We start from the raw sequence: 118,444 nt of genomic DNA on the forward strand, positions 1-118,444 counted from the left end.
AGATCATGACCCAGGCCAAAGTCAGATAACTGCGCCTAACTGAGCCACCCAGGCGCCCCGAATCTTAAGCAGGCTCCATGCTCAGTGCAGAACCCAATCCAGAACTCAATCCCACGACCTTGGGATCACCCGACTGACTGAGCCACCCAGGCACCCTGAAAAAAATCTAAGTTTTAAACCAGCAGTTCCATGAAGGTAAAGCCATAATTGTAGGGATGAAAAGATATCTTGCATATAATGTTCAATGAAAAGCTAGCTGCAAAAAGGATGACATAATCCCATCTACATAGATCACATATCTAAAACAAAACTGGAGGCTGTAATAAACAGACTATAAAAGGCAGCGGTTAAATCAGGAATTTATTTTATTCTTAAGGAACAGGTAAAAAGAAAGCAGTTCAAGGCTGGCAGGCCAGCTTTTCCAGCCTCAACACACGACCTATGTCGATCCCATGTCACTGCTTAAGGTCCCCCGGACGTCTCGGCAAGAAGAGTGTACACCAGTCCCTTATTTAAGGGCCCGATCTGGAAGTTCTGCTCATATCCCATTGCCCAGTCACAGGCCCACACTTAACTATAAGGGAGGCCGGGAAGTCAAGTCTGCAGCTGAGTAGTCACGTACCCAGGTAAAACTCAGGAAATCTTGTCAGTAAAGGAAAAGGGGAAAACGCACATGAGAGCAGCAGTCTCTGCCATGGGTATTTATAAATGCCTGGGACACAGTCTGGAAGAATACACACGACATACAGTACTTATCTCTGGGACAGGAGCAAGAACAGTGAGGAGACAAAGTATTGCCTGAAATTTTTTACACAGTGATAGTATATTCATGTATAAATTAAGGAAGTTTTAAAATTACAGAAAATTTTATAGCTTGATACCAATATAACATGTTAAATACATTAAACCTATCTACATTGTACAAAGCCTTTAAAGTTCCAAAAAGTAGATTTTATCTAAATGAATAAGTTACTATTATTAAAATCATGACACTTAGAGCATCGTCCTCTAAGCCTGTCCACCTGGGAGGCATGGTGACAGTGTTCATAGATGTCACACTGAGACACAGGCAGAGCAGCGACCTGCCCGAGGTCCCAGCATACCAGTGGTAGTGCTGAGACAAGAACTGGAGTGAGGACCACCCTGCTTTGACTGCATCATCCCTTTTGATAGCATTTTCTACTTGACAAGAAGGCTGCAACTTCTCTTGCTCAGCAGAGTTCAGATCTCAGACAAGAAAGATAGAATGAACTAAATTCAAAGAACAAGGGGGAAGTAGTTTTCTTATAGGCTGATTATTACAAAATTAAATAAAAAAAAAGAACTTCCCAGTTCTTCCCTGAACTTCCCAGGGAGTTTTAACTCCCTTCTGAGCCCAATTCTCAAGTTCAGGATTTATTGAGCTGTTTAAAAATCCCATCTATGACTTCTAGATGAAGACAGCAGACTAAAGAAAATAATAGCATCTTCTTCCTCTAACATATAAATCACTCTAAAAACAGAATAAGATGAATAAGACAGATTTTTTTTTTTTTTAAAAAGCAGAAAATCCTAGCGGGAATGACTCTCTGCCATCTCCTGTCTACGGGTAGGGATGCCTGGGCCCAGGCTATCAAACAGAACCTCAGACCAGAGAGGTAAAATGCAAATCCTCCAACCAGGGCTGTGTGGTGCCCAGCAGAGGCTCTCCCGGACCCCCAACCCAAGTCCTTTCCCTTCCCTCTGCGTCACAGGGAAGAACATACAGATATGGGCAGAGCGGCTCTCTTGCAGCAGAAGCAAGATGTAAAGAAATGGCATAGAGGAAGGCAAGCCTGATACAGAAAAGGCAGACAGGAAATATAGCAGGCCAGAGAAAACAAATCCAAGAAACAAACTGCACTGTGACCGCTCTAGAAGAAATGCAAGCAATACAACGAACTTAAGAAAACAAGATTTCAGAGCTGAGATGATAAAACAAAGGGCAGGAAACGAGAAAATCAAGGCTAAGAAAACAGAGGATCAGAACAACACCATCACAACGGCCAGGAAACAGCTACAAAGCAAACCTCTGGAGCAGGAGAGTCACAGCAAATGCAAAGCACAAAGACAGATGAAAACCGCTGGACAGAAGATAACACACAAGGGGAACGACGGTGCCTAACACAAAGTAATCAGCATCCTCAGAAAGCAAACAACAAATAAAATAAAAAATGCTCCAAGTTACCGCTCGGCATGTGAACAGAGGGAGCAGTCCGCCACGGTGGTCACTACACAGTAATCATGGTATATCGGCTGTGGTCTGGAATGACATTTGCGTGCACGTGTATGTTGGTGGTTTCATTTGTACTTACTTTTGGTTCTGCTTAAAGTTTTGTGTATTTTTTTAAGATAACACATTTTATATTCCTAAAAGACAGTCCCCATAGGGGGGAAGAAGATGCACTTGGCTTAAAGTAAAGCCAACATAAGCTTAGTAACACTACAACCTTCTGCAAGTATAGGTCTTATTTATTACCAAGCTATTTCATGCTTTACTAATGAAAATGCCTGCTGATTTAACAGTATCTTAAAAGGAAGACTATGAGACAGATATATTCATAAGACACCAAATCTCATTTTTCATGGGTAACAAATAAGTTTAAATGTTTAAAACCTATGCCCCCAAAATAAGTATCTGTTACCAGATATTGATGAACTAATTTATTGAACAGGTCTGAATGAATATAAGACATGTTTTTAGCACCAATAAAAGAATTCTTGAGATTTCTGGTCTACAAACATCTAAACGAGCAGTAATGTGCTCCCCGACAGCATCTTTTGGGTAGAGGAACAAATGCGATCCAAAGATTAACTCAGTCCCTGATTTTATAACATAATTCATAGTGCCAAAATGAAAATATCAACCCAAGTATTTTTAAAACTTTTAAGTTTTGGAGATGAATGTCTTCTTCCTTGAAATTTTAAATTATGAGGTAGATATCATTCAAAGTAAACATCAAATGCAGCCAACTTCTGTTGACAAACATGATTATTAGTTATAGGATTAATAACCAGAAATTTCCATTAGGAAAAGTCAACTGAAAGTTTAGAAAGTAATGTCAGCAGTATTCTGGCTTGAGTTTCCAAATTCCTTCACCACTAGAAGTCCTATGAAAAGTGCACAGATTTCTCAATAGTTCTCGAAAGACACAAGACTGTGAGGCTGATAACTTGCACTCGAACTCCTGCAGGATCTCCCGAGTGCTGGCCTGGCCATCAACACGGGCCTGAAAAGCAATGAAGTTTCTCATTTCCACCAGCAGATCATCGTGTTCCGTGGTGGCAGATGGCGGAGCAGATGCCTCTTGGTGCGCACTGTCACTTTCCAGTCGCTCTGGCAGAATCAGGTGGTTCCTAGCTCTCATTTTAGCCAACAGTGAAGACGAAGGGAGGGCCCCGGGTGAAAACTCTGCATCTTCCACTTTTCCACTGAAGTGCTCAGAAGCATTATCCTTTCCATCCTTTCTCGTGACGCCGTCCTGGAGAAAGAAGACCACTGCAGTGATATGCCAGCTTCTAATTCACGCTCCTACTACTTCCCCCAAAACACTGAGGAGCCATAAGCAAATACTAGAGCCCAGGGTAGTGAGGCTGACAGGAAAGAATGAGATGGCATCGAACAAAAAGGGGCAGGGGGCATGTCAAGCACTGAAACCCACCCACCATTATATACCATTTTTTTAAAAACCCAATTCCCCCAAACTACACTCTTCACTCCATCCCTTTCTGTGTGGTGAGAGGACGGGGATGGGCAGGGGGCAGGGGTTGCAGCCTCCCTTCGGTGGGAAAGCCGGCTCTAGGAGGTACGGGTTGTGTAGACTTTTCCTGCCCTTCCTCGCAAGCCCACCCTGATCCAGGCACCGTGGGCTAAGAACAATCGTAGAGCTGCACTTCCTTCTCTTCACTTTTAAATCTTTTGACTCTTTCCTACTTTACACCTCATGTGAGTTTCCCTAGAGCAACAACACAAATCTAACCTTTTTCACATCCCTATTGCTAAAAGAACAGAACATGGAAAGTCAAAGAAACGTTCTCTGTTCTACACGTGTTCCTATTAATCTAAAATAGGAGTCTGAGGGGTGCCTGGGTGGCTCAGTCGGTTGAGCATCAACCCAACTTCAGTTCAGGTCATGATCTCACAGTTTGTGAGTTCGAGCCCCGCGTCGGGCTTGGTGGTGACAGCTCAGAGCCTTGAGCCTGCTTCGGATCCTGTGTCTCCCTCTCTCTCTGTGCCTCCCCCACTCATGCTGTATCTCTCTCTCAAAAATAAACATTAAAAAAAATTTTTTTTTTTTTTTTAAGTTTGAAACAGGAGTCTGAACTTGGGGAGTTTTCAACTTTTATCAGTAACATAACCCTTAACTAGCAAAGACCAAAGAGAGCACTGAATGATAGAGTCTGGTCCAGTCTTTACTCAGTGAAGCACTCAGGGCATCCGGGGGTTACAGGACAGGGAGAGATGGGCACAAGGTTCTAGTGGCTAGTAAATTACAAACAACATCCCAGGCAGTTTTCTCAACATTCACGTTAGAGGGTAGGGCTCTCCAGAACTGGTACGTCACCACCGAACGGAGCAGGCTGCAGGGGCAGCAACTCCCACATCCTCTATCCCTGTGTTAACTTTCTGAGGGCAAAACAGAGATTCTGCTGTAGATTTGGGTTAAAGACTGTCTTTTACAAAGTTGGCTGGTCCTTTCAGTTTCACATGAAAGTGCTTCATTAATCAGAGCATACAACACAGATACTGGGGGCCATTATGCCAGCGATTTTCTTCACATCTGAATCAGGTTAAATTTTCACAGCAGTTCTATCAATTAAGACTCACACACGAAAAGCAGACAGGCTATCATATTACCTGGCATTTCTCCTTTGAAGATGTTGAAGAAGGATGCTGCAGAGAGAAGTTGGAATTCCTTTTCTGACCAAATCTACTCCTAAATAAGGAAAAGAGCCACAGTAGATGAAATGTTTGCTCCTGTGGTCTTAGAGATGAAAATGCCCTTCCAAAACTTAATCTTTTGCTGGAAAATTTTCTTCTTCATGGTTACTCTTTCATAACCATGATGCTCATCCCCTTCAGTCTTTCTACGTTGCTCTCCTGGGAAGTCACAGCTGCATCTCAAGTAAGAACCACTCAGTATCTTGTTCAACAAGTGATGGCAACTACCCACAAATTCCAGGTAGAAAGATTATTCTGAACAAATGAACCGAATAGCATAGTAGTTACTGATTGCTGAACACTGGCTAATCATCTTAAGTTTAGTTATTATTCTGTATCTCTTATTTTTAACAACATCTCTTGAACAAAACAGATCATGCCGCCTTCCCTGAAAACTCAGCTTTGGAAGGCAGAAGACAGTGTGAGGAAGAAAGTAAGACTATAAATGTTTTTCCCCAAGTCATGCAAATCTGGTTGACCCAACCCCTCCCTGCAAGACTTTCTACCACGCCTGCCCTGGCTTTATTCCTGGCCTAGGCGGTTTGGCCACCTCACATGCATGGGAGAGCAGCAATCTCTTACTTTACTCCTGCTGGTGCACCAGAAACCCCCCGATGGCCTGTCCAGGTGGGAACACCGGACACTGCTCCCAGACACCGTTGACGAGAGAGCCTCAGCGCTTTCAGGGCGTCCTGGGCCACTCGGTTGGCCTCTGCCTCCACCAGCACATAATCTGGATTGGCCCCATCTATGATGGCATCATGTTTCATGACACTGTGCACACCAACTAGCAAGAACAAAGGAAACAGTAATGTGTTATTCCGGTTTGTACACAATATGTTTTCTTCTATATTGGCTAGTCTTGTTGTGGGTGGAGGAAAAACAATGAACATTTTTAGCTGCCATTTGCCAAGTTGACTATCATGACCCAGGAACTTTATAAATGCTGTTGCTAGTCACCTTCATCACCACCCTACAAGGTATGTGGGGATTACTAATGACCCTCAACATATCTGCTACCTGGAAATTTTTAAAACCGTCTATTAATTCTTTACTGAAGGGAAAAATGTAAAAATATAAGCCAGAATTATAGAGTTTCTAAAAACTAATGATCATGAAAATGCCACTTATCAGCAGAATTTAATGAAGTTATCAGTGGTAAATTCATAGCCTTAAGTATTTATGTATCAATAAAAATGAAAGAATAAAAATGAATTAATTTCTTTTTTTATTTTAAAAAAGCATTTTTCTCTTTTTGAGTTAGAGAGAACCCTTGGGCTTGTCCCCTACATGCACAGACGAGGTGGGGAGGGGCAGAGGGACAGGGAGAGAGAAAATCTTAAGCAGGCTCTACGCCCAGCACAGAGCCTGACTCAGGGCTTGATCTCACAATTGTGAGATCATGACCTGAGCCAAAATCAAGTCACACACTTAACTGACTGAGCCACCCAGGCGCCCCAAATGAATTAACAAATTTCTAAGTCAGTCTTATAAAAATTAAGCCAAAAAAACTCACCAAAACGCAAAAAAAAAAAAAAAAAAAAAAGGAAGCATGAGGAAGAAAATAATAAAGATAAAAGCAAAAATTAATGAGGTAGAGAACGATAGACCTAATTAATAAATCAAAATGCTGATTTAAAAAAAAAAATCACAAACCAACCACTAGCTTAACCTGACCGAAAAAAAAGTGTGGCAGAAATCTACAAAATTAGAAATGACAAGGGAGCAACTGTCTTGAAACAGAAGCAAGTTTCTAAAAAATTACAATAACGTTTTCAATGCCTCTATGCAAATAAACTTGAAAACTAAACAAAAGAGATCATTTCCTAGGAAAACAGACCAGTAAATGGAAAAGAAATAGAAGGTAGGAGGCCCAGAGGGTTTCCTTCTGAAATGCCATACAGAAACCTGCCCTCCCGAATTGAGACCCACAAACGGTGATCTCTGGTCACTCGGGGCCATCACACTGTGAACGCGATGACTGCAGAGGCCTGAACAAGACAACATTCCCAGGGATGACTACGCTGTGCAGGACTGCCTGTCCTCCCTGGTCCTGAGCAACTGTGGAATCTGCTTTCCTGCTTGTTCTCCCTCGATATTAGTGATCAGCTTTCCCACTTCCAGAGTGCCTGCCTCTGGCCACGTCCCTGCCTCTCCCCTATGACGGTTACTTTAATCTCCTGTGCTGGAAAATGACATAAATACAGCATGTCCAGGAACTTCCTATTAGTGTTCAGGTCACACAAATCTACTTAAAGCACTGCACCCCTCCTGTATGTGGTTGTAAGTCAAGTACTGTTGTTCCCCAAAGGTTCAATTTCTTTGAGGTCTTCAGAAAAGAGAGGTGAATAAGATTTTCAAAATGTCACTATATTCCAAATCTGAATTTTAGAAGAAAAACTACTTCCAGCTGAGAGCCCATTTGGCCCTGTGAGTAAAGGCTGCTACTGCTACAAAGAGCCTACCCATCTTCTGTTCCTAGCACACCTGTGGCACATTCAGCAAAAAGATTACCTGACTTTTTGAAAAGCTTTTCCAAGACATAATCGTCATTGCTCTGTGGGCTGGCCTCATTCTCATTTTCACTGTCTTGCTTCTGGTACCGCCTTTTCTTCACTAGGTGTGGAATTCGAGTTCCTTCAAACTTGGCATCTCTGCGATGCTTAGAGTCCTTAGGCTTTTGCTTCAGCCTGCGATGGTGCTCCAGGGTCTCTTCTTCTGGTGCACTATGTTTTGTTTTAGACTTGTGCTTATAAAAATTATTTTCCGTTTGCTTATTCTCCCGAAGAGGGTCTGTTGGAGCCTGGCAGCTTTCTCTTTTGTCAGAAAGACCGTGTTTTTCATGGATGCTTTCTTCACTAGACAGTCCATCCATTTTGCTGATTCCTGGAGAATCTGAACATTCCCCATGTCCACTAATCACTGATGACTCCTCTGGTCTAGACACTGCACTCGTCTCTTCTCCAGGCCCATCACCACCAGTCAGATCTCTAGGCGTTCGAGGGGCATCTTTCAAAGGATCAGATGTTACTTGATCAGATGTTACTGCATTTACTTCAGCTCCTGTTGCTGTAGACTTCTCTTCAGATGATGTGGCATCATTTGCAGATGCGTTAGAATCAGGGCACTTTTTGCACATTGAAACATTAGGGTCTGTTCCAAAGGCTGGCAGAAGTTTTCTTTTTAAAAGGCGTTTGGGAGTCTGAACATCTGAACCAGTTCCTATAAAGGGGAAAAGCACACTCAAGTTACACTACATAATTCTGCCGTGATTTATTACTCTAAGTTAAGTTACTTTATGTAATACCTGCAAAAATAGCACTTGTTTCAGTGCTCTGGGATGCATCGGGGCTTGTCAGAGTGAACAGCTCATAAAGATCGTTGGACTTGAAAAATCGCCTTTGCTTCGGATCTTTCAGCACTCTATTTGTCAAAAACTGCTTGAAAATTTGTCTAAAAAGATAAAAATTAAACTCATATAAAACAATGCTTAGCCGTGCCTCAAAATCCTAATTATAAAACTATGACTGATATGATAACTGCAGCTGAACAAATATCTAAATAATACCCAAACTTCTTGCCTTGGAAAATTACAATTCAGAAAGTACATAAAACATTGGATGGTCTCCCATGTTTTATAGAATCTGAAATACAAAGAATATCATATTATTTATACCCAGTGAGCTTTTTCAACCTCCAAGATTCATCACATGTCAGACAACACTTTTCTATATGTAATCATGTGATTCACAGCCTCTCTGAGATGGAAGGAGTCAGCTTCCTGGCAGGTCCCCTGCCCTGCCCTCTTCAGGACCCTTCCATGATGGCATTCAGGAAACTCTCTTAACTGAGCTTTGTACTTGAAGCCGTCTCACCCACTTCCGCCTGCTGATTCACACTCTATGCTGAAGCTCCACACCATCATCACCCCTGCCCAGACGTCCCCACAAAGCAGTCCTGCCCCTATCACCCAGGCTACAACATGTCTCTCTAAAAGGAAGCTCTCCCTCACAGGACTCAGCTCATCTCCAGCCCTCTCAGAATAAGGACTTGAGGGGGCACCTGGGTAGCTCAGTCAGTTAAGCGTCCAACTTCAGTTCAGGTCATGATCTCACGGTTCATGAGTTCGAGCCCCACGTTGGGCTCTGTGCTGACAGCTCGGAGCCTGGAGCCTGGAGCCTGCTTCAGATTCTGTGTCTCCCTCTCTCTCTGCCCTTCCCCCAGTCACACTCTGTCTCTCTCTCTCTCTCTCAAAAATAAACATTAAAAAAATTACAAAAAAAAAGAATAAGGACTTGAAGAACACATACCTATCTGGCAGTAACCCAGTGCAGGGTAGAAAGCAGGGAGCCTTGCTTTAAGAGCTGGGATACAGTTTGAGAATAAAGTCTTCAGCAGAGGAGGGGGGAGAAGGTGGCAGTATCTCCACCCCACTGTTAAAGCGACCTTTGCCCAAACCCCTACTCATTGTAGAGAGAGATGGAAAAAGAAACAGGTATCCTGGTCAACCTGTCTCTCAGGGGCATCTGAACCAGGCTACCCCACGCTGATCACACCTGCATGTTATGTGAAAATTTCAGTATGTATTTCAACTCTGTCACTTCTTAAAATTTTTGAAAAAAGATGGTACACTATAGTAGATAGGTACGTTTCTCTTAAATAACAGTTAACATGAAGTTTACACATAAGCAGTCCTTGATGTTTAATAAGGTACGAAGACATTCAGGTTCAAAGACTTTTACTTTTTTTTTTTTTAATATTAAGTAAACTCCATCCCCAATGTGGGGCTTGAACCCATGAACCCGAGATCAAGAGTCGCATGCTCTACTGACAGCCACCCAGGCACCCCAAAGACATTTTCTAAAAACTCAAAATAAGCCATCTGAGCTTACTTTAATAAGAAAAAATACAAAACCAAAACAACAACCAAAAAAACCCCCAAAACCCTCACATATCCTTTAAGTTACAGCAACTGTTGCTCTAAGATGAAAAGACTTTTAAAGCAATACATGAAAAAAATTCCCAGCTCCAAGCCCTGGAGGCATACTTCTAGATCTACATCCTGCACACGCCACAGCGGGGAGAGCAGTCTCCAGTCAAGGAGCGAGCAGCCATCTGTACTGACCGGTGGTAAATCTTTTCTTCGATGGTGCCTGCAGTCAGCAGCCTGTACACCGTCACTTGCTTCTTCTGGCCGATCCTCCAGGCTCGCTCCCGGGCCTGCAGCAGAGAGATGCATGGTAACAAGCACCCTTCCCAATGACAAGCACTTACCAAAAGAAAAGAGAGACAGCCGGTTGCTTCCTTCCCCTGCCAAAGCTAAAATTTTGGCTACTGATGCTAAAATATATATAAGGCCTATTAAGGAAGATAAATAGGCAGGTGACAAAGGCAGACGGAGCCATCTCCACCTGAAAAACAATGTGTGTAACTTTGCACTCTCTCTCTGTACCCTAGGTGTAGCGATGAATGTTACAGATAAACTGCTGGAGACTCTTCCTGTCCGTGAGGCCAGACGGTATCTTCCTCCACGCTGAAGACTGGGCAACAACCAAGATGTCAGCTCCATGCAGAAGCTGACAGGGGCGCCGAAGGACACTCCCAAGTGCTGGCCACTCACCTGTATGCCACTAATACACTCCCTTACCTGTGTGTCTGTACTTGGGTTCCAGTCGGGATCATAGATGATGACTCTGTTTGCCCCCGTCAGGTTGACTCCTATGCCACCCACCCGAGTGGTCAGAAGAAACACAAATATAGATGTGTCCTAGAGGTAAGATGTGCAACTTTTAGCATGCTCATTTAAGACTAGTTACAGCCCTTCACCTCTGTCTTTACATACTCTACACATGGAAACCTGGTGTCTCCCCCAATACAAAAAATGGGTTATGTCCTGGAGACCATGGGTCAGTCAAGATCTCATCCCACAACTCCTACTTTTAGTATCAATTATATTAGAAATATCTCAGAGTTGGCTTTTCAAGAAGGAATACACATTTTTTGTTTAGACACACAAACATACACAAAATACAGAAATGCACAGAGTTTAAAGCAGTAAGTCTGTCCCTACCCACTGCCTATTCCCCATGTATGCATGGCTCAGGTGAGTGAAGCTATTCTCCTTCCTTCCTCTGCACGGAGTAGCACTACTTGGTTTTACTGTTATATACACTGGTTACCTCGTTATATCTTGTAATCAGTGGTTGTCTTGAAGCTATTGCAGTGGTACCATCCATCTTGAGGTAAGAATACTTTTGGGCTCTAAGGAATACTTCAAGTATGTCCAACATCTGTTTGGGAGAGGGGGGAGGGGAAAAGAGTTTAAAAATCAAAAATACACTTGCAGTGAGTACTCTCACATTTCTCTAAACAGTCAAACCTTCCCCAACAGGCTTAAATTAAAAGGGGCTTCTTGCTCTGAGGCAGATAAATATAATACTTACTACAAGAGTATTTTTGGTATTTCTCTACTATTAATTCTTCTCAGTTTTGTAAAGAGCAGGACATCTATTTGAGTTCAGACCCAAACCTACCCACACCCTAGAATCACATGGTAAACCTTTTTTTTTTTTTTTAATTTTTTAATGTTTATTTTTGACAGAGAGAGACAGAGCATGAGTGGGGGAGGGGCAGAGAGAGAGGGGGAGACAGAATCTGAAGCAGGCTCCAGGCTCGGAGCTGTCAGCACAAAGCCCGACGAGGGGCTTGAACTCACGGATCGCGAGATCATGACCTGAGCCGAAGTCAGACACTCAATTGACTGAGCCACCCAGGCGCCCCTTTGGTAAACCTTTTTAAAAAGCTAACTTCTAGGCACCAACTCTAGAGAAAGATCCAAGCTCCCAAAGAGATCTGTAGGCTTTCCACCTTAGTATCAGGGGGTGAATTTACTTTTAAAATCATTATTTTAAATTACATCTCATTTTTAAAATTACTGGTTGTTAAGTCTTAAAGAATTGTTGTTTCTTGTATGAGGTCTGTATACTCACTTGTCTTGACTGCGAAAAGAGCAATACTCGTTGACCTTGTTTGTGCCATATTTTCAACAAGGACTCAACTACTATCATTTTCCCAGAACGTTTCCAGTATCCAAACTGATCTTCTTCTAGTTCATCATCTGGAATACCTCTGAGATTCTTGGGGCCTCCAGAAAAGAGATCAGGGTGGTTGCAGATTTTTCTTAGGGCTACAAGTCCAGAGAAAATCTATGGTATAAAAGAATTACGTGCATTTGGATTATCCCACTTAAATAACATTCGCTTGGAAAGGGAGGGAAGGATGATATTCAGTATGTAACACAGATTAAAAAGGAATTCTTCACCAGTTTCTTAGCTTCCTCCACATCCACAGCATATTAGGAGCTGGAAGAAATCAACCTTCATTCATCTTCTATCTTGCTAAGGTAAGTAAGTTCTCTAGAAACAAAAACATCCTATTGGACTGAACATCTACTGGTCATATTTAATTTACTGATGATTTATTTTCTCTCACTAGAAAAAAAGGTATGCAGTTCACAGCATATAAAAACTGACTCATCTTTTATGTGAATAAAAAAATGCCCATCTAAATTTGGAGAAATCAGGCAGGTGACTGAACAAATGCATTTAAATAGTACTAAGTACACCTCACTGAAAGTTCTGCAGTTGAACATGAGTCAGAGGTTGAAGTTCCATTTACTTTTAACTTTTTTTTTTTAATGTTTATTTAGTTTTGAGAGAGAGAGACACAGAGTACGAACAGGGGAGGGGCAGAGAGAGAAGGAAACACACAATCTGAAGCGGGGTCCAGGCTCTGAACTGTCAGCACAGAGCCCGACACAGGGCTCAAACCCACGAACCATGAGCTCATGACCTGAGCCAAAGTTTAGACGCTTAACCGACTGAGCCACCCAGGCGCCCCAAGTTCCATTTGCTTTTATATTAGAATATCAGAAAACGTGTCTGCCTGGAAAATATGCAAATGGGAAAGACATGAGGGTGGTTCATTCAGCAGAAGGGCGTAAGAAGAGACCAGGAGTGCCTGCCCTCCAGGCTCCCAGCAGAAGGGCATCCTTCACAGCTTTCTGAGTATGACTCAAATCAAGCTCAGGAGTATAAAAGCTCAAGTAGAAAAAGATGAACCATAAGTGAAGTCAACAATGGTAGTTTTAACTAGCAAACAACAGTTAAACAAAATAAACAATAAAAAAATCTGAACAAATCAGGAACATTGTCAAAATTCCTCCAGTCATCTGTAACTCCCCGTCTGCCTCTAGATCTGTGCTTCCAATACAGTGGTCACAAGCCACAGAGGGCTACTATGCACACACAGTGTGGCTAGTGCAGGGGCACCTGGGTGGCTCAGTGGGTTGAGCATTCAACTCTTGGCTTCAACTCAGGTCATGATCTCGTGGTTTCATGGGTTCAAGTCCCACATCGGGCTCTGTGCTGGCAGTGCAGAGCCTGCTTGGGATCCTCTCTCTCTTTCTGCCCCTTCCTGATTTGCACTCTCTCTCTCAAAAATAAATTAATCAAAAAAATAATAAAGCATGGTAGTCCAAATTGAGATGTGCTGCAAATGTAAAATATCCAATTTTAAAGATGTAGTTTTAAAAAAAGGTAAAATATTTCATTAATAATTTAAAATGTTTATGTATTAAAATGACATTTTAGATACATACATCAGGTTAAATAAAATTCATTATCAAAATTGATTTCACTTCCTTTTACCTTTTTTAATGTGACTAGGACAATTTAAAATCCCATATGCAGCTGGCATTGTGTACCTACGGGTTGGTGCTAATCTAGACCACCTACGGCTTCCCAATTCAGAGGCACACGAAGCTAAGTTAAGGGACGATTTTGGAGAGACGAATAAATGTGAATGATTGAAGAACCTCCCATAGATGCCAAAGACAGATGAAGTAAGAAACTGTGCGCTGAAAGAACTGAAATGACTTCATCTGGAAGAAACAGCACGCAGACAGTACAGGACACGGGCAGCCCGTCACCCATTCTCATCTCTTTGCAGGGAAGTGTGTTTCGGAGAGTAAGGTGCTTGCCACTCAGCTGTACCTCCCAGGAGGACAGACCAAAGACTAAGGAAGTTTTATGTGTCAAATAAACAAAACACAATTCACACTTTAGGACACTGAAGCACAATGAAATTGAACAGTTTATATGGACCTTCAAACTAAATGCTGATTATAAAGCCACTATGCTTATTGAATAGACCTTTACCCCCATCTACTGCTGAGTACTGCCAGTAACTAAAATGTTATCACTCACACAAACATTTATAATCCTAATTCTTCCTTCATGCACCTGCTAACCCCAGCAGTCCAGGGCCATTTCCCTGCTTTCTGCAAAGGACCAGACATCCCTGCAGGACTCACCACTACAGACCCTGTGTCTAGCACTACTCTTCTGGACCACGAGACATGGGGCTCAAGTGTAACCGTGCTGCAATACAGGCAAAAGGAAGCATGCTCAAATGGAACTGTATGTTCTCTTACTTCTGGAAGGGCTTTGAATTAAGTGACGGTGCACACCCGAATGTTTCTAAGAGGTAACCATGAACCCTTGACTAGTCCTAGTTTCCTTTCCTCCCCTGCTTCCCTGCTCCACAATTCATTTCTCTACTTTCCATTATTTAGCTGACCTGCATATCTCCATTAAGAATTCTGTAAACTTCTTTGGAATCAATAAAATTTTGGTAGACTTTAAGTTGCTCCTCTGTAAGACGGCAAAATAGGACCTATAGGGGAGAAAAAAAAGAGAATTTTTTTTTAAAAACTATGAAAATAATTAAAATATCAACAAAATTTTCCAATTAAAAAAGCACAACACATACAATTTTAACAATGTACCTCTTATTTTAAAAAGCCAAAATTGTGCCACATCTCAAGCTGAACAAAAACATAGTCACCCCTTTACATCAGCCCCTCCATTTCTGTCATCCATCCACCTCCAGATTCCTACCCACTCTCCCAACAGTCCCTGAAGACTGGCTTCCTCTCCACAACAAAGTTCAGGGACAGGTGCACAGAGCCTCCTGCATCCTAGCCTCCAAGAGTTCAGACCATGTCACCACCTGTGCCCCGCTCCCACCTTCACTTCTGTAGACCTGGCCAGGGACCCTACCCTCACCTGACTTGTTCCCTTTCCTGGAGATGGAAGCACAGGTCCATAAGTTTACCAGACTCGCCCACTCTCCCAACCCAACGGTGCCTGTTACTCCATGCCAGAACATTCCTAGATTTTCTGCCTCTCAATCCTCCTTTTTCCACGTCCACTGCCGCCACCTCATGGCTTGACACTATTCCTTAGTCATTAAAACAAGACATTCTCCTTCAGCTACCCCTTTGCCACCCACTATGTCTGCCTTGTAAACTTTCAAATGAAGACTGACTCAACCACCTGCCTTCTCTAATCCTTTCTGGTAAAGTACTGAGCACTGCTGAAGAACACTACCCATCGGGGCAGTGTCCTGCCACTCCTGCTCCTGGTATCCAGGGGAAGTCTCTATGCACTCCCCACTTAGCACCTTCTATAAACCTAGAACAACTGTGACAACACTCCGCATTCTCCCCAAGCCTCCCACCTACCCACCTTTGTTACCCACCTTTGTCTCAACCTCTACTTAAAAGCAATCAAACGGATAAAACATCAAAAATAGAAACTGAAGCTATCAGTCATGATTCCCTGACTTTCACTTCCTAAAATTCATCTACTTTATCCACCTCACCTGGTTTTCCTTTATCCTCAGAACAGCTTCCTATTTGCAATCGGGGCAACCCTTTGACCTTCACACTGGATCTGAAAACCCTCTCCTCTTCCTTAGGACAGTGCTCCCACCACCTTACACTTTCCAAAATCTGAGGGGGAAAACTCCCTGAATGGATTATGTACAATCACCATCCCCACTTCCTCTCCTGGACCCAGCACAAGCCTGGAGCACATCCACCAGGAAACTGCCGTGGATGAGGTCACTAATAACTTCCTGGAAGCCGGCCACACAGGGACCCTAGACCTCATGATCCATTTCCCCTACCCTACGTCCTGCCTTTCTACGTAGGCCTCCTATCCTCCTGGCTAGTCCCTCCTGATACCCTCTCCACAACACTGCAGCTTTTCTCTTCTCGTTCTGTGCATGGGCCTCAGGCAAACTCATCCCTGCTTGTAACTTTCACCCCTTCCCTGCTCAGAGGTCACAACTACATCCCAGCCTAGAACTCTCCTCAGAACCCAAGACTCATTTATAATTGCCTTTTAAGCAGGCAGATATTTCGTGGGTGCTTCAAACGACCCGAATTAAACTCGTCAGCTGTCTCCTCCATGTTCTGTCCTTTGAAGCCTCTGGCAGCAGATCCATCCCATCAACTACACAGGAAACCCCTCCTTGGTTCAGACTCATCTTTCCCCTCAGACTCTATAAGGACCGGCTAACTCATCCCTGTGCCTCCATTTTCCTTCTCCTCCAATGCGTTCATATGTTGCCTGAGTAATCTTTCTAAAATATGAACCTGAGTATATGTAATTCCTGATTTCTTAAACTCATATTTCAGTCCTTTGAATACAAAGGCAACAGGGAAAAGCATTTCCTGTTAATTACAAAGTTAACTGAACAAATTATTCACCAGATGCTTCATGTACGCAAATCACTGTTTTAGGTGTTACGTGGCATTTTAAGATGGGTAAGACAAAGTCCCAACCTCAAGGAATTCTAGTCAAGAGCCTCGTGGGATCTTAAAACTCCTGTGTGTAGGTTTGCTGGAGTGTGGGATGGGTGGATGCAGTGGGGTGGAAAACCTCCAGGAAGAGGGAACGTCCAAGCACATGGAAAGACAAGTGGCTCATGTTTAGAAAACAAGAAGTGATTTGCTTTGGCTACTACATGGAATATAAAAAAGACACATTCTGGGACTCCACAGCAAAAATAAATTGGTGCAAATAAGCTAAATCAGGTATTCTTGATGGGAAGAGGGACACTGAAGATAACTGGCAGGAAGATGAGCCTTGGAAAAACTAATCCAGCAACACTATGCAATACCGAGGAGAGTGCCAATCAATGGTGGGAAACAAGACAGACACTGGCTGCATTAATTTAGGAGGATGTAGAGCAAAGAAGTGAAAGCATGAAAAAGGACAAATAAAACAGCACAGCAACTGGTGGATTTGGAATTAGACAAAGAACAGAGCATTGTGGCCTGAGACACTGGTGGGAAAGAGAGACCTGCAAGGGGAATGCTAAGATCAAGGGCTGAGTTTGGAAATAAGTCTGGGGGAAGGGAAGAGGCAGGGATAGAAAAGCCTTGGTGACAGATCTCCAAGATCTTTTATATTTTCAACACTGAGAATCTACAGTGTACTTACTTTCAAAAGAAGGTGTGGTCATTGGTGGAGATAACAGACCACCAGGATGGCCTTTAAAAGGATGCCCTTTTTACAACCTAAGTCAGATGACATCATTCCTTGGCTCAGTATCTCCCTGTGAACCACCTCCTCCCTCACAGTAAAATCCAGTCTTCAGCATGACCAGCAGGCCCTGTTGATCTAGCCAGCCATCTGACTTCTCCCTCTGACCACTGTCATCCTTCTTCCTGCCCTCAGGCCACAATGCCTTCCTTGAAGGTACCAACGCCCTTCCACTTCCATCTACCTAAAATGCTCTTCTTCCAAAAACTCCATGATTCACTCCTTCACCTTCTTTAGGCCTCTGTTAAATGTCCGTTTACCAGAGAGGAGACTGCTAGCCATCCCTTACAAGAAGCCCCCTTCCCCAAATCCTCGCCCTTACTCACCCCATCCCCCTTACCCTGCTCATTTTTTCCTCCACACTACTGCTGCCTGCCATGTGACATATTTACCTATGACTATCTCCCCTCCTCAAGAATGAATGTGAGTTCCATGAGAGTGAGCGTTTGCTCTGTTCATTGCTATCTCCCAGGAATGTGACTGGCACCTACTATGATTTGTGGCAAGAATGAGTTGGGGCTTGAGGAAAATAGAGAAGTTTACAAGTGCAGCTGCAGGAATATGTGTGTTAATAAGCAAAAGAGCAAAGCCTGTGGACAGAGGAAGAGTCCTGCCGAGGGCAGATGACACAGCAGGCTCACCTGTCACATACAGATGTATACAAACATAAAGCAGCAGCCTGGCAGCACCAGCGACCACACCTGTTAGCCTCGCCAACTTTGTGCATGAAAAGTAAACAGAGAGGTACACCCACGCTTCAGAAATGTTTTGGTAACTCCTCGATTTACAGACCTGTTCATTTTTATCTGGCAAAGAAAGGCTCATTTTGACATCTGACTTCATTCTCCGCAGTAGGTATGGATTTATGGTATCTCGTAAGACACATGCACATTTATAAGCAGTTTTAACCTTTAATAAGAGAAAAAGGTAAACAATTACTTATGTTTAAGAAATACATTTGTTCTTACCTCTCAACTGATTCCCATGTTTAAAACAAAATTTTTTAATGACCTCTGGTTGTATAAAAGTGGCTGGAAATGGCTGGAAAACGGTTTGGAAAAATTAGGATAAGCTCCATATATTCCATTAGGTAGCAGATTTCATAAGATCTCATCAGTAAAAAAAACTGACTAATCAAATTTACAAAAAAGAACTGGTAATTCTGTGCCCTATTTCTCCTCCATACTTTGCTTTAATTATTATTATATAGTTAGACCTTAAAGTAGAGATCGGTTTGGTTCTCGACTACCCTCTAGGGAAAAAACAGCTTTCAAATGAATCTCTGTTTATAATCTTGCATTCTCCAAAAGCAACAAAGAAACTGCTGCCCTGCAAGACTGAAGATCAAAAGCTAACTCTGGGGGAAAGCTGCAGCAATGGGAGCAACCAGATAATAAGCTGAGATTACTGCCCACTGGGGACTTAGGAGAGTAAGTTCAAGAAAAGCCCTATGATCCCAGAAATAAAAGGTCACTCTAGCCTAAGACAGAGCATATGGTTCTGTAATGGAGCATAGCCACATGAGATGGGTATTAACTATATGTAGAAAAACAAAGACCCACAGCTCGGGAAACACTCCCTCTGCAATTCACTTAAAGGCAAACAACGAATTCAATAAATTATTGATACCTGGAAAAATCTAAATAGGCTTAACAACCTAGTAAGGAGGACTATTTAATGAAACAAGAAAAATTCCAAACAAAGTTTAAATTTAACAGAGTTAGCTGCAAAATGAAGGGCAATAAAAAGAGTATGACTGTGTAATACATACAGAAAAACTCATGTTAAAAAGTAACATGTAAAAAACATTTTAAAAGACCCTAAGAACACCTTACTCAAGTCTGTAGACATGTTATGTGCATGTATGTGTGTGTATCTTGTGTGTATGGGCATATATAAATATAAAAACAGGATTTACTTGGAATAGTAGACAATAAACAAACAAGTTCAATAAACAACTTTTAATTACAGGTAACCTTATAAATGTATCATTCAGACACTGATAAAAATTACCCTGAAGATGATGATCAGGAACATATTATTGTTTGTAATACAGAGATGATAAATTTCAAAATTTAACATGACATTATAGTCCCACCAAGGAAGCAAGTGCACGGTTTAAATTCTTCCTAAAAATATATACATTATGTTAAGGAAACTGTCCCCACATCCCCACCTCTACCCACATTTCTGATCTCCAGGAGCATGGGTGAGTGGATGATGATTCAGGAAAACCAGGGCTGTGCTGGTGGGTCGCCTGGCTACTCATTCCCACTCTTTCTTCTGTCTGCCCACCCCTCTGGAGAGTTCTCCTTCCCCCACTCCTCCCTGCTCCTGGCCTACTGTGGTGAACTCACAGGGGTCAGACCTCAGAGTGGCTGGGGATGGGTCTGTTTTTCATACCCAACTCTCTTCAAAGATCTAAAGCTCTGGAATGGGGTGGAGATGGGAAAGCAAGGAACACCAAGAAACCCAATTTTAGCCTGGATGTCAAGCCATGTTCTCAGTGCAACTTTCCTAGGCTATCCTGTGCTTCATGCAATAAAGCTGATTCTATATTTACTCCCCCTCTGCCTCTCTGTCTCTCTGTGAATAAACATACATGGTGGGGATCCAACTGTATTTCTCTTAACTATCCCTCCCAACTCTCTAGTACCATGGAAAATGGAGACCTAGCTGAGCACGCCCGTGCTTCCTTCCTACTCCTGTCAAGGTGGAGTGATCATCACTCCCCAGTTCTGCCTGTTCCAGAGCTGAGTGACCTTAGGCCAGTCACCAAACCACCGAGTCTCAATAACCTTGAGCAAGAAATGAGGAGGTTCTTTTCAGTTCTAAAATCCCCGCACAAGCTTATTAACATGCAAATCCAAGAAGCAGTCCATATTCTTGGCAGTTAATGTTCTTCTCCCTCACCTTCCTCAGCCTAGCATAATCCTCTCTCCCAGGGAGCCTTTCTTGACTCCCACAAGCTCTGATATTGCATTATCTCCCCTGATCACAGTCCTCATTACCCTGTACTACGATCATCTGTTTATCACGTTCCCACTGTGCACCCACCACTGGAGTGGATACTATTCAAGGTAAGGTTCTGGTTGCCAGCCACTTCTCATCATTTTAGCCCCAGCCTGACACAATAAATTATCTGCTGACAGACTATCTTCTTGGGATTCAGTAATTGATGGCAACCATGGACGTATAAAAGCAAATGTAAAAACAACACCTCTGCTCCCAAGGACCTCATAACCAAAAAAGAGAAAAAAAGAGAAGTACACAAACTTCTGAAACAAGGCCTTCAAAGAAGAAACAAGACCATGTTTACAGGTCTCAAAGTCTCTCCCCATAAGTGATTTATTAATTCCGAAGGAAGTGGTTAACTTCAAAGAGTTTAGAGATCTGGTAAATACCACCTTACCCAAGTAATCAGACCACCACCACCAACTACAACCACCACCAATGAAGGGACAGACCAACAGCATGAGCCTCCAGATGTGAAGAACTGAGAAACGCAAGTCACAGAGAATGTGAGACAAACCCAAAGTGAGGCACTTTCTACAAAACAACAGGCCTATAGTCTTTAAAATTATCAAAGTCATGAAAGGCACAACAAAAACAGAGGAACTGTTGCAGATTAAAGGAGGACTAAGCAGGGAAAGTACTGGAACAACTGGCAACATGTGAATGACTACACCTCAGAATTATACCAGTGTTGAATTTCCTTCTGATTTTGATGTTTTTACTGTGGCTATGTTCTTAGGAAATACACCTTGAAGGATCTGGAGGAAAAGGGCATAATGTCTGCAACTTGCTCTCAGATGATTCACACAAATCAGTATAAATTTGCATGCACATGTACAGAGAGATGGGGAAGAGAGAAGGAAAGACCTAACAAAGGTGGCAAAATGTCAGCAAATGCTAACAAGTGGTGAATCTAGTGAAGAGTATAACAGTTCTTTTTACAATTCTTGCAACTTTCTGTTAAGTTTGAAATTATTTCAAAGTAAAAATTTGTTAAGAGAATGGTATAAATGATGGACAACAAGAACTCAGTGGAGGAAGAAGGCTCTTATAAAAGTTAGTTATAAGTCATTCCATCTCAAAATGTAAAAGGTATTAAAATGGTTTTAACAATCCTCTAATTTTAAAGGGCTAAAATTCTTTCTCTAAATAATTTTAAAACACGTAAATGTCTCTTTTGGTGGATGGCTTTATTTCTGGGTCAGTCATGACCTGGCAGGTACAAGTCCCGCAGGAGGTCTGTGCAGAGACCCTCCTCCTCACCGAGGCCGAAGCCTGCTTCCAAGTGCCACAAACTGCCCTCAGGTCAGCCTCCTGACGTGCCTCTCAGAGCAACTCCCTTTTCCCAGTCACCCAGACCTAAAACCTCAGGGTCTGCTGCAGCAAGCTCACCACATCCACTCCATTTCCTTTATCTTGTCGGCCCCCACATCTTGTTTCTTCTGCCTACAAAGATGCCACTTAGAGCTTTTGCTCTTCACCTTCCTCCTGAGAACCACTGCCCAAGTCCAGACCCAGGTCCTCATCACCCTCACTCCTAACGATTCCTGAGGGTCCCTCAAAGCCAGCCTCCCTCCCACAACCATCTGCAGCCTGGGTGACTCTCCGAGAGCAACCTCCTTTCAGCCTCCTACTTGGATACCTTCTGTGGCTCTTTGCTGCCTGAGCACCTCTGCCTGCATCCCTTTCAAGGCCCCCATTTCTGACATCCACACCTTCCCTGTGATATATCTCACAAGCATCTCCAGTGCAATCAGGCATGTCTCTTCACTGCCCGTGGCCATATAACGTGGCTGCATTCATATTGCTGCCCTAATCTAGAATGCCCTCGCTCTTCTTAGAGGGAGGCAAACCATACGAAACTCTTAAATACAGAGAACAAACTGAGGGTTGATTGGCGGCGGGGGGAGCAGGGGAGAGGGGAAAATGGGTGATGGGCACTGACGAGGGCACTTATTGGGCTGAGCACTGGTTGTTGTATGTAAGTGATAAACACAGGAATCTACCCCCAAAACCAAGAGCACACTGTACACACTGTATGTTAGCCAACTTGACAATAAGTTACATTAAATAAATAAATAAATAAATAAATAAATAAATAAATAAATAGAATAGAATAGAATAGAATAGAATAGAATAGAATAGAATGCCCTCACTTTTCTTAGCCTGTTTTCCCAGAATCAGGTTAAGGGTCACTTGAGTGTTGCATTAAGTCCTCTCTGAACAACTCAATCCTCCCTGGCTTCCCCTTTTCTAAGCTTTTACACTACCTTGTAAGATATACTAAATTATATACTGTCCAGAACTGATTCATCCTTGTTTCATAATTCTGACTGCTCCTGAATACTTTACATGAGTTTTTAAAACTCATCTGGAAAAATATATGCTATCAAGCACAAATGATTTTGTGATTTTTGGCAGATACTGGTTTATAAGCTTGGCCATTTCCCTTATATTATGAATGACTTGGCTACAAAGTATAGTACTTAGTAGGCACATTTAAATATTAAAATGCCTGAAGTGTTACCTGCCCAATACATTACCTGTACTGGGGAGGCATTTGAATATCCCCCCATGGTGATAGGAACCGAGAACTGCTCCATGAACACAGGCAACGTGCCTAACTTTCCTGGGAAGATGAAGTCAAAGAGCGACCACAGCTCCCGGAGGTTATTTTGCATCGGTGAGCCGGACAAGATGATGCGATGAGGGGTGCGGAACTATTTCGGGAAAGAAAACATTTTATTAAATTCACTTTCCAAGGGATGACTACCATCCCAACCCCAAAATACTCCCATGCAATCCTGTTAAATTTTAACACTTTTACATATCATTTTAGTCATCTCCAAAACATGGACACTTTATGCAATTTTAATTCTTCAATTACATGTAAATAAATAGGGAAGAATTTTTCTTATTGTTCAAGCTGAATACTACAGATCAGAGTCAGGTTTGGTTACATCTTAACAAATGACCCCTACAAGAGACATTTAGTAATGTGAACAATTAGAATTTTTAAAAACATGATAATGGGCAAGAATAAAGAATTTTCTGCATTAAAGCAAAATGTGTATTTCAAATCCCTTATGCAAAGCCCCTAAGTGTGTTACTCTCAATTAAACACTATTTTTCACCTGGAAATCCCCCAGTTATAAAAGGTCATACCTGTTTGCAAGCAAGGGTGACAGCAGCATTTGGATTTCGAATTTTGTGCCCCTCATCCAATATCACATAGTGCCAGTCATGCCTGCTAATGTCATCTTGCATCAGCCGAATGTAGGAGTAAGAAGTGATCAAAATGCCATGACAATGAGCAATATCTCGAATTAGTTTCTCCTAAAATATAAAATGGAAAAGCCAGTTTTAAATAAGCTCATTTAAATAAGTTAAATGAGTGTTACTCTTTGAGTGGCAACCTTTCGATCATGATATAATCTAATGCACTTTTAAAATATGTATACAAACATAATATACACAATTATGCATTATTAGCACTGGAAGTTTACTTTGTTTCATTAATCTGTAAGTGGTAAACACAGACTGCCATATCTACTATTGAGCGGGGGAGCCTCAAAAGAAGACTAGAAAAAGTTATAATATGTAAACACTTACCCAATTTTTATTTTTCTAACATATCCTTCCGTGTCAATCCTTGTTAAATTTAAATCAACAAGGAGGATGGGAAGTGATTATTTTAAAACCAGAAAAAGAAAATGAGAGAAAAACCAAGGAGACAAGACAAATCCAGGAGCTCTACCAGTATAAAACATGAAATCCGAGAGAAGAAAGTAGAAAAGGACATAAAAGCAATGATTTTTTTTTTTTTTTTAAGGTAGCAAAGGGACAATCTTTCCATAATTGTAGGGGGAAGGCTTTGAACCTGGAATTCTGCATTGATCCAGACTAGCAGTCATGCCTGAGAGAAACAATAAATTCACCTTCAGACAGGCAAAAACAGAAAACAAACTAGAGACAGATTAGGTAGGGTATGTTATATATCCAGCCAGTGAGAGGTGACTGCACCAAAGAACATGGTACCTTTCCAAGGGCAGAAGAAACACACAGCGCTCTGCAGAACGGCGACAGCAGAGCTCCCTGAACCGAAATGCTCATCACACACAGAGCACTTGCAGCAACTCTATGAAAAAGGACAGAGGTCCTATTACTAACCCCTGTTTTACAGATGAGGAAACCAGTAACAGACCAGGTCACACAGCTGGTAAGTGGAGGAGTCACGATTTGAAAGTATAAAGGCAGCCAACTCCAAAGCTAGTATTAACTAAATATTAGGCAATGCTGCCTCATACTTAACTGTAAAAGAAAAAAAAATTTAAGGGAAAATTACATGTAATATATATATACCAGTTCTCAATATAAATAACAGGTATCCTCTGCTTCAAACTAGCCACTTCACTTTTAGGAAAGACCTATATTAGTATCTGTTTTTGCCAACCAAAGGAAATCCAAAGAGGATTTCACTTTTATGAAAACAGGTGAAAAGCAAAATTAGTGTTCAGTGTTTGTTTAGCAGGGAGCCATTCTAGAAGCATTATGCACCCCAGCAACTAGAGTGGTGCCACCAGGCTCCTTCTCCAGGAACTACACTCAGCATCTTGGCAGTAAGCTGCCGTGCTCGGAAGCGGGTCCATATGCGTTTGGTGACTTGTTTCGTGCATGTTAGCAAGATGTGTCGTAAAGTATCAGAGAAGCCTTAGAGAGGTTATTTTTGCGGTCTGGGGATGCTCAAGAGTTTTTCCATATAAATTAATGGCAAGGGCTTCTTCACTTCATGCCACTTCAGTGTATGAAAGGTTTTATGGGAACGCTCTACTTTTGGGTAGTGGGGAAACCTATATTAAAACAGTAGGTGAATATGAAAGCATTGTTTTAAATGCTAATGAAACTGTTCAGAATAAATCTAAAACACAAAAAGGGATATATTTTTAAGCGTCACTGTAATTCCTGTTTGGTTTAACAAAACCTAGAGTGTGTACCGGAGAAAATAAAAGTGTACTAAAAATGCCACCCTGTCTAAGGACAGAAAGGGGCACAGGTGACACACACTGTGTGGTTCTTAATTGTGAAAGAAAAATAGGTTGGATTTACATTTGTAAAAAACAAGCCCACCTACTGATCCACAGTTGCTACTTCAACTGTGTACAAATACAAGAAAAGAAACAGACTGTAGAATTATCAAGGGGGAAAAGTAAGAGAATATAGGGGAAAAAAGTCAGGAAAATAGAACACAAAAAATACAATAGCTAGTTTCAGACTAAATGTACCAGGGGTCTCCACAACGATAGCAGGTCACTAGCAGCGAGACTTTCCAATGGGTGGGTACACACTGCCAAACCCTTAGACCCAAACTAGACTGGCATTGAAAGTTGGAAATATGGGAATTACCCAAGAAATGCAAACAGAAACAGGGCAGATCTAGAAATACAAATATCAGACAAAAGGAACTGACCAGACAAAAAGAGAGGCATTTGGTATTTTAAAAGAGACAACACACCAAGGAAGAGGAGCCAGGCATGGCCAGGCACCTGTCTACCAAAAAGCCCTACAACAACCCACGAGCACAAGCACTCAGAGCTGCACTGACGAAACAGTACATCCACACCCTGCAGGGCAACCGACCACAGCCTCCCAGAGTTTTTGACAGGTCAGAAGAGAGAAAGTAAGATTAAAGAAAACAAAAGGTCAAAAATTAAGATACAAATGTTCTGATGTGCACTCTCCATGAGCTCCTTGTAATAGCTATCGGCAGAGCTTTCGACCACACAGAGAATACTCGTTCTTTACATGCCACTGAGGCAGAAATCAAACTAAGTGGTCAATGCAATCTGCTAAAAAAGGAAAATGAGAGAACACGATAAAAACAAAAATTAGTGGACATTAAAAAAAAAAAAAAAAAAAAAAAAACCTGGTAGAACTAAAAAAGTAAAAATCGAAACAGCTCACTGAAAAGACCAGACAAACCTCTGTAAACTCAGCCCAGAAAGCAGAGTCAGATGCACAGCATGAGAAATGTCAAAGGAACACAACCCAGATGTAGACAATACACAAATATGTATTCTCACCAACACCACTGGTGAGCTAATGCCAAAACCCTGAACACTTTGACAGAAGATGACTATTAAAAAAATAAAGTACCAAAATGGACCCAAGAAAAATGAGACAAACCGATCAGACCAATTACTGAAGAATCTGAAAAAGATGGTATGCTCTTCTCACCAAAAGTCAACCAGACCCAAAGGGTTTCATGAGTAAAGTAAGAATCCATCCTGTTGTTTAAACTGTTCCAAAAAGCAGGAAAAGACAGGACACATTTCAATTCATTACTGTAAGACTAGTAAAACCTTGTTTTCAAAACTAACAGACACAACACACACATGTGTGCACTCCCTACTAGAGAACCATTACTTTATAAATAAAATCTAGTAGTATATTAACCTAATAAGGCTCATCGCAGGAATACAAGAGCGAAATATTAGGAAACCTGATGTAATAATTCATGTAATCACAATCATACCAATTTTGTAAAACTCAACATCTTCAAAAATGACTTTAATATTACGTTAATAAACTAGGATTGGAATATTTTTCAATTCAATAGAGTATAAAAGGGTACAATAGGAGCCAAAGAATTTTGAAAGAGAACTATAAAGTGGGAGAAATGACCTTCTCATGTCATAACACACTCAAAACTTCCAAGTTAATAAAACTGCCTTAGAGGATAATTAGGATATCTGGTATGTTAAAGGTTCAACGGGGAGATCTGTATTATCATTATCATTATTATCATTACTATTATTATTATTATTATGACTACTACTCTGCCATCCCCCTATTCCCAATTTTCAATGCCTGCACAGTACTACACTGAAGACCACACCTGATTAACCATTTCCCAACTTTGTACCTTATGATGAATGTACAGTAAAAACCTCAGGGCTCACAGCTTTACAAACACACATATAGGTTCTCCTGGGACTCACCTCCCTCCATTTTGCCCTTACGACACTGCTATTCCAATGCCACTGGCCCCACCACAGCTACCAGTAGCGCCCATGAAGAAAAGCAGGCTGTCCAAAGAAGCACTACTCTACCTCAAACACCTCATCCCGTCAGTCCTGCGATTTTTTGAAGCCAGAGTAGATGTTAATAATTCCTCTGCATCTAAATTTTCCCCTGAGACTGTGGACAGGCAGCTACCACAACTCTACCCCCATTTTCCCCTCCAGGAGAGCAGTGGCTGCTCAAAGTCATGAAGCAGGTAGGACCCAAGAAGATAGCAAACTGAAATACAGAACGTGAGTGCTTAATTTCTCCTCTAGACCTGGAGCTCTGTGTATACATAGAGAGAAGAGGCGGGTGAAAACAAGTACAAATGTTTGGGGCTTCAAAAACAGCACAAGTCAAATTACCACTCACGTTTATAAAACATCCACTGCATTGTAGCCAAACCCTGCAAATGTAGGCCTACTTGCGCATGACCCTGAAACTCCTAACTGTTAGATTCAGGATGGTCATTCCATTAACCCCCCAGGAATACTGCTCCAAACTGGATTCTGGACATCACTTCAACAGAGTTAAACAAATGAGATGCCAAGCCCCTCAAATACACACCAGTGGAACCATGTTCAGCTTCTTTTGCAGGTATAAGGATCAAAGTTTATTTGGAAAATTCTGTAATGTTAAGCTATAGAAATACAGAATTTCTACCATATTCAGAAGATATATGACAGTGATTAAGAATCAAAAGGACAGTTTTATAAAAAGAGTAAGAATCTTTTTAAAAAAATATCCCTATTGAAAATATAACCTCCACTTAATAGCCACTGGGTAAAAACACCATCTAAGATTATTTGTTTTCACCTGATTCAATCTCAGAATTCTATAACTGCCTAGACTGGAGTTTCAATAATGGTGAATTGTTGAATATTATGGACGTCTCTATCCAAACACTTAAGACAAATCATCTCGGGCGGTTTCAAATTAAAAGCTTGTAAAATATGTAACCTCTCCTAGTTTTTGCAATTAATAGGGTACATCTGCAATTAGCCTGACTTACTGAATGCAGTGCTGTTGTCATTAAAAGATGTCTGTGGAAGTGCTGCTGTTATTATGGAGGCTCAGGAGACCAATCCCTCCTAGAGGGCAAACAGTGGACTGGTAGAAAACAACAGCCATAAATCACACTGTCAGGCAGCGGGGAGAGCGGAGTGGAGCACAGGCACATGAAGGCCATTCACGATAAACACAGCACGGCAGCTTCCCGGGCAGGATTTACTGCACCTGTAATTAATTAAAATTTCCTTCAAGCTAAATCTTTAATAAACAAGGATTTGTGCTGACAATGAAGAAAAAAGGGCTCCAGCAACATAATTTTACAATATACTTCACAGAACAAGCATAGCATCTATCATTTCTTGTATCAGGTGTATACACTGTCTCCAAAGTTAATAGGAATTACATCACTTTGTGTTATAATTTGTGTACTTGGAATGGGTCTGAAATATTTAGGATGCTTGAGGGACCATGTGGTCCTTTTCTACTTTTATCTGTTATATCTCTACTTGACTCCCTTCCAGCTCGTTAAAAAGCCAAGTCTTTTGACTCCTAACATTCCAGAAAACAGGAGAACACGTGATGGCAGTTTCATCAAACAGCCACGTTTTCCTGTGGTTTGTTCTTTAATCGTACCTTGCATTTTGCAAAAAGAATTTCAACATGCTATTTCATTGTTTCCATTTGGGGCCAAACGTATCTGGATGCGAGAAAAAAAGGTCTAGAAGTGAATGCCCACGAACGTGTTTGATAAAGCAAGTGTGAACCTTCTATCTAGAATGTATTTATACTCAATCAGTCAGAAACATCAGAGCATCTTTTCTTGACTACTGAGAAGAAGGAGTCTACAACATTCTTTGTTTCTAACAGTAAGAATTGTAACTGAGTTACATGCCAAGGACAACACTAAGCTTTTGTGTACATCTGTTACCTCAGTAACTCTTCACAAAATTACCAAAAAATACTCATTTTTCAGGACATCAAACTAGGCTCAGAGAAGTTAAATGACTTGCCCAAGGTCACAAAGCTATCAAACAGCAAATCCAAGATTGGAACCCTAGTCTGGTAATGACAAAATTTATGCTTTGGAGCCTTTAAGTTATTGTTGCATTTCCCACTCTTCTGCCTCTAAGTGCCACAAATTTGTCACAGTGAGATTAAACTCTTTGAATTATCGAAAATATTCCACATAATTACCAAATCCTACATAGCAGGAAAAGGTAGGAGACAAACTGACGACTGTTTCAGAATATAAGCATGAAATTTCTCATTATGTATCTTCCAACAAATTGAAAAAAGGGTCCTTAATAATTAAACTTCATAACAGTGCTAAAGACGCCACCACCCACTGTGAATTATGTGAGAAGTATCACAAAACTGCCTTCTTTTATTATCTTTTCATATATTTTCTTTCCCCAAGAAAATGGTTAGCTTTTCAAGGTCAGTTAAAAACATCACATCCATTTTTTAGAGCCCTAACAGCATCAAATACGTACAATATCATGTTTATAGTTATTCAACAAATGTATGCTAATTGACTCATATCAAGTTTCTCTATGTTAGAAAAAAGGGATCATGAAACATAATGAGAAATGGAAAATCTTAGATTCCTATTAGATGAGATTTCAATTGACCATTAAAGATGATTCAGAAGACTCAAAATGTCTTTATCTGATTTGATTGTTTGGCTGAAATATTAGCCACATATATTTTTGCATGGCTCCTGGGTTTGCACTTGATAATTCTAAATTATGCTGTCAATCAAATACAATATTAACAAAGACAATATAGGGTCACATGGTGAGAGAGGTGGGAAGCTACAAGGCAATGTAAGGAAGAAGAATGATAGATGCGTTCCATTCAGAAATGGTTTGATCATTTGATGTCTGTTCTCTAAATGAAATTTTTTTCTAGTTTTTAAATTTTTACGCCATATCAGCTACCACAAATCATTAGGAAAATCAAGACAATCTACTTGAATAAGTAGAACAATTCTTGAGTTATTATTTTTAAGTTTTCTAAAGAGAATTTCTCTTCTGTATTTTCTCTATCACTGAATGTCCCTATGCCAGAGCACCATTATCACATTTAGATAGGACAGCTACTGGACACAGAAAGCCCCACCATGGAGAAAAAGAATCTCAGCTGATAAGGACAGAAAGTAAGTTAGGCATTACATGCTGGGTTAGACGCCAGACTAGCAATGACAGAATATTTGAAATACGATTAAAAAACATAAACCGTACTGCAATGTAACACATTATCTGTAAGCCAACAGGAATGCATGGGGTGGTGACAAAGATCTTCACACATAAATATAAAAGGAAGGGGCAAAGGTATCAAATGTCACTTTAGTGTTTGAATCCAACAGCTGGAGTTCTGATCTCAGGAAGTGTTAGTAACAAGGTCTGTGCAAAGGATTTAAAGTATTTTCAATGTGTCCTCATCACAAATAACAAACTGATACTAACAATAATGAGTAATAAACTGATTGTGTTTCTAAGTCAAGACTAGTCTGTAAGATGCAAAAAAAGATTTTATCTTTTGCATAACAACTTACATCTTTAGAGATCTGGAATACTTCATAATGGAAAAGAAATGGTAGAGTTAATTCAGGGTCAGAGGAAAAACACAAGTCTACAGCTTTTCCTCAAAAGTTAAATAAGAAACTTCAGGTTAAGTTCCTTGGTAAATGGTAAAGCACTGAAAAAATTATGAACATTCATATGTATGCAGGTGTCTGTGTGTGCAAAACGACCTCAGAAGATGAAACCACTGTAAACAAAAGTGAAATATCTATTCTTTAAAGTTCTGCCCTCCAAACAAGGAAGCAAGTCGCACCAACAGAGACCTTACACTTACATGAAGACAGTTCTTCAGTTTAAAATAAAAGAGGAAATGCAGGTAAGCCACAATATACGGTGAAAGTGAATAAATGCCCTTCAGTCCCAAAAGAAAAGAAAACGTTAAAGAGGAACATATGAAAAGTGTACCTCTTAAAGAGAAGCATCAACTAATGAATCCTGCTGCAAGAGTTTGCAACATAAAACATTAAGAAACATCAATAGACAAACAAGTGAAAAAAGGCATCAAAAATGTTTTACAGGGTTGACGAAAAGATAGTTACAATTTAGTTTGACTAGAAAAAAAAATCTAAACTGTTATTTTCATGCTGTTAAAAATCACTGGATTTTTTTTTTTTTTTTGATCACAGCATTAACCCTACTTCATTAATTATTTTAATTCCGTTTGTTACCATCACTTAAAATTCAGGGCAAAGTCGACTGATTTTAACAGCAGCTACTATAAGCAAGATTCCATCTCATCAACCTTGAGCTACCAAATTATAAACAGTCCTTACTTTTATCAAAAGTTCCACTTACTCACGATCATGAACAAAATGGGACTCTGGGAGGAAAGGGGTACTGGGTGAACCCACGGAAAGTGGAGTTTAGTGGCTCACATGCATCCACCTCAGTGAAGCAAACATTCAGCAGCTCTTTCAGGTACGCTGCTCTTGTGGGGGGAACACAAGAGCTCACTCAAGAGCCCCAAAGACTTGGGAAAGAAAGAACTCATAACAAACTGTCACTTCCCGTCAATAGTGTAACCTGCAAACCCACAGCAAAGAAGGGTAATTATTCATTTAGGCAGAGTCTGGATGGTCAGAGATGAGAATTTAGAAGTATAATACAACCTCTCTATGCTACCCATTGGAGCACAGGTAAACTTCCTTTTTAATGTGACTAAAACTACAAATAAGTGAAGAAATTCAACTTTCAAAATACAGTGGTTATGCTTACATGATGACCAAGAATTCAGAGACCAAAAAAGCAACTTAACTAAAAAGCAACAATACAAATTAGGAAATTCGCAAAAAGGAAGATTGTTCTTTCGTCACTAAGAATATATTTAAAAGCACGTTAAATGCATTTACCAATGAGGTGTTCTATTACACTTTCCTTAAACTGTGTAAGGCCACTAATGCCCCAAATCCAGCTGGCTGACTGTTATGTAAGCCCTGATGTACGGTCCCACTCACGCTAGTAGGCTTGTGGTGTGCCCTGTGACCAGTTGTATTTTGCTGGACAACAAACATGTCTCAATACCACTATGAACTGTTAGAATGATAAAGCCTACATTCCTAATTGTTTTGAAAATACAGAGATCTAAATTAAATCAGTGACAATAAGATTAATGCAGAAAAGAAATAGGAACATACATGTGAGAAATATAGGCATCAGAGGGAAAACAAATATGTAAAATGGAAGACTTTAAAACCAAGCAAACTATAATTTACTGAAGTATTATAGTGTTACCTTTTTGTGAGTGTAGGAGCCAGTTTCATGCAGAATTGCCACTCTGAACGGAGGCCACCACGTGTGAAATTCCTTCACCCACTGATGCATCACTGTCGTTGGACAGACAATTATAGTCGGACCCAACCCCTTGAACCTGCACCCAAAACATCCAAGAAGAAAACACAACCATGAATGACAGCATATGGGTGATTAAGCGCTAAAAAACAAAAAAGGAAACAAATAGAAGGCTAACAGTTTAAAAAAGAAGAGCCTAGCTATGGAAATTTATTTTTTCTTTAAAGAAAAAGCTATTGAGGTTAAAACCCAGTAAGTGAAATCTAGAGTAAAGTAAATGGAAACTGAACAAAAATTACATAACAAAAATACTTTCCTTTCCTCTTCTCCAGATTAGGGAAAATATTACAGGTTTCTTCAAACCAAAGAGAATCTTCTGTTTGAAGCTTTACAGCCTATGAAGAGTTTTCACTCACACAATTTCAATCAACTGCACAGCCCTAGAAAGTAAGCAGGACAGGAATGCTGCAGTGTTCCGGGGCTCTGGAGGCCGGCACGCCTGAGGCAACATGGTTACCAGCAGACGCGGCAAGGCCTAGAGCCAGTCTTTACCCACCACAGCCTGCCTTCACTGCGTGGTGCTGCTCGCTCCTCTGGAGGGCACCACAGTGACCGCTTCCACTGGAAAGCCCATGCCACGAGCACAGCTGTACTGTTCTCACAGAGAGCAACAGAGCACTACGTGGCAAGAGGCTTAATGACAGTCACCCACTGACCCAGCAATCCTGAAGAAACATTTATGTACCAGGATACGCACCGTAGCATATTTACATTGTGGAAAAAGTGAGTGCTACCGAAACGTCCATAAAGACAACGACTGAACAAACCATCCCATTTCTTTAATTCAGCACAAGCCAGTGGGTCTGGACTCCAGCTCTGCACACATATGTGTGCTCTTGCACACATAAAGTGCAAGATCCTGGGCACATCAACTTAACCTCTTTGAACCTCAGCTTTCACATCTTAAAATGGGAATAATAATAGTACTGATCATATAGGGTTATATAAAGATTAAATCAGTTAACACCTATAAAATGCTCACAACAGGGCCAGATAGCAAATATTACAAGCTTGTTAAATAAGATTGAATATTATATAACCATTAAAATCATTTTTGAAGAATATTTAAAAACCTGGGATAATATTCATAAGAAGTCTTTTAAAAAAACAAATTATGGAATCATCCCATCTCACTTACACATGGAGAGCTGGTAGATTGGTCCTGGTGGCCACTATCTCAACATCCATCTCTCCTCTCTCCTTCCTAACAGAACCACCATTTTGTTAGGTATCCTCTCTTCCTTCCCACACATGTACTTGATGGGACTGATGACTGCCTGGCTGAGGCGAGAGGGGAAAAGCAGGAACCCTGGTTCACGCACAGCAGTCAGCACACAGTACCCCCTGGCGATGCTCACTCTTCCACTAAGGGCCTGGCAAGTCTGGTTCACTCAGGGTAAGGATGGACTTCCATTCTAGGCTGGGGCAGAGTTTGCTCTTTTGGGTGCTCCTACCAATGGCTGATGGCCAGTTGGGTTACAGTGCAAGGAGACCTGATGACTAATAAGAACTGGCCATAGGAGAAAACTGAAGTCCCTGGGTCCCTGATCACATCACTGAGCTGCTGATCATACTGTGTCTACTGCCCACCTCCTCCATAGGTTCTTAGATATACTACACGTATTGTGAATATTGGACTCAACATAAGGTTTCCCTTACTGGCAGTAAAAATAACCTGATACATTGCACACCGCAGGTAACTCACTGCATGTGTACCATCCTGCCCTTTCCCCCTGTTAACAGTGGAAAAAGTATCCCTTTTTTGTCTGACCAATCCCTTTGCCTGTCCTTACCTCTCACTCATTCTGGGGCAGAGTCACTGCCACTCTCCCCCTCCCCCACCTTTTTCTGCCCCAAAAGGATGCTGAATATCTGATGCTAGATGCACACTGCATATGCTTTCCCCAAGCTACCTCATTAATCCCCATAGTTGTAATTTCTCCCTTTACACTGATGCCCTCAAATCTAGGTCCCCACCCCAGATCTCCTTCCTGAACTGCAAAGTACCATACTCTTGAATGTCTAATTGCTGGCTGACTTAGATGTCCCCACAGCACCACACATCATTCTTCTCTACCTCGCCCTCCTCCCATGTTTGCAAACCCAATGGAAAGAACTGTCACCCACTGTCCAGGTATCTGAATTAGAAATGCATGCTTCCTCACTGATCTGTCCCTCTTGTTCTCTACCATACCCAACCTATGCTGACTTCATGCCATGTCTACCTCCTAAATCCCTCTGAAAGGCACCCTTCTCTCCATCTACACTGTTAATGCTCCAGTTCTGGTCACTATCACCTCTTACCTAGGTTACTACACTTTTTAGCACAGTCATTTCAGAAAGGCAAAATCTGAATGTCTCATCCCTTTGCTTGAAAGCCTTTAATGTTTGCCCACTGCGCTTGAATAATCTACACACCTTGAGCTGGCCTATGAGACCACAAGGATCTGACCTCTGCTCACCTCTTCAGCCTCGACTCTCTCACTGCCCCCATCCCAACATCTGCCTCTGTGGTTCAGCACTCCACCTGCCAGTGCTGTCTTCAGTTTCTACAAAGTACATACTCCTCTGATCTCTCAACCTTCCCCTTGTCCCCTCTTACCCTCTTAACTGCCATCTATTTGTGCTTTAGCTCTTGAGCTTCTCCAGGGTCTTCCTCTTTCCCTACAGATAGGTTAAGGATCCTTCTGTGGTATATCCACACTAGACAGGACCCCATACTAACCCTACCGTGACACATATCACTCTTATTGTAAATGTGTATTAGATCTTTCCTAAGCTCCTTGAGGGTAGGAATGGCCTCTTCTTCAAATGATCTCAATGCCCAGACCACAGGAGATAATGTATATTGGCCTTTTTAAATGAAAACATTTTCTTAAATGTTGTTAGAAAATATACTGAAATGTTAAAAGAGATGATTTCTGAGTTAGGGAATCATGTAATTTTTATTTTCTTGCTACAGCTCAGTAAATAATTCCTGACCTTAAAAAAATTTTTTGTAGGTTACTCAGAATAAATCACACAGTGCTTGATGTATTAAAAATAATCTTCCGCACAACTCAAAAATACCTAATAGAAAACAAGCCATAACCGAAATGAGGCTTACCCTTATATTCCAATGTGACAAAATGCCTCCACCCACTTCTAAATCCTCTCACCCTTCAGCTACAGTCACTGTCTCTGCCCCTCTGCTCCATATTAAGGTCTCAAGAAGTCAGAGGCTACAACAGACTGACACTTCTCACTGAATTCCCAAGCGAGAATCTGCTCCTCACTAAGGGCAGGTCCCATGCAGGACCTCAAGCTCCCTGGGGAGGGCATGACTTTGCTCTGGCCTCTTCCGTGGCTACATTCCTTTCTAAAAGGATTAAATGCACCAGCTTCTTTACATCCTCCAAGGGGAACAAGAGTTATCATCAATATGCACTTAGCAGGGATTAGGAAACAACCAACCAAAACCTCTTTAAAATATTCACAAACTCACTTTCAAGTAAGCATGAATATACATACACAATGTATTCAGTTATACAGCATTTTTTCTTTTTATCACATGCTTTCTGCAAATGGCTACATTGATGACTCACACTTTGTCATTTAAGGCCAATATTTTATTCTAGCTAATCATCTATCTGGCATTACTATACCCTTTAATTTCTGCCATTTTCCCTCTATTAGAAGACTATGAAGATTTTCACAATGAGTGGAAATCTAGGAACAGACCTAGATTGTTCCTGAACCACAGAAGGGTCAATCAAATCCATTAACAGTCACATCAACTGAATCACCCTTTTCCAATCCTCAATACCAGTGAGATGAGCATAAGAAAAGGCTAAATGTACTAGAATGATTAGCATCAATTACCAAACTGGCTAAAATTTCTTTCATCTTTGATTATCATTGATTATCTAATGAGTTTAGGACAAGGCAATAGCTCCAACAGTCAAATACTTCAACCTGCAGGATGGAAATCTGCTATACATTGGTTAGAACTTACCAGGAATTACAAAGTAAAATATTTACCTTTGGAAGTTCATTAATTTTTTCAGGCCACTTATTGGTAACCAGAAAATTACTAAATGATATCCAAGACTCTATTAACTGAAGTTTGAAAGGTAAGTAATTTATTTTCTCTCCGTCATGAAATTCAGGGGGCCTATCATTATAACAGGAACAGCCCCGGGAAGAGAAGGTAGTACGTATACATGATGATCTGGGATAGATTTTTACAGCTGCATGTAATAAGCTACTCCCTCTTTTAAAACCAAACACACATGCAAAATACATTAAAAAACAAAACCAAAAGAACTTCTTTACCATCAAGCTTCTTCTTGGCATCCCAGAGATTTACACTGTTTTAATGATCATGGACCATAAAATTGCAACATGAAGACCATCTCAGGTCAGGGCCCCAAGTCTACAGCTTGCAGGGGTTCAGAGAAAATGTAAATAGCCAAGGAAGCAATGTCAGCTCATGCAGAACTTCATGTGACCATTTGTCTATTTTTCTTTAGGACATAAACACAAAGAAGAACTCCAAGTTCATCTAGTTACAGAGGTGGACATGTTATAAACTTGTGAGGAAAATGTGATACAATTTGGTCTGGCACATGGAAGTGGAGGGGACCGAGCTCCCCAGTACACCTCTATTCATAAAGGGCCCAGTGGTTTGGGTGATACACAACTGCATCCTGGGAAGCCACTTCTACCAATGCTATTTTAATAAAGACAATCTGGGCTACAGTCCAGCATGCCACACTATTTCATTATGAAACAGAGGATATGGGCATTGATGGTTAAGTGATTACAGCTGCTGCTCACTGTTAACCCTGATTTCCCTCCTCGTCGGACTGCCACCACCACTCCAGAGAGCAAGTTTTAATTTTTAGATCAAAACTACACTGCAGGGATGACCTGAGTTTTCCTAGGCCCAGCATATCAGACTCTACACAAGTTTCATGATAATAGAAAGGGAAGGAAAGATAAGAGGTGGGAAATAAGAAAACCCCAGATATCATTTAAGGAAAGAAAGACAGTCTTAGAAACCATCGGGGGCAGCTTGGAGCATTCCAGTTATCCAAAAAGAAAGGAACAAACAAACAAAAAAACACCCATGTAGACATGCAGAGCCAAGCCAATCAAAGCGCTTATTTAGAACACAGAAAGCACTTTTTAAAATGCTAAACTGACACTCATAGAGAAGAAAACACACTAACTGTTCAACTATGATTTTTCCCTCAGGCTGGAATCTTTTCACCTTTCCAAGCAAAATATGTTATAGAATTCTAATATTTGAAGCAAAACCTCTGCTTTGGTATAACCTCCATGTAATAACAAAATATTTAGTATTTTTAAATCTCCAAATGTTTTTTCCCTTTCTTATGTCATATAAATATTCCTAAAATATTCTAAAACCTTAAGTAACACTCATGAGAAGGCTGATCTGTTAAATTAATGGAAGAGTAACGAAGAAAAATAAAGCACTACTGAAGATTTAAAAAAAAAAAAAGTTCTTTACTCAATAGTTTATGGTTTGCATTTGGCTCCCTACTAAACATTTCTCTGGGGATAAACCAGAGTGCAGGATAGTAACTTTCTGCAGTTGCTGACTTCAAGCACATTGACACTATGTTAAAGGTATCTCCAAACCCTATTTAGTAAATGTCTGAGGTTTCTACAACATAACCATTTGGTAGATATCTTGCTATTGTTACCCATCAGATAAACCTATTCAAATACAAGGAGCTCTCAGATTATTTGGGTTCAAGAATAAATACCCCACACGATTTACCTACTATTAGTTTTACCAATACTGATTTACATAGAGCCAATTTATAGCTTCAATAGGGAAATAAATGCTCACTGTATTTCAAGATAAAATACTTCAATCCCAACACACTGAACTGATAGTTTAAATGCTTATTCTTTCAGAATACCAAAGCTTTAATAGTTCATTTCAATTCCTAAAGAAAATAAAGATTGCAATCTAAACATAATTTTCTATCATTTTAGGCAGTCATTTAGGCTTTGGCTTTAGAATTGATATAAAAATCTTGAAGATTAGGAGAGGGAGAAGAAAGCAGAGTGAGCAGACAAGTAATTTCATGTAAAAAAAAAAAAAAAAAAGCACTATCTACAAATGCTATCGAGCATACTGATTATAAAAGAAATTCGGGAGAATGGCTTCTCCAAAGCTCCAACCTTCCCCATGAATAGACTTTGCACTTACTGTAATGCTCACCTGGTCTCCTGCCAGAACAAAATATTTTAATGTAAAATTTAATAAATGGAACTAAAGGTATTATGCCCAATTTAAAATTCCATATTGTGTAAACTATCGATATTAACATAATTGAGTTTGTAAACAATCCATTTGTAGAAGCTAACCTTAGACACTGTATTGACCCAAAATATCTAGTGGGGCTCATCTGCAAAATGAAGCATCAATGCCTGGAATTCATTAAAAGTGTTACATGTTTAATTTCTCCTGCCCTACAGCTCCATTGTCTCGTAAAAATTTTCCTTTGATGTCCCCCACTAAAAGAATTAAAGGAATATTGTAATTGAAATGTCATCAATAATTCACAAGACCCTCCTCCACAGCAATACATCTGATGAAATATTAATTGAGCTCCACAGACTGACAGTCTGCAGAGGAGCACTTGCCTGTAATTTGAACCACGAGTCCTGATCTTGCTGTAGCTCAGACCTGCCAAGAAGGCAATTATCTGGATGGTCTTGCCCAATCCCATTTCATCTCCCAGAATTCCTCCTGCCTGCTGGCAGTGCAATTCCCACAGCCACCTAACACCTGTCTGCTGGTACCTACAACAACAAACACCAACAAGAAAGAGAAAATGGCAAATGGTGGATAATACAGATCATAACAGAAAGTACTCATGAATTAATCATTTGACTAGGTTCTAGTACCAGTCAGAGAAACATGCCGGATGTGTGTTTTACATGAGTATTATATTTATAAGGTCATACATTTTTGATTACCTAGGCATAAAATCACAAATTTTTCTTTATAGAACACATTAACACATTTCTAATTAAACTGATAGATGAGGTAATTAGGGACTATTTCATTTCTTTTTCAACATTAGAAATAGCTTAGTAAACAAGCAAAAATTTATTGTCTTTTATTCAATATCTTTCTGGAAAAAAATCTCACATATCTTTAGTTATATAAAGTTCCAATAATTTGTCTATGAAAAAGAGGCATTAACATTTACATTTTCTATCTCAGCAGCATCAAAAAGCAAGACAGAACACCACAATTTACAGCATATACTGTTGAAAAGTCACTTGACAATTACATTATCTTTTTATAGGAAAATTTTAATTGAATTTTGAGGCCATAAACAAGTCTGAATAAAAGGGCTGCTCACAAAATTAGTATATGACAGATGATTCTGTCATATTATTAGCAGATGCAAAAAAAGAACAGTTTAAAGACAATACAAAAAATCTTTTTAATATTTTAAAGCAGAATTTGATTCAGGGAGTTTATCATAAATACAAAAAGATCAGAGCTATTAAAATTTTAATTTTTTTAATGTTTATTTATTTTTGAGAGAGAAAGAGTGTGAGTGGGGGAGGAGCAGAGAGAGGGAGACACAGAATCCAAAGCAGGGTCCAGACTCTGAGCTGTCAGCACAGACTGACGCGGGGCTCAAACCCACGACCGCGAGATCATGACCTGAGCCGAAGTCAGATGCTTAACCGACTGAGCTGCCCAGGCGCCCCCAGAGCTATTAAAATTTTAAATAAGGAGTACAAAACAAAAAGAAATAATATGTTCCCCTCTAAAAAAAAAAAAAAAAAAAAAAAAAAAAGTTGGTATTTTCCTTTCTCCACTAAAGGCATAATTTATAATCTAAAAAGGAAGCTTAAAAAAAGGAATAATGCAAGAGGCATTTTTGAGAGTGAAGGAAAGACAATATCATGGAATGGTATGAAAATTACCAAGTTTAAAAAAAAAAAATCTAAGGCAAAAAACACTTACAGGACAATAAAATCTACAGTTTTTTCTTTTTTTTTTCCCCAAAGAAAATACCAAGGCTTATGAGTGCTCCACCCCATCACAGTTTGGGGGCAGCTGGGTGGCCACTGGTTAAGCGTCTGATTCTTGATTTTGGTTCAGGTCATGATCTCCCAGTGGTTGGTGAGATCAATCCCCATGTCAGGCTCTGCACTGTCAGCAAAGAGCCTGCTTAGGATTCTCTGTCCTTCTCTCTCTGCCCCTCCCATGCTTTTGCGCACATGTACATGCTCTCTCGCTCGCTCGCTCTCTCTCAAAATAAATAAACTTAAGAAACAAACAATACAGGTGGTTTTCTTGTTGGTTTACTGGGTCAATATTTAGTCTAGTATGTGATCTGTCTACCTAGAACCTCTCTGTGAACTCCAGTCCTTGCTGAACCACTCTTATCTAATCTCTTCTTAATTATATGTTATAATTTCCCCCCAATAGTTTGCAAATCAATTCCAAAAGTGTAACTCTAGCTGTTGCCGTTACTATCATATTAGGAAAACTTTAAATAAGAATGCTGCTGCTCATTAAGTTTGTTAATATATACACTGATTATGTCCCCTGAAGAAGAGGATTAAAAATCAAAACATAGTAAAGTCTAGTATGGATAAAAGAACTTTAGATCCAGGAAGAAGGACAAGTTCTATTAACACACGGTATGTACAGAGAATGATGGCTACCAACTCCTTTAGAAGCCAACTGCTGGGGAGGCAGCTGGCCAGGTGGTTTGGATATAGCCCCACAACCATCCTGCATAAAGATGATCAACCCATTTTATAGTTAGGAAATGAAAGCACAGAGGTTAAATAACTTGCCAAAAGTCACAACGCTGGGAAAAAAAAAATGAGCAAGCCAGAATTGAAATCCAGAACCTCTCCTTCCAAAGTGACTCCACTTAGGAGATAATCTTGACCAGCAGTTCTCAATGGGGAGTTATTTGGTTACCTAGGGGATATTTGGTAATCCCTGGAGTCATTTTTGGCTGTTAAAATTAGTAAAGCATAATTGTCATCTAGTGGGTTGAGTCCAAAGATGCTGTTCAACATCCTACAATGCACAGAATAATTCTTACAACAAAGAATTATTCTGCCCCAAATGCTCAGGATGAGAAACACTGATCTAGGCTAAAAGCTGCTGTGAACCAGTTACACTGGACCAATTTCAGCTGTGGATAAAGATGTGGTTCAGGGGTGCTGGGGTGCCTCAGTTGGTTAAGCTTCCAACTCTTCATTTCAGCTCAGGTCATGATCTCATGGCTGCGGGGTCAAGCCCCATGTCGGGCTCTGTGCTGAGCAGGGAGCCTGCTTGGTCTTCTCTCTCTCCCCTTCTCTGCTCTCTCTCTCTCAAAATAGAAAAAAAAAAAAGATGTAGTTCAAAAAACTCCCCCAAAAAACTGATGTACGATTGGAATCACTAAATACTAACAAACCTCCTTTTTCTGAGGTGCAGAACAACTATGAGACCAGCTCCTCCAGGCAGAGCAGGGACCTCAATCTCCCAATGATCATTCTAGTGTTTCACTTTTAAACTACACGGCCTCCCTCCAATAAGGGTGCAACACCTCTCTTCGTTTGGAGCCAATCAACTTAAGGCAGGAAAAATCTAGAGGAGCACTTGAGAAGTCATCAAAGGAATAAAAAGTGGCAACCGGCATGGTATCCCAAGGGGAGTTTGGGAGGGCATTAAGACAGCTGCATCCTATGTGACCCAGGATAGGCAGTAATAGCGTGCCCGGTGTTTCCTCACCTCCAAATGTAATCTCCAAGGGTACCTGAATAGCATATGATTATGTGTTTATAAAATGAATAACACTAAAGAAATGGTTTAAGGAAAAGTCTCCATTAGGCGGTCCTGTAAGTCGTATCACGACTTTCTACAAAGGCTCTCAGACTGCACCCGCATATGCTGGCTGAGGCGTCAGGGGCCCTGGGTTCTGGTTTCGGCAGCACCACTGACAGACTAAGGTTCTGTTGCTTTCATTTCCTAATAAAAACTGTAAACAATTACACACTTCAAATGAAAGCAAGTTAACAGAATTCCGTTTTCAGAACCTTTAAAAAGCATATAAAAATTACTCCTTCAGAAAAAGTTAAAGATTTTTTACAGGCTATTATAAAATAGTAAAAAATGACTATACTGTGCTTCCCCCATGAGACTGAAGTATCACCAAATAACCACAAATAATTGGTTTTTCTTGGCACTGTCACACTAACCCAAGACTGCATTTGCTAGTGTGGCTAAAAGTCAGGTCAGAAGACTGAAGTTTGTCATTTGATTGCTACATTATACAGATGAATGCATTTGCTGGGCAAATTTTCAAAACAGAATTTTAAAAGTTAAACACGATCTTGCAGAAAATAGCACTTAAATAGATAATTGTACCTTCTGACTCCCTTGTGTACAACTATACCCTGTTAATTTAATTCCACAGAGGGCGGTAAATACAGCAAAAATATATCTACAGCTTAAAATTAAACTGGCCTGGCTAAAACTTAATCATCAAAGAAAAATGGAGACACATCAATCCTATTAATTTTTCTCATACAGCAGAAGAAAAGGAACAGAAGTTTAATAACACTTATGAAATATTTAAAAACCTGTTTTTGAGAAATGAACACAAAATACTTTCCAGAAATGTGCAATTAAGACTAATTAAAACAGGGGCGTCTGGGTGGCTCAGTCAGTTAAGTGCCCGACTCTTGGTTTCGGCTCAGGTCATGATCTCACGGTTCGTGAGATCAAGCCCCACATCAGGCTCTGCGCTAACGGTGCAGAGCCTGCTTGGGGTTCTCTCTCTCTCCAATCTCTCTGCCCCTACCCCACTTGCTCTCTCTGTCAAAAATAAACAAACATAAACAATTTTTTTTTCTTAAAAAGACTAAAACAAACAAGCAAACGTACTTACATTAACTACTATAGGGTTAATAGTCAATACCCTATATGCTCCTAGTAATCAAAGTTTGGTTCGAGTGTGAAATTTCCTTAACAGAAAATCTCACTCACACTTTCACAAAAATGCACTCAACTTGACTCTTGAGCATATTTGCCAACTCACTTACTACATGTGTAGAAGCATCCTTCTTTGTTAAATCAATTTAATTTATAATCTGGGTATTCCTTTTGCTTGTACAACACTGATACTATTTGGCCTGTTCCTTAAGAAGCAATCACTTTAGAGCCGACAAAAAGAGAGTTGTCAATAAATGCTGTCTTTATGAATCCTTCCATAGTTAATTTTCATGTGGGAGAAGCAATAAACAAAGAAGCTACCTCTCTGGGCTATAAAATGATTCATCTGCAAAAATTACTAGGGAGATTCTGGACTAAATTTCCACATAGGTCTTCTTCTGTCCAGTTAGGACAATCCAACCAAGACACTTCACATTTTCAGGATTTCAGCTTTCTTATACATAGTGTGATACAGTAATTACTCCCAACTCCTTCTGCCCACCCTCTCCTCATAGAGATAAAAACTGAAACTATAATATAAGACCTCTGAGAGAAAAGATAAAAAGCATGTTATTTTTCAATAGAGATCTTGCACAAGTTTTCAATAGAGATTGTCTATTTTCAATAGAGATCTTGCACGGTTGACAGGTGAATCTATGAAGGAGATTAAACATAACTGTCTCAAAGAAATTAAGTTCACATCCTGCACCCAACTACCAAGTGATGCTACTAGACAGAAAGCTATTTAATGGTTTAACTTCCTCTATGCATTGAAGAAGCCTTCCTAAATTATCTTGTTAAGTAAATCCCAGGAGTGATGAGACTGAAAATGTGCCTCAGTATTTACATTCATCATAAGAGACTGGCCCAGGCCAGGTAGGCTACAGGCACACATCTATCACACAGCTCCCAGTTATCTGGAACACTTGGCCACTTCACACATGAAACATAGTCTCACATAGCAACTTAATGCTAAAGGTGTTTGCCTATACCTTCTCTTTTGACATTAGAACAACATCTGCATAAAATATTTAGATGCACATTTGGTCAGCTCAGAAGTATTCTACCCTTAGGTACAATATAAAACACTTAGATACTACTCTCAATAGTTTTTTATTTCTACACAGAAGTAAAAAAACAAAAACAAAAAAAAAACCACACCCCAATATTGATTTTAATATATATCTCTTCTTACTTAATCTGACTTAAGAAATTAGAGATTTGGTCCCTTAAATTTACTAAGAACAAAAAAATAATCTGATGGAGATGGCTTTTAAATGTGTTGCTTCTAGGCTGCAGAGACAGGTCCACATAGACTCAGCAGCTTACAAACATGCCCAATGTGAACATTAGTCAATTTATTATCATCTACTTTTAATGAGCAGTACGTGGCTAAAATTTCATTTGATGGTATCCGTATCTGCAATACATTGTTGCAAGTACCTTAAGGGTCCACAGGTAACTACTGTGTAATTCCTGAAATATTAATTTGTACACAATGGCTTGATGACAGACATAAAGGAAAGAACACACAGCACATACTTAAAAAGCTTTTTGAACAGAAAACCCGGGATTTTAAAATCGTCAAACTCAGCATCGCTCTCCTCAGAATCGCCTTCAAGCTTCAGGCACTTCTCTTTGTCCCGCAGCCTCAGCTTATTCCATCTCCTACCATGAAAATAAAAATCATATTTCCATTATTTTGGTTGCATGATTAGAATATAGTTCTAGATAATGCACAAGAAAAAGAAGAAAATTAGAATGGTCTTTTAGCTTTCTACTACCATCATTATCCAAAACACTGATACTCAAAAAAAAAAAAAAAAAAAATTCTCTTTTCCTTCTTTCTCAATTCAATTCTTATTTGAATTATTACAGCTGCTTTAGAAATATTTCTGGAAGGTCCCATTTCATTATCAAAACTACTTGTTCCTCTCCTGGCATACCCTAAAGGGAAATTTCTATGCTAGTTCCTAAGATATGTGAACTTAATTCTAGAAAAGACTCAGTGAAAATTTCAATATAACTATCTCCAAAATGACAGTATAACAAAAAATAGATTTTGTTTATAATCACTATTTCTGTGCCAAAGGTATGATAGCCATAGCATAAAACAGCATAGTATCTTGAACATAAAGCAAATTTTTGGTCAAAACTGCTATATATCAGATTAACATATGAGGGGGCATCAGAAGTATCAAAGGACTGACAATTAACTTAGAAAAAACGTTTCCACTAAATAAAATCTAAGTTATAAATTTAGTAATAAGATGCTTTTAAGATATAAAATAAGATGAATTGTTACTCAAAAACTAAAAATAGAACTACCCTACGACCCAGCAATTGCACTACTAGGCATTTATCCAAGGGATACAGGTGTGCTGTTTCAAAGGGACACATGCACCCCCATGTTTATAGCAGCACTATCCACAATAGCCAAAGTATGGAAAGAGCCCTGTCCATCGATGGATGAATGGATGAAGAAGATGTGGTATATATACACAATGGAGTATTACTCGGCAATCAAAAAGAATGAAATCTTGCCATTTGCAACTACGTGGGTGGAACTGGAGGGTATTATGCTAACTGAAATTAGCCAGTCAGAGAAAGACAAATATCATATGACTTCACTCATATGAGGACTTTAAGAGACAAAACAGATAAACATAAGGGAAGGGAGACAAAAATAATATAAAACCAGGGAGAGGAACAAATAGAAGAGACTCATAAATACGGAGAACAAACTGAGGGTTGCTGGAGGGGTTGTGGGTGGGGGGATGGGCTAAATGGGTAAGGGGCATTAAGGAATCTATCTACTCCTGAAATCATTGTTTCACTATGTGGTAACTAATTTGGATGTAAATTCTAAAAAATAATAAAATTTAAAAAATAAGATGAGTATTTATATTTCAGAAGGGTGATGCCATGTATGTATAACGAAAAAATGTCAAAAGATCTGAAAGTCTTTTTTTTAAGTGTTTATTTTGAGAGAGGGAGAGAGAGAGAACACACGCACACGCAGGACAGGGGCAGAGAGAAAATCCAAGCAGGCTCCACACTGTCAGCGCAGAGCCCAACGCTCAGCTCGATCTCATGCTTCATGAGATCACAACCTAAGCTGAAATCAAGAGTTGGATGCTTAGGGGCGCCTGGGTGGCTCAGTAGGTTGAGCAGCTGACTTCGGTTCAGGTCATTATCTCACGTCTCGTGGGTTCAAGTTCCACATGGGGCTCTGTGCTGACAGCTCAGAGTCTGGAGCCTGCTTCAGGTTCTGTGTTTGTCCCTCTCTCAAAAATAAACATTAGAAAAATTAAAAAAAAAAAAAAAAAAAAAGAGTTGGATGCTCAACCAACTGAGCCACCCAGGCGCCCCTAAAGATCTGAAAGTCTTAACATCAAGACTATTGAGAAAGTGCAGCCATTTAACCAGACTAATTCTGTATCCAAATAACTATAATGAATATTGGTGTCATGAATTAAAAAATATACATACAAACGTCAAAAGCCTCACACTCTACTCACTCTCAAAATAAAAGGATGACCTTGCTCAGCATGCATGCAGCTCACAATGTGAATTTCACAAAATGGTGGGAATAGGATAAAGCAATACAGATAAATGCCTTCAAAGTCAAAAGCTCACAGGAAGGGAATGAGAACAGTAACATATATAAGAAGACATTTATCCGCCATCGATTATGGAAGAATGCTAAGAGAATACGTGAGGAAATGTAAATGAGAAAGTGGAAATAATATCACACATACTGTCCACTTAAATCAATGTTGTGTGCCGTATTAATTAGCACAGGAGGCCAAATACATGAGTGACAGGCAATCCCATCCAGGTAGCTGCTGGAGGACCTTCAAGTACATCCTCTGATAAATTCTTGCTTTGTTGAGGATGTTAACTCTTCAAGTAACAAAGGGGCTACCTGAGGTTTAACTGTGATCAATAAGGAAGAACTAGCTGATGATCTGAAACTCCTTCAGGGCACTACGAGTACCAACAAATAAGCACTGTTGGTAATTTCCAGAGAAGAACAGCAAATTTAAGAGGCAGCTTATAGCCAAGCCTAATAATGGTCACATAGCCATGAAGTTTAATGTAAGATACTCTTTTTATACAAAAATTTTAATGACCTTTTTGTGCTCTAACTTCTAAAGGCAATCTTTTCCTCTCTTTTTTTCTTCCTTAAAAATTATCTCCATGCAACTGACGAAATGAAGTACCCCTTAGTGGCTATAATCGGCTTTGATCTTCTTCTGAGTTTCCTATTATCTACAAATTTAGCTAAGTGCAATGGTATACAGCACTGGATCTCAACCAGGGGCAATCTGGCCATCCTCCCCCCTACCCCAAGTTAATTTGACAATGTCTAGAGACATATCTGGTCATTACAACTGCTGTGAGGAGTGAGATATACTACTAGCATCTGGCAGGTAGAGGCCAGGTGCGCTACTAAACATTCTGCAACGTACAAGACAGTCCTCCATAACAAAATGTGACCTGTCAAATGTCAAATGTCAATAGTGCCAAGTCTAAATAAAAAACCCTGGTAGATCAGTATACCCACTGTTGGAACTTAGAAACCAAAATGAGGGGTGGTGCCTGGGTGGCTCAGTCAGTTGAGCATCCAACTCTTGGTTTCAGGTTGGGTCATGATCTCACAGTTTATGAGTTCGAGCTCAGCATCAGGCTCTGTATTGACAGTGTGGAACCTGCTTGGGATTCCCGCTCTCCTTCTCTCTCTCTCTCTCTCTCTCCCCCTCTGCTCCTCCCCGACTTGCACAAGTGCACATGCACACCCTCTCCCTCTCTCAAAATAAATAAACTTTAGAAAAAAAAAAGAAATCAAAATAATGTACATACATTTCCCTGTGTATATATTTGGATTCTTGCTACCTACTATGTGAAATTTAGCAAGCAAGCAATTTCACATGAGATATTCCTCAGTATCCAAATTCCCTACTATCAGAACTCAAAAACAAACATCTGCAAAACAAAAGATACTTCTACTTAGTAAATTTATGAATAATACAAAACTCATAAGAATCACAGAAATTACCATACTCACTTAAAAGTACTCCATTTTGCAATTACACAAAGATAACTCATAAGAATCACAAAAATTATATCCACTTAAAAATACTCTACTTTGCAATTACACAAAGATAATTTTACAGGAAGAAAAAGAAAAACACCAGAAGATACTGGTTTCACAAGTTTGGCATAAGGTCATTGAATATTTTACATACAAGAGTATCACATATTTAACTCCACTGATAGATAACAGCTATTTCCTTCAACTCAGCCAGTAAATCTTTGGGGCTGTTAAGCTTCCCACTGCATCACTCTGTGTCAACAGGGTTCAGCTTCCTCCTTCTCCTCCCTCCTAAAATGTACAGGCATCATGTCTCCACAGCACACAGCACCTAGGAAACCACATTAGCCACTACAGAAATTATTGCATTCCAGTACCTTCCGCTTCATAAAGATGAGAAGAGCCAAACATTTATTCAGTTTGGCTAAAGGATGACTAAAGATGGTAGGGAAAAATCATTATTGCCTACAAGTATTTGTACCATTGTGAAGACAAATCGCCCCAGCAGAGTCATCCACACATATTAAAGACAGAAAATACCAGAGTTATAAAACCACACGCATATGCGGCTCAGTCTAAGCGATCCTTCTGTTATATAAAGCAGTAATTCCTCATGGGGCTTGGAGCCAGAACAGACCTCTGACCATCTAACCAGTGCCCACTGAAACAGTGCAGCACCTAGTGTTGATGGACAAGAAGGACCACATGGCAGACTGGGGGCTGGGGGGGGGGGGGGGGGGGGGGGCGGGGAGGGTGGTGGTGCAGGAGTATCACATTCACCTGATGCCTTTCCCATCCTAGATGCTATCAGGAGTCTTAAAGTTGCTCTCAACCTGCTTGTCCTGCAACCTGGCAGGCCGGGCGACCTGTCTGGTCAGCAGGTGTAAAGGGATCTCTGTGCTATGAATAAACTGGGTTTAACACACAGAATAACCACAGGCCAAAACACAGAAGTCTGCACCCAGATGGTCTAGAATCAAATCCTGACTGCTATTTATTAGTTCTTTAACCCTCAGCAAGTAACTTCACTTCTTCAGCACCTAAGTCTCCTCAAGTAGGAGATGGGGAGAACAATGGCATCTACTTCCCTAGATTTAGGGAGGATTAAATGAGGTGTCACATGTAAAGCACTTAGCATGAGCCTAGAATGTAAGTGCTTAACAAATGACTACACTATTACACGTAATCATATCTGCTTACTGAAATCCTCACACAAACTCACAATCCTCAGAGCTGTTACTATGTTCACGTACAGAGGAGGAAGTGGAGGCAATATATAACCCAATATAATCCATCTGTGATAAGGTAATGCACCACCAGTGTTTATTAACAGAATTCAACAAGTATGTGTGAACAAAAACCATGTTTATTAATCAAATGGGTGCTCAGAAATTATGAGTACCATGCTCAACATGAGTAAACACACTTACCCATCAGAAGATACCTGCTGGAATACTTCAACTTAGAAATTCTGTAACAGATTTGTAAACAGTAAACTGTCATGAAGTATGGCTGCCTTTTATATGACAGTAACAAAAAAATTGATACAGAAGGACTTAAATTGGTTGGGGATGGGTCAAGATTAAGATCTGGGCTCCAGTGATTTAAAATCTTAAAAATCAGATATGGTCCCAAAACGTCTAAATTTTGTGTTTCAATAAGTAAGGCAGATAATGGATTTTAAAAGTGGAAGGGGGCAGTAAATAGTCCAATATTTACATTTTTGGAAAAGAAATAACTTTTCCATGTTTTTTATCCTCGCATTTAAAAACATTCCGCACATGTAATAGTCACAGCTGCAGCCACATAAAAGCAAGTGGGCCTGGTGTTCCCTGGCAGGGTTTCTAACTCTTTGCGGGACTGCCACAGTCAGCCTGCTAGCGACTCCACTGGCAGCCACTTAGAAAAGAACCCAGTAATAAACATAAACTTACAATTCCAATCAGATGCAGGCAGAGAAAATGCTCCCTGGCTTTGCTACATTCATGCAAGAATGAGAACCTGGCCCAGGCTGTGGGGCCTGGGGCTGATACCACAATAATGATCTGTCAGAAGCAATTCGGACCCAGGGCCAGGCTCCTGGCAACAAGGCACAGCTAACCAGTTGAACTATACCAGGAACAACACTTCCTCCAGTTGCTAGGGCACCTTGTCAACAGAGCCCTAAGAATACACCTGAGAGCTAGTTGTCACCATTTAAGGTTATTTATTTTCAAAGAATTTCCCGAACACCAAGAATGTTTAAAATATATAAGTGGAAAAACACAGCTAACTGCCATTATGCCATACCTTGCAGTTTCTTCATATCTGTGCTATCTGCATTCCTGTACTGTCCCCAAGCTCCCCCCAAACACATATATCCCCACCCCAGATGGACCATTGAGACCTCTGCCCAAGCCGTGCCTCCAGAGACGCCTTCTTCAATCAGAGTTAGGTGTCCTGTCCTCCAGGTGCCTTCTCAACCCCACAGCACCTTGGACACACCTGGTGTTTCTACTAGAGTACTCACCAAGTGTTCAGCACCACTTGAAAATCGTATCTAATCTTCCCCATTAGACTGGGAGACACCTGAGGTCACAGACTGTTTTAGTCATACTCCTAGAGACCAGTGTAATGCCCACCTAAACACAAATACTCAGTAAATGCTGAATGAATGAATGAATGAATGGGGTTCAGAATTGGGCTGGAAATAAGGAAGACATCACAGACAGAAGCATGGCCTGAAAATGGTCAAAGTGGGTCATTCAAAAATGAGTTCAGGGCGCCTGGGTGGCTCAGTCGGTTAAGCGTCTGACTTCAGCTCAGGTCATGATCTCGCGGTCCGTGAGTTCGAGCCCCGCGTCAGGCTCTGTGCTGACAGCTCAGAGCCTGGAGCCTGTTTCAGATTCTGTGTCTCCCTCTCTCTCTGCCCCTCCCCTATTCATGCTCTGTCTCTCCCTGTCTCAAAAATAAAATTAAAAATGTTAAAAAAAAATTTAAAAAAAACAAAAATGAGTTCAAGAATTGTCCTATTCTGGGTGCCTGGGTGGCTCTGTCGGTTAAGCATCTAACTTGGCTCAGGGCATGATCTCACAATTCATGAGTTCAAGTCCTGCATCAGGTGAGCTCAAGCCCCGCTTTGGGTAAACACAAACTCCGCTTCGGGTGAGCCCTGCTGCTCTCTCTGCCCTTCATGGGATTCTCTTTTCCTCCCTCTCTCTGGCCCTTACTCACTTTGTGCCCTCTTTCTCTGTCTCAGAAAAAAAAAAAAAAAAAAAAGTCCTGTTCTTTTTAAATTTTTAAATTTTTTTAAGGTTTATTTGGGGGGGGAGAGGGAGAGAGAGAGAAAGAAAGAGAGAGAGAGAGAGAGAGAGAGAGAGCAAGGGAGGGGCAGAGAGAGAGGGAGACATAGAATCCGAAGCTGGCAGCACAGACCCGATGTGGGGCTTGAACTCACAAACGTGAGGTCATGACCTGAGCCAAAGTCAGACACTTAACTAATGGAGCCACCCAAGCACTCTAGGAATTGTCCTGTTCTATCTCATTTACAGCCTACCTCCTGCTGCATTCCTGCTCTTTCTACATGTATGATGTTAAAGAACTACTCCTAGATACATCCACTGGGTAAACATGAGTAAGGTCCACTACAAAGAATGAGGCATGACAAGGACAAAGTCAGAGAAATTCTTGATTGTATAAGGAGGAAAAAAAAAAAAAAAAAGGACAGGAAAGGAAAGGAAACTCCTTTATTAATAAAAATTTTGTAAGTTATTTTCAAGTCCTGAATTGTGTTTTGGGTTTTCCAGTGGATTCACTTTGTAACAACACTGGTTTCTGCACACCAGATCTTGGGAAGAATCAGAAGCCCCAAGTTTGCATCCAAGCTTCCCTAGGACCAGGTGGAAAAGGGTGGGCAAAAGATTCAACTTTTTAATGAAAGAATTCATCTTCTGAGAAAGGAAAACAAAAAATTTAACTAGCCCTAAACTACAATGACAATACTAGAAAGGAAATAATGTTTTTGATGGTCCCACCATCTTTTTCTTTAATCTACATATGTAATAATCACAGCTGCAACCAAATAAAATGAAGTACGTTATTCACTGGAGAGGTTTTCTAACTCCTACAGTTCCTCAGACTTCGGTGGCAGCCCCTAACGGAGAACCCAGTAAAAAACACAGATTTAAGATACCCACTGAGAAGTGAAAACCAGATGTGGGCAGAGAGCTGCATTTCAGGTCTCTAACTGGCAAGGAGAGGTGTGAACTTTAGAAGCATCATTTAACACCACTGCATTTGTCTCCTCTGCCACAAAATGAATCAAATAAAAGTTTCACACAGCACTAAATGGTAACATATGTACTACACCCTTGGGAAACTACTTTTTTTATATACTACATGCATATCAGATGTTATCTTGCAATTAATTATTGGTAGATTACACACAAAAAAAGTAAAACTGAGAAATTTTTGTTAATTGCAGGTTATATAGGAATACAAAATAACTGTTAAAACACCTACTGTCATCTTGGGCAGGCAGGAATTAGGTGTAGCTCCTTAGTCTAGAAGGCCATCACGCTATTCCACCCATACCATCAGCAAAGATTAAGATTATCACAGTCCACTTAGGGAACAATGTCCTGCATATCTAGCACAGCAAGGAGTGTGGAAATCAAGCCTTACAAGGCACAAAAGAAAGATCTGGAACACGGACCTTAGAACAGAGAAACCTGTGAGGAAGCAAAGTGTAATCCTCACCTATCCACACTCAGAAGCAAGGAGCAGGCTGTGAAGTTTGAAGAATGCTCCCTGGGCAGAGGTCTAGTGCCCCCTAGTGCATTCAAAGGAGAAATATTTTTTGATTTCTCCCAAAACAACTACTGACAATGTGCTTATATTTGTACAACTTTTTTATCACTAAGTGGACCTTATCATATTAATAAAAAATGTATAAAAGGGAAAAAAAGCCTAATATCAACAAAACTAAGTATATAATAGCTAATGATCTGGCTATGCATACTAATACCAATTGTTAAACTGCCTTTTACTTTAGAAAGAGGACACCTTTTCATAGATATCATTATTTATAGGCTCTTCATGATTCTCACAGACCTCTTACCAACTTGCTGAAATCTTTGTAGTAAATGTTTTACCTGGTGGGCATGCAAATAAGAGCAGCTAATATTTATTGACTGACTAACATAAGCCTAATATCTTAGACATATTATCTTTGTAACCCTCATACCATCTGTGAACAAAGTACTGCTATGATCCTCATTTTACAGATGAAAAGATGTACAGAATCTCATGGTTACTAGGTGAGACTCTGGCACTGGACTCCATGGCCTGTGATTTCTATGTCACATATCACCTCCTTGAGTAACAACGACTAGCTCTGGACCAGTTGTGTTTTCAAACTACACATACAAACATCCATATTATGTATATATTTTTTAAACTCAGAGTCAGAAAACAAATACTAAGGAATGACAACAACTAATAGTTACTGATGCTCACCGTGTGCCGGGCACTGTTTTAAGCAATTTACCTGTATTAATTTATTTACTCCTTGCAAACCCTATGAGGCAGATACTATATTTAATCTTTTTCACAGTTAAAGAAAAATAGGGACAGATTAAGTAGCCTGGCCAAGATCACCAACATGAAGATTCAAACTCAGATAATTAACCTCTAGAGTCTACTCCTGTTACATAATCTTGTCTCTCAAATGTATTTTCCAAACTCCCTAAAACCACCTCTTTTCTCATAGTGCAAGCCAAAGAGTCAATAATCGCTTCTTTAATGGCTACACAATGAAAACAACTGTATAAGAGCAAACCAAGTTCTAAAAGTCCAATTCACAGATGTCTCAAAAGATGTCCTTCCCTACCTCAATATTGCACAAAGTGAGTCAAAACTCCCTCTTCACTGCACAGTTGCCAACTTTTTCAACAGTAAAATAAGCTTAGCAATTCTTTTGACTACAAATAATCTAGACTGAGCAAACACATAAGACATATTTAATAAACAGACAAACCAATGAACTGCCTATACCAACCCACAAAAAAGGCAAAATATACCTATCAATAGGAATTGTCAAACATTAGTAGCTTCAGACCGTATGGTAAGAAAATGAACATGCCTGCTCCAAAACTCCAAGGAAGTCATATATTGAGCTGCTTGAAATTCACAAGGGACCTAACTGCTCTGCCTTCATTTTTACACTGCAAGAGCCACCAAGCCTGGAGCACTTCAGACCTGCACTGTGAGGGAAAAGTCACACACCATATTGTTAAATCATTCTCAATACAGGGTGAAATTTCAATCTCTGGCTCATTCTGCACTTACTGCAATATCCATGAAAGAAATCTACAACAGAAGCACAATGAGTACAATTTGATTTTTAAAAATATATTCAAGGCACCAAGCTGGGTATTTAATATAGTCTGCATTTCTGTAGTGCAATAGGTTTTCTATTTCAGACAGCTAAGAATCCCTTCCAGATTAGTCTAATTTGCTAAATTGAGATACTCAGTGTTTTACTTTTCTTATCTGCCTTTTTATGGTCTATCTGGGTGGACTTAATTGGCACATCTGAGCAGATGAAATACCCTCAGTTAGGAGTCCAGATCTCACCGAGTAAATTAAGACTGATGCAGACAATTATGCACTGAAACTGGGAATGAGAGGTGTGTGCAGAGCACGAAGCAGAATTAGTCTTCATTTGTGTCTTAGCTTTGTCATTTCAAAGAAGCCAAGATTCTAAGAAAACTCTTTAAGGGAGTAACTTTTCCTTCTGTCTAAAATATAGAATCCTGGGGGGGGGGGGGGGGGGGGGAAGAACACAGGTTTATTTCTTGAGACATTAACTCCTAGAAACTGATGGTAGTAAGAACAATCTTCAAATCATTATGTTTAGGTTTCTTGAATAAATCTAGATTAAACTTAAAAATTCAGATCTTAGACATCAAATAATTTGGAGATCAAATGCTTTTTACAAAAAGTTATAAGCTCTACAATGTAATTTGGCCTTTCCTACATGTGACCTTCCTGAAAGTGCTAAATCATCATCCAGTGCAAACAAAGACCCAACTGAAGAATAAATGAGAAAATCCCAGTGCAAAGGGAGCCAGCTCTAGGCAAAACAAGACACAGAGGCTCTGTAGGGAAAATAAAATGGAGACAGAGCAGCTAGGAGAGGGTTCTAGGAGGCACAGCCTTCAGCAGCATTTCAGGCATGGAATGGAACCCGCAAACAGTGTGGAATTGGTCCCCATCAAGTGAAGGCAGAAACCTGTTGCTGAGACAACGCTCCTCCCAGTCCATCACACCAACCAAGCTGATAGATCACTCCCACCTGACCCAATCCTCCTCGGATCCCTTTCTCTTCTCCAGCCTTCTCCATTTACTGCTGTCTTGGACAAATTATATCAGCTTTCTGGGCTCAGGTTCCTATCTCCTAGGGTTTGTGAGGATTAAACCAAAGAACCCATCTGACACAAACCACTGCCTAAGTAGTAAGCGTTAGGTGATGCTACCTATAGTTCTCATAGAACCTTTCTTCCAACCCCCACATGCCACCCTTGCTCAAGCCATCAAGGCCTCCAAATTTCCAAATCCAAGAGACTTCTCCAACATTTATCCTACTTGGCTTGACCCCTCTAAGCACCTGAAAATGCTGACAGCCCTTCTCTTCTAGAACTATGCAAGTATACAGCCAAACCCTCCAAACCAGGATCCAAATCGCCTCTGGCCCCAGTAGCTCCAGTGCTTAAGGGGAAGGACAACAGAGATACTGTTTACCCAGATGATTAAGCCTCGCAGTGTTAGAAGGTAATCTGTAAGATTTACATAATATATGGAGTCATTAGCCTTTTCTAACTCAAAGTTAGTCATACAAAACAAAGTAAAAAAAATGGGGCAGAAAAGAAAAATCTTTAAGGTTTAAAGACTTAAATAAATATATTTATTTAAATAAATATTTGTATTTATTAAAAGCCAGTTACAGGGGTGCCTGGGTGGCTCAGTTGTTTAAGCGTCCGACTTCAGCTCAGTTCATGATCTCACGGTTCACGAGTTCAAGCCCCGTGTTGGGCTCTGTGTTGACTCAGAGCCTGGGGCCTACTTCGGATTCTGTCTCCCTCTCTCTCTGCCCCTCCCCCACTTGCACTGTCTCTGTCTCTGTCTCTCTCTCTCTCAAAAATAAAATAAACATTGGGGCGCCTGGGTGGCGCAGTCGGTTAAGCGTCCGACTTCAGCCAGGTCACGATCTCGCGGTCCGTGAGTTCGAGCCCCGCGTCGGGCTCTGGGCTGATGGCTCAGATCCTGGAGCCTGTTTCCGGTTCTGTGTCTCCCTCTCTCTCTGCCCCTCCCCCGTTCATGCTCTGTCTCTCTCTGTCCCAAAAATAAATAAAAAACGTTGAAAAAAAAATTAAAAAAAAATAAAATAAAATAAACATTAAAAAAAAAGTTACATCAACAGGCATGACTACAGATGCAGGTTACACAAGACCATGAGGCAAATTCTATCCCCATCCACACCATACCTGTCAAGTCTTCTAGACTCCCTACAATCACCCCAAGTCCCCATCCAACTGGTTGAAGTTTTTGGTTTGGTTTCCATTACAGGAAGGGGGAAGCAGCTAAGTGCTGATTCTTAGTGCCACCCTGTGGTCACATCTAGATATTACACATTCCACCAATTCACAAATGCAAGGAAAATGACATTAACAAAACCCTCTCCTGGCTTCAAATCCCAGCTCTACCTCTTAACAGATCATATTGGCAAGTCGATCAATTTGAACAAGGCATGATCAAGTGTTTGAATAGCCTACTATAACTGTAATAAATGAAAGGTATGTATACATAAGATCAAAGCCTAGAACGAAATGTAGACAAATGACATAAAAAAGAGGTGTAAGTAGTTTTTTTTTTTTTTTCCCATCTTAATACTGTCATAATTTCATTATTTAAAAAAACAAGGAATCATCCAAAGTTCAAGCTGGGGGGTGTGGAAAGCCTTCAAACCATTTGCAGGTAGCCGCTCAAATCAGTTTCAGGCTGTGATCTCAGCAGCTTAGCCCAGAGTACCACTAGATGATATATGAGGAGACTCAGGGACCACCTACTGAAAAGTCTGTTACCTTGTTTCACTTACTGAGGTGGAGGTAGAATGGGGGCGGGGTAGGGGGAAGATTTATTGCAGTGGAAATACCAAGCTGACACTGGGCTAGAGTAGAGAAAAAAGCATTACATTTTCAAACCCCAATGTCCTTAACCAACAATTCTCTCCAACTGCATCAAGGGTTTCCTAAATGGGAACATAGTAAGGGCCTGTAATACTGAGGAACGCCACCAATCTCGCCTCAGAATTAGTGGGAGCCCAAAGTACGAGCGCAGCACCCAGCTCCTTCCGCCCCTGACCTGCTGCCTCAGACACTGCAAGCTGAGTCCTGAAGATGCTTTCCAGGTGATTCTGAAGCATATGTTCTGATAAGAAGCAGATGATCTATTTTACACAGCACTTAGCTGAATGAACTGACCTCAAAGTTCCTCTCCAAGCCCTTTCCTATATAAACACAACCCACTTGTGCAGGGTACATAAAAGAGGATTTTAAAGTAACATATACACCTCGGCACTTTCGACAATAGCCAAATCATGGAAAAAGCCTAAATGTCCATCAACTGATGAATGGATAAAGAAGATGTGGTTTGGGGCGCCTGGGTGGCGCAGTCGGTTAAGCGTCCGACTTCAGCCAGGTCACGATCTCGCGGTCCGTGAGTTCGAGCCCCGCGTCAGGCTCTGGGCTGATGGCTCAGAGCCTGGAGCCTGTTTCCGATTCTGTGTCTCCCCCTCTCTCTGTCCCTCCCCCGTTCATGCTCTGTCTCTCTCTGTCCCAAAAATAAATAAAAAATGTTGAAAAAAAAAAAAAAAAAACCAAAAAAAAAAAAAAAAAAAAAGAAGATGTGGTTTATGTATACAATGGAATACTACTTGGCAATGAGAAAGAATGAAATCTGGCCATTTGCAGCAACGAGGATGGAACTGGAAGGTATTACGCTAAGTGAAATAAGTCAGTCAGAGGACAGATATCATATGTTTTCACTCATATGTGGATCTTGAGAAACTTAACAGAAGTCCATGAGGGAAGGGAAGGGGAAAAAAATAGTTACAAACAGAGAGGGAGGGAGGCAAACCACAAGAGACTCTTAAATACAGAGGGTGGATAGAGGGGTGGGGGAGAGGGGAAAATGGGTGATGGGCATTGAGGAGGGCACCTGTTGGGATGAGCACTGGGTGTTGTATGTAAGCCAGTTTGACAACAAATTATATTTTTTTAAAAGTAACGTATAAAAACTGAATCTGCCAAAAGCTACCACCTCAAAAAGGAAGAGTATATAAAACCTACTTATACACATTAAGTAATTCCCAAAGTTGACAGTGCATCAGAACAATCTGGAGAAGCTTTTTAAAAATTACGACCTGAAGCCCCAAGCTAGATTTCTTGAATCAGCACCTCCAATGGCAGGGCACCCAGGTGATTCTGCAAAATCAGCCTGTAGGCTGGGAACCTCTGCTTCAGTCTATGCTCACTGACAAGAAAATAAAGCCTGTTACTATTATATACTGTCTGGCACACAGAAATAGAAAGAAGAGCTTCAGGGTATGGGTTTAAGTCAAATTATAAATGCTAGCCCTAGTTGTGTCAACAGGAAACAAAACTTACTTGAAAGGACATCCTCTCACTTAGGATACAACCTGACCTACAACCCAAGTCTGACCCAAGCAGTGCTCACTGCAGCTGGAGAAGGAAGCCAGAGTTGGTGACATTTTTTGTCTGTGCTATCTCTCAAGTTGGCATATAACTGGCATGAATGCTGCTGCTTCCCTCTGAGGCCCCCGTGTCCATGGTAGACATCACTAACGGACTGTAGCACTCTTTCCTAGAGAGTCCAAACAGGGCCTCAGTCTCCCTCCTGAACAGAATGCCACTGCCTAAAATGGGAGCTGTCTGGTAAGGTGAGGGCTTGTGCCCTACCTTCCTACAGTGACTGCTTAGAAACCAGACATCTCTGCAGACCACAGCCACCACACCACTATCCAAGGCAATCCAAATGAGAAATAATGTGTCTCCAAAGCAAAGCAAGCATGTATTTTCCTTTTCAATAACCTGCACCTTAGGGTCTTTTTCAACATATCTGAACTACTCAACAGACCAGGCCTTGCGCTGGGATGAATCTCCTCCACAAAGTCTTCCCCAAATACCTGTCTGAATTCATTCTGTGCCCATGTCCCCTAAAAGACAAATTCCTCTCTGGAAACCCTAGCACCAGTCCTAGAGCGCACACACACATTCATGCAGTGAGAGCAAAGATGACACAATGAGAGCTGCCTCGTATCTCATCTGGAAATCAATCAGAAACACCGAGGTAACGAGGGCTGCTGATCTTTGATCACCTCAAGGGGAAAGGTGCACATATGAAATGTCTGGTCTTGTAGGCCACCCTTGACCCATTCCGGCTGTACAGACTGGGTAAGTAACACCTAAGTGTTCACCAGAGACACCTATCACTCAAACACTGCATGTGTGTCAATCCTATTAAGTCTTTATTTGGCTCCTGGAGCTCCCAGGCCCTAGCTTTCTACAACAGCGATGTATTTTAAGAAAAGCTAAACCTCACAACTAAGAGCAATAGCCTAATAGAAACTCTGCTGCTACAAAATTAAAATGAAAAAATAACGATGTTTTCTAGGATCTGCATACCAATGACATGAGTAGGAACCGACGGAATATTTACTTCAAAGAACTGGCTCATCCTTCCTGGTATATCCAGAAGTATGAAAATCAGGGAACACCACTGAGGAGGCAGCCTCAAAATGCAACATAGTACAGAGACAGAAGCAGGATACAAATGTGAGACAGGCAAAAAACACCTGAGCAGTTTAAAAAATGGTAACACTTCCAAGACTGATCTGAAGTCTTGGGGCCAAGTCAGAGAAAAGAAGGATCCTAACAGTTATTATCCTGTTCCAGAAAAGGTTACGTTGTAGAAAAGTCTTGATAGCAAACTTGCACTTAGCAACAGCTAAACACAAAGTTACCAGGTTGGGACTGAACTAGAGCTAAGGGAAGACCTCAGACAGATGCTCCCTCCAGCTCAGAGAAGAAAGGGGATGAGATGTCTAGGAGTGACCCACTTTCACTTCTAAGTTTAAATGAGCATTATAATGAGCAGGGTTATAACCAGTATAAGTTCAAAAAAGGCACCTAGCTTAGGTACACATTTCTAAACTCTAACCATTAAGAAAAACTCATTTTCTGTGTTGCAAACTCTATGGGGCTTTACTCTGATTATCCATCCTCAAACCACTGCTAAGATACAGAAGCCTAAAGTCTTTTTTTCACTCAAGGGAATACCATTACAATTTCAATCTGTCTACAAAGATCAGCAACAAGAAGTAACAAAATATAAAAAGCAACTGGCAGTTCTAAACTGTTCTTAATAACGCTTCTCAGTCCAAAGCATTTTCTTTTAACATCCCCCAATCCAAAGAGTATCAAAGGAGACGCAAAACAAACATTTCAATGTGGTATCTGCAGTTTAACAGCCGTAATAACTGTGGCCATAAAATTTTAAGAGCTATAGTATTTTGGTGGCAATTAGAGTTATTGATATTTCTGAAATTCATCTGAGATTTTACTGTAACTTTAGCAAAAAACTGGCTTTGGTATGGCTTTGGAAATAATTGTTCTACAATCTTAACATTATTAAGAAAAACGCATTGCAATGAATTTAAACTAAACCCATATTTAAAATTCAATCAAAATAAACTGCTTCTCATCATGATACTAATACATTTAAAAATTAATTTAATATTGAATGGGAAGAAAATATTGCTTCATTTACAATCAATACGTTGAGATTAACACTTTTATTAATTCTCTACAGTAGTTAGAAAGAGACTGACACCACTCAGCATTCAAGAGCATCCAGTGATATCCTTCAAATACCTCTACAGATATTAAATGTGCAAAGTAAAGTTAAAGTTGCAATGAGAAGTAACAAATGTAAGCCACTCCTCAAGGATGCTACTTAAGGTCTACCACAGTAAGTGTAACAGCTCTAAGAACTGGATTTAGGTCACAGGTCCTCAAACTGTGTGAAAAAAACTATGCCACCTCTGCTTTTAAAAGGTTAGGCATGGGGCGCCTGGGTGGCGCAGTCGGTTAAGCCTCCGACTTCAGCCAGGTCACGATCTCGCGGTCCGTGAGTTCGAGCCCCGCGTCAGGCTCTGGGCTGATGGCTCAGAGCCTGGAGCCTGTTTCCGATTCTGTGTCTCCCTCTCTCTCTGCCCCTCCCCCGTTCATGCTTTGTTTCTCTCTGTCCCAAAAATAAATAAAAAACGTTGAAAAAAAAATTTAAAAGGTTAGGCAGGGGCACGTGTGTGGCTCAGTTTGTTAAGCATCCTTCTCTTGGTTTTGGCTCAGGACATGATCTCATGGTTCAGGAGTTCGAGCCCCAAGTCCTGGCTCTGTGCTGATGGCATGGGGCCTGCTTGGGATCCTCCCCTCTCTTTCCCTCTCACCCTCTCTGCCTCTCTCCTCCCGCCCCGGCCCTTCCCCCATGCACACTCTCTCAAAATAAATAAAAACAAAGTTTAAAATAAATAAATGGGGCGCCTGGGTCACTCAGTCGGTTGAGCGTCTGACTTTGGCTCAGGTCATGATCTCGCTGTCCACAAGTTCAAGCCCCACGTCAGGCTCTGTGCTGACAGCTCGGAGCCTGGAGCCTGCTACAGATTCTCTGCCCCCCCCCCCCCACTCATGCTGTCTCTCTCTGTCAAAGATAAACATTACAAAAATTTTTTTAATATAAATAAATAGATACATAGATAGATAAAAGGGTTAGGGAGTGTATGAGACAATCTGGATGTGGGTCATCAGTTCTAAGTAACAGAAGAAAAAATATCAGGACAATCTGCATTCATAAAGGCCCATGGAAAGCTACAAGAAACAATAAACTAGACCTCCCTACATAGAAAAGAAGAAAAAACTGTGGAAGACTGGGAAAAAGCCATCCCAGGAGCAAACACTTAAAAAGTAATCTGCTGGGGCGCCTGGGTGGCTCAGTTGGTTGAGCGTCCAACTTCTGGTCAGGTCACGATCTCACAGCTCAAGCCCTGCATCGGGCTCTGTGCTGACAGCTCGGAGCCTGGATCCTGCTTTAGATTCTGTGTCTTCCTCTCTCTCTGCCCCTCCCTACTCTGGATCTTTCTCTCTCAAAAATAAACATTAAAAAAATTTTAATAAATAAATAAATAAATGAACAAATAAATAAGGGGATCTTTTTATCTTATTTACCTGTTTTATTTATCTTTCAAACAGATCCCCTTTCCCTTGGACCTTGTTCGTGCTTAGTAAGCTCATGTGGGAGACCGGAGGCATGGCAGGGTCGTGCTCACTGGGACACACTGGTATCTGCAGCATACAGACCATTTTCCGGGGCTCAGAAAAAATATATGGCAGCTGACTTCCTGAATGAACACATTCACCTTCCCTTTTATCTTATTTGCATCTTATACTGAGAGAGCCATGGAAAAAAGCCAAAGTCAATCTCCAGCATAAAAATGACCTTGAAAAGGAAGGGTATGCAATGAGCATGAAATACACTTCTGGCAGCATGACGGGTTTATAATTCTTTAGGTGACTACTTTCTCAAGATAAGGAAGGAGGGATTTAAGAAAACAAGCTTATTCTTTCATACACCAAAGCTTAAATTTCAGCTTCTTTTTGGGACAAAGTCCTCCACAATCACTTCCCTGCTTCAAAAGAAAACAAAAACCACCACTATACAAGCCAGTCTTCTCCTGACCCCTGCTACAGGTGACCTCTCTGAGTATAAAGGCATACATCTCACACTTCAGTCCTCTGCATGCATCTTGCCCTGGCCCTCCCCCAAGCCTTTCTTCTGAGACTCGTCCCAAATCTGAACGAAGATACAGAAATTAGAAGCATTCCGTATCAGCTCCTCTGGGGACTTGGGGGTTCTGCTGGTTTAGGAGGCTAAGGATGCAGGAAGTCCAACCATTGGATAAACGGGGGTCTAATACATTAACCTGAATCTAGAATCCTTGTTTAATAAACCTGCTGCCTAAGACAAAGCAAGCAGTACAATCTCTACAATCTCTGCAGACTGACCTTAGCCGCTGCTTATAATAATCTTCATCTCCATCATCTCGGCATCTCACTACTTTCCGACCTCCTCCTCCACAGGTGGCTTCTGCTTCTTCCCCAGAACTTGGAAAAAAGTCATCCCCCATCTCCTGCACCGTGACTTTTTTCTGCCGCTTCCGGTGCTTGAGCACGGGTTTCAGCACGGAGTCAGGGCCTTCTCCGGTCAGCTCAGCCCCCTCTGCCTCCTCCTGCTCCTCCTCCGTGGGGAAGTATTCGGACTCTTCGCTCTCAGAGGTGCCCTCTGCCTTCGGCCTCATATCAGACTCCAAAGGCTTCTTTCCTTTCGGCAAGCCCACTTTCCCTTGGAAATGAAGAGCCCTTTTCTGCAGCTTCTTGATGTGCTTTCTCAAGCGCTTATCTGCTTTCGAGAGAACTTTGCTTCGCTCACTTGGTTTGTTTGCACTGAGTGTTGCGCTCAGCTCAGAGGTGCCCGAGGCCGCAGTTTTCCTAGCTGCTCTTTTATTACAAGCTTGCTTCTTCCTTTCAAAAGACAATTTTGCTTGATCTGCCAAATACTTTTCAAAGCCTGATGCTTCATCGAGCATTAGTTTTCTAGGCTTTTTCTCCTGTTTCTGAGGGATCTGGGTTCCAAAAGGTGTCATCTGGCCAGTGCGGATGAGCTCTTCCCAAGCAGCCTCCTGGACAGGCATGAGCATGCTGCCGAGACAGGATGGCCCCGGTTCTGAAAGAGGGACGACAATGCACTGGGCACTAGTGTGAACCTTTCCAAGAGTACGACACAAGGACTCACTTATTCAATAAACAGCACCTACAAACAACTCACATTTAAAAAACATACCGTGGATGTACTAAAGCATATTGTATATAAAAGAACAGAATAAAATTTATTATAGCATTCATCATACCACGTTCAATACACTCCTATTCAAAAAAGTGTTGTATGGAAACCAATCTGACAATAAATTTCATATTTAAAAAAAAAAGGTGGTTTCTCAATAACTTTTTCTAAAATAATGCATTATAAATACACTCTCTGTGTATCTAAAGACAGAGCTACTCATATACAACATACACATTTCTCTGTGTTTCCTCATCAATTAAAGAGTAGCCCCCAAGGAAGCAATCTCCCAAGTTTCCATGTCACTTCAAATACCAACATTCACATGGACTTAAATTCAAGAGATAGTAAAACAGAAAACATAAAGAATCAGCATGGACCTACATAGATAAAACATAAACATTCACTCTGCACTGCCCAATATAATAGTCACCATGTGGTTATTTAAGTTGAAAATTCAGTTCCTCAGATGCACTTGCCGTATTTCAAGTGCTCAATGAGTCATATATGGCTAATGGCTACCATAATGGACAACACAGACAGCATTTCCAGCATTGCAAACAGGTCTACTGGACAGCACTGTGTTAAATGTGCAAAGTTAACTAACAGAAAAGAGAAACTAAAATTGGAAGTTCTGCCTAGCAATATAAAGTCACCCAGATATCATCCCTTTTTCGTTAGTTGAACTTAATCTCTGGCAAAATTATTTCACCCACAGCCAAAATACAAACGTAAGTAAGGCTGAACAGGAAGAATCCATATTCTAAAAATCTGCATTTCTTGTAACCAGTGTTTCACTAAACTTGCAGTAAAGAACAATACACATCAGAAAGGGCACAAATACTAAATGTACAGTTTAGTGAATTTTCAGAAAAAAAACATACCCATACACCGACATCCAGATCAAGAAACAGAAATCACTACTACCCCCAGATGCACCACCCTTCATGGCACCCTCCAGTCTCCACCCTCCCTAAAATAATAACTGACCATACCATTAACGCTATAAACAAGCTGTACCTAGCTTTGAACTTTATGTAAATGGAAATGTTTGTACTCTTACGTCTGGCTTTTTTGCTATAAACATTATGCTTGTGAGAGTCATCCTTATTGTTGAATATCGTTGCAGTTTGTTAATTCTCATGGCTGTTAGTATTATATTATATAAGTATACTATAATTTTTCCATTCCACTGTTAATGGACATTTGGGTGGTTTCCAGGTTTTAGCTACTATGAATTATGTTGCTATGAATATTCCAGCACACCTCCTTCAGAAATACATTTATACATAATTCTTTGGGTATGTTAAGCTCTAGCAGACACTGCCAAATGGTTTTCCAAAGTGGTCCTATTAATTTTAAGTTCTACCAACAGTGTTTGAGAGTTTCAATTCTTACCATTTTAGCTATTCTGGTAGTTGTGTAATGGTACCACTTTGTGGTTGTAATTTGTGTCTCCCTACTAACTAATGAACTAGGGCACCTCTTCATAGGTTTACTGACCTTCTGAATAGCTTCTTTTGAAGACAATGTTCAAGTCTTTAGCCCTTTCCTAAGAGTTCTTTAATACACTCTGGATTTGTGTCCTTCAATTATACATGTATTACAAATATCTTCTCCCACTCTGCAGCTTGTCTTTTCCCTCTCTTAATGCTATCTTTTGATGCACAGTTTAGTTGTGATATAGGTCACTTATCAAATCTTTTTCTTTACAAAAAGCATTTTTGTGTCTCGTTAAGTCTTTGCCCCAAAATCATGAAAATACTTTCCTACGCTATACTCTAAAAGCTTTGTGTTACCACTCACATTTATATTTTTATAATCCTTTCAGAATTTATCTTTCTACAGAGTAGCAGGCCAAGACTCATTTTACCTTCATGTGAACCACTTACCGAAAAGACGACACTTCCCCATAGCACTGTACTGCCACATGCATCATAAACCAACTAATCACACATGGGTGGGTTTGTCTGCTGGACCCTATATTCTGTCCCTCTGATCTATTTGTCTTTCCTCGTGCAAATACCCACTGTCTTACTTACTGCACCTTAATCACGGGCCTTGATATTCTGTTCCTCTTCAAGACACACTCTTCTCGGGATGCCTGTGTGGCTTAGTCGGTTGAGCATCTGACTCCTGATTTCAGCTCAGGTCATGATCTCTCAGTTCGTAAGATAGAGCCCCCACACTGGGGTCTGTGCTGACGGTGCAGAGCCTACATGGGATTCTTTCTTCCCTCTCTCTCTGTCCCTCCCAGGTTCATGCGCTCTCTCCAAATAAATAAATAACCTTTAAAAAAAGAACGGGGGGAAGGCTGCCTGGGTGGCTCAGTTGGTTGAGTGTCCGACTTCAGCTCAGGTCATGATCTTGTGGTTCAGTTCATGAGTTCGAGCCCCACATCAAGCTCTGTGCTGACAGCTCAGAGCCTGGAGCCTGTTTCAGATTCTGTGTCTCCCTCTCTCTCTCTGCCCCTTCCCTGCTCATGCTCTGTCTCTCAAAAATAAACATCAAAAAAAAATTTTTTTTAAATCGACTTTTCTTGGCCCAATACATTTTTATATCAATTTTAGAATTAACTTGTTAATGCCCCCACCCTCACCCTATACTTCCCACCCCACACCCTCTCTCTAAAACAAAAACAAAACAAACAAAAAAAAACCACTATGGAAATGGTCAGAGGGCCAAAAGGAAAACCAGTAGAGACTGGGATCCTGGAAGGCACAGAAGTATCAGCTGCTACAGACAGGCCAGGTGGAACAAGAATGAAAAGGGGCTTTTGGAATTGGGGAAGTCTATTAATCCTGGATAGTTTTACCAAAGAAGCAAGAGAAGGTACAATGCAGTGGCAGGTTTTAGGCAGCCGGACAGGAACAACGAGAACATGGAACCTCAGCAGGAGAAAGCCTTGGTTACAAGCCCAACGAATTCAGAGACTGAACTTTTAAAAGTCCATGTCTCTAATTTTTTTTTTCAACGTTTATTTATTTGTTGAGAGAGAGAGAGCGCGTGCACACTAGCACAAGAGGGGCAGAGAGGGAAAGAGAGAATCCCAAGCAGGCTCTACACTGTCAACTCAGAGCCCAACACAGGGCTTGATCTCATGAACCATGAGATCATGACTTAGGCTGAAACCAAGAGTCGGGACACTTAACCAACTGAGCCACCCAGGTGTCCCAGTCTCGTATTTTTTTCTACTGCCCTAACTCTTCATAAAAATTCCCCTGTCTTATTGAATAAGTTTCTGGAGCTGGTAGAAGATATTTGCTTGGAAAGCTTAAATGCTAAGAAGCTTTAATCTATATTTCAAGTATTAAATGACTGAGCCACTACCAACAATTTCTAAACACACACCCACACATACACACAGACCACAAAGATATTTCATTTCAGAGCTTACGCATTTTCCCAAAAGGTTTTCCAAAAGACATTCATCCTACGCAGTAATTAAAACAAAATTACAGCCATAGTATAACCTGAATGAAGATGCCTTTTCATTAACGAGAAGTGATGCTTGGAAAGCCTGCCAAACATGTCCCAAAAAGATATGTAAAAGCAATTCTATGAATGTTGACTGATGATGTTGGGCTTAAAAATGTAATTTGATCAAGATGTTAGCTGTCTCTACAAAATTAACTACACAAGAAGGCTAAGCTCCCTAATTTATTAAACATAATAAATTATGTGCACCAGCAGCCTCTAGTAGATGCAGTTAAACATTTACTTTCATTCTTTAAAAACCCCACATGACTTAAAACAGATTTGGTTCTGCAGAAGTAGAGAATAAAATTTTCCTAATTCTGTTTCAACACTAAGGCAAAGAAACACATTTTTGGGGAACCCTGGCCATGACTGAGGAGATACCCTCCACCAACTTCAGGCATCAGGCACCAATTCAAGAACAAGGAGACACTGTTCCTCACCTGTATCCTCTTCCTCCAGACCAGCATGATCTATTTCAACTTGTACCTCTGCTCCTCCAAGGATGGCCTGGAGACGTTTTTGTTTTGCCGTGATCTTCTTTAACTGTTGTTCCTTAAATGGTAAATATTGAATACAGAAAACAGAAATGATTTATTGCTAAATACCAAAGATAAATGTAAAAACCTTAATCAAGAGCAAAATAAAACAGAAATTCCGTATGTTACTATTATTAGATAGAACCTCATTTGAGCTACTGCCACTTTTCTAGCAGGAAGCAGGCCTCAAAGCATTTCCATCAGGCAGGCATCCCTGTCTGTACTCCCTCTCTTGGCTGGGCAGCACAGCTGTCTATGTTCACATGCACTGGCTCTCCACTGACTTGGGAGGTGGAGCTGCTCTACTCGGTTTTCCCCCATTACACACAGGGCAAATTATTACACTTTTGTTTCTGACCTTACCAACTAACGGGCTATGAGGTCAATAATATTCTCTGGAATAAGAAACATAAACACAAACTTTCAAACACTTGAAACAGTCAGCCCCCTTTGATAATCTACCATATTTATGATTGTCCTTTATAGTATTCTACCCAATCACAAGATTTTAAAAGGAATATAGGGACGCCTGGGTGGCTCAGTCAGTTGAGCCTCTGACTTTTGATTTTGGCCTGAGTCATGATCTTGCAGTTCATGGGATCAAGCCCCATGTCAGTCTCTGCACAGACAGCTCAGAGACTGCTTGGGATTCTCTCTGCCCCTCCCCCACTCATGCACATACTCTCTCTCTCTCAAAATAAACATTTTAAAAAAAAAGGAATATACATTTTGATATACCCTTTTACCCTCCCACCCATGACCCCTCTTTGTCTTTTCTCCCTCTACACCACCAGAGCTCAGCTATGCAGCCATTCTTAGGGCCTCTCCAGTTAATTAGGCCTAAGGTACCTGGTTCCTCTCAAGGTCAATGTTTAAACACCAAATATGAGTATAGGACAAGGAGAAATACCGAATATAAATGCCACGTTATACTAAACTGCATTTCATTTTCTTTTAGTCTTTCCCTCATTTAATCTCATTTAAACAGATTTTAGGTTAAATCTCATTTAAAAATGAGAACATCTCGTTTCTCAGGGTACCTGGCTTGCCCAGTCAGTTGAGTGTCCAACTCGTGATTTTGGCTCAGATCATGATCCCAGGGTCATGGGACAGAGCCTCGCGTTGGGCTCCATGTGAGCGTGGAGCCTGCCTAAGATTCTCCCTCTCCCTCTCTCTCCCTCTGCCCATCTCCCCAGCTCTCTCTCTCTACACACACACACACACACACACACACACACACACACAAAAGATAGCCATTCTCAAAAAACAAAACAAAACAAACAGCCTTTCTCTGAATAGTCTAACCATCAAAGGACTACTTTAGAAAGATGGGAATATACAATTGAGTTACACTAGTACCTAAAATGGCCCAACATTTGGTCCTCCTGCTCCTTGACACCTCAGCTCACCAGAAGCCCAAGATTAGAGGTCTCTGCACATTAATTTGCATATTCCAACAAGAGGCCAGATGTCCCCAAAGCAGAGACCCTGGCTACCTGAAACCACTGCGAGCTCTGACCTTTGGGCTGCTATTCTGGTGAGAGAAGATGGGGTGGTGAAGATAACGGACTGGTGAGCAGAAAACAGGAGGAACCGAGTCTATATGTGTCCACTAGTGGAGCTTAAATAAGATATGTAAGAACTTTACTCACTGCAGTGGGTCAACTGCAAGCACAAAAATATCTGCTAGTCATTTTGGATGACATTTTGGATCAAATGATCAAAACTAGTCATTCCTATCTACTCCAATATATTTTCATAAAACACAAGTAAATACTAAAAGCTGTTTCAAACCTCATAAAAACAATGTCATAATCTCAGATCTTCCCTAGCCTGAAGTTGTACAACCCTCAATGCAGACCCATCAGTGTGGCTGGGTGATGACTGCAATACCTAATGCTGGCCTCTCAGAACAGTAAGCATGAGTGTGAGGGGGGTATGGCTATACCAACAGGAAACACAGCATACACAATCAGGACAAGCAGGAGCTAAGCAGAAGAAAAAAAGGAAATTCACACCACACAAGGAGACTGGATGAGAGGCCAGCATGCCAAGCAGGAGCCTAAGCTGGGTAAAAGAAAGTGGCAAAGCAAGGAAGACCATAATCCTAAACATGAATAAGGCAGCACGCAACGCCAAGAAGGGAACACTTTCTCAAACGTGTGTGAATGTGTGTGTATGTTTAAAAATATTTTTTTAATGTTTATTTATTTATTTTGAGAGAGAAAAAAAAAGAGAGATCATGCAGGAGGGGCAGAGAGAGAATCCCAAGCAAGCTCCAAGCTCTCAGTGCAGAGCCCAACACAGGGCTCAATCCCGCAAGCCATGAGATCATGACCTGAGCCCAAATCAAGAGTCGGACACTTAACCAGCTTAAGCCACCCAGGTGCCCCTAAAAAATACTCTTTAACAGGAGATATTAAAGGGAAACAGCTGAAAAATTAAACATACAAAAGGAATTCAAAATTTTTTATTATAGACACATGCTTCACATATTTTAACTACTTTTCGAATACTTCCTAAATATTAACTGAACAGAAATGATTACTTTTTCAAAAATGCAATACTTAAATGTGTTATTTGGATTCACCTTATTATACTTCTGTCGTTTTACAGAATCTAGTTTCCTGTTGACGTCTCTGTTGGTGGCAGCTTGAGGGCTAAGTTGTTCAATAATTTTATTGATTTGCCTTAGGGATGTCCTACATGACCTGAAAAATAAGATACAGTGTCTATTTTCCACTCTGGTAACATTTTTTTTTAATAGTGTAAGATGACAGAAATGCTAAAACAATGTCCTTTTACTTATTAACTAAAAGATAAAAGAAACTAAACCAGATTCCATATTCTTTTTGGCCACATATTGAATTTGAAGGGCTGTTAGAAGGTAAGATAACTGCTAAGCGTTTTCTTTGATCTGGCTGATTTAAACCAGCACATTCCCATCTGTAAGCTGTTTCATTCATTCTACAAGCATTTTAAGAGTCTACTCTATTCAAGAGACTGTGCTAAAACAGTGTGCAGTAAGTTACCTTTTAGACGAAAAAATGCGTATACATGGTTGTTTTTTTTTTTTTTTTAAGATTTTATTTTTTTTAGAACACTTTCAGGTTCACAGCAAAACTGAAAGGAAGGTACAGAGACTCCCATATACTTCTTGCCCCAAACACGCACACCCTCTTCCATTATCAACAAGCCATACATGGGTTTTTAAAGTCCCATTATGGAAGTCACCCAAAGTTTGAGAAAGAACTAGAAATGCTTATACATTTTCTTATACAAGTCAGATATCTGTGACAATTATTTTTCTTTCACAATATTGGAAGACTTACTTGCTGTAGCATTACATTTTACAGTGTGAAGGGAGAAAAAAATCAACCTATGTTACGCTGCTCCTAAAACACACACCATAGAATGGTAAACTCCCAATTTTCAAAACACAAATTCAATCCTGACACTTAGGTAATTTGCTGTTTGTAACCTTTGTGGATTTCAGGATAAAAGATGTTATCAATGCAAGTTACTGGCAGTCTAACCACGTGTCACCATCGCTCTGGTAACCTGTGTTGTAATTCTGCAGCACTCCGCCGTCACCCATGCAAGCAGCAGGTCAAATGTAAAGGTGTGTTCATTATAAGGAGTCGAGCTCCTCACACCTGGAGGTCAGAGTACAAGTAATCCAGAATGCCTGCTACTCAAGAGGCCAAAAGAACACACCAAGAAGCTGCTGGCAGAAAACATGTCCTTTAAGTTCCCACAGCATCTGTACCTTAGCCTCCCCCACTGAGGGCAGCCAACAGTCCCACCTCTCCCCTCCCCAGCCACCCACATCCAAAACTGCACCATCCCTCCACCCATTCCTCTCCTCCTTCCTGCTTGCCTGACACAGCCTAGAAAACTGGTCATGACAGGGCAAACTGGCAATGGGGAGGAAGTTCAATCTTCCACCTGCCCCACCTTTTAGCCCAGGTCCAGGGCCTGTTTCTCCTCTAAAACACAAATGAAGTCTCCACAGGACATCATCTTTCCTACAGAGTCACAAGTAGGACAGAAGAAAGGAAAAACAAGGAGTTGTTTCTCATTATTTCTAGAAATACAAATCTGAAAAATTACCAAAAGACTGTCACTTGGTTTAGACACAGGAAACTGGAAAGAAACTATAGGACAAGAGAAAAATGCGAGGGGGAGGTGGGTGTGTTCCTGGTATCTTGAGTAGGACACATCACACCTTTAGGTACACTTCTCCTGAGAACCATTTTGTGCACATGCTTTGTGGGGCACTCGGAACAGTACTTCTCTCTAGGACGTTATGCATACACAGGCTATTGTTGGCTGGACTGGGACCCTAACTACCATGTTCAGTGCTGCTCCTGAGGGAAAGGGCTAGGGTTCACACACAAGGCCAAAGACTGCCCTACTTGACCTCATCTTTCAAATTAGAGGTTCTATCAATTTCCTAAATTTCTGGAATACTACAGCTATCATCTGAATTTCTCTGTCACATGTAAACACAAATTCTGCAATCAGAGAAGACGGTCCACACTCACGTGAGGTCATCCAGGACTGAGCGATACTCTTTCTCTGCATCAGCAAGTTGGGCCGCACGGCTGGCCTCATGAATGGCGCTGTCCACCTGCCGAAGCACACCCTGTTCCAGCACATCCTGGTCATACACATCCACACCCAACCCCTGCAGTTCAAGAGCCTGCGCACTCAGCTCCACCGTCTGTATCTGATGTCTGTCGATGTGCAGCAGGGCTGGCCCTCTCCTCAGAACTTCTGATGAACAGCCCTCGGCAGAAGTGGATGGTCCGCTGGCAGAGGAACAAGAGGGGAGGCTTTCCTCCACCTCTGCATTGCCGTCATTTTCTCGTTTGATTGTCATTTCTTGTTTATCACTGACACACTGACTTTGTAAACAGTCTTGCTCCTGAGCTTGGCTTGAGTGGGGGATTCTTGCATTTTGCATCCTCTACAGACTATCTAAAAGGGAAAAAAAAAAAAAAAAAGGTATGTAATAAGCTTTTTGGTTATAAAGAGTTGATATTTATATAGTTTCTTAAAAATCTTAGAATTAAAGGGGGCGCCTGGGTGGCTCAGTTGGTTGAGTGTCCGACTTCGGCTCAGCTCATGATCTCACGGTTTGTGGGTTCGAGTCCCATGTCGCGATCTGTGCTAACAGCTCAGAGCCTGAAGCTTGCTTCGGATTCTGTGTCTCCCTCTATCTGCCCCTCCCCTGCTCACACTCTGTCTCTCTCTCAAAAATAAACATTTAAAAGGAAAATTAAAAAAAAAAATTATAATTAAAGAAGCCTGATTTCTCAAAAGAGCAAATAATAATCCTCCAATTAGATAAATTCAAGCTTCCAAATACTACTTTTCTTAAAAGGGTACAAGCTATACATATTCTTGAGATTTGATAATAAATAAGAAAAAATTAACCAAAAAAGAAGAAGAAGACAACAATGACGACAACGGCGACAAACCAGTAGGAAAAATGCAGTAGCAGCAACAAAAAACATTTGGAGAACCAGCCAATAAAGCTGGCAACCAAAATCTTGACTGACGCCCTGAGTGTCTTCTCCAAATCAACTGAAATCATTGACTGCTGCTTTCCAAGTTAGCATTTTCACTGCATTATGGCACAAAAGATTCCCAATACAGTGGCATGATTAACTGTGATATGCAAATTTAGTGAAGTAAGGAACAAGCTTCTCTATGACTCTGACATTAGAAATTTTTAGGCTAAACATTTACTCTAATAAACACAAACTACAAACAAGACATAAGAGCACCACTCAAATCTGAATCTGAGAAAGATTAAATACTCTCAAAAATAACCCCATTTCAATGTGCAATACAATTTGCTGCAAATCAGGCTGGCGAAAACAGTTTGGGCCTGATAATAATCCAGTACAGACAAGGAAGATCCACCCTCACACAATGCTGGTAGGGATATACTAAAGCTCTTCTGGAAAGCAATTTAATGGTATCTATCAAGATTTAAAATGCACATGACCAGGTATTTATTCCAGAGAAGTACTCACATGTATATAAGGATGTGTATTGTAGCATGTCAATAATTTAATACAAGCATTAAGTATTTTCAGTGACAAGGATATAAAAGTCTTGTAAAGTGAAAAAAAATTCCCCTAGTACGAACACATTTATGTTGGTTAAAAAAATGTGTATCTGTATGTGTGTGTATGGAATGCATCCAAAGTGATCTGGAGATACATATTAAACTATTGGGGAAGGGGAAGCAGAAGGAATAGGGAGGAATAAAAGAAGCTTTTATATTTTACTCCACATACTCAGGAACTCCTTGAATGAAAATGTATTCACCATATTGACTGCATAACTATCTAATAACTACATCAAAAAACAATCCAATAACCAACAGCCTTGCTTTTAACTGTGAATAAAGGAAGGTATCTTTCACCACTGAAACTTTATTCATATGAAATGACCAGATCTCCCAGTAAGCCCCACTGATTTCTCATTAAATAAAACCATTCCAGTGGCCAAACACTAGGATACAAAGATGCCAGGAACTTAGCACCATCCCCTCCAGAGTAGCTCACTTTCTAGGGGAGGAGAAACATGTCAACAACATGGGCAGGTCTGCAGAAGAGCCACCAACAAGAGGCCACCTGGATACAGAGGAAGGGACAATCCATTGGGTCTGGAACTAAAAACAAAAACAAAAACAAACAAACAAAAAACCAAACATATACAAGCTAAAATTTGAACACCTGGCCCAAAGTTTGATACACAGAACATACTCCCTATGTGCTGAATGGAAGTAAGGTTCAGAGAAGAGTCTAAAATAACAGGTCCAATGTGACAACTGAGTCACTGGTGAATTCAGTCATAAAAATAAGAATCTCAGAAAGAAAGCAGATGAGAAGCAGGAGGAGGGGCTGGTAGAGAGCTTATAAGCCACAAGTAACATGTCCAGCACGGTCAGAAATGCAAATCTTGGCTCAAGAGAAAGGTCTGAGGGAGATGTGGATGTATCAGCGGAGCAAACAGCCCAAAGAATCCTAAGACTATGACAGGTACCAGAAATCCTTTCAGAGGGTAAGACGCTAACACTGCAAAGGTTAAAAGTGAACAGCAGAGTAAAAAGTTCTTCCTTTTTTATGCCTTCTGATTATTTTCAGAAGAAAGGATCAACTTGGTGCTCTATCATTAGCTAGCCTGCATTTTCAACACAGAGGGCAGGATCCTGGCTCAGGGCCTTCATACTGGCTGGAATTAATAATTCCGTTGTCACTGTTCTTATTTGTACATATACAAACATTCCTTTTTTAGTTTAAAAAAAAGACATTAATTCAATCACAAATCTTAATACTGTAATACAAAAACAAAATTAAAATTACGATGTTTGGAAAAAACTTCTAATAATAGAAAAGAAGGGATGGTTAAAAATGGGAAACGATATGGCAAGTTCATGTAAGGAAGCCAGAAGGGATTTGGAAATTAGGTCGCTAATTATCTTAGTAAAATAAGTTTCAGTGGAGCAATGGGGACGAAAACCAGACTGCAGTGAGTTAGGTGAGTAGATCAAGAAATGGAGGCCACAAGTGGGTAATCTACCCCCCCCTAAGGAACCTGGCTGTGGAAGGGAGACAGCTGGAATGACAAAGTAATAATGGGTTGGGGGAGGGAAATTAAGTCAAGAAAAACTATAGAATGCAATAGGGGCAAGGAGCTGTATAGGGAGATAACCTACAGTGAAGGTTGTACAGGAGACAGTAGCAGGGAAAGACCACGTATAGATGTAAACAGAAGAAACATCTTTCTCCAACTCTGGCAGAAGAATGATCTTAATGTATCTAAATCCGTAAGTGCAGAAGAGGAAAGCTGAGGTGGACCACAGAGAAAATATCCTGCAAGGCAGGAAGTTTGGGCATCTCCTGAGCCAAAGGACAAAGTTGGGATGGAGGCTGGAGAAGAATAAAAATCTGGAATAAATGTCCTATAGAAGAGAAAAGCTGATGGGGAACAAACACTGGTGATGGGTGTGGAGGGCCCCCAAAACAATCCCCAAGGCTGTACAATTTCCTCCTTCAGTAATTAACGTAACAGCCCCAGGGGAAATGTCACTGTTGGGGGTTTTCTGAGCAGAAGTAGCAGAGGACAAAAGGGCATGGATGCAGATGCTGAGGAGGAGACTAATTCAAGTAACTGAATTTGGGGTCCAAGCTGGGGGTGGGGGGGGGAGGCCGGAAGGGACTGGAATAGGAAGACAGGGAAGGAGAGAGGGAGACATCAAGAAGCCACTTGAAGAATGACTGTGGACCAAAGGGCAAGCTGGGAATGAGAGCTGAACCCAGGAGGTTCTCATCAGAAGATAAAGGGTTTCAGAAGTGAAATAAATCATCCATTCAACAATTTCAATTATGCCAGGCAACATACTAGGTTAACTAGTTTCTGTCCCCATAGACTTTAGAGTCTCTTGGGGAAAACATACATTTTAAGAATTATACACACGTATACATATTTGCACAAAATCTATGCTCATATATAAATTATATACACAAATGTAGTTATAGTAACTGTTATAAACAAACAGGATTTTTCAGGACAAAATAACAGAGGAACCTAACTGACAGGGCAGAGGTAGGTGTGAGAAGGGAGGCTGATAAAGTGATACTCGGGCCAGTATCTGAAGGATGAACAGGATTAATCAGGCCAAAAGTGGAGTGAACATCTTGCAAAGAAATGTGTAAATTCTAAGGCTGATGAGCTGGGGCATTTGGGAAAATGAAAGAAAGGTAGAACACAGTGAAACTTTTTTACTTTATCCTACATGAGTAACTGAGTTAAAGTTGCTGAAAAGGACTCCATTCATTGTGTAAATCTTACAGAATATCTTCTAACACTCTGCAACCCTCAATCATCTTGGAATAACGGTATCTTCATTATCCTCCCCTTTGAGCACTGGGGCTTCTGTGGGAAGAGCTGAATTGTGGTATGCATATTTTATTGTAACCATGCCTAGCTGGGGATGGAGTGGGGCATAAGCGAAGATGGAGGAGTTGGCTGGGTCACAAAGGACCTGGGAAAACATTAACTTGGATTTTATTCCAAGAGCAATGGAATGATTTTTAAGGGTTTTAAACAGGGTGATGATGGTTATGACCTATTTCACGTTTGTAAGAGACCACCTGGGCTACTGTATGGATAATGGATTAGAACAAACAGTACAAGGAGATGATGGGAGACACACAGGTGAAAAGTGACGGCAGCTTGGAAAAGGATGACAGCTATGACGATGGATGCTACGTGGGAAACCAATGTAACAGTATTTATATGTGGACGGCTCAATCCTCCTCCACATACTCCCGCTTGACTATGTCAATGCCCAAAGCGCCTGACTTGAATTTACCCCGATCCTCTCTTTCAAGTAACAAACTCCAAACAGGGCCGCGCTGACCCTACGCGCCGGAGCCCACACAAAGCTCAGAAGTGATGTTCCGTGGCTGGCCGGCTAGCCTGCGGCCCCAAGGTTGCTACCTCCCGCCGCCCCAGGTGGGCGCGCGCTACTTCGTCAGTTCCGGCCGCAGGTGCGCCGGCACGGAAGGCGCGCCGGCACGGAAGGCGCGCGTCAGGCCCGAGGGCCAGCTCCCGTCCGCCCCCGCGGATGGGATCCTTCAAGGCGTCCAGATGGCCGAGGCGAGGCCGTGGGTGCCTGGGAGTCCGAGCGGGGCCCAAACATCCCCTGCCCGACATTTAGCCCGGCCATCCGAACACTCACCCCAGGGCCGCGCGGCCACCCGTACGGAAACGTAGACGCCGCCACCGCCACCAGCCGTGGAAACTAGACTGGGGCCAACTGCGGCGCATGCGTCTTCAGCCCGCCGTAAGCACCGCCCCCAAGCGTGACCCGACGAGCGTGCGTGGGTGGGGCCTACTGTGCATGCGCCAGGCTCCCTGGAGCAGCGGGCGAGGTCACGTGATTTGAGGGTGCGGTATAGCCTTCACTTTTTACTTGGAGTTGTTCTTGAGTGTCGTCTGGGCAAATAGTCGGCTGTGTGGTTTGGGCCCGGGCTTCACTCGTGGTCAAAAAAATACCGCTCTAGGAAGGCGATTATAAGAAATACAAGACATGTTTCCATAGAGAGAAAGAGAAAGGTGCACGTGTGCCACAAGAATGTAAATGCTTGCAATTAACCGTGAAGTCCAAAGAAAGTAAGCTTGGGAAGGGAGCTGGCTTGAGCGTAACTTTTCAATAGCCACGCGCGGTAGACGTTGTGATCCCTGTTAGTCATCTGGCACGGCTGTTAGCACGCCAAAAATAGGGAGAGGGCTTGTATATCTCTGTTGCCCCTCCACCTCCCACACACATACTTGGGTTGGGATGGTGTACAGTAGGCTTACACGAATGTCTTCATTGCATTAATGAGTCAATCGTTTAATAATCTGTCCTGATATCAAAGCGGTAAAAAGAATTTTGAGCCAAAATGAGAAGTTTTGTTTGGAGCGTTTGAAGAAACAGAATGTCCACACCTAGGTTCAGAAGGAAGGAAGGAAACCGATCTTTACCTAAGGAATAGCCCAGGATGTAGCCCGGCCGCAGTGGTAACGATACCAAACAAGGCAGCATCTCAGCCCAGGGATCCCAGTGCTGGGAGAGGGTACCAAAGCCAGAAAGTCCTCTGGGAGTAAGAATCTTTGTGTGGTTTTTTTTGTGTGTTTTGTTTTGTTGTTTTGTTTTAGGGAAGGATCTTTGGTTCCTGGGTAGGGAAGTGCCTTCTTCGTTTTGAAGCCTGAAGTCGGGCTATAGAAAAAGGGGGCTAGGAAGCTACTTGGTAATGCTCAGTAATACCCCCATATCTGTCCCGTTAGCAAGGTTAATTTACATATACTTCAAGTCGTCCCACATGAAAATGTACCTGTTTTTAAAAAAAAAAAAAAAAGGAATAAAGAATTCTAGTGATCTCCTGAATACAATAATTGAGAATAGAAAGGCATTCGTAAGATATTAGTTTTAATTCTTGAGTATGAAAGTTGTTTCTCCCAGATGTATAGTGGTTCCCAACCATTTTGAGAATGAGATCCTCTTTTCAATGGGCATTATTTTGCTGAGCCCATACGTATCAATCAGAATTTGGACAGGAAGCAGATGGTACACTCAAACTGGATAGTTGAGAATTAATAACTTTTACAAAGGTGTGGACAGGGTTAGGAAAACAACTCAAGATTGCACAAAACCCTGGGGCCAGTAAGACCTCAGGAGCTATTCCTATATGTTATGAGCTGGACTGCATCCATCCAAATTCCACAGACATCCTAACCCCAGTAGCTCAAATGTGACTGTATTTGGAGAAAGTTTCTCTAAAAACCCTAAAAAGTTGTTTTTTTGTTTTTTTTTTTTTAAATTTTTTTTTTTTCAACGTTTTTAATTTATTTTTGGGACAGAGAGAGACAGAGCATGAACGGGGGAGGGGCAGAGAGAGAGGGAGACACAGAATCGGAAACAGGCTCCAGGCTCCGAGCCATCAGCCCAGAGCCTGACGCGGGGCTCGAACTCACGGACCGCGAGATCGTGACCTGGCTGAAGTCGGACGCTTAACCGACTGCGCCACCCAGGCGCCCCTAAAAAGTTTTATTAAGCTAAAATGAGGTTATTAGGGTAGGCTCTAATCCAATGTAACTGGTGTCCTTATAAGAAGAGGAGATTGGGGCATGGACATGCACAGAGGAAAGACCATGTGAAGACACAGGGAAATGACAGCCATCTACAAGTCAAGAAGAAAGGCCTCAGAGGAGACCAACCCTGCCAACCCTCGATCTCGGACTTTCAGCCTCCAGACTGTGAGAAAATGAATTTCTCTTGTTTAAGTCCCCGAGTCTGTGGTACTATTTTTTGGCAGAACTAACAAGTGAATACATCATCCCTAGGCATGAAAAGCGTAATGGGAAGACATAGGTTCAGAAGAGAATGGTTGAATGGAGAAAAACCAGTTGACGAGAGAAATGCACCAACCCGTGGTCACTAGGTGCGGGGGGAACAAGGGAAATAAATAGGCTAAACTCACTACCCTTCCATTATTTCATCTGCTGCTGCCTCCCATTGGTCAAAGCCGGAGGGCAACAGAGTCTGTTGATGCCACTCTGTATAGATCAGCTTCTTAGAGCCCAGGGCAGGGGAGAGAGAGACGGAGAGAAGGTTTGGAGCATCAAACTGAAATATGCGTCATACTCCACACAATTGTAATTATCCCTTTAGTATCCCTTTAATTTGGAGAAGGTGTAATGAAACAGAGCTACTATTAATTCAGTAAAGCTTTTTAGATGAATTTGTGTTTAGTTAATGAAAGGATCTATGCGCTTTCTCAGCCAAGTTTCTCCTGACCTCTGTGGCCTGAGAGTAGTAATAAGGTCACATTAGCAGCAACAACTCAGATTTTGGTGACTCCTGTGCCCACCTGAATACTCAGGATTGCTCTTTTCACTCATGCCCTCATGAATGGAATTTAGCATCCTTATAAAAGAGGCCCCAGAGAGATCCTTCACCCCCTCTGCCATGCGAGGACACATCAAAAAAAAAAAAAAAAAAAAAAGAATGTCCATGAACCAGGAAGTCAGCTCTCACCAGACGCTGAATCTGTCAGCATCTTGATCTCAGACTTCCCAGCCTCCAGAACGGTGAGAAATAAATTTCTGTTGTTTATAAGCCACCCATTCTGTGGTAATTTGTTAGCAGCTTGAATGGGCTAGGCAGAAGAATACAAGAAGTGAGGGTTTTAGTAACTTACTTACAATACTCATTTATGAGCTTAGGTGCTTGAATGGTTTTGTCAACCAAAACCTCTCTCCTCTCCCCCTATATCCACTCGGTCTCCAAGTTCCATTGCTTTTGCCTCCCGCTTAGATTAGGCACCTATACCATCTTCTCCATCCCCTCTGTTCAATCTTGACTGCTGCTACCGGTTTCCTACCTCCAGTCTTGTTCCCTACCCATACACTTGCATGCCAATACCAGAGGGATTTCAGACACTTCTGATCACGTCTCTCCTCTGCCTCAGATTCACCCCCATGGGATAAAACCCAAGCTGTTTAACATGTTGTCCAAGCCGTTTCATTATCCTGCCCAATCTAATTTTTCTGTCCTTTTCTCTCTGGATGCCTACGCTCAAGATTTAAGGAAGTATTTACTACTCTAATTGTGATGTGCTGCAGTCGGCTGGACTGGCTAGACAGCCGTTTGTGTGCACCTCTTCCCAACTGTCTTAGTCTGCTCAGGCTGCCATAACAAAATACCATGCACCAGGGGGCTTACACAACAGATACTGATTTTCACACGATTCTAGAGGCTGGGAAGTGCAATTCAGTTCTGGTGAGGACTCTCTTCTGGGCTTGCAGACAGCTACCTTCTCACTGTCCCCACATGGTGGACAGAGTTCTGGTGTCTCTTCCTTTTCTTATAAGGGCACCAGCTCCATCAGATTAGAACCCACCCCACTCTTAAGACTTTATTTACCTTAAGTACCTTCTAAAGGCTTTATCTTCTAAATACAGTCGCATTAGGGGTTAGGGCCTCAACGTGTGAATCAGTGGCCTCACATTGGAAACTCCAACTTGGCCACGTAGGAGTATTTACACTACAGAAATAGCCAAAATCTGTGAACCAGGGGCTTTGGTAGGAGGAGGACAGTTTATTTTTTCCCAGCCTACCCTAACTTGTTATTTTCAGGTCGATGTGACTTTGCACATGGGTCTCTCTTCCTGGAATTCTCTCACCCATTCCAAACTCAGCCCAAAGTTTCTTTTTTCTGAAGCTTTCCCTGACCCTCTAAACAGAAATAGGCCTTTGTAGCAGCTCCGCACCCTGAACCGGTATTTTCAATATTTCTACTGTAGCACTTAATACTTTGGATTTTAACACATTTTATGTTACAAGCACTTTTACAGCCCTGACTATGGGCCAGATTGTCCTGAATGCTTTACAAATATTAACTCATTTAAATATGACCAGAATTTTGATTGTGCCTTTACTTTCTATCTAGTGTTCAGTGTAAGAAACTCTCTCCCTATGCTTACAAAGCAGAAGGACTAAGTTGACTCCCATTTTTCAAAACTTCAGGGTAGTGTCAATGCCCCAATTTTGTTCCCCATCCCCCATAAACATGGAAAAACTAATGAAAACAACAATAGAAATATACTGGAAGTGCATTGAACACTGTGCAAAATTGATAAATCTAAAAATAGCAGTAAAAGCATATTATTTAGAATTATGTTAGCAAACACTACAAAAAATAATGTTAAATATATGTTGAATAAATGAACAAGTAATTTTAAAGGTGAATAATATATAACAATGAACAATGGTTCTATGATTCCATTGAAATATATATGTATATATGTGTGTTTATGTGCATGTGTATGTACGGTGGGGGAGTACAGAGTGGAGATGAGGAACAGTTTCCCTGCTTTTTTGGTCACACCTCCACCATGGCATTCTGTGTCATTATCTCTCTTAGTCTCACTGTTCCATATGTTCTGTCCAACTTCATCTTTGCCCTGACTTTTCCTCAAATCCCTCCCTGATTAATTTTGGGCACTGCTTTTTTCCTAACCTTTTAGGGCCATTTCAGTAGTCTTCAGCAAGCACCTTCCTCTCCAGAGCTGATCTATAAAAGAAAAGAATAAGAAATCTTGTCATTTGCAACAACACGGATGGACCTGGAGGGTGTTACACTAAATGAAATAAGTTAAACAGAGAAAGGCAAGTACCATATTACTTCACTTGTATGTGGAGCCTAAAAAACAAGACAAGCAAAACAAACAAGTAAAAAACCAGAAATAGACTCATAAATACAGAGAACAAACTGGTGGTTGCTAGAAGGGAGGGAGCTGACAGCTCAGAGCCTGGAGCCTGCTTCAAATTCTGTGTCTCCCCCTCTGTCTGCTCTTTCCCCACTTGTGCTCTCTCTCTCTCAAAATAAATATTTAAAAAAAAATTTTTTTTAAGTACAAACTTCCAGTTAAAAACTAAGTCACACAGGGGGCACCTGGGTGGCTCAGTTGGTTAAGTGTCCAACTTCAGCTCTGGTCATGATTTCACAGTTTGTGGGTTTGGGCCCTCTCTCTCTGCTGGCTCGCTCTCTCTCAAAAATAAATAAACAGTTGGGGGCGCCTGGGTGGCGCAGTCGGTTAAGCGTCCGGCTTCAGCCAGGTCACGATCTCGCGGTCCGTGAGTTCGAGCCCCGCGTCAGGCTCTGGGCTGATGGCTCGGAGCCTGGAGCCTGTTTCCGATTCTGTGTCTCCCTCTCTCTCTGCCCCTCCCCCGTTCATGCTCTGTCTCTCTCTGTCCCAAAAATAAATAAAAAACGTTGAAAAAAAATTTTTAAAAATAAATAAATAAATAAACAGTTAAAAAAAGAAAATAAAATAAGTCACACAGATGCAAAGTACAATATAGAGAATGCAATCAACAATGTTGTAATAACTTTGTATAGTGACAGATGGTAATTACACTTAAAGTAGTGAGCATTTCATAATGTATATAATTGTCGAATCACTATGTGGTATGCGTGAAACTAATATATCAACAATGCTTCAATTAAATATTAAAAACAAAAATGATAAAATTAATGAAAAATAAATAGGAAAGAAGAAGAAAAGAACAGATATGTATGAACAACGCTCTGCTCAAACTTTAGGAAAAGGTACAGGTTAATTTCAGCGTGCCCTGATTTTAACGGACTCCACTAGCTCCGTGTAATTTTTATTAGCAGTAACCAGCATTGTAACTAAGGTCTGCAGTTGAACGTTAAGGAGATTCTGACGGGAATCATGACGACTCTGAACACGTGAGAATAAAAGTTATTGCTGACCTAGTCTTCCTAAGAGTGGAAACTAATTGAGAGTATAACGCAAAAAAGAATTTGGCAATAGTAAGAATAACCTGAGGATGTGGACATGTCTACAGGATATCTAATTCCAGATAAAATCTGTCGGAAGAAAGAAGAATCGCGTGATCTTAGTATGCTGAATACTGTGGGGCAGTGCACTTGTTTATTCGTTATGTGTGAAGCTCCCTTTGAGCAGCCAACTCGCAGAGAGAGCTATTCAACAAATGGCCACTAGGGAAAGCAGAGCACCAACTAATGGGTTAGAGTAATGTCATTTCTAAGAGATGCATCTTATCGAGCGGCTTCTCTGAGCCAGGTGTTCTGTTATTGTGGGGGACACAGAGGTGAACAAGGCAGACAAGGGCCGTGCTCTCCTGAGACTTCCATTCTACCAGGGAGGGGAAAAAAACCAATAACTTTATTAAGCAGATAAAAATACAAAGTAGTAAATGCTATTAAGGAAAATAAAATAGGATTATGTGTGAGAGAGTGGCTGGAATACCTCTTTAGTGGGTATAGTTTCTGAATAGGAGACATTTTGGCTGCAATCTGAATGACAAAACAAACATCACTACCCGAGTATTAGGTAGAAGAGGATTCTTCACAGGAAGCATTAGTGCAAAGAGGCTAAGACAGGCACAAACCTAGCAAATTTAAAGAGTAGAATTTCGATTTTATTCAAATCAAATCCATTGAAGGGTTTTAAGTAAAGAAGTGACATTATAAACTTACATTTTAAAAGTATTATTTTGGCATAAGGACAGTCATATAGATTAATGGAATAGAATCAGGAATCCGGAAGTAAACCCACATATCTGCTGTCAATTGATTTTCAATACATGTGCCCAGACCATTCAATAGGGAAAGAATAGTCTCTTCAACAAATGGTTCTGAGAAACTAGATACTGACATGCAAAAGAATGACATTGGGATCTACCTCACCCCATGTACAGAAGTTGACTCAAATGGAGGAAAGGCCTAAAGGTAAGAGCTAAAATTATAAATTCTTAGAAGAAAGCTTAGACCTTGGATTTGGTAATGGATTCTTAGATATGACACCAAAAACACTACGACAAAAGAAAAACTAGATCAATTGCTCTTCATCAAAATTTGAAACTTGTGTGCATCAAAGAACACTCACTGTCTAGAAAATAAAAAGACAACCCACAGAATAGGAGAAAATATGTGCACATCATATCTGATAAAGCACTAGAATCCAGAATATATAAAGAACTCTTCCAACACAACAACAACAAAATAATTAAAAACGGGCAAAGCATCTGAATCCACATTTCTCAAAAAAGGTATGCATAAATGGCCAAGAAGCACATGAAAAGATGCCCAACATCATTAGTCCTTTCAGAAAGGCAAATCAAAACCACTATTTTTTTACGTGGTTATTTATTTTTGAGAGGGGGGAAAGGGGACAGAGGAAAAGAGAGAGAGAGAGAGAGAGAGAGAGAGAGAGAGAGAGAGAGAGAGAATCTGAAGTAGGCTCCACGCTGACAGTGCAGAGCCTGATGTGGGGCTCGAACTCATGAATCATGGGATCATGACCCAAAGTCGGATGCTTAACCAGCTGAGCCACCGAGGTGCCCCCAAAACCATTTTAATTAGTAGTTGCCAAGGCCTGGGGGAAAGGGGAGTTGGAGAGTGATTGCTAGAGTACAGGTTTCTTCTGGGGGTGATGAAAATGTTCTGAAATTAGTGGTAATGGTAATGTTTGCACAATTTTGTGCTTCTTAGGGCTCACCATAGCAGAGAGGACCTGTCATTTACACAAAGGCAAAGGCAGCCCGCAGGTCACTGCACTGTTACCTATAGAGCAAGCATACCCACGGGGACTCCCCTCCCCTACTGAGAGCAGGTGGTCCTTAAGGGGGGCCCTTCCATGCACAGGCATATGCCTGTGCCATGCCTGGTGGGCACAGACACCTGGGGCCGGGAGGGGAGGCCGGGAGGGAGGGATGCCACGTGCTTTCCTCTGCCAGCAGCACGCTGCTTCTGAAGACCTGGGCAGAGAATCCTAACACCCAAATAACCTGCATATTTACCGGAAAGGACGCAACGGTTTTAACGCCACATTAGAATACTGGCCAGATGTGACCTGGGTAATACTGTCTGGCAAGAGACCACCTTCTCTTTCTCTCCACTTTCAGGAACAGCAAAAGAACCTGAAAATGCAAAGTTGATAGTAATGGTGATCAGAGGGGGAGCAAAAATCACATTTGTACCTTGCTAAGTTAAAACTGCACAATTCAGCCTATTACCTTCTGTCACTCATTTTTCTCTCCCTAATATGTGGTGCTAGCCATGTGCCTGGCCCTTGGAAAGCAGAGGAATAAATGTCTGAGTCTTTGCTCATGTCCTTCTCCTCTGTGGTGATGGATATTCTACGAGTCCTCCATGATTTAGCTCAATTCAGCCCTTTCATAAGGCTCTCCTGATGCCCAACTTCAATCTGCAGGAAATTCTCCTTGTTCTTTGTCCTCAACTTCAGCACAGCGCCGGCCCCACGCCCCCGCCCCCCCCCCCAAGATAGCTTTGTAATTGGCTGGGTCACCATCCGTTTCCCAAGATCTCCATCTCAGCTGCTCCTGCAACTTTGACCCTTTCCCTCCAGGGACACAGAAGCCACTCCCAGCTTTGTCCTCTCTCTCTGAGCCACAAAGACCGTCAGGTGCTACAGATAAAGAGACGTGGCCGCTGACTCTCAATGCAGCAGCCCCTTGGGGACCACAGATCCCAGAGCCAACAGCTGTTCTCAGGTCGTCGGAAGTGGTGAAGCTTCAAAATCACGCTTCCTCCCGCCTGGCAGAGCCCCTACCCACAACCCATCTCATTTCTGTGAGGTCTGTGTTTAGAGACCCACAGATTCCTCAAGATGCTTTTTAAGACTTCCTGCTCTTGGCTGGCAAATTGTTAATCAGTTTGTGGCAGCATAAATAAAATTAGAGGGTTTAATTAAAACTAATGAATGAGTGAGCAGAGACCAGCCTGGCCGTGTTGCTCTCTGAGCCTCGGAGCAGTAAATAATGAAAGTGTCACACAGCGAGTGAGATGTTTTAGCAGAAGTGTAGGGCCAGCAGAAACGAGGCCACAGAGAGCTCCTCCACCCAAGGTGCAATTTGCAAGTTGGTGGAAACCCCATTTTAGTGTGTCTTATTAATTAATTCTGCAGAAACTGCTCCAGTTTTCTGGCCTTTCAAAAAAAGAAAGAAAGAAAGAAAGAACAGAGTAACACACAGGATGTGCATTCTCTGTGTGTCCTTGGCACGTGCTTTCACAGGGCACTCCTTAATGTCCTGGTCCTTGTGGAGGGGAGCAGGGGGCACTACAGGCATTTCAGGGGCAGGGATCTGGAATTCTGACATTCTCAGCATGTGGGACATAAAAGGGAGAATTGTCCTACATCCCACTTGAGTTTCTTTTTTTTTAATTTTTTCTCACCTTTATTTTTCAGAGACAGAGAGGACAGAGTGTGAGTGGGGGGAGGGCAGACACACACACACACACACACACACACACACACACACGCATACACACAATCCAAAGCAGGCTATAGGCTCTGAGCTGTCAGCACAGAGTGTGACATGGGGCTCGAACTCACAAATAGTGAGATCATGACCTGAGCTGAAGCCAGATGCTTAACTGACTGAGCCACGCAGGCGCCCCATCCCACTTGACTTTCGAATACACTCCCAAAGATTTGTGTAGGTTAAAAAAAAAAGCTATTTATAATTATCTGGGCTTCTACCTGAGCTCCATGTAAACATAAAGTCCTTTTTTGCACAATTTTACTGAGGACATGCTACCACCATGTAAGTGAGGTAAGCTAGGACTTTGCTTGGCAGCATTTTAAAAGTCACATCCCCAGTGGCAACAGCCCTCTTAATTTCTATATTTCAAGTATAACACCTACATGAGTTCTCCTGTAGCCTGTCACTTTTAAGGCAATTCCACACACAGGTATAAGCATGTTACTATTCGTTTGTGTCCAGGTGTAGGCCTGCCGGGGTATTTCCATGTTGAAATGAATATTAACTTATTATGAATTACTTCCCTTGTATCTTACTCAGCTCGGGCATTCTACCAATTTTTTAAACACTGTGTGTAGGGGGTGTGAAGAAATATTTGTTACAGAAATGGGTGCATTGGGGGTGCCTAGGTGACTCAGTTGGTTAAGCGTCTGACTCATCATTTCAGCTCAGGGCATGATCTCACAGTTCATAGGTTGGACCCCCAAGTCTGGCTCTGTGCTGACCGTGCAGAGCCTGCTTGGGATTCTTTCTCTCCTCCTGTCTCTGCCCCTCCCCAACTCATGCTTGCTCGAGCACTGTCTCTCTCTCTCTTTCTCTCTCTCCTCTCTCTCTCTCTCTCTCTCTCTCAAAAATAAATGAATACACATTAGAAAAAAGAAATGGGTGTTTCAGATCAGATGAGTTTGAGATTTTGAGAACCACTGCTCTTGCCAACATGTGAGTGTGAAGATGGTTAAGAGAATTTTGGAGAGTGTCTCTCCCACTGCTCCTTCTGTTCCCTGTCCCCACCACCTCATCAGAGCTGATTCAAGTTTGAGGACACTTCCCGAAGTCATTTCCAAGGCCCTGGAGCAGCTCGTCAGCCTGGCAAGTAGTGCCAACTCTAAACCCTCTATCCAGCTGGCTGCCACGCTCAGTTCTTTCCCCAGCGCTCTCCCCACATGCCCTACACCCAATCCAGCTCCCATGACTCTTGAAGAAGCCCAAGAATGTTCTTTACTTGGTTTTCCTTATTTTTCCACTCATTATTATGTCCAGAAGTTTGGGGTTATAGAGGTAGGAGTCCCAGACTGAGCCTGGACACCAGGACGATGTGACAGGATAGGATTCCAAGATGACCCCCATGATTCCCCCAACACACTGCTGGATATGCCCTGCATAGTCCCCGGGGCTGTGAGTATACTGGATTTTACCCATGCGAGCAGGTTATGTTATACAGCACAGCTGACATTATGATAGATTTTCTATATGGGCCTGATATAATCACCTGAACCCTTTAAAAGCAGTGTTTTCTTTGGTTGGTGGCAGAAGGGGAAATCAGAGATTCCCAACCTGCCACTACTGTATCCAACATGTGGACGAGTCCACATGTTGAGGAATGCAGGTGGTGTTTAGGAACTGGGAGCTACCTCCAGCTGACTTCCAGCATGGAAACAGGGACTGTAGTCCTACAACCACAAGGAACTGAATTCTGCCAAGAATAAGAATGTTCATAGAAGTGGATGTTTGCCCCAGCACCTCCAGACAAGAACTCCATCCCACTGACACCTTGATTTTCAGCCCATGATGCTCTGCACAGTCATGCTCTCTTGGTCGTGCTGTGCCAGACTTCTGACCTACAGAAGTGGCTGATAGGTGATGCTGTTTAAGCTGCTAGAAATCCAGTAATTTTTTGTGCAGCGATAGGAAATTAATGCAGACAGGCACTATTTTCCTGACAACAACAGAGCAAGATATTTGAAGAAGGATTTGAAAAGTAGTGCCTGTGAGGCGTTCAAGTCAGCACCTGGCAGAGGCAGAAACCAGAGGCCAGGAAGATGGAAGGTCCAAGTTGTGGTGGAGGTGGGGGGGAACCAGCCAATGTATACCACACTGACAGGGTACAAGCAGGGGTCAGTTCTCTTGCAAGTGTTTCCTTTTAGGGACGCCTGGGTGGCTCAGCGCATTGAGCACTTGACTCTTGGTTACTGCTCAGGTCATGATCACAAGGTTTGTAAGATCCAGCCCGAGTTGGGCTCCATGCTGATAATGTGGAGCCTGCTTGGAATGATCTCTTCCTCCCTCTCTCTCTGCCCCTCCCCTACTTTCTCTGTCTCTCAAAATAAATGAACTTAATAAAATAAAATAAAATGTTTCCTTTATTATGGAAAAGTCACCACCAAAAAGTAGTAAGAAAAACCCAGAAATCCCAACCCTGACAGACAACCATTGTCAACTTTCGTTTACACCCTTCGGGTCCCTATGCAATATGAAAGTAAACAATCTGACACAATAATTACAATTAATTTTAGTTGTAGGCTTGCCATGGGTCAGTACTATGCAAAACGCTTTACACATGTTAACATTTAATCCTTACCACGCTTAGGAGTACTTACGTATTCATATGTACCGATGAGAAGTATAGCTCTTATCCCCATTTTACAGCACATTCACTGAGACCCAGAGAAACTGCATAATTTTCCCGTGGTCACTCGGCTGCAAGTCTGGATTGGAACTCAGGCAGTTGGACTCCAGAAGCTGAGTCTTAACTGGTACCTCTCTACTGCCTCGCATAAACGGGATTTTACAGTGGGTACAATTATACAAACTGCTTTTCTCGGTAAAAGGTCATGGGCGGTATCCTAAGTTGGGTCCTGCAGGAAATAGGTGCTAAAGCAGAGATTGTGCGTTGGAGACTTACAGAGAATGAAGGAAACCAGACTGGGCAGAGGGAAAAACTGGACCACAGTGCAGTGTCAACATGGGCCTTGGCTTATTCTACATGGAGCTTTGGGGTTGGCATAGCCCTCCAGATTGAGGCCCTGGGATGCTACCTTTTGCCTCTTCCCTCAGGGGACAACAGTTTTTGATTTACTGTCCTGCCTGGAGGTGGGAGGGCAGCGGTTCCAGAAACCCCTAGTTGGCCTTCCCTTTTGCAAGAGCTCTTAGTACTCGATAGGCCAAGGAACCACTGTGGGAATTTCATCAACCATCAAGTATATGCTTCCCAGATATGCATTTGGGGATTAGGGGAATAACTGCCAGGTGGGTCTGTGAGTCCTTCCACAAAAATAGTCCGCTTAGCTGACAGGAGCTACTTTGTCCAACGTCTAATGACTGACTCATGCAGGTGCACAGAAAGCAGCCTCTATGCCACAGTTCAAAACATCTGCAAAGGGCCAGCCCACCTCCAGAACTCTGAAGGGATTAGTGCTGCCTTTCTTGCAAATGCATTTCCAGCTGAACTGCCTCCCTCTGACTGCTTCCCTCACTTCCATACTGCGGGGTTACCAAGAGTACTTTCCAATAAACTTCCTCTGCCTGAGAGTCTGGTTCCCAGGGATCATGACCTAAAACAGTCAGGTTCAGGAGTTGTTCAAGGAAGCAGACTTGAAAACGGGATCTTAGGACAATGAGGACCCCATAACTGGGTCAGGAGGATTAGACGATCCCTAGCGTGCTCACTCAGTGCAATTTTTAAATTTCACCAGTCCTGCACTGGAATGGGACAGTGGGAAAAGGATATGACAGGTGCAATGTCTCGGGCTTCTGAGAAGTTCAAAAGAAGTAGTGATCATAAAGACAAGGAAATTGGTTGGCTCTTACTAGGTGCTCAGATCACATGCTAACTTGGTGGCCCATGGTTAAGTGTTCAGTCTCTGCTAAGACCCAGTAACAGGCCAAGAGCTTTCCCTCAAGAAGAGAGTAGTTGTCTGTGGAGGATGGCAGGGCTTTGCCCCCAAATCCCAAGGGCTTGCATTTCAGTTCACCCATTGGGACCTGCCAAATGCTCCAAACCATATCCCTATCTGCCACTCACACTTCAAGTATTTGGAAGTCTGGATTTTAAGAAACAGAGGAGATAAGCATGGCACTTGTTTTTTCTCTTGATTAATAGTTGTTTCCATGATCCATAAATAATACTTTAAAAATACAGCATGATGGCTTTATTAGTGTGGGCATGGATCACACAGTGTTATAAGGCCTGCAAATGTTGTTCCTTTCTTACTCAGCCTGAAGGCAGGGACAAAAAGAACCCATTGTACCTCCACATCCTCCCTGCCTAATAATGCCTCAGATGTGGTTCTGTTTAGTGTTCATGAGATGGATGGATGTGAAGCTGGCATGTGGGGTCCCAAAGGGGTCTGTCTGCCAGGGTTTTCTTCTACCTCCTGGGTCTAGCACACTCTTTTAGCTCGGAAGAGTGGTTCCCAAAATGTAGCGTGAGGCACACTTGCATCAGCATCGTGGATGTAGTCGTTAAAGGCCGATTCCCAGGCTCCCTTCAGGCCACCAGAACTGGAATCCCCAGGAGTGGGCTGGGAACAGGCTTGTCTCCCAGCTCCTTGGCTCCTGTGGCTCCTGGCACGTGCTGAGTGGTGGCTTCCAGAGCTCCAGGCCAGAGGAGCCATTTCTGAACCCTCCACCCTCAGGGAAATTCCTCTCCTCCTTCATTCTCATCCTCACTGAGACCTTCCCATGTTCGGCTGTTTTCTTCCCTCACATTTTCCCCCACCTCTGGGTTATCTCCCTCCTATCACACCGAACTATTGTGAAGTCCAGTCGTAATATGGTTCACAAAGTTACACTGTGTCACATTTCCCACTCAAGAGATGTGGTGTTTTATTTGTAGCTGGCTGTTCCCGCCTGAGTCAGTACAGAACTGATACAGGTAGGGATCCAGGGAACAAAGGTACAGAAATTAGCAAAGGTCCCAGGGTAAATCCCAAATTTAACAAAATAACATTCAAGAAAAGAATGCAAAACCCTCTCAAACAATTAATGCCTTGGGATCACAGTTTTAATTTATAATTTTTAAATCCTTACTGGGGATGGGAGTTGGGAATCACAGCCAGAGTGGTATGCGTATTGGTTTTTTTTGTTTTCTTTTTGTTTTTTTCTGACTGATAGAGGCATTGAGGCCTTTGGTCCAGGGGAGAAAATGCCAGGCTCAGCAAGATTCCAAAATGGAAGCAATTTGGAAATGGTTTGGAGATCAATTCCCTGCCCAAATGGTCTAAACAAACCCAAACCAGAGCTTTTAACACAAATGATTAGAAATGAAAGCAAAAATTTCGTCAAAGCAAAGGTGTGTGTGCAACATATTGGCCCCTTGGTGTCATTTGAAGGAAATTAATGTGGGGGCCAAAGAGATGGAGTCTGCAATATGCAATGCTCCAGAGACGTGCCTGTGATTTTGTTCCTAGTGTAGCAGAAATAAAAGTTCCCGGCAAACCTTCAGGGAGAACTAAGACATGTGCATAAGTAAGATTAATCAGTAAAGCTAGCATCGACCTAATGAGTCATCTTTGACATCATAAAACTTGAAAAATACAAGGTTGTAGCTTGTCAGATCTGTGCATGCTCGGAAGAAGCAAAATGGGGGCTGCCCAAGTGCACGGTGGTGGGCAGCTCTTGGGTATATTTGGCCTAGCACAGCAGAAGAAACAGAAAAAGGGCTGCATTGGGGCTGCATAGGTCTGTTTCTATGGAGACTTGGGGTTGGGTGCTGGGGTGGAGAAAATCGAAGATGTGGGGGTTCATGCACCTTTTACCCTCAGGGATCCCTTTCCTTCTATTCACATGGAGCTCCCAGGGAGACGGTGTTTCCATCCAAACACATCATCCCCCGGGATTTCCTGCGATGCAGCATCAGCTGGGAGACTGGGGAGAGGAGGGTCACAGAGCGTGGCCAGGACAGGATCTCCATGAGGCAGGACCTTCAGAAGTTTCCAGCCCCCAGAGAAAAGGGTTTGTCACAGCCTTGTGTCTAACTAACCGAGCTGCCGATTCTCCACTCCCATTTGTCATCAGATCCTGTGGGCAGCCTCCACCTAGAATTAGCCCTTCCTCTCTGTTGTGCACCCACACCTGCTCACACACAGCCTTGCTTCCCTTGAGCCCGAAAATCTCTTCACATCTCTCCCTTTGCAGTCTGATTATCCCCAGACTCGATAAGGAAGAAGCTGAGGGCCATGTGCTGTCTGGAAATCGCAGGCTGTTTTGGAAGGTAGACTGTGCCACAGGTATCGTTCGCCTGCCACCCTTAGCCATCAAGATACCAAACCTCCTCCTCAGGGAATCATGATTGCATGGCAAGCCAGATCATGGCCTCTTGACCATACACTCCCCAGGTACTTCCTGGTTTGGAAAGCTTCTTTGCTTTCCAAACTTCCCGGTTTGAAAAGCTGAAATCCACCTTTTCTCTGTTGACAGATTCCATGCTGATGGTGGACCGCACACTCCCATCAGTCCTAGAAAGTCCCTCCATGGTTAAAGCCTCCTGAAAGAACAGCCAGGCCCCTCTGCTATGCACAGCTAGGTTCTGTGGGAACAGTGTCCTCCCTGCAGGGACCACACCACGTCACTCCAGGGCTGGCATCTGAACCGGTACCTTGACCTCTCCAGTCCTCTGCACACACTGCCAGCCATGCTGTGTGTGGCTAGATGCCTGGCTTATTCCGCAAGACTCAGCTGCCGCACACAGCGTTCTGGGCACACACCACCACCCCACCTCCAGTGGCCAATCCCAGAATCCTTAGCAAGGACATCAGATCTGGTCCACTTTCCTGGGCATGTGCACACTCCCTGTCCATTCATGCAACTAGTGGAGGGGTTTCTGGGACGCTTCCTCATGACAGTCATTGATATATAAAAAGGCACAGACTTTGAGGCCATATGACAACACGACTGGCCCGATGTCCTGACTCAGTCACTGATGTGTGCCCTGGGAAAAGAGTTAATATCTTGGAACCTTGATTTCCTCATCTTTTATTCATTCAATGACTATTTACTATGCCTACTGTGCACCTGCTGTGTTCTAGGCGCTGAGGAGACAGCAGCAAGTAACAAAGATACAATCTCTGCTTCCCTGGAGGTGAGAAAAGAGGTCTGAAATAGAAAGAAACTTAAATTTGGAAGTCTTCAAGTGGTGGATGGAAAGTGAAGCCATGAGATCCAACACGAGGGCGCTAAAGCAATATATAAATAGAAAAGATGGATCAGAGTGCCTGCCTGGGTGGCTCAATCCATTGAGCATCCAGCTTCAGCTCAGGTCACGATCTCACAGCTCGTGAGTTCAAGACCTGCATCAGGCTCTGTGTTGACAGCTCAGAGCCTGGAGCCTACTTCGGATTCTGTGTCTCCTCTCTCTCTGCCCCTCCCGTTTTCACTCGTGCTCTCTCTCTCTCTCTCCCAAAAATAATAAACCATAAAAAATTTAAGAAAAAAAAAGATGGCTCAAGCTCTAGAGCCTCCAACATTTACAGGTCAAGCATGACAAACGAGCGAAGGAGACTGAGAAACTGGGGTAGGAGAAAAAATGGGAAGGAGAAAATGTCACAAAAGCCAGGAAAGAAAGTATCTCAAGAATTAGGGACTGGTCCATTGTTTTTATAGCACCCACTTCATAGTACTGCTTCAAGAACTGAATGGTGTCTGCAAAAGCCCCTATAGGCCATGCCCCAAATGTCCACCTTTTACTATTAAAAGGCCCTATGTTGTCTGCCTCTCATGAGGTTCCTGTTGTGTCCCTGTGGGCCACTCTGTCCCAAATTGCCAGTGATTTTATGCAAGGAAGGACAATCACAGTACTGTTTCCCTCAGGACTATGAGAAATTGTAGTGATCATCAGATAACAAGAAACTTTCAGTGGAATGACCCAGAAGGTTTAAATGAGAGAGGAGAATGGAAAGAGGAATGAATTTATAAACATCATGCCTGAAACCATAAGAGATCCTTAAATACTGAGAACAAACTGAAGGTTGATGGGGGGTGGGGGAGACGGGAAAGTGGGTGAAGGGCATTGAGGAGGGCGCCTGTTGGGATGAGCACTGGGTGTTGTATGGAAACCAGTTTGACAATAAATCATATTTAATATAAAAAAATAAAACCAGAAATACATAAAAATTCAAAGATCATGCCTGAGAACCGGAATTTTCCCCAAGGATGCAGAAAACAAATTTTGCCAAAGAAAGAGTAAAGGATCATTCTAAGCCTCATTAAGACACTGAGACCGGGGCGCCTGGGTGGCTTGGTCGGTTGGGCGTCCGACTTCGGCTCAGGTCATGATCTCATGGTCCGTGGGTTCGAGCCCCGTGTCGGGCTCTGCGCTGGCGGCGCGGAGCCTGGAGCCTATTTCGGATTCTGTGTCTCCCTCTCTCTCTGCTCCTCCCCAGTTCATGCTCTGTCTCTCTCTGTCTCAAAAATAAATAAAAGTTAAAAAAAATTAAAAAAAAAAAGACACTGAGACTAAACATTAGTCCTGATTGCACATTGATTGATAAAATAGGCTGTCTATAAAGTAGTTGGGTTGACCGAGATGTCAGTAACTTTTGGACATTTTGTAAAAAAGCATGCAATCTGAAACCATTATTTCAACAGGTAAAATAGCCCAGTCATTTCCAAACATCTCTATTGTTCCTCCATGTCTTGAACAAACCACAAGAAAACAAGAACACTTGAGCTTTAACAACACATGTTGTTCACAACAACACCCATGAGCTTTAAGTACTCGACTCGCATGTGTGGTGTGAGTGTCTCTGTGTGTGTGTGTGTGTGTGGGTGTGTGTGTGGGGGGGGGTGTGTGTACAGGAGAGGGGAGGAAATTCACAAAAGAGAGTCATGTTGGGGGATAAATTAATCTTTTGAAAATCTATTTCTGTGTGAAATACCGTGTAAGATGTTTCTGCTTAAATCTTTTACCCCTCTCTCCCTCTCTCTCTCCTTCTCAAAGTACAATGGCTTTTAAAATTTGACATTACAGATACAACTCCTTCTGGCTAAACAAGGTCCTACATCATATTCCCTATACTAAGTAAAAAAGAAAACACAAATAAATTGCTATTTTTTAAAGCCTTTCATTCAATTTTTTTAAGTTTATGTGTTTATTTTGAGAGAGAGAGAGAGTGAGAGCCAGGGAGGGGCAGAGAGAGAGGAGAGAGAGAATCTGAAGCAGGCTCAGCACTGTCAGTGCAGAGCCCAATGCAGGGCTTGATCCCATGAACGGTGAGATCATGACATGAGCCAAAGTCAAGAGTCAGATGCTTAACCGACTGAGCCACCCAGGTGCCCCCAAGTCGTTATTTTTTTTTAAATAATGCAGATTATTTTGCATTCTCATAGACCCCAAGCTAGCCCCAGTATACGATCTGTTTAAAAGAGCCAAGGCCATGGGCACCTGGCTGGCTCAGTTGGAAGAGCCTATGACTCTTGATCTCAGGGTCATAAGTTCGAGCCCCATGTTGGGTGTAGAGATTACTAAAAAAATAAATAAAACTTAAAAAATAAAATATAATAAATAAAAGAACCATGGCCAAAGATGAGAATTAGTAGCTGGTTTATACCTCTTGCTGATGCTAAACTGACTATCACCTTGAGAGGGAGCACAGAGGTGCCTGTGGAACAGTCCCATCACATCAGAACTTCACACAGACTTTACACTCTCATGGTCTTGCTCCTTTGCCTTGCTCCTTTGTTAAATACCACAGAGCTACCTGGCTAGTTTTCATGTCCATGCCAGCTCTTTGACTGGGTCTGAGTGGGCTTTTTCTCTGACATTACACTGGACTCTATTGACTGTCCGGTGGTCTCTAGCCTCTTCCCAGTCTTTGGTTCTCAGCTTTGTCACCCTGTGCTGGTCCTGGCAGCTCAATTGGACCATGTTCTGCTTTTAGTCAACCAATTATTCACTAACCTATACACAACACAACATCCATCCACCCACCTGTCCATCCAGTGAGCATTTATTGATCACTTTCTCAGTTCCAGATCCTATACTTGATGCTAAGAAGTCAGAAATAATGAGAAAATCAGAATATAACAAAACTAGATTTTGAGAGGGAGTAATAAGGACCATATTCACCCTCTCAAATGGAACAGCCAAAACTCCAGTCAAAATAACAAGAAACAATGAATTTTAATACGTTGGACACCAGGCAATGAAATATAGAAATTCTTAAGAAGTGGCAAACAATGAAGATGAGCCCTAAACTTGCCTCAGCTTTCCACCTTGAGGGCATTTCCAGCCTGTAATACAAAGAGGAGGGGCCCAAACAGAACCAGAAGACTCTCTGATTTGACAACAGGGAGCTGAGAATCTGGGACAACAACAGCAGCTAAAATTTAGAGGGCAGAGTACCAGAAAAGGATGAGAACTACAGAGACTTACAGACTTACAGTCTCCTTTGAGTATTTAGCAGAGTGTTGACCAGCATGTTTGTGTAAGTAAATTACCCAGGTCTGAGGAAAAAGCCATCCAAAAAGATTGGAGGAAATAATGCCTATGCTTATACAGTGGCTGGAATAGCGCCTGTTCCTACCAGGCAGACTGGAAAACCTCATGATTCACGATAGAAGTACTGAGAATAATCTTGTCTCATAATGCCAAATAGTTAATCTGAGACTGGGTACTACTCCAGATCCACCAAACAAATCATAAATCAAAACTTAAAGTATCAAACTGTCTCCAAGTAAATCATATTGCATCCCAGGACAAAGCTCAGGAAGATTTATAATAATAAAACACATTCAGCACCCAAGGAGGCAAACTCATAATGTCTGACATTCAAAGATTACCAGACATTCAAAGAAGCAGGAAAACATGATCCGTAATGAGGATAAGGAAGTTATAAAGAGACCCAAGTTAAATTTCTGAGAGGAAAACTGCAATGTGTAAAATGAAAAATATAATGGGTAGGATTAATGGAAGAATATAAATTATAAAGAAAAGAGATTAGTGAACTTGTAAACAATAAAAGCTACCCAAAATAAAACAGAGAAAAATGAACTTTAAAAATGAAAAGAGCATCATTGACTTACAGGAAAATTTTAAAAAAATTTTTTTAATGTTTATTTATTTTTGAGAGAGAGAGAGAGAGACAGAGTGCAAGCAGGGGAGGGGCAGAAAGAGAGGGAGACACAGAATGAGAAGAAAGGTCCAGGCTCTGCACTGTCAACACAGAGCCCAGCGTGGGACTCAAACTTAGGAACTGCAAGATCATGACCTGAACTGAACTTAGATGCTTAACCGACTGAGCTACCCAGGTGCCCTGAGTTATTGGACAACTTTAAGCAACCTAATCTGTGTTACTGGAGTCACTGAAAGAGTGGGGGAGCAGAAAAATTTGAAAAATAATGGCTGATAAGTTTCCAAACTTTATGAAAACAATGAACCCACAGATCCATGAAGCCTGACAAACCCAAGCACAAGATATATGAAGAAAACTACACCAAGACATATTATAATCAAATTGTTCAAAAAAATAAAAAAAATAAAAAAAATAAAAAAAAGAGAGAGAGAGAGAGAGAATCTCAAATGCAGTCAGAGGAAAACAAAAACATGTTATGTACAGAGACACAACAATAAAGGTAACCGAAGATTTACCTTTGGAAACGATGCAAACAGGAGCATGGTGGAGAACATCTTTAAAGTACTGATAGAAAAAAACATCAATCTAGATTTTTATACCCAACACAAGAATCCTTCAAAAACCAAAGTGAAATAAAGTCTTTTTCTGACATAGGAAGGCTTAAAGAATGTATCATGAGTAGACCTGCAATATAGGAAATGTTAAAGGGAATCCTTCAAACAGAAGTAAAATAATACCAAATAGAAATCTGGATCTATACAGAGAAACAAATAATGTCATAAAAGGTAACTATATGGCTATGTGTGTAATGCTTTTTTTTCTATTATTTAAGTTGATTTAAAAGATAACATAGTTTAAACAAAAATGATGATAATGTATTATAATAATCATAACATATGTAAAGTATATGACAATAGCACAAAGACTAGGGAAGACAGTAAATACACTGTTATGAGGTTCTTTATGCTATCTGTCAGAGTTTCTCAATCATACCAATATTGACATTTTGGACCAGGGAATTTTTCATTGTGAGGTACTTTCCTGTGCATTGAAGGATTTTTAGCATCCTGTCTTCTACCTTCTAGACATTGCCAACTGTTCTCTGGAGCACAAAATGGCCTCTCATTCAAAACCGCCACTCTATGTGAAATAGTTTAGTATCGCTTGAAGGTACTGATAATTTAAAAATGTATATTACAAATCCTAGAGCAACTCCTAATGTCACAAAACAAAGAACTAATAGGCCAACAGAGAAGATAAAATTGAATGTTAGAAAACATTCAATCCAAAGAAAACATGAAAAGAGTTAAAATGGAACAAAGAATACTTAGAAAACAAATCATAAGATGATACACTTGAACTTAACCACATAAAAAAAATCACATGAAATGTACATGGTTTACACTTCCAATTAGAAGACAGAAATTGTCAGACTGGGTAAAAAGCAATACCAAAACTACATGCTAAGAGAAATGCATTTTAAATATAAAGACAGAAATAAATTAAAGATCAAGGTGAGAAAAAACATATGCCAAGATAACACTAGATGAAAGAGAGCTTCAGTTGGCTATATCGATATCAAACAAAGAAGACTTCAGAGCAAATAATGTCAGGGGTGGAGAAGGTCATTTCATAAATATAAAGAAGTCAATTTACCAAGAGACCAAAACAATCATAAACATTCATGATCCTAATAAGAGAGCTTCAAAATATGTGGAGTAAAACCAATAGAACCTTATTGAGAAATAGATAAATCCACATTCTACTCAGTAATTTCAATACTCCTCCTTCAATAATTGATAAACCGAGCAGACAGAAAATGAGCAAAGATACAGTAAACTTGAACATTTTCAACCAACTTGGCCTAGTTGACATGTATAGAATGCTCCATAGCAAAGTATTCATTCTTCTCAAGTGCTCATGGAACTATTTACCAAAACATTCTGGGCTATAAAATAAGTCCCAGTAGTCCATTTCATTACAGTGCAACAATCATATTTCTGAAGATATCTAATTTATTTTTTAAGTTTATTTATCTATTTTCGAGAGAGGGGGAGAGAGAGGCAGACAGAAACGGAGACAGAGGGTCTGAAGTGGGCTCTGTGCTGACAGCAGAGAGCCCGATGTGGGGCTCAAACCCACAAACCATGAGATCATGACCTGAACCAAAGGCAGACTCTTAACTGACTGAGCCACCCAGGCGCCCCTGAAGTCATCCAATTTAAAACTACCTTCTACTTTAGGCCCTACCTGTCCCAGACTAAGAACTTAAAGGAAGCCTGGAAGATGAGGTTCACATACAGAAGAACGTAATCATCTTCAATATTTCATAGTTTTGCACCCACTACCACCAATGGCTGGACTATGTTGAACCAAAAAGGAGAGATAATTAACAGAAGGTACAAAATGCCTGGTCATCTAGTAAAAGTGACCCCTGAATACACTAGATGTGTAATTGCCAATGTGTTCTCTCATTGGAGGATTGTGTAGGTTCATGGGCAGTCCCCTTTTGGGAAGAACCATCCTCTTAAGAGCCCAACAGGGGCGTGGAGAATAATGGCAAAAAAAAAAAAAAAAAGAGAGAGAGAGAGAGAGAGACTGGGGCCTTGGAATCGGAGGAAGCATCGCTCTTTTACCTTCCCACAGACTGTAACCCAGATGGGACAGGGACCCAGCTTCAATTATGAAACTAGGGCATTCATTCTCAAAGTGGCCCCAGACCAGCAGCTTCTGCATCACCGGAGAATTTGTTAGAAAATAAATTTTGGAGTGCATAACAGACAGAACAAGAAACTTAAGAGTGCAGACCAAGTCTCAACTCATGGAAACCATCCATGATTCTCTCACACCGCAGTAGCTGCCCCTTCTGTGGTACTCAAAGAACAACTTGCTCTCTCCGCATCTGAGCACCTATGCCACAGCTTCTGAGTGGCATGGCCAGGATCTGGACCACAGTCGATTCAAAGTGAGACCAAGGGCTCTCGGTTCATAAGTAACAGTGCTTCCCGTCACACTTCCAAGGACCCATGGAGAGGAGGGGTTAGCACCTTCCACCACAGCCATTCTGCTTACCAACAGCCCAGCTCAGCAGCTTACAGCATAAAGCATTTATTTCTCCCTCCAGGTGGTGGGCATCTGTGACTTATCTGGGATTGGGTAGGGTTGGCTCCAGACTAGGACAAATGTCACTGGGGCACAATTTTCTCAAGGAAGAAGACAGAAGCACAAGATTCTCAACTACATCATGCAAGCACATGAAAGCCTCTGATCACAGTTCCATCAGCCAAACCTCACCTCAGGGTGGGCACAGAAATACAGTCTACCAGCGAGCCATGACAAGAATGGATGGGGGAAGACAGATCATAAATAGTGCCATGAAACACAGAATTCAACAAAGAGCTAGCCTTACCAACCCCACTAAATGGTGGGACTGTGTGAAGAGATATACACATCACACACTTTTACTGACCTTCACCCTCGCCCCCAGCACCTAACTCAGTGCTCTGCTCATGGTGTGTTTATGAAAGTAAAAGATACTTTCAGACAAAGACAAATAAAGTTCTGCTTCCTTATTTGGGAAGACTCATTCCTCATGGACCATCAAACACATCTGTCCTTTGAAGCCCAACCTCTGACCTTCTCCCATAGTGTGACATTCTCCCTAGAGCCCCATGGTGTGAGCTGGGGATGATCTATGAATGGTCATGGATCAAACTGGAAACCTCAGAACACAGAAGGGTCCCAGAGCAACAATCCCCAAGTCATTTTTTTTTAACATACCAACACTTATCCAACATTTAATCCCTTAAAATGATCCTCAAGAAAAGTAGAAAGGCTTAGCGATCAAATAAGTTTAGAAAACACTAGATTAGGGGCACTCGGATGGCTTAGTTGGTTGAGCATCCAACTCTTGATTTTGGCTCAGGTCATGATCCCAGGGTTGTGGGATCGAGCCCCATGGCAGACTCTGTGTCAAGCGTGGAGTCTGCTTGAGATTCTCTCTCTCTCTCTCTCTCTCTCTCTCTCTCTCTCTCTCTCTCTCTCTCTCTCCCCCTCTGACTTTCTCCCCCACTGGTGCACTCGCTCTCTCTCTGTCTCTCTCTGTCTCTCTCTCTCTCAAAAAAAAGAAGACAGTAGATTAGTTCATTAAGGTTTCCAAGAAGTTCTGCAGGAAAATACGTCACAACAATAAGAGTAAGGCTTCCAAACCCAAGTTTAAATTTGTTTAATGTAGCACAGGACCCTGTTCCTCATTCTCAATCTGAAATATCTTCATAAAATGATGCACCCACTGACAGAAGTTGAAGAACTTAGGGAATTAGAAATTAGGCAAGCAAAAGTCAAATTTCAATCACGAAATAGTTGGGCATTTAGTGTCAGCATTTCCCCAAGCCTAAATAAAATAATATGGTCCTTGCTCTGAGAGGCCTGGGAAAATGCCTTGGTTGGGGCTGAGCACAGCTGGGAAGTGATCCTCCCGCTCATGGGGATAGATGGACAGTAGAGTGTCCTTTGTCCTTCATCAAAGCACACCTACCAAGACCTCTGTGATTTCTGAAAGAAAAATGGTCTATGAATCTGGTCTGAGGGAGGAGGACACCTATCTTCTGTTTCAGGTAGATGTTTGAAAGCTCCTTTCTTTAAAAACCCTGCTTGTTTTGTTTAAAGACCAGTTTGAATGTGTTACATATAATAAAGACATACATAATCCATTTTTAAAAACATGCTTGTTTACTCTTTTGATATATGTCTTAAATAAATTAGGGAAAGAACTTGTTTCTTTATGGTCCTAATAGAACTAAGGAGATGTCTCATAGCTGTCTCTGTGGACCTACAATTCTGCCCCAGAGAAGGTGATGTTGGTCAGAACAATCCCCACTTTTTGCTGAAACAGCTGCTTAGAGGGGCTTGACTAGGGCTACAGGAAAACCCAATGAGTCCCTCCACCCCAGCCCATTGCCAAGCAACCCCCCAACCAGTTCTGCAGACCAGAGCCACGTGTGTGGATTGTCTCTGAATCTGAGCTGTCCCTGGAGATAATGCCTGGATGTTACATGGTACTATGTATGTCTGGGCATGCAAGAGTGACAACTTCAGACTACACTTGGTCTCCAGGTGATACGCTATTTCCATTTCTGGGAGAACAAAGCATCAGAACATAGCCCAGCCCAGGCAGGGACAGACACAGCCCAGGCCTTTGCAGATCCTAAAACACCTACAATGTGCCAAGGGCTTGACAGACCTCATCTTACTAAATCCTCAGGAAATGGAATATCAATAAGTCACCCAAAATCACACCAGCAAACAGCAGATCCTAAATTCAAAACTAGGTCTTCCAACTGTGATGATTTCAGATTTCCTGAGTCATCTCAGAAAGAGGTCATTTTATAATTCTGAAATTACCCAGACAAAGCAGAACATTTTGACCCTGCCCATTTAATTTTTGCCACATTTTTTAAAGCTATTTATTTTTGAGACAGAGAGAGAGCATGCACAAGTGGGAGAGGGAGAGAGAGAGAGAGAGAGAGAGAGACATAGAATCTGAAGCAGGCTCCAGGCTCCAAGCTGTCAGCACAGAGCCTGACGTGGGGCTCAAACTCACAAACTGTGAGATCATAACCTGAGCTGAATCCAGACACTTAATTAACCGCCTGAGCCACCCAAGTGCCCCTAACTTCAGCCACATTTTGACCAAATTTCTGGCGGGGGGGGGGGGGGGAGGGATAAATTTGTGAAAAATAGTCAACACAAAATACAATTGGTAAAACAACATAGATAAAAATTTTAATTGATTAAAGAATTGATTAATCCTCCCCTAAAGAAAATTCACAGAGGTAGAAGTCATACTGGTGAAATGTGATACGGATTATTAAAGCCCAGTGGGTAAATAAAATCTTGGGGCACCTGGGTGGCTCAGTCAGTTAAGCATCTAAATTCAGCTCAGGTCATGATCTCACGGTTCATGGGTTCGAGCCCCATGACAGGCTCTCTGATGACAGCTTGGAGCCTGGACTTGCTTCGGTTTCTCTGTATCGCTTTCTCTCTGCCCCTCCCCTGATTGCTCTCTCTCTCTCTCTCTCTCTCTCAAAAATAAATAAAAACATTTAAAAATTTTTGTAAAAAATAAATAAAATCACCAAGGAATTTTCAAGAAAATAATTCATCCCAGTGAAGATACTTTCAATGAAATAAACATTAAAACCAAGAGCTGGTGAATGGATGCATAGTTGGCACGTGAGAGAAAGAGTGTGCCATTCTCAAGAGTCACCAGGCGGTGGCAGCAAAGACCAGTAATGGAATCAAAGTACGGTCTCAGAACCAGCAGCCTGTTCAGGAACGGTCTAAGATAATTTCAGGCAAGGGCAAACAAAGCTGGGAATTTGTTAAAAATACAGATTCCCAAACCCACTCAGAAACTGGTGGGGCCTAGTATTCTGCATTCTAACAAGCCCTCCTGGTAACTCTGATGCCCACTCAGGAAACTGCAACCAAACACGAGTCAGTTTTCCCCCTTTTCATGTGTCCTCTGGGGGCATCTATTCCAGGGAGGGGAGACAGATAGTAAACAAAATCTGTAAACTATGCATATGAGGATTCACACTGGAAGAGAATAAAAGCAACCAAGGGGGATAATAAGTGCTGGGTGCAATTTTAAGCAAGGTGGTCTGGGAAGGCTTTGTTAACAAATGCAGATCACAAGGTGAGGAAATGAAATGTGCAGATGGATTACTTTCCAAGCAGAGGGGTGAGCACATGAAAAGGACCCAAGGTGGGTGGAGCAGCCATGCAGAGGACCTGCAGAGGTAAGGCTGGGATCTAGACCATAGGGCCTGGAGGCCACTGGAAGGACATGGTCCTGATGTCTAATCATCAGAGGGCAATAATTAAACAGATGACATAATTCCCCTATTAGATTGTTAGGGTTTCTTTTTAATTTTATTTATTTTTATTTTTGACAGAGAAAGAAAGATTGAAAGGAAGCAGGGGAGAGGAGCAGAGAGAGGGAGGAAGAGACTCTCAAATAGGCTCCACACTCAGCCCGGAGCCCAATGCAGGGCTTGATCGCACAACTGTGAGATCTTGCCCTGAGCCGAAATCAAGAGTTGGACGCTCAACTGACTGAGCCATCTAGGTGCCCCAGATTGTTGGTTTTTTAAGGTAATAACTCTGGGTGCAGCTGGGGGGAAAAGAGTCACCTCATGGTTAATGGGAACGGAATGTGACATCATACTTGTAGAAAGCCATCTGGCTTTATGTGCTATGAGATGTAAAAATGCCCTACTGATTGGAAGAGTCATTTCATATCTGGGACTGTACCCTTAAAAAAAACAACAAATACTGTATAGGGATTCTTATATTGTTCCTTTCAACTCGCCACAGAAAGCTAGTTGGCTCCCAGAGTTTGGCACACAGCCCCTCTAGTCCCAGGGCTTTGCACGCCAACATCTCATCCCCTCCCCATTCCCACACATGACCTCCCACCTGAGGCACCTTCCTCCAGCTGTGGTCTCCATCTTCTACCTGGACAGCACTGCTCAGGGTGTGCCTCTATCCCCTGACCTCTGGCCTTGGACAGCCCACTCATGCTCCACCCCCGCTCAGGAATGAGTTCTCTTCCTCTCTCTTTCCAAAATGCCCGGAACTGATCTTGTAACAGGTGCGTCTCTCCATCCCTCCTGCAAGGGTCTGAAGTTGGGCCTGTTGGACAGGGGCAGAGGGGACAACTTGGGCATCTCTCACTCTCACCACAAATAGAGGATCTTATCTAGTGGTCTCCTGTGTGGGGTATAGCCTGGACCCTTCGTGAGCCCCTTGGGAGTGCTCATTGAGTCCCAGGGCTCACTAGGGATGGCTGAGGAGGGCTATTCACAGAAACGCCTGGGCCTGCTATTCTCTTTCTGGCCACTAGAGGAAGAACAGAGGCTTCCTGAGCCCATCAACCCTGCAGACTAACTCACAAAGGAGGCTGGAGTTTGCTCAATACCTGGGGTCAGACAAGAGGTACATTCATTCAATCTGCTATCAGATGGCATCTGAGAAGTTCAAGTGAGGAAATGGTACCTGTCCTCCTGTCTCTTGTCCATTTACAAACCCACAGACTGTCTACTCTTTGTTAGCATGCAGCCTGCTGATGACCAAACACTGCTCAGGCCTCACAGGACACAAGACATGGGCATAGTCCTTATAAGGGATGTGTGCATTTCTCATCAAGAATTAGTTTGAGGGGCGCCTGGGTGGCTGAGTCAGTTGGGCATCCGACTTTGGCTCAGGTTTAATCTCAAGGTTCGTGGGTTCAAGTCCCGGATGGGGCTCTGTGCTAACAATTCAGAGCCTGGAGCCTGCTTCACATTCCGTGTCTCCCTCTCTCTCTGCCCCTCCCCCATTCATTCTCTGTCTGTTTCAAAAATAAAATACAATTTAAAAAATTCCTTTAACTAAAAATTAAATTAAGAAACGAGCATCTTACTGCCTAAGAAAACAATGCTCTGGTTAGTCTTCCTGACACTCAGAGTTGATCATGTTTTCAACTGAATCTGAGTGCCTCACTGTCCTCCCCACAGCTGCCACTCCTGGCTGCCTAGTTCCCCACACACCTGTGGAGAGAAGGAGACCACATCTGCACCTACAAAGTCCCTGTGTCCCTGCCCACGTCACCACCTGGAGCTCCAGTACTAGTCAGGAGATCCCCTCTCCCTCTCACATAACCCTGAGTCAGGCCTCACTATGGAATTGGACTCATGTGGCCAGTATGGTTAGAGTTAGGGTCAATCAGAGGTGTCCCTTGCCACCTGCCCACACCTCATGGGGCCAGTTCTTTCCATTGCAATATAGTTTGTTTTTTTTTTTTTTTTAGCTCCAGAACCTGCCACGACATCACCGGGAGTTTGAGGGATGGGATTCCCAACTTCCCAGCCCAGACTTGCTCTCTCACAGAGACCTCCTTCTGGGGCCTCATCTTGGCACTGGGCCACAGAGCAGACCTCGGAGGCTCTTCAGATGTGTTTTAACATCTTTGTCCCTCAACAAGAAGGGGTCAGAACTCTGGTCACTTTCCTCCCTGTGAACACCTCCAGGAAGAGTCACTTTTTATTCATTTGTTCCACGTGTGCAGACATGGTGCCCGCTGCTGGGGACACGGTGGTGGCAGACCTGAGGGGGTTATTAATGCTCATGTATATGAAGCATTAGCCATCATCAATCCTCCCTGGCATCCATGCTCTCTACCTGATCCCTAGGCTCACTCCCGGAGCATGGACCACAGAGGAGGAGAGAATCCTGATGCCCCTCACTCGGGCACAAGCTAACTTCCCTCTCACTCCTGGAAGTGCAGGACCAATGTTCTGGACAGAGTCACCCCGGAGCTATAGCTCAACCCTAGAGGGGAGGTGATGCTCTAGCTCTTACGTTCCTGTTGGTCACTTCCCAAGGGTGTGTAGGGAGCTGGAACTCACTCCTGCAGTGGGCTCTGTGTGGCCTCCTATCCACCACGTTTGCCCAGCCCCTGGAGCCCTGATCCATCAGCAAAGCTACATTCGTGCAAGTTGAGAGCATGGGCTCTTAGGGCCGCCTGCCTGGGTTCTAAGCCTGGCTCTTGCTTCCTAGCTGTGTGAGGTGTCTCTCTTTCATCAAATATGAAATGGAAGAAAATAATAGTACCAGCACGATAAGGTTGTTGTGAGGAATAAGTGAGCCAGTGTAAGCTTTCCAAGCCACGAGTCACCAACCATTTCCTGGTTATAAAACAAAGTTAGTGGGTTGTGAACAGCACTTAACATAACTATAGTAGAAACAAGAGTATGCCTCACTTTGGGTAGTAGGTCAGTATACACATCTATATGTGTGTGTGGCAGAAACTATTCCCAGATGCTTTTCTTCCTGTGAGGCCCCATGGTGGACTTGGGAGATGTTAGATGGATTGAATATAGGCCAAGGTGGGGAGAAGACATGCAATCAAGCCCTACAATCCCTCTTGCCAATGCAAGGGTAAAGGTATGTGTACATGGGCCAGGATGTCCCCCACGGTTAGCAACCCATTCTGCTGGGAAAGTGAACATGGACAACAGTGGGACTGGGCATGGCAAGATGCAGGTGTCCTGGGCAGGCCACCATGTGCATGTGGCAGGGAGTGCTAGTAGAAGCAGCGTGAGGAGGAGCTGGGGACATACACTTAGGGCCCTGAAAGCCATGGTTAGCTTGTGAACTTGGCCATAGGCAATGGGAATTTAAAGCAAGAGGATGGCCAGTTTAACAAATATCTATTAAGTGCCTACTGTGGGGAAGATTTATGTTTTAAAAACTTGACTGTGAGAGCAGTTAAGGGGGTCAGGAGCTTGAAGTAACACCAGAGGCAGGGAGAATCTACCAAGAGCCTACTGCAATAGTCCTAGCAAGAAATAATAAGGACAGAGGTAAGAATGTCTCAGGAAGGAGGAAACAGATATAGCCTCTGTGCCTGGAGCTAGATGGTCCCCAATACCCAGAGGAGGATAGTAGTCATGACCCTGCACACAGGATTTGTGGGAGAGCAGTGCTTTGAAGACCACAGAGAAATTCCACAGGTCTCCAGAGAATGGAAGCCACATAGCCAAATGGATAAACCCATGGACATGAACCAGACGGCCGGGTGACCTTGGCACATTAGTCAACTCCCTACACTGCCAACTTATAAAATGGGGCCCAGAAGAGGACTTAGCTCATAGGAGTTTTATGATATTGAAAGCTAATAATGGTAAAAGCCTTTTGCAGTGTCTGGTACAAGGCCAGGGCTCGCACTGGGGCTGGTTGCTGACCTCTCTCTTACGTCACAGACACGCCTGGAAAAGGCCCTGGCAAGCAGCCTGGGAAAGAACAAACTTCTGGCCACTCAGACACAAGTCAGAGAGACTGGGCTGACTTTGTAGTGTCCCTGCCCCTTCCAGGCCCATGTCTGAAACTCAGACCCATCCATCTGCAATGACGTGGAGACTCAGGCTGGCAAGCGGTAGGCAGGCCCTGAAGGGCCAGCGGTCTTACCATAATGGGCCTCCTCCGTGCATCTCCGCTGTCTGCACCTGGGTGCCCTCGGAAAAGGACTCTGTCTTCAGAGGCTTCAAGATGAATGATCTTGAACCTGTGGCCACACTACACAAGCACAGAACGTTTCCACAGTTCTCAGTGTAGGCGGTCGCTACATACCCATTCAGAACAATTCACTCCCAAACAAGTATCCCCCTTGCATTCTCACTGAACCTTTCTAAATGCAGACAATGCGCTGGGTGATGGGGATATACTGACACAGCCCGCGTCCACAAGGGACATCCTTCTGGAGTAGTCGTCTGCTTGCCTTCTGTTCAGGGCTCTGAGATTTCCCTGCCCCAACCTTACACTTTTCAAGTCTAAAAATCGGAGTGACTCTGACTGATCAGTGCTTGCTTTTCTGATCACGACAAGCCTCTAAAAACCAAAAGGGATCTCTGGCAGCCTTCATCTCTCTTCCTGATTTTCCCAGTCATGCCAACCCTGACTGTAAAATGTAGTTTCCCTTAAATATCTTTCTGCCTACCCAACTAGTCAATCAGGGGAGTTTTTCAGGCTAGGCTGCAGTGTCAGTGTGCCTTAAGGCAAATCTATTTCCTGGCTCTCCCAGGGTACATCTAGGGCATTTTTCAGGTACACTTTAGCTTTCCCCTAAGTGTGCCTCTGTCCATTCCAAGCTCAACAAAATTTTGGCAAAATGAGGAAGCCCTATTTTTTTTTTTCCAAAAGTGGCACACAGGCTAATTCTTCCATTGCACAGTCATCTATGGGGTGTTGTATCCCAGGCGCCGAGTGCAACCCACCCACCTCAGACCCTATCCTCTGGTAGAGGAAACAGACACGTGAACACACCCTCATAATACAGTGTGACAAATATAGTGATAGACACATGGTCTTGGCACAAAGGAGAGAGGAAACTGTTTTATTTGGGAAGTAGGACAAAGAGGCTTGATTTGATCACAACGGATATGTAAGAGGCATCCAGACAGATAGGAGGGGGAATAACTCACAGCAGCATCACCTTACTTCACAAGGAACCTCATTCTAAACCCTGTGCGGCCTTGTCCATGCACCCATTTTATAGCTGTATTAGTAAGGTTTGGGAGGTTAAGTAACTTGCACAAGGTCAGAGAGTTAGAAACTTGCAAAGAAGGGACAATTGTATGCTTTTTTAAATGACAGAACCTAAATCCAGAGCATTTAAGTAAATGAGATCCAAGTTAGATGGGTGGAAAGTGATGGAATCAGGAATCAGATCTGGGTATTGTATGGTGACCGTGGAAGTAGATGGATTACAGGGGCTCTGTTAGGTCTAGCTAAAAAATTTGGACTCTCTCGCACCGATGAAGAGGAGGCTGTGAATGGTTTTAACTGATGTTGCAACTTCATATCCACCCCAAACTATCCTTCCCAATAAGTATCCACCATCAATTCCAGTAGGGAAGAAGTAACAAAAGTTTTCAGCCACAATAGATATGCCCAAGGGAAATATATTTTATTTAATCAAGTTATTCTATTTAATAATGATATTCTACATAACAAACATTCCTATAACTCAGGAAGAAAAGAACAAACAACCTAATAGAAAAATGGGGAAAGTAAGAGGCGATTTACGAAAAAGGAAATACAAATGGCCAATAAACATAAGAAAAGGTACTCAGCCAGTTAAAATAATCCTCCAACTAAAACAATATTGAACACCATTTTTCTCCCATTAGATTGACAAAAGGGAAAAAGACAAAAAAGAACAAATGTGCTAGGGTGTTGGGAATTGTGTACTCTTCTGTACTACTTGTGGGGGATACATTTTTGCAGATGCTTTGGAGGGCAATTTGGAAATTTCTTTCAAAATTTAGAATGTGCATAGACTTCTGGGATCGACCAAAGTGTTTGGGTATCTCTTGAGGAAGCACCTCTACCCAAACACAAGGAAATCCATTGCAACATCATCATGCCTAAACATTAGAAATAACCTAAATGGGGGTGCCTGGGTGGCTCAGCTGGTTAAGTGTCTGGCTCTTGATTTCTGCTCAGGTCATGATCTCATGGTTTGTGAGTTCGAGGCCCATGTTGGGCTCTGCGCTGACAGTGTGGAGCCTGCTTGGGATTCTCTCTCTCTCTCTCTCTCTCTCTCTCTCTCTCTCTCTCTCCCCCTTCCTCTCTCTGTATCACAAAGTAAATAAACTTAAAAAAAAAAAAGAAATAACTGAAATGTCTATCATAGGGAAATAGCTGTAAACACTGGGGTATGTTCATAACAAAAAATACTCTGCAGCAGCTAAGAAAATTGAGTTAGTTTTTATGGACTAAATTTTATGGACAAATATTCTTGAGTGGAAAAGGGGAGAACTGCAGAATGACACATTTATAACAACCTTTATGTCAAAATATACATGTTTAAACATAAAGGCTGCTTATGTTGCATTTTATAGGTGTTCATAGATAAATCTGGAAAAGGGTTTAGAAAGATCTTGGAAAATACACATAAAAACAGTTAATGGTAGTAGCTTCTGAGAGGGGGGCAGAGAGGACCAGGATTGGGGGCCACAAACAAATATTCACAATGTTCTAATTTCTATGAGTATCTCTATGAGCAATTTCTATTCACATATACTTACATGGTTAATTTTCATTTTAATAAACATAGAGATAGATTTAAAAACCACTGACATATCCACTTCTGTGCAAAGTGCTATGGCTGATGCTCTGCAGAATACATGACAAGCAAATCTTGTTTTTAGACACACTCGGTAGATAATGCCTTCAAGAAGCTCTCAGGCTGGCAGAGGGTAGAGGGAATAGGTCCAGCACTGTGTGGAATAAAATTCCTGAAGAGGAGTAGAAAAATGCAGTAGGAGTCATGGTGGGGGGAAGGAGAGGGTGTTCACAATATATTAGGAATCAGGGAAGCATCTATTGCAACCAAGGAAAGCTAGAGGCACCTGGGTGGCTCAGTCAGTTAAGTGTCAGACTCTTGATTTCTGCTCAGGTCATGATCTCACCATCATGCAATCAAGCCCCACAAGGAGCTGTGCACTGAGCATGGAGCCTGCTTAAGGTTCTCTCTCTCTCTTTCTGCCCCTCTCCCTCTCTCTCACTGTCTTGAAAGAAAGAAAGAAAGAAAGAAAGAAAGAAAGAAAGAAAGAAAGAAAGAAAAAGAAAGAAAGAGAAAGGCAAAGTTGGGCATGGGCTAAGAGAACTGCAGTTTCAAAGGTGCAGAGGCAGGAGTTTCAGGGGGCTGTTAGGGAAGACAAGAAAGACATGAAAGGTTGGGGACTCATTGTGGAAAGCCACAATGCTGGAAGAAGAAGCTGGAGTCCAGTCCTAAGCAGCAGGGGGCCCTGCAAGGTCCATAATCACATGGGAACCTGCCTGAAACTTTACAGAAAAGAAGTTTGCCATCCATGCACAGGTGGATTGGTCAGGTCAGGAGGCAAGGGACAAACTAAGAGGTGACTGACTTCCACAGTTTGGGGGAAGATTAGGTTTAAGGGAAGATTAGGGGTCTGGGCAGGGATGGCCTCAATGGAGGAGGGAAATGAGCCTGAGAGACTCATTGGATTGTGATGAGAAAACAGGAGGAAGAAGAAACGGAGTGATTTTGAGGCCCTGCTTCCACTTCATAAGTGTCAGGAGCCACAAGGAAAGCAGGTAAGGGCAGCTTTTTCTCTGAGAGCTGTAGAGAGGTGTTCCAAGTCCTGCTCACAGTACAGGAACTTCAGCCCCCTTATTCCCCAATTAGAACCCAGATGTGCAGTGCACAAGACAGGTCTGAGTCCTGAGGACACACTAGCCAAGGGCAGGCAGGCAGGCACGTAGTCCTCCTGGCTTCTAGCCACCAGACTCACAGGCTTCCAGGAAAGGCTGACAGGGACTGCTCTGTTCCTTTGAATATGAGAATATGTGACTGAGGAAACCTAAATTAGTTAAGTGATTCTGAGGTCCTGAGGCCTTCCTGAGGAAGCACACAGGGTGAGTAGTAAGATCAGGGTAAACGGCACCCCTCCCCCAGTACTGGAATCCAAAGAGGCTTCTGAGCTTCATTGGAACTAAGCCTGCACTTAAGTGGTTCCAGGGAGACAAAGAAATAATAAATCAGAAGCAGGTGCCCCGCCCACACACCGCCACCACCACTATCAACCTGCTTCTCTACAGAAACATGGTCATTTTGAGTCTCTGAGTCCAGATGTCTCAGTGAAACAATAAATGGAGTGGCCCTGGAATTAACTTGGCCCATGACCTTCTATAAAAGATTCCAGGATGGGCTGATGCCTCCCTCCAAAGCAGCACCCGCATTACAAGTCCCTCGAGATCCATTCTGGAATACACATGCCATACCTCAGCCAGGCACAGGTGCAGGAAGGCTATCCTTCCACAACTTCCTCATGGACACCACTACTCCCCAAGTCCACAGCAAGCAACACTGGGACACCAGTTTAAGCTTGAGGAAAGGACTATGTTCTAGCAGACAGAGGCCACAACTGTATCCAATGGATAAAAGGAGAAGAAAAGTTGTCAGGAAATCACCAAACTGTCTCTATCTACACAAAATAATAATAATTAAGCTCCTACTAAGTACCAGGCATTGAACTAGATACTTTCAAGTAAGTTGACTCATAATCTTCAGCCACCCTGGATCAGGACAGCATGGCAGTTGAGAGCTGGATGCTGGAGCTAGATAGCCTGCATTTGAATCCTGTCTTCACCACCTATGAACTCTCCAACTGTGGGTAAATTACTGTCCCTTGGTGTCCTTGCCTGTAAAAAGGCAATATGAAGTTTGATAAGAGTATTAAATGAGTTAATGTTGTAAAATGCTTAGAACAGCGTCTAGAATGCTATAAGTACTTCTATGTGTCTAAAAAATAATTTTTTTCCTTTCCTCATTTGACTTACATTGAGTAGCAGATAGGTACTCTGTAGCAACAGTTCCTATATCTAATTGAGAAAGGAGAGAAGAAAATGTTGCCATTTTCTCCAACAGGATTGGATGGGAAGTTCTCTTTTGCCTGCAAGTTATGGTCAGATAGAGAAGTCTCTGGAAAGGAATTTACCAAGAGTTCTATTGAAGAGCAAGCCACAGACACAGGAAGCCCAGAGGAGCAGGGCCTTTGTGTAAGGCTGGTTGGCCAGAGACGGAGCAGGGACCAGCACCCTGGACAGCTCCCTGCCAGCCAGGGAAGGGAATCCTTCCCAAGTTCTGCCAAGGCTAGGGCCCTAGCCTTTCGCTGAGGCAGGGGGTCCTCAACTCCCAGAGATGCCGGCTCCCTAGTTACTGGGGCTGCTGATCAAAGGGGTAGGGGATTGCCTTCTGAACTGGAAGTTTGAGGGTGAGGGAGTTTAGTGTCCCAGGAGTTTCTTTAGGGACCAGCCAAGCCTTCCTCCTCCCATGGATCTTGATCTGTCCCTCTCCCCTACACTGCCAGGTGTGGCTGCCTTGCAGTTGGAGCAGCAGAGGGACAGTGAAGCACAGGAAATAGGAAGGCATCATGAAAATCACAAGACAGGTGGTTTAAATCCAGGCTCTACTGTTGGGACCTTAGGTAAGTGACCTGATTTCTCTCTGCCCAGCTTCCTCATCAGTAAGACAGGGAAAAGAACACCTGCACTGCCCCAGGACTGAGTGAAATTAAATAACACAGCACACATAACACCCTTGGCACAGAGTCCTCAATAAATGAGTCTGTTTCCTCCCATTGGTGAACGGAGGACTGGAGAGTTGGGCATGATCTCAGAGATAACTTGGCTCCATGCTCAAGAAGAGTCATGAATTATGAGGGCCAGTGGGCTGGGAGAGGTGTCTGCACCTTGAAGTCTCTGGAAAAGTTTCCTTTCTCTAAGATTCCTCTAAGTTCTAAATTCTTCAGCCACTAGACAGAAAAACATCTGCTTTAAACCATCCCCCCCCCCCCCATTAAAGCAGACAGGGCAAACAATATATGCATAAATAACAATTGCTCTGCAGGCTGGAAGACTGACCCTTTATATTTATTTATTTATTTATTTATTTATTTATTTATTTATTCATTCATTCATTATTTTTAATATAATTTATTGTCAAGTTGGCTAACATACAGTGTATACAGTGTGCTCCTGGTTTTGGAGGGTAGATTCTTGTGATTCATTGGTTACATACAACTACTCAGTGCTCATTCCAATAAGTGCCCTCCTCAATGTCCATCACCCTTCTTCCCCTCCCCTGCCCCTCACCCATCAACCCTCTGACCCTTTAAAAGCCTCACAATGGGAGAGTCAGAAGAGGCCAGAGGTCTGCTTTGGGAAGCTGGAGCTGGTATACTCAACGGAGAATATGCAGATTATGATCTGCTGAATGAGGAAGTGTAAGCCACCCACACAGGGGCAGCAGGTAGCCCCCCACCCTCCACCCCCCACCTCTCCAGCATCTGAGCTCTCACTCTGGGAAAGTGAAACCCATGGGATCACCTCAATTGAAGGTGCAATTTCAATACACCCATACAAAGGAAGTAGAGTCACAGATATTACTTACAGATCCCAGAAGCAGAGGGGAGGCTGCAAAGAGCAATGGGGGAAGGGCAGACTCTGTCCCAGGTCACCAGTGAGCGGGAGATAGACAGTAGGGTAGCAAGCCCTTTTTACTTGTAAAGTGGTTGAGGTCACTAACATTTTGTGTGCTTATTTTTAAGTGGTTATTTTTAAAGGTGCCCCAGGAAAAGCCATGTGAGAACTTAAGTCAGAAATCCTAAACTCAAGTCCTTATCTAAATGTCCAGATTCTGGGGGTGCCTGGGTGACTCAGCCAGTTGAGTGTCCAACTTCGGCTCAGGTCATGATCTCTTGGCTCATGAGTTTGAGCCCTGCATCAGGCTCTGTGCTGACAGCTCAGAGCCTGGAGCTTGTTTCGGATTCTGTCTCTGTCTCTCTCTGCACCTGCCCTCCCCACCCTCCATCTCAAATATAAATAGACATTAAGGAAAACTTTTTTAAGTGTTTAAATGTCCAGATTCTGGGTATGAGTAGGGCTATCAAACTGTAAAATGCCTAAGCAGCAACTTAGAAAAACAAAAGTTGTTTTTCTCATCCCCAGGTTTCAAACTCAAATGACTGGACAAGCAGGTAGGTGACCTAAATGTGCAAAATCAGTTGGAGGGACACTGTGATAAGCTGAAGAGTGTGTGCTGACTCAAGGCCTTCAAATAAAATTTAAAATAATTCTGTCACCCTGAAAAGCCCTTCTCCAGTACCCATTTCCCCAGGAAATGCAGTGGGGGAGGGGCTTTCCTCTCACCCCTTACTTAACAGAGACAAAAGCTGGAGTCCAGAGAGAGGCTGTGACTGCCCAAGGTCAATCAGAGCCAGATCTGTCTCCATAAGGGGCTCTTTTCCTGTCTCAGACACAGGGCAGCTTGGCCACTGCAGAGCACGTGCTGGGAACTCCTGAGGTGGAAGGGTTTCTCATCCTCTCTGGGGTGCCTGGGTAGGTGGAGAGATTGAGTAACAGGTACCAAAGCTGCTGGCTGTCATCCTGACACCCTGGTCTCTATCATCTCACCCCACAGTCATCTCAGGGATAGAAGATAACTTCCCAATGCCCTTGGGCCTCCCATCAGCTAGGACAGAGCCTGGAATCACAACGCCCACCTAATCACAAGGACTAGCCAGGAAGCCAAGGTGTCCCTGTATCTTTTACCTGCTCTTTACAAGACCCACTACTGTGGGAAAGGAAGACAAAAGAACACATTTTACAGATAATAATGACAATAGCAAGCACTTGCATCACTCTTACTATGTTATGGGCGGTTGATACAATGATTACTCCGTTTTACAAATAAAGAAACAGGGGGACAGAGAGGTGAAGTCATTCCCTGACGCCCTAACTGGTAAGTGGCAGAGGTGGGAGCCATCTTCAGCCATTTGTCTCTAAA

General features: G+C 42.1%; 1 protein-coding gene and 1 long non-coding RNA gene across 3 annotated transcripts; one reads left to right on the top strand and one right to left on the bottom strand.

Moving 5' to 3' along the window:
* Window positions 1–347: 347 nt before the first annotated feature.
* Window positions 348–78,924, bottom strand: ERCC6 (ERCC excision repair 6, chromatin remodeling factor). Of its 2 annotated transcripts, none has more exons than XM_058697004.1 (21): window positions 78,815–78,924; window positions 73,596–74,031; window positions 71,639–71,759; window positions 68,953–69,064; window positions 64,198–64,915; window positions 45,463–45,588; window positions 39,600–39,758; window positions 32,820–32,955; window positions 23,596–23,766; window positions 22,974–23,150; window positions 18,208–18,324; window positions 14,600–14,695; window positions 11,950–12,165; window positions 11,140–11,250; window positions 10,608–10,727; window positions 10,086–10,180; window positions 8,268–8,413; window positions 7,475–8,182; window positions 5,543–5,747; window positions 4,877–4,955; window positions 348–3,500 (listed from the first exon to the last, which is right to left on the bottom strand). In XM_058697004.1, exons 2-21 carry the CDS (start codon window positions 74,015–74,017, stop codon window positions 3,081–3,083), a joined length of 4,455 nt encoding a protein of 1,484 aa, XP_058552987.1. In that variant the 5' UTR covers window positions 74,018–74,031; window positions 78,815–78,924; the 3' UTR covers window positions 348–3,080. The 2 variants fall into 2 exon arrangements, 1 of the variants encoding a protein (XP_058552987.1); XR_009252389.1 differs by having other exon boundaries at window positions 3,445–3,500; window positions 4,877–5,215.
* Window positions 78,925–85,517: 6,593 nt separating this feature from the next.
* On the top strand, window positions 85,518–88,135 carry LOC131492452 (uncharacterized). The gene is made up of 2 exons (XR_009252046.1): window positions 85,518–85,901; window positions 87,541–88,135. It is a non-coding gene; the product is annotated as an uncharacterized LOC131492452 (long non-coding RNA).
* The last annotated feature ends 30,309 nt before the right edge of the window (window positions 88,136–118,444 follow it).

This window comes from Neofelis nebulosa, chromosome 13 (assembly GCF_028018385.1).
Source record: "Neofelis nebulosa isolate mNeoNeb1 chromosome 13, mNeoNeb1.pri, whole genome shotgun sequence".
Classification (NCBI taxonomy): Eukaryota; Metazoa; Chordata; class Mammalia; order Carnivora; family Felidae; genus Neofelis; species Neofelis nebulosa.

Excerpts from the sequence above, each read along its gene's own strand:
- ERCC6 (XM_058697004.1), bottom strand. The coding sequence starts at position 74,017 with ATGCAAAATGCAAGAATCCCCCACTCAAGCCAAGCTCAGGAGCAAGAC. Across the intron at positions 69,065-71,638 it reads AACGACAGAAGTATAATAAG|GAACAACAGTTAAAGAAGAT; the intron begins GTGAATCCAAAT and ends TTACCATTTAAG. Across the intron at positions 32,956-39,599 it reads ACTCGTGGTTCAAATTACAG|GTTCAAGGGGTTGGGTCCGA; the intron begins GCAAGTGCTCCT and ends TTTTGGGTGCAG.